General features: G+C 33.4%; 16 protein-coding genes and 2 pseudogenes across 16 annotated transcripts in view; 9 read left to right on the top strand and 9 right to left on the bottom strand.

Moving 5' to 3' along the window:
- Positions 1-10,558: 10,558 nt before the first annotated feature.
- LOC145607910 (integrin-linked protein kinase 1-like) lies at positions 10,559-19,410 on the bottom strand. The gene is made up of 13 exons (XM_081663507.1): positions 19,068-19,410; positions 18,444-18,927; positions 16,468-16,542; positions 16,260-16,364; positions 15,844-15,929; positions 15,376-15,496; positions 14,117-14,196; positions 13,936-13,998; positions 13,724-13,845; positions 13,313-13,398; positions 12,448-12,569; positions 11,366-11,534; positions 10,559-10,872 (listed from the first exon to the last, which is right to left on the bottom strand). The coding sequence occupies exons 2-12, from the start codon at positions 18,861-18,863 to the stop codon at positions 11,396-11,398; spliced, it is 1,419 nt and encodes a 472-aa protein (XP_081519633.1). The 5' UTR covers positions 18,864-18,927; positions 19,068-19,410; the 3' UTR covers positions 10,559-10,872; positions 11,366-11,395.
- A 6,318-nt stretch (positions 19,411-25,728) lies between these two features.
- Positions 25,729-34,415, top strand: LOC145607909 (acetolactate synthase small subunit 1, chloroplastic-like). The gene is made up of 12 exons (XM_081663506.1): positions 25,729-26,067; positions 27,047-27,260; positions 27,358-27,441; positions 27,668-27,736; positions 28,464-28,547; positions 28,650-28,805; positions 30,774-30,860; positions 31,942-32,046; positions 32,147-32,269; positions 32,968-33,120; positions 33,385-33,450; positions 34,006-34,415. The coding sequence occupies exons 1-12, from the start codon at positions 25,832-25,834 to the stop codon at positions 34,087-34,089; spliced, it is 1,461 nt and encodes a 486-aa protein (XP_081519632.1). The 5' UTR covers positions 25,729-25,831; the 3' UTR covers positions 34,090-34,415.
- A 4,760-nt stretch (positions 34,416-39,175) lies between these two features.
- Positions 39,176-40,890, top strand: LOC145608867 (flavonol sulfotransferase-like). The gene has a single exon (XM_081664460.1). The coding sequence runs from the start codon at positions 39,241-39,243 to the stop codon at positions 40,264-40,266; it is 1,026 nt and encodes a 341-aa protein (XP_081520586.1). The 5' UTR covers positions 39,176-39,240; the 3' UTR covers positions 40,267-40,890.
- Positions 40,891-46,688: 5,798 nt separating this feature from the next.
- Positions 46,689-48,362, top strand: LOC145608447 (flavonol sulfotransferase-like pseudogene; annotated as a pseudogene).
- Positions 48,363-50,813: 2,451 nt separating this feature from the next.
- Positions 50,814-54,602, bottom strand: LOC145606642 (2-alkenal reductase (NADP(+)-dependent)-like). The gene is made up of 4 exons (XM_081662448.1): positions 54,330-54,602; positions 53,538-53,715; positions 53,097-53,346; positions 50,814-51,219 (listed from the first exon to the last, which is right to left on the bottom strand). The coding sequence occupies exons 1-4, from the start codon at positions 54,573-54,575 to the stop codon at positions 50,841-50,843; spliced, it is 1,053 nt and encodes a 350-aa protein (XP_081518574.1). The 5' UTR covers positions 54,576-54,602; the 3' UTR covers positions 50,814-50,840.
- Positions 54,603-61,184: 6,582 nt separating this feature from the next.
- Positions 61,185-62,478, top strand: LOC145608664 (flavonol sulfotransferase-like pseudogene; annotated as a pseudogene).
- A 344-nt stretch (positions 62,479-62,822) lies between these two features.
- On the bottom strand, positions 62,823-65,545 carry LOC145606618 (2-alkenal reductase (NADP(+)-dependent)-like). The gene is made up of 5 exons (XM_081662425.1): positions 65,190-65,545; positions 64,086-64,263; positions 63,828-63,994; positions 63,604-63,686; positions 62,823-63,333 (listed from the first exon to the last, which is right to left on the bottom strand). Exons 1-5 carry the CDS (start codon positions 65,418-65,420, stop codon positions 62,955-62,957), a joined length of 1,038 nt encoding a protein of 345 aa, XP_081518551.1. The 5' UTR covers positions 65,421-65,545; the 3' UTR covers positions 62,823-62,954.
- A 581-nt stretch (positions 65,546-66,126) lies between these two features.
- LOC145606649 (2-alkenal reductase (NADP(+)-dependent)-like) lies at positions 66,127-70,952 on the bottom strand. The gene is made up of 5 exons (XM_081662455.1): positions 70,572-70,952; positions 68,525-68,702; positions 67,501-67,667; positions 67,074-67,156; positions 66,127-66,748 (listed from the first exon to the last, which is right to left on the bottom strand). The coding sequence occupies exons 1-5, from the start codon at positions 70,800-70,802 to the stop codon at positions 66,370-66,372; spliced, it is 1,038 nt and encodes a 345-aa protein (XP_081518581.1). The 5' UTR covers positions 70,803-70,952; the 3' UTR covers positions 66,127-66,369.
- A 5,372-nt stretch (positions 70,953-76,324) lies between these two features.
- LOC145607308 (uncharacterized) lies at positions 76,325-78,420 on the top strand. Its single transcript, XM_081663009.1, has 3 exons — positions 76,325-76,556; positions 76,656-77,129; positions 77,642-78,420. The coding sequence occupies exons 1-3, from the start codon at positions 76,325-76,327 to the stop codon at positions 78,412-78,414; spliced, it is 1,479 nt and encodes a 492-aa protein (XP_081519135.1). The 3' UTR covers positions 78,415-78,420.
- Positions 78,421-80,798: 2,378 nt separating this feature from the next.
- Positions 80,799-82,609, bottom strand: LOC145608351 (polygalacturonase-like). The gene is made up of 4 exons (XM_081663963.1): positions 82,145-82,609; positions 81,560-81,849; positions 81,147-81,375; positions 80,799-81,017 (listed from the first exon to the last, which is right to left on the bottom strand). Exons 1-4 carry the CDS (start codon positions 82,607-82,609, stop codon positions 80,799-80,801), a joined length of 1,203 nt encoding a protein of 400 aa, XP_081520089.1.
- Positions 82,610-87,153: 4,544 nt separating this feature from the next.
- On the top strand, positions 87,154-89,785 carry LOC145607307 (polygalacturonase-like). The gene is made up of 4 exons (XM_081663008.1): positions 87,154-87,618; positions 88,746-89,035; positions 89,230-89,458; positions 89,561-89,785. The coding sequence occupies exons 1-4, from the start codon at positions 87,154-87,156 to the stop codon at positions 89,783-89,785; spliced, it is 1,209 nt and encodes a 402-aa protein (XP_081519134.1).
- A 634-nt stretch (positions 89,786-90,419) lies between these two features.
- LOC145608070 (polygalacturonase-like) lies at positions 90,420-92,554 on the bottom strand. The gene is made up of 4 exons (XM_081663672.1): positions 92,114-92,554; positions 91,397-91,686; positions 91,038-91,266; positions 90,420-90,639 (listed from the first exon to the last, which is right to left on the bottom strand). The coding sequence occupies exons 1-4, from the start codon at positions 92,552-92,554 to the stop codon at positions 90,421-90,423; spliced, it is 1,179 nt and encodes a 392-aa protein (XP_081519798.1). The 3' UTR covers position 90,420.
- Positions 92,555-94,673: 2,119 nt separating this feature from the next.
- On the bottom strand, positions 94,674-103,742 carry LOC145608118 (inorganic pyrophosphatase TTM1-like). The gene is made up of 12 exons (XM_081663717.1): positions 103,602-103,742; positions 101,856-102,211; positions 101,122-101,236; positions 99,723-99,918; positions 99,499-99,612; positions 99,208-99,381; positions 98,141-98,335; positions 97,330-97,452; positions 97,107-97,249; positions 96,889-97,012; positions 96,331-96,603; positions 94,674-95,190 (listed from the first exon to the last, which is right to left on the bottom strand). Exons 2-12 carry the CDS (start codon positions 102,193-102,195, stop codon positions 94,972-94,974), a joined length of 2,016 nt encoding a protein of 671 aa, XP_081519843.1. The 5' UTR covers positions 102,196-102,211; positions 103,602-103,742; the 3' UTR covers positions 94,674-94,971.
- A 1,684-nt stretch (positions 103,743-105,426) lies between these two features.
- Positions 105,427-111,733, top strand: LOC145609110 (eukaryotic translation initiation factor 3 subunit I-like). Its single transcript, XM_081664669.1, has 9 exons — positions 105,427-105,551; positions 105,859-106,048; positions 107,222-107,437; positions 108,993-109,120; positions 109,318-109,440; positions 109,526-109,615; positions 110,242-110,328; positions 111,035-111,114; positions 111,255-111,733. Exons 2-9 carry the CDS (start codon positions 105,865-105,867, stop codon positions 111,328-111,330), a joined length of 984 nt encoding a protein of 327 aa, XP_081520795.1. The 5' UTR covers positions 105,427-105,551; positions 105,859-105,864; the 3' UTR covers positions 111,331-111,733.
- Positions 111,734-112,904: 1,171 nt separating this feature from the next.
- LOC145609109 (eukaryotic translation initiation factor 2 subunit gamma-like) lies at positions 112,905-121,695 on the top strand. Its single transcript, XM_081664668.1, has 8 exons — positions 112,905-113,010; positions 113,111-113,172; positions 113,454-113,566; positions 113,761-113,863; positions 114,195-114,422; positions 114,523-114,741; positions 114,886-115,146; positions 121,387-121,695. The coding sequence occupies exons 1-8, from the start codon at positions 112,905-112,907 to the stop codon at positions 121,693-121,695; spliced, it is 1,401 nt and encodes a 466-aa protein (XP_081520794.1).
- Positions 121,696-128,664: 6,969 nt separating this feature from the next.
- On the top strand, positions 128,665-131,652 carry LOC145607306 (polygalacturonase-like). The gene is made up of 4 exons (XM_081663007.1): positions 128,665-129,123; positions 129,988-130,277; positions 130,393-130,621; positions 130,746-131,652. The coding sequence occupies exons 1-4, from the start codon at positions 128,665-128,667 to the stop codon at positions 130,965-130,967; spliced, it is 1,200 nt and encodes a 399-aa protein (XP_081519133.1). The 3' UTR covers positions 130,968-131,652.
- Positions 131,653-133,216: 1,564 nt separating this feature from the next.
- Positions 133,217-134,792, bottom strand: LOC145607305 (polygalacturonase-like). Its single transcript, XM_081663006.1, has 3 exons — positions 134,349-134,792; positions 133,504-134,022; positions 133,217-133,438 (listed from the first exon to the last, which is right to left on the bottom strand). The coding sequence occupies exons 1-3, from the start codon at positions 134,790-134,792 to the stop codon at positions 133,217-133,219; spliced, it is 1,185 nt and encodes a 394-aa protein (XP_081519132.1).
- A 7,841-nt stretch (positions 134,793-142,633) lies between these two features.
- LOC145608763 (uncharacterized) overlaps positions 142,634-143,079 on the bottom strand; it is a 2,434-nt gene continuing 1,988 nt past the window's right edge. Inside the window, exon 1 of the mRNA XM_081664366.1 lies at positions 142,634-143,079. This exon is cut by the window's right edge and continues 1,988 nt beyond it. Coding sequence (XP_081520492.1) covers positions 142,755-143,079 — 325 coding nt within the window. The 3' untranslated portion in view covers positions 142,634-142,754.

The raw sequence follows: 143,079 nt of genomic DNA, 5'->3' as shown, positions 1-143,079 counted from the left end.
TCCCCTGCTCAGGGGAGTTTCCTGCCAGGCAGGGGCTGCCAGAACAACTTCATAGCTGCATCTGAGATATTGCACTCTATGAAGTTGAAATCTGGAAACAGATCTTGGTTTGCCTTTAAGATTGATCTTGAGAAAGCCTATGATAGGCTTGAGTGGAGCTTCATTAGACAATGTTTGGCTAGGAATGGGTTTGATAAGGATACCTGTGATCTAATCATGGACTGTGTAACAACCCCCTCCTTCCAAGTCACTGTAAATGGAAGCCCTTCTTCCACTTTCCATGCTTCTAGAGGAATAAGGCAAGGAGACCCCCTCTCCCCTTACCTTTTCATCATCTGCATGGAGTATCTGTCCTCTTTGATTCAGGATTCCTGTGATGAGGGCTCATGGATACCATTTCAGTTCAAGAGAAATTCTGTGGCTGTCTCTCACTTAATGTTTGCTGATGACCTGATCCTCTTTGGTGAGGCCTCCCAACAGACCCTGGATTCTGTATCTGATGTTCTGGACACCTTCTTCTCAATATCTGGTCAGAAAATGAACAACTCCAAGAGCCAGCTCTACTTTTCAAAAAATGCCACCCAAGCTACCATCAACCTCTTCACATCTCAATTCAATGTCCCGCCTAGCTCTGACCTAGGTACCTACCTGGGTTTCCCCCTCACAGACAAGAGACCCTCTCCCAACCAAGTCAGCTACATAGCTAGGAACATGGCTTCTAAACTCTCAGCCTGGAAAGCTAAATCCTTGTCCAAAGCTGGAAGAGCTGTCCTAATCAAATCCACCCTTGCTAGCATCCCTCAATATGCTATGCAAACCATCTACCTCCATTCTACTGTTTGCAAAAAAATTGACCAAATCTGTAGTAGGTTCTTCTGGGGATCTTCTGAAGACCAGAAGAAGTGCCATTTGATAAGTTGGGATTGCATCTGCATGTCAAAAGATCTGGGGGGGTTGGGTTTTAGATCCTCTGAACTTCAAAACAAGACCCAACTAGCCAAGTTGTGCTGGAACATGTGCCACTCAAACTCCTTAGCTGCACAAATTATAAAAACAAAGTACTGCTCTAGACCCCATCTAAACTCCTTCAAGTATGGCTTCCATATTTGGAAGGGCATGGGTAAAGGGTGGGATGTCTTTCAATCCTTCACTCAATGGTCCATTGGGAGTGGGAATCACTGTTTACTTTGGGATCATAATTGGACAGGCCTTGGCCCCCTTAGAATCTTAATCCAAGGCCCTCTGAACAAGCATGAGGAATCCCTAACTGTGAGTTCTATCATTACTGAAGGAGGTTGGAACCTCCAGAATTTAAGTGTTAACCTTCCACCAAACATTCAAATGTTAATCACCTCCACTCCTATCACAGGAGAAGGAGATGATCTCCCCTTTTGCTCATTGTCCAAAGGAAAATTTTTTGATGCCTCTCAAGCCTACTCCTTCCTATGGCATAGCTCAAAAACTACATCAGCCCCTATCATCAAATGGGACACTCTTTGGAACTCTAACCTCCCACCTCAATCAAGAATGTTCCTCTAGCAGTGCCTCTGGGACAGACTTCCTACCTGTAAAAATCTCTTTATTAAGCACATCACTCCAACCCAGTTTTGTTGTTTCTGCCCTGGTTCTATTGAAGATGGTATCCATGTCCTGAGAGACTGCACCAGAGCAAAGGAAGTCTGGGCTCTAGCTAATCCCTCAACAAATTCTGACCAACCAAATGTCCAGTCTTGGATTCTCCAAAATTTGGATTACACCTCCCCCCATCTATTTAACATACCATGGCAGTTCTCTTTCCCAATTATCTTAAGGAGCATTTGGATGAGAAGGAACACTTGGGTTTTTTCAAAAACATCTAAACCTTTACCAAGTTTCTGGGCATCTGTCATCTCCACCATGAAAGAACTTTTCTACTTCTCCTCCTCCCCTTCTATCCACTCCCCCCAAAATGCTCTCACTCCTAGTTCCCCTAGTACCTCCTTCCAGATCAAGATTACTGTGGATGCCTCCTTCTCTGCTTCTACTCTTTCTTCTGGCATAGCTTGCATCTGTAGAACAACTTCTGGAGAGTGGATTCAAGGCCTTGCAGGGCACTGCTTTGCTCCCAACTCCTACATGGCTGAATTATTTGCAATCCTAGCTGCTATACATTGGGCTAAGGATAATAGCTGGACAGACTTTAGTATTATGTCTGACTGTCACCGTGCTGTTAACAGTATTTGTGAGTGTGATGCTCCCCCTGATGAAGGTTATCTATTCTCTAAATGGTGCAGGGACCTAATGCTACTTTCAGGGAACAGCGCTATTGTGAAAGTTCTGAGGAGGCAAGTCGAGGAAGCAGATTTCCAGGCCAGACAAGCCAGGTTACATCTAATGCCTACTCGGATTAAGAGAAAGGAAGACAGCTGCTGGATCTCAGAATTTAACTTTTGTAACCCCCCTCCCTCTACTACTGAACTTGTATCAAGTGCTAACTGTAGTTCTTTTGGCCAGAAATGGCAGGCTTATTTGGGTGCTGTATCACCATCTTAACTCTAGTTGTATGCTTTTGACTCTGTATACTTTACTCCTACCTTGGAGGGGTAGTTTCTTAATTAATTAAATTCTGATCCGTTTAACCAAAAAAAAAAAAGGTTGTCACTAAAATAATACGGACTATGTTTTAATTAGTGACTCAATTTTTTGGAATTAAATTTGTTATTTATATTTTCATTCACTACATATTAATATTCTGCATTTAAAAACACAACATAAAGTGTGACATAGCATAGTAGCAGGACACTAAATTTTACATTTAGAGGTTGTACAATATGAATATTTGTGTGGAGGAGAGCAATGATTAAATGTCACATATGTAATGTATTAAAGCATTTTAATTAACTTTCATGTAAATAGGAATTGTGAGATCGAATATTGTGATATTAATGGTTGTAAAATAATTGAACTATGAAAAAAAAAAAAAAAAAAAAAAAAAAAAATTGATAGTGATATTAATGGTCAAGCCATTCAATAAACAATCTATACTTATATATTAAAAAGTGTTCCTAAAACAGAATATGTTCCACGTATCACCTTTTTTAAGTTCAACATGTCAGCAATATATGCCACATGTCACTATAAACATTGATAGATATTATATTTAGGATAATATTTGTCGCAGATTAGGATATATTAAATGTATATTTTGTATGTTTATCGTATCTAGGATTCCTAACGTAATTAGGCCTAGCGTTGTAAACTCTATATATTTGATCAATGGTACACACTCCAGATTGAGGAGTTTTCCCGAAATCTAACATGGTATCACAGCTTTAGGTTTCGATCCCAAAAGAATTTTTTTAATTTTTTAGGAACCTGTGAACAATTGTTCAGCACCTACCTTCCACATAATTTTCTTTTTCCATCAATTTCCTCCATTAGCAATTTTTGTCTTTCATCATGTCCCAGGATAATCAAAATAATGATTCTGTTCCTCCTCCACCACCTGAATATCATCCAGCCCTTTCCGTGACAAATATAAAGAATTGTATTCCTATAATTCTTGATCGAAATTCCGCCAAATACTCAAATTGGGAGGAACTCTTCGAGGTTCATGCTCACGCATATAGTGTGCTCGATCACATTAGTACCAAGACGACTCGACCAACCGGGATCTCTGACTCCCTATGGCAGCGCCTTGACTCCATTGTCAAGCAGTGGATCTACGGCACAATCTCGACCGATCTTCTTGACACGGTTCTTACCAAGGGTGATACAGCTCAACAGGTGTGGAACAAAATCAAGGCGATATTTCAAGACAATAAAGCGACTCGGGCTCTTTATCTTGAAAAGCAATTCACAGATTGTCATCTTTCATCCTTCCCGGATATTTCATCCTACTGCAAACAGTTAAAAAGTCTCAAAGATCAACTTGCAAGTGTTGATCACCCGGTCACTGAGCAGATGTTTGTGATGCGTCTCATAGCCAGACTTCGCAATACCGACTTTGACACTGTGGCTGCGATTTTGGCTCAAACCGAACCACTACCAAGCTTCGAAACAGCGAGGTCTCGTCTTCTTCTTGAGGAGACGAGGTGCTCCAATGATCAAGCAAATTTGGCACAATCTTTTGTTGCACAACAATCAGATTCGGCATCCCAAACTCAATCGCACCAACCTGGCAGCAGCTCCGGCGGAGGCGGCGGCGGCTCCGGTGGTCGTGGCTCTGGACGAGGCTCAGGCCGCGGCCCTAAAGGCGGCTCAGGCCGTGGTCGTGGCAAAGGCAGGGGACAGCCTTCGGCAAAGCAGAATAATAACACTTCGCAACAGTGGACTTCACAAGGGACTCAACAAGGGGCCCCTCAATGGGCCGGCCCACAACAAGCCCAATATGCTTGGCCACCTCCCTGGTACTTTACTCAAAGGTGGGCTGCTCCCCCCTTTCCTCACCCTCACTTTGGGCAGCAGGCCCCCATTGGTCAAGCCCAACAGAACTCGGCTCCTCAGGCCCAACAGCAAGCATACGTTGCTCCTAATGGTTATGGTCCTCTCATGACTCCAACGGATCTCGGGAACGCCTTCTCCACCATGACCTTGGCAACCCCGAATGATGGATGGTATATGGACTCGGGCGCATCTTCTCACATGACCAACAACACCGGTAATCTCTTGCCCTTGTTTAATTTAAGCACTAATAATTATATTTTAGTTGGCAATGGTCATCGTATTCCAATAACTGGTTATGGTCACACAACCCTTCCCCAAACTAATTTAGCTCTTCGAAATGTCCTTTTAGCACCTCAAATTATCAAGAACCTTATTTCTGTTCGAAAATTTACCTCTGATAATTCGGTGTCTATTGAGTTTGACCCTTTTGGTTTTTCTGTGAAGGATCTTCGAACGGGGAACATAATAACGAGATGCAATAGTTCGGGGGATCTTTATCCTATCACCAACACACATCCATCTGCATGCTTAGCCACTTCCCTCACGGCCGTTTCACCAACCACTTGGCACAACCGTCTAGGCCACCCTGGGGCTTCCTCTTTAAGCTTTCTTAGGAGTAGATATTTAATTCATTGTAATAAGGAGCTTAACTCCACCTTTTGCAATTCTTGTCAAATTGGGAAACATACTAGACTTCCTTTCTTTAATTCTAATAATACTACAAATTGTGCTTTTGATATTATTCATGCCGATTTATGGACATCCCCCATTCGTAGTATTGATGGTCATAAATATTATTTGATTTTGCTTGATGATTATACTCATTATGTTTGGACCATCCCCTTGTCATATAAATCTCAAGCTTATAAAACCTTTTTGGATTTTCGACAATATATTCAAACTCAATTTGAACGGCCTATAAAGTCTTTTCAAAGTGACCATGGACGTGAATTTGACAATGATCCATTCAAACTCTTTTGTGTTAAAAATGGCATGGTTTTTAGATTCTCTTGTCCTCACACGTCTTCCCAAAATGGTAAAGCTGAAAGAATGATCCGAACCATAAACAATGTTAAGCGCACCCTATTATTCCATGCTTCTCTACCACCGCCTTATTGGGTCTATGCTCTTGAAACCGCAACTTATCTTATCAATATTTTGCCCACAAAAACTCTCAATAGCATAACCCCAGCACAGGCTCTTTTTGGGATAATTCCATCTTATGATCATCTTAGAACCTTTGGTTGTCTATGCTTCCCAAATTTATCTGCCACTACTCCACACAAGCTTGCTCCAAAATCAACTCCGTGTGTGTTTCTAGGTTACCCGCCAAACCATCGTGGTTATAGATGCCTTGATCTCTCTACAAATAAGGTCATAATATCTCGTCACGTCACTTTTGACGAAACCACGTTTCCTTATCACAGTTTGGGTCAATACACTCTTAAGGATTATGAGTTCTTAGGTGACAGTGACATATCACCACTTCTCACTCACCACCTTATGCGCCTAGCCCAACCTAACACACAACACATTACAAGCCCAGCAGCGCAAGGCCCAATTGCGCGGCCCACCCAAGTACCCGCTGGAAACCCAGCGTCCCAAACAGTAACACCGACTTCCCAGGCTGCCCAAACCTTCAGCCCAGCCCAATCTGCCACGAGCCACTCCAGCTCTCAGCAGCCCACTTCCCCATCTTCCCAAACGGCCCACAACCCTCCTCACCTCAACGCTGACCCAAATCCTGTTAACATATCTTCCCCCCAAATGCGAACCCGCTTAAGCCACGGCATCATAAAACCCAACCCCAAATACGCCATGACCACTCAAACCACTAAACCATTCACTCATAAATCACCTCTTCCAAAATCATATAAACAGGCTTTAAATGACCATAATTGGAATGCGGCGATGAATGATGAGTATAGTGGTTTAATTAAAACAGGGACATGGGAATTGGTGCCTAGACCTGCGGGGGTGAATATTGTTAATTGTATGTGGTTGTTTAAGCATAAATACAAGTCTAATGGTGACCTTGAAAGGCACAAAGCTCGTCTTGTATGTGATGGCAGGTCGTAGGAAATCGGTGTGGACTGTGATGAGACTTTCAGTCCGGTAGTTAAACCGGTCACTATTCGCACTGTTCTCAGTTTGGCTTTGGCTAAAAAGTGGTCGATACATCAGCTAGATGTCAAAAATGCCTTTTTACATGGTGATTTGCAGGAAACTGTTTATATGCATCAACCTCTGGGTTTTGTTGATCGGAGGGCCCCTACTCATGTTTGTCGGCTTCGTATGGCTCTCTATGGTTTGAAACAAGCTCCCAGAGCTTGGTACCAACGCTTTGCAAATTTTCTCGTCAAATTGGGTTTTGTCATTTCCAAGAGTGACAACTCTCTTTTTACTTTCCGGCAGGGTGATGATATGGCATATTTGCTTTTATATGTTGATGATATTATTTTAGCTACCTCTTCTGACAAGTTGCGTACAGGAATTATTTCTCAGTTGCAAACTGAGTTCCCTATGACTGACTTGGGTCCTTTGAGTTATTTTTTGGGGATTGCGGTGACCCGCAAACCCTCTTATATGCTACTTTCACAGGAAAAGTATGCACAGGAGATTTTAGAGCGTGCAGGTATGGCCTCTTGTAAGCCTGCAGCTACTCCAGTTGACACTAAGTCCAAACTTAGTGCAGATGCAGGACCACCTTTTCGGGATCCTACTTTGTATCGCAGTTTAGCAGGTGCTCTTCAGTATCTCACATTTACCAGGCCAGATATTTCTTATGCGGTACAACAGGTGTGTCTATTTATGCATGATCCCCGGGAACCTCATTATGAGGCATTGAAACGCATTTTGCGTTATGTTCAGGGTACCATTGATCACGGCTTACATTTATATCCTATTGTTTCTCATCGATTGATTACTTACACTGACGCTGACTGGGGAGGTTGTCCCGATACCCGGCGTTCCACTTCAGGCTATTGTTGTTTCCTTGGGGACAACCTCGTGTCTTGGTCATCTAAGCGTCAGCATACTTTGTCTAAGTCGAGTGCGGAAGCAGAATATCGAGGCGTCGCAAATGTTGTCTCTGAGGCGTGTTGGCTTCGTAATTTATTACTTGAGTTACATTTTCCTCTAAGGCAGGCTACTATAGTTTATTGTGATAATGTCAGTGCTATCTACCTTTCTGGCAACCCGGTTCAACACCAACGCACCAAACATGTGGAGATGGATATTCATTTTGTTCGAGAAAAGGTTGCTTTGGGGGAAGTACGGGTTCTGCATGTTCCTACTAGATATCAGTTTGCAGACATTTTCACTAGAGGCCTACCACGAGATTTATTTCTGGAATTTAGGTCCAGTCTTAGCGTACGACCTCCTCCCGCTACGACTGCGGGGGTGTGATAGATATTATATTTAGGATAATATTTGTCGCAAATTAGGATATATTAAATGTATATTTTGTATGTTTATCGTATCTAGGATTCCTAACGTAATTAGGCCTAGCGTTGTAAACTCTATATATTTGATCAATGGTACACACTCCAGATTGAGGAGTTTTCCCGAAATCTAACAAACATGACATGTCACATTCACAACATGTATTAGGTTTGCATCTAAAAAATGCTTATAATTTAACAAAAATTGAACTCAAGACCAACAAGTTTAAGTTACAAATCTTACCATCTTAGCCGTTTATCAATTGGTTTTTTTTTTTATCTAACAAAATTATAGTTAACTTAGATACGTTAATTGATATTTTATTATACTATTTGTTTCCAATATGTAATGATTGAGTTTGGCAACTAATTAAAAAATGTTTATAGCAAGATTTAAACTCGAAACCAACAAGTACAAACTAGCAACCCGGGGCATCGCCCGGGCCACACACTAGTTGAGTTTGTTAAAACAAGTGAGTGTGTTGAGCTGGACAAGCTTTGAACCTCGTTTCATAAATAAGGTTGAACATGAACGTAGGTATACTCCATATTTCTTCTATATACTGTTTTTGAAACCATTTTGTAAATACTCAATAAAGATGATTCGTTTGGTGTCATTAGAAATATAATTCATCAAGTCAAAATAATCGAATTAGGGAAATGTGGAACAAATTAAAATAAGGAATTAATTTGTTTCCCAACACTTTTAAACTCCAAGTAATGCAACAAGCAAGTTACCTCACTTAAAAAAAATAATATTAAGTAAAAATAATTTCAGTTCAGTAAAAATAAGTTCAGTTCAGTAAAATTAAATTCAGTTCAGTAAAAATAATTTCATTTCAGTAAATCTTGGTAGGATTAAATTTGTTGTCCACTAATGATTTTGACATAGAATTACATAATTATTTAAAAATAAAAACTCAAATTCGAGGTTTTGCTTAAAGGGTTTTACGTGAAAGGGTGAGAACCTATCTTTTTGGACCTAAAATTAGACTTTTGATTTTTTGAATAGGGCTTGAATCCAAACTTAAAATCAAAACATTTAATTTATCTGATCCATTCCAAACCAAATTATAACCTAAAACATCTTCAATTACTAATTCTGTTTGTTTTTCAATTTGGTTCGATTCAGAATTATTTTTACCTCTATAAATAAGAAAATCGATTAGTCATTGGATATTCATTATTCCCACTCGAAATTAGGGCACAATACTCATAATATTGCATGAATCTTAATTTATATGTAAAATTAAAACCAAGAATGACACGTGTCAATTCTTAGCACATTGTTATTTTCCTCTAAAATTCCCCATTGAATTACCAAATTTTTTTAGAATATTGGTATACTATAAAATTATTTCAAATTAAAGGTATAAACTAATTGAAAACCTAATTTAAAAACTATTTCAAATACTTGTAAGCAACTTTTATTTACCCTATACATTTAAGGTTTATGTATAAAAATGACAATAAGTTACTGAGAATTCACTGCGTATATGTTATCACAAATTAAGAATACGACTATATAAAATAAAATTATGTTCGACAACAACTCTAAGGGCATGTTCTCATTGACTGAACTCAACTGAACTGAACTGAACTGAACTGAATTGAACTGAACTGAACTGAACTGAATTCAGCTGAACTGAACTGAACTGAACTGAACTCAAATCAGCTGAACTGAACTGAAATGAATATTTTATAAGAGAAGGAAATTAGGAGCTGAACTGAACTGAACTGAACTGAACTGAATTTCAACGTAAGAGAATAGGCCCTAACAAGTTTAATTATAAGGAAAGGTATATTTACATTAAAAACAAACTTGGCATAGTTACAAGTGGCATTTCTCAATGCATCTTTAATTTTTTTATTTTATTTTTTTAAAAAAAATATCTACTTATAAACTTTTAATGCAATAATAAAAAAATGATCATTTGTATAAAAAATAAATAAATAAATAAATTAAATGATCATACCACAATTATTGAATGGATATCTTCCGACACAATTTTTTTAATAATAAAAAGCAACGATGTCATATATGTATATTAAACATCAACCTATAAACAAAAATTACGTAGTATTTAGAATTCTTAATTGAAGTAGTTTTGTTGGATGTAAAGGTGCTTTTGTCTTATTATTTGTAATTAATATATTTACACGTATTGTAATTAGTATATGTTGTTTGATTAAAATCCAAGAGTAACTTTTTACAATAGCCTGAAAAGGTAAAGTGTAACTGACGAAACTCTTCAAAATGAAAATCCGAAATTATAGTGATCCTTGTTCGATAGCTGGGACTTTGTCTGTCTGCCAATGTAGTTTGGGAATTGGGAAAGCTGAGGCCTTTTTTTTCATCTCTGTTGAAGGTTGGAAGTAATGCTGCAAGTCATATAGATACTGTATTGAAGTCGGTGTACACCCAATGCATTAAGCCTGGTTTGCTAATTCGTTGACAATCTCATCCATGATAATTTTGTGAACATTTTCTGTGTATTCCATATTGTTTAATTTGTCGAAAGCCTGATTTATTAATGTCGGAAAAACTCATCCTCAATATGGTTTAATGTTTCACACTGACGACAAACAACTGAATTTTGTTTAGCATAATGAAATTTCTTGTCTTCTGAATGTCTGATGTCATGATCCTATGAGCCTAAAAATAAAGAACGAAAAGAGGGGGGAGGGCGTAATAAATACATTTTACTGCTTATTAATGAGTAAAAACAATATGGATATATGTATTTTTGCACACAATATACATGGAAACAAGCTGTTCCAGTCCTTTCCAGAAAAAGAAAAACAGATGAAAGGAGCAACAGAACTACAGACTGAAGTGATCATGTCGTGATCTATACGATCATAATATAGATCAATTCTCTCTGTTTCATATAGGTCTCTCAACCAAAACCTATCACAGAAAGTACAATGTAAAAATTGTTCTTGTGGGATTAATCTGGGCTTCAACAAAGTATCCGTAGTTCTAAACAGGTTCTTTTGTTTCCTGCAAAGACACAAAATTTCCTTGTTTAAGACCACAAATGAATTGTTTTCTTTCTCCAATATAGTTACAATCAATAAATATATGGCAGATGTCTATTTTGCTACTGAAATTATGAAATTACTATGGGAATTGCTCTCCGAATTGCAAGCATCTCTAGGATAGATATTAATCCAGAGAAAATAAGCAACAAAAAGACTAAAGTCTTTACCAGTCCAGGTCTTCTGATACAAACAGTCTATTCTTGAACAAAGTAGCCAACCATCCGAACAAGAAACCAAACCAATAGAGATCTTTGTTCTAATATCTAAGTGGCCACGTGTTTCATATAAATATCTAAGTGACCATGTGTTTCATATAAAGGCTAGATAACAATGGTTGCACCGTTGTAAGTGTAGTGTAATTTAAGAAGACATGGCCGAAAAGAAAGCATTATTGAGGAAAGAATTTAAAAGAACAAGTATTCTGCATAATAAGGAACACAGAAGATGCATACCAAATCATATTTTGTGTCCTTAACATCTTCCTACAACCATGGAAGCTTGAAGGTGTCTTTCCACCATCCCTGTTTACAACCATTGGCAACCACACTGTCCAACCGCAAAATGATCTCAGCAAAGCTCGGTCTAACAGTAGGAATTCCACTCCAACATAATTCGATCAATCTGTAATTGCATTCTGTTCAGATTAGTTTGCACATATGAAGTGGGTATTGGAGTAGAAATTCTGTAGAACAATATAGCCAATCACAATGCCAAGAGGTTGGTCATGGTCTCAACACAATGATATACTTTTAATATATTTGAAAAGAAGAAAGTCCAACACCATTACACCATCTTAAGTTCTACGGGTATCCAGAAAGTAATATGAGAAATCATATACTTAAACCAGAAAGGCAAGAGGTAAAAATGTAAAAGTAGCCTTCACAAGAGTGGGTATGATACCCAAATCCCCACCATAAATTCAGCAGTCAAAGGAACTTTATGCAAGGGGAAAGTAATACTACAATGTCAGTTTTCATTTTGGCCTCTCAGCTCCGTAAATACCCAGTAACTAATAAGCAACGATATAATTATAAGAATACTTAGAGGCATTTCTAGGTCAATTATAAATATTCTCAACAAGCAACAAGCAAGGACCAAAAAAAATTCCACCAAAAACCATAGAAGTTTCGCTGCATAAAAAGATAAAAAAAAAAAAAAAAAAAAAAAAAAAAAAAAAAAAAAAAGAAGAAGAAGAAGTGGGATAAGTGGATAACTATAGAACATTTATTAGCTTTCTCAATAATATCATTAAGGGAGAAGAGGCAACAAAATTCAACAGCAAGTATGGGGATAGCAACCATGTATAAAAAAGTTGACATCGTCTTTCTTTGAAAATTTAGGTGACTAAAATTCCTAAGAGATCATGGCAGCAATAATCAAATTGAAAATATAATAGACTAACAAAGAGACATATAAAGTTCCTTAGCTCAGAATGTTCATATTTCACCACTCCAGCACTTCAGAAAATTCAGCCCTTTGAAAGAGAAAACTAGCTCAACAATCAAGTCTCAAATTTTGCATGAAATAAACTTACTCTTTTAATTCTGTTGGATAATTTTTCAACTTCTTAAACGGTGGTCTTTTCCCCTCCAAACACATATGTTGGATGGCTTCTTCTGCAGGCTTTGGGTGGAAAGGATGAACACCTTCAATCATCTAATAGGAAGGGAGAAATGATATGAATGAGCCAACAAGCAGTTTCAGATCAATTTACAAAAGCAGATAAGATAATATCAGATTATCTTGTTTCCTCTTAGAACATTCAGTCAGCTTCAAATTAAAATAAAGACATTAAGATATTGAGATCAACTAATCAACACATATGGGGTTTGGTAAAGCCATCCTGTTACTAAATTGGAACCAAGTTCTTGGTCCCCACAAACTAACGAATATTGGTAAATTGTAAATTTTAACTATCAATAACATTTTTTTTTCCCTTGTAAAAAAAATAATAATAATAAAACATTTTTCTTTTGGCTTTAGAATATCCGAACTATCAGATACAGACGCGCAAGGTGCAATGAAATAACAAGCACACTCCAAGTGCAAGAAGAGGCTAATTTGCAAGAACATGAAACACAATTAGCACCTGCATGGCCCACTTTTTAACTACAAAAAAACCTCTGATGTATTCATTGCAATTCAAGATAGGTACCAGATTTATTAACTCACTTGATTCTACCGCAGGAAATAATAGGCTACCTAGGGGACAAAATGACAAGCAAGTAGTATTTACATGAACATTGATGTATACTAACTTTGCAATAGCACCTAAGGCTGGGGACATTGCATCTGACCCACTTCAACTTGTTGCAAGAGGAGGTCAAAAGTAGCTCAACAATGTGAGATTGTGAGTGTGTGACCATAAGCTGGTGTAAAATTAAAAAGTTTCAAAGTACCTCGTAAAGAATAATGGCAAAGGAGTATGCATCCACTCTCTTGTCAAAAATTTCATCTTTGTAGAGCTCAGGAGCTGTATATACACCTAAGATTACAGAAGAAATAGTGGCATAATGAGATAATAACCAGAAATTTCATTATTTCAGTCAAATTACTGAAAATGAGCATCTCATAAAAAATAATAAAAAATAAAATAAATTAAAATAAAAAATATATGTAAAAAAACAATAACCTAAGTTGTAGACAAGAAAATTTTCTATTTTGAATCATATAGCAAGCTACTGTAAAAACTAAAATGGCCTTCTCAAACTCAAGAGAAGCTTTTATAGTTTCTGTCTTTTACTGCATAATAAAAAATTGCAAGTGTTGACCTAATTTGCTAGGAAGTTGGTCTTAATGCTACTACTTACTTGCATTACGAGTGGATGCTCTGGGGTCTGCCAATTTAAATTTATCAGCTGATATTTTTGATAATCGTACCAAACCAAATCCAGCTACCTTCAATTGCCCTCCACTATCGAGCAAAATATTTCTGGCACCTTATCATAATTTCAAATATTAAAAAATAAAATATCATCTTAGTGAATAATAGTAAGGGATCTTTTGCATTTGGTTGTCTTACTTGGGCATTAGTTCACAATGAACAACAGGATCAGGTTTGCACTCATGAAGATAATTCATCCCCCTGATAAGGTACACCACAATGAGGAGAGAAAATAATGAAACTCTAGCAACATGCAAGTTGCAAACGCATCTTAAAATCTCAGCTTTTCAAAATTGTTGTTTCTTGGAATGAGGTATACCTTGCAATGTCAAGCGCAAATTTTAATGATTTAGATGGTGATAAACGTCCTTTCTTTTGAAGATAGCATCCTAAATCACCCTGAAAAAAAAAAAAAAAAGAACATACACATATATCAATTTACAATAAATACAAGGAAAATTGAAGAGAAAATATCAAGCCAATAAAGTCAATTCTCAAGAATCTCATCATTAAGTTGACATTGAATCTCAAGAATCTCATTGCAGTTCTTGACATTGAATCTCAAGAATCTCATTGCATGGCCTGCATCCCTGTGCCAACTCTATCTAGTTTATGAGCAGGCATTTATAATATAAACACAGAAGGGAACGCATATTTACTGGGATGCACTGTTGGTAATCTGTCTTTCTGCATTTCTTTTATTTTCCTGTCCAGCCTTAATCCTCCCCCTCTCCCAAGCCCATGGACGAATATAAGTAGAAAAGTTAAACAATAAAGTTCAAATCTTGAAAACTATCTCAATCATGAAAAAAACAACTGCTGCACTCTCTTTACAGTTTCTGGTACAAAATGATGAGAAAACTTTTGTTTCCATTTTAACTCAATTAGTCATTAATTTTAAAACAAGTTTGCCTTAAAAGTACATGGGTCACTCTGCTCTGCTTCTGCAAAAACATGTACTTTAAGGCAAACTTCTTTCCCCCCCCCCCCCCCCCTTTAGTGAATCTGTGTCATTTGTGTCTACACAAAGACATTTGTGTCCTTCCCAAAGATCATCAATACTTGACAACATTATTTATTACTGTGCAGTAAATCATACAAAGAAGTGCAAGCCCATGACATAAATCATAATTGGTTAATAATTATTTTTTCTTTTTTTTTTTTTTAACATTAGGACTGTGAAATCCAATTCCACAAAGATCCAAAATGCACTAACTGATTTTCTTATTTTAGAGCACACAGGAGATATTATTGATTATAACTCTTCATAGCATAGGGCTTGGAATTTTTGAGACTGTAAAAGTGTAAATAAACCAAGTTTCTGAGCCATGTAATCCATGTTATGGAAAATCAACATTTAACGCGACAAAGCCATATATACAAATTAACAAGCGATTCAATTTTATTCAAGCCAACAGGTAACTTCAATCCCCTGTGAATTTGTAGACTGCTTTCTACTACGTATTATTAATAACAATCAAGGAGACATATTGCTTTATATAGGTATAGAGTCTCTACAGTCAAAAACTATAATTCCATCCAAATTACTCATTAATTTGGGGGAGAGATCAAAGATACCTTTGGATGGAATTCCACAACAATCATCATTGGGATATTTTGGGTAACAGCTCCAACGAACTGAATGATGTTAGGATGCCGCACCTTTTCCAATAATGTCAACTCATTTTTAAAAGCATTTCTGCAAGGAATTTAACAAGAATAGAACACGGTCAGACATTAAATAGAACTGCAATGAGATTCCTATCTAAACCTAGCATAAAATGCAGATATATAACTCATGAAGCAGCACAGAAGCAAAGTATAAGTGCACCAAAATTCAATACAGTAGCTAATCTAGGATTTAAGCTGATAAAGGATAAAAGAGGAAGGTGTATGAGCAACTCAGCAACGCTGTCTAATTACCTGAGCATGACAAAGCAATTCATGGTAGACTTGTATAATGGTGGTAGACTTAATATTAAGCATCCATGGCAAATTACATTTATTCAGTAAAAAGATAATTAAGATAATGTTTCAGAAAAATACATGCTTTCTGGATCAGAATAGCTCTCTTTATCAAGTATTTTTACAGCAACCTTGGTACCATTCCACTTAGCAATTTGATATACTCCCTGCAAAGTAACATACAAGCACAAAGCATCAATAAAATTGAGAAAAAAGCAACAGGAGAAGAAACAAGAAAACACACAAGCTTATTGGATATGATCAAATGAAAGAGGTTGAATTGTTTGATAAAACACTTCAAAACAGCAAGAAATATATTAAGAGTTAACACTGAGGCTACCCCAATGAGACATAGGCTCTGTTTTTAAGTATCTATCAGATTAAATGTATAAAAAGCAGACATCTCAAGACCATAAAACAAGAAATGAGTAAACTAACACCAACATGTAAATGCTTAGTAGGAAATATAAACAGACAATGAAGGAAAAAGACCATACCTTTGCAATACCATCAGATCTACGAACTTGAAGCTCAAGTGGGTTAAGTTCGTATTCTGGGACTTCTTTAGAATTTGTAACTGCCATTGGTGTTTTCCTAGTTTTCTGTGACAACAAAGGGGGAAAATTAGCAAGTCAAATTATAATTGATACAGTGACAAAAATAGAAAGAAGATTGGAAAACATGGGAAAGAGACTGGAATCATACTGGAACTTTTGCACCCCGAGCCTTCAGAATATTGTAAACATCCATATTTCCATAATACTTTGCATCAGCTGCTGCCTGTGGAGTTACAAACTCATTATGAGGACAAAATTATTTATATGATGGACTTGAAGAAAAAGCAAGAAACGAAGTTCAGAGAGCATTAAGGCACTAAAAATAACCACAGAAGAACTAGCAAAAATTAACACACAGAAGTTTCTTCAACATTCAAAGGCCCAAATATAACGCAACTAAGGCATCCAAAAAATTATATAAATTGGCAGTCTGCTGAAGTATGAAAAAAAAAAAAAAAAGGTAAACAAGGGATAACCATATTGACCCCATATGCAGTTTCAGAGCAGAGAGAATATGCAGCTCAAACATTAATGAAGCTTCTTAAGGTAGCCTACATGTTGCAACAAAAAAAGGGTTGTGTCCAACTCTCTGATTTAGTAAGCATTGAATCAGCACTACAATAAGTTATAGGCTTAAAGCTGAATGCTCCACCCAAAACCTCAGCAATGACACCCACCAAAATATTAGTCCATCTTTTATCACCCAACTTTACTAGAGACCAAGAGAAAAATTGATCACTTGACAAATGTTAAGTTTTTGACTGGTAGATCCTTTTAAAAATAAAAATGATTCCAGCAACTAATCCTATAACAGTGTAGCATATACGGAGTATTAAACTACCAGCAGCGACGCCTAAGGATATATTTTCATTTCTTCTTTCTTTCTGCGGATTAAAACAAACAATACGGATATAATTAACAAATTGTGTGTGCTCCTTGGGTGTTCATATGGTCCTAACACTATTTGTTACAAGAGATCCTTAGACATTCACATTGTATTAAAAACTCAAGTCCTATATATGAACACAAATTTTCTTCCAGTTCTATATTCATCGGTGAGTATATATGAAAAAAATGTGAAAATTTGTTAGATCAGTCTCAATGTGTAATTTTAATACTCCCTCTTTTTTTTTATATGCATCAGTTTGACCGGCACATTTGCCGAGACGCTATTTTGACCATAAATATCTTTGTATTAGTAAAGATTATAACAAAATTATATTATGAAGTTACACATTATGACGAATCTAATGATATATAATATAACAACATTTATTTACTTTTTTAAAGGTGAAAAAATTAAGTCAACCATGGTATGTGAGTAGTGTAATTGTCAAAGTGATGCATATAAAAAAAAACGGAGGGAGTAGCTTAGTCTATGACGCTCTTCTTTGCATCCCAACATCATAAAAAAAAAATGTTTCGTAATATACTCCGTAACCTAACAGGAGTGTAGGACACTAGTCATTTACTTACCCATGTTAAGCATGAGCACATGATCCGAGTAACGAAGATGATACTCACTTTCTTCATCACTTTATATAAGTGGTAAGTGGGGCATACACTCATAAAAAATAAATATTCCTATCGCCACTCATCTTCACACTTCCCTAATACGAGTACTATAAATGTCCCATATTGTATTTCACATTTTCTATTCAAGTTAAATTCCCAACCTTCATTTATTTTTTCCCTCATCCATTTTTTAATATTCCAACTTTATGGAAGGAGTGATAACTTATTAGTTATAAACTAATAATACTTCGTACTCATATAATAAAATATGATACACAAATAAATTAATAAGATTGTACAAGCTATACCATCCAAATTATTTTATAATACTAGTAATTGTTACTTAGCATATTTTTAATCATTTCAATCAAAAACACTGTCTAGTTTCTTTCAAACTTCCTAATTTATCGGTATCTTAAATCTAATGTAATAAAGCAGGTACATTATTTCGTGACATTCACGACAAAAGCTAACCATTTTACCAAATTAGACCATACCACATTGATCAGGCAATATCATAACAACCGCCATTAGTATTTACAAGCACGTGCATCATATTCGTCGGTAAGTAAATCAATATACAGAAAACGAAAGGGAAAGAGCGAATACCGTACTACCCCAACGATCACGAGCATCAATATTCGCGCTCCGACTCAACAACAACTTAACAACCTCAACATTTCCTTCACAAGCAGCAATATGCAAAGCAGTCCTTCCATCCAAATCAATGCTATTAACATCAGTACCTCCATCCAACAAATCCTCAAGTCCTTTCAAATCTCCTGTACAAGCCATAAACAACAACTGCATCGTAGCGTCCAGATTATCCGGCACCGTCAACGGCTCCTCCTTCACCGTGCTTCGGCGAATCGGATCGAGCGACGATTGTCGCCCGAAACTAAACCTCATTGTGTTTCTTTGAGGATCCATTGATGATTGCCTCTTGAAGCTGAACCTCCCTGATTTTCTCAACGATCCTGTTGAGAATTGCCTCGATATTCCTCGCTTCAATTGCGCTGCCATCTCCATTTTCACTTCTCTATCTCCGATTATTTAACCTAATTTCTCGCCGATTGATTATCCCTCTATTAACCTTCAAAAAAAGTCAAAAAAAAAAATCAGAATCATTGAATTTATTCCAGAAATGTCATAATCATAATCAAACGCAATTGAAATTCTGAAAAATAACAATAATTCAATTACAACAACAAAAAAGGATGAATTAATGCGTACATTTTTGCAGAAGATTATTGATGATGATGATGATGATGATTGGAAGAGAGAGAGAAGGAGAGGTGGATCGAGAGCTCGAGCTCGGAGCAAGAGCTCTCGAAAAGGAGCATAGAAAGGGAGAAATGGGGAAGAAAAGAGAGGAAGAAGATGAACCGAAGGAGACGGAGAAAGAAGAGAGAGAGAAAGAGAAAGAGAAAGAGAAAGAGGTGTGAAAATGGCGGAAAAAGGAAGGAAATGGAGGGAGGGAAGAGAAAAGAGGGGACAGATGAAAAAAGAAGATGGTTTCCAACTTGCTTCTCCGAAAAGACCGTTATTTTTCTATGGTTTTAGATAAGTGCTGTTCACTCGTACTCCGTATCATATTTTTATACTAGTACTACTCGTCTACTCTTACTATAGCCACAAAGGGCGAAAATGGGATGATCAAGAGAGAAGCTCTAACTACTTGAACTATCCCACACTCTAACTTCGGATTTTATTTAATACTCACTGAATAATTTATAAATTTATTGTTCATATATTATACTCTTTATCTTCATAACTTTTTGATCTAGTATTTACAGGTTAGCCATTCTTGAGAGTTTATGGAAAGATAAGGAAATCACAACCTCAACCAGCCTTATTTGGTAGTTTCAAACTCCAAATCTCTAGGTCTAAGATATGAGGTAAATAGCTCACCAAGTGAGCCAACATTTTGAAATAACTAAGGCTCTGTTCTTTTGAGCTTCTGGGCAGAGTAGAACAGGCAGAGCAGAACAGAACAAAGTAGAGCAAATTTCAGCAAAGCTGAGCAGGGCAGAGTTGAGCTGAGCAGGACAGAGCAGAGAAGAAATAGAGCAAAGCAGCTCTAAAGAACAGGGCCTAATATGTATAACTAATAGGGTTATCCTATAAATTAATTTATATCATTTCTCTTTTTTATGTATTGTATTTCAGTATATGACTATATGAGTGCATTTATATTATTTTTTCTTGTTCATCTAAAAATTTCTTATTTACATATGTTCAAACAAATTTCAAATATTGATGTACATCAAAGTACAATATTTTTATTTTGTACATCCAATAATACTCTTTATGTATGTTAGCATGTATTCACCTTTTCTTATGTCTATGCAAAAAATTCTTGTTACACTAATGTCTATTATGTTCCCCTCTTGAGGAAAGCTCCTAATATTTCATTTTTCTTACATTTTCTAAAATAAAAAATAGCTAATGTTCATACTTCCGAGATTTTCTTTATTAAAGCATCCAAAAAATTGCTTTATACATCCACTTTGTTTATTATACGGTGTATTAGTACCAATCTAGTGATAAAAGTTTAGTATTGAATAGTACTCTAAACGGTCATAGTTAAAAATTACATAAAACACATACTCCGTATATTAAAATATGATACGAAGTAATTGATACATCAAATATAATACAAAGTAATTGAAACATATAATACTTCGTACCCTAGTTTGCTCACTTTGTTATATTAAGCCACCTCAATTTAAAATATTTATTTTAAGAAAATGACATGGACTTCTATCTTTCGAAATTTAAGTTGGTTAATTATTCTTATGGTTTGGTTAAGATTTGTCAACCATGTTTGTCTTTACGTAATTCTACAATTCTACGACCTAATGGGCCTATACACATGTGAAGATGTGATTAGTCAATTAGTACAAGTCAGTTAGTACAACTGTGTATGTGTATCTTTGCTATAAGCATAACCAAATTAGGTAATTAGCATATTTAACAACATTATCAACCTATTATGACATATGAAATGAAATCATTATATTGTTTAATTACGTAGTATTGTAGTTATATACTTATATGGGGACTATGCTAACTAAGTGACTAGAACTTCCATGTATAGCACATAAATTTTGAAAGTGGTGAAGGCATGGGACAAGATGTGGATAATGTTGTTATATTTGTGTGATGGAAATAATTAATGGCGGCATGTACACAAATTATTGTTGTACAATTGTATATATATTATAGGTTTCCTTATTATAATCTTGTTAATTATTCTTTTCAATAAGCTTTTATTTATTTAGGGTGCGTTCGATTCACTTGATTTTTACTTATCTGAACTGATCATGATTTTATCTGAAATTATTAGTTCTTATTAGAACTTATTTTGGTTATAAATTAAATTTTGAGTATCTCTAATTAACCCTTATCACAGATTATCTAAACTTATCTTTAGAACTTAATTTTTCCTAAAGTTATCTTATTTGAACTTATATGAATTTATTAACTTTTATCATAATTTATCTGAACTTATTTTTCCTGAAATAAGTGGAAAGGGTTTTAAGAATGTATCATTTTACGCATAATAATACAGCAAAATCAATTACATTTTTTGAAGTTTATGCTTATCCATAATTTAAACTCCATATCTTACAACTTTAAATGGTAGTGCTAAGAAAGGAGGCTAACAATTGGCTAATTCTCCAACTTTCATGCATATGGTCATAATGCAAGGGAAGGAGCTGCTAACATTCGCGAGAGACTTGATAGGGCTTTGGCGAACCCAAGCTGGCTCAATACTTTCCCAAACACTCAGGTTGAGGCAACTTCTTCAAGCTCCAACCCTTCTCCAAGAACTTGGGCTCCTCCCCCAGTTGGCTTCTACAAAATCAACACGGATGGATCATGGATTGACATCAATAATGCTGGTGCTGGTGGAGTCATTCGATGCCACAAAGGGAAATGGCAAATTGGTTTCTCTATGCGCCTTAACACTGTTGGGGCAGCTTCTGCTGAGTTACTTGCCATCAGGTAAGGGCTTTCTACTGCCTGGGAAAGACAGATCAGATTTGTTCAGTTGGAGATTGATGCCAAGGCTCTAAAGTATATGCTAGAAAACCCGACAAGATACATGGATGATAAGCTAGCTGCTATTATTGGTGACATTTCCAAGCTTCTTGCAAAAGAATGGGTGGTTAACATCTTGCATGTCAAACGCACCGGAAACAAAATTGCCCACGGCCTTGCAAATTTGGGAAGACGCTTGCCGGAGGATAGTGATACTGTCTATCACTTCTTCTCTCCCTCTTCTCTCACTGAAGTGTACATGAAGGAGCTGACTACCTCCATGGACATGCTCAATGTCGGCTGATCCTGATGTTTTCTCTTCCAAGCCTTCTGGCTACTCTATTTATATTAATTCTGCTATAGTTTTATTTTTTTCAGCTTTCTTTTTATTGTTGCGGAGCCTTTACAGGGCACTTAACCCCCAAGTCTGCAATTTTGCCTTTTTAAAGCTTCTTGGGGTTTTATTTTGGTACTATGAACTCTTTCAGATTTGCTGGGCCTCTATGACCAGCTAGTAATATATTGACTTTCCTTTCTTTGTTATAAAAAAAAGGTCAGGGGTCAAATCTCACCGAACTCATTTTAGGAGGAATTTTCCTAAAATTCCCCTTCATAGCCTCAAAGATGAACCTTCTCCTTAACATGTACAAGTACACCGCACACGTATTAAGAATGGTAGTGCTTAGAAGGCTTTGTACGTACTCGTAAACAAGGACACTACGGTCTACGGATGCTAATAAGCTAGTAGGGCATGACCGCATGAGTATGAGCCAAGCCGCCAAGGTCCAATATAAATTCTTAATTAGTTAATTATCGTTTTGCAACTTATTTTATCATTTTTTTTAAACATTATTTTATTATTTTTTCTTATGTAATCTACCCAAATACCCAATAAAACTAATACATAATCAATGATCAATTTGATTGATGCAATTAAAGTGATGGCTAGTAGAGTAGTAATTGCACAATACATCCTTGTCCATAAGCATATTACAATTCAACATCTCACATAAATGCATATGTATAAGCGATTTCATCATCAATATCCCCTTAAATTTGGACAAATCTAGGAAGGCTCAAGTAGGAATGACTCGAATGAGTATAGTGGGTTCCTTAGTTAAATATGAGTCAGAATACTTGGACAGTTGGACCCTTACCCTACTCTATACCACATATGCATACCATATTATACAAACTCGTAGAGTCTAAAAAGACATAATGAGCCTCATACCGACATACCCTTATTTTAAAATAGGGTTCTACACCTATAGTCATTTCCAGTCCTTATCATAGACAAATTTAAATTATATTTACATTGTTTTTTTTTTTTCTTAACTTTTCGTCTCACAAGTACACAACAGAGCTTTAAATTCAAACTAAACTTATGAATGAAAGAATTGAACAATGCAATAGTGCTAAACATAGTTTAATAATTACTATATTATATGTATCACTTACCATTATCTTTATAATGGCCAACAAGATCCTTAAATTATTTGAGTTTTTAGAAAGGAAGAAAAAGCCAAACCTTGAACTATTAATTACATATATTTGATTGAACATGAATTGTCTTGATCACACTAGTGTAGACACACAACACCCCCCCATGGGCCCATACCATAGAAACAAAAATAGTTGGTGGCACGTAAACATTGGAAGATTGAAAACGTGAGTTTTGTATTATTAGCCCTAATATAATAGCCTCACTTTTGATTACTCGTTTAATGGCTTATAATTTAGATAGGCAGCTTTACGTCTTGTTCATCGTCCCGTGACTATTTAGTGACTTAATTGACTTTAGGGACCCATTAATTAAAGTTTTTTTTTATAACTTTAATGATAAGCTTTATGATAAATAATGCAATATTATTGACCAAGTGGCCCCATATTAGTCGTTGACTTGATTTGGCTAATTGGCTTTATATTGTATATCATTTTTATATTATGCGGATGCTAAGTTGCCAACTGTAGCTGGTAGAGTAGAATCTAGTGGTATCTTATCTAATTCTTATGTTATTATTCTTCAAGTGAAGAAAAGGTATTTTCTTAGATTAGAACCTTTCACAGATTGATCCTTTGTTAACCTTTAACTAATTTATTAACTCTTGATTTACCTTAATTGACTCATACTTAACCCATCGTATACAAATGGAGCATGGAGGCATTTCTTAGCTTTGACTCTTAGGGACTAAAATGATCCCAAAACTTTAATTGTGTAATTTACTATACTTGAAAATAGAGACACTCAAAGTGAGACATCGCATAACATGCAAACCAAAGCATTTTTTTTAGGTAACTTTTGCCTTTATTTGACCTCGAGGACTAAAATGATCCCTCAAAATCTTAACTAATCATTTTTTCATCGAATCACGTTATTAGAATCGTTTTTTAGCACCTAATCGAGGCATATAGGATAATTTTTGCCAAATTTGACCTCAATTGGTCATAAGGATCAAAATGACCTCTCAAAATCCAATCTCAGTGCACCTGTATAGAAAATTTTCGAGCACGCACACGCCTAAAAAATGACTCAATATTTTTCCATGGTTTAAGCATGTATGGGTTACATAGGTTAATCAAGGGTCAATAAAAGTTAGTTATAAGCTTCCCTCAAAAAAAAAAAAAAAAGTTAGTTATAAGCTAATGAAAGGTTACTAAGGTTAATGAAATGGAAAAATAGGGGAAAAAAAAAACTCTCTTCGTCCCTTTTTAGTAGACACACTTTTTTTATAAGGTCACTCTTGTTAGTTGACACAATTCTATGCTTTCCCTTCAAAGAAGATGGTCCCACAATTTTTTTTTTATTTTATTTTTTTAATATATATATGGGTCTCACTCTTATTTTCCCAACTTATATGATTTAATAATTAAATTTCAACCCCCCGCTCCCATAACACAAGTAATGGTCCCGCACACCAAATCATTCCGCTACTAATTTTTACATAATAAAATATTAATGTCAATATAGAGTAAAAAAAAAAAAAAAAAAAAAAAAACCTAGAATTAGGCGCTGTTAAACTATGTCAACTATATAGGGACGGAGAGAGTATTAAAGAAACTTCGTCTCTGCTGGAATAAGTAGCCAACAACATCATTAATGACACACATCGCACCCCAGTGAGTTTGGTGGTGTGCTAATTGTTAGTCAAAGTTGAGGGCGGTATTGACTCAAGTAGGGTTGAGCAAAACTATGTGATGATCTGATTATTTGTAGATCCGATCAGCATCTGATTTGATATTATTTTCGTATCGGATATCCGATCCTAATATTAGGTGACAGATACCCATTTGGATATTAGCTTTCGGATATTCAAAAATATATAAATTCCAAAGAAAAATGTTTGATTTCGCATACTGGATATCCAATCCAAATATCCAAAATTTGGGTATTATTTACATTTTAAAAAAATAAATCCTACATCTATTTCATATTATGTGCAACAAATGCATTGACATGTGTTGAGGAGAGAGATAGAGAGAAATGACGATTTAGAAAGGAAAGAAAACATTTGTTGCACATACTATGTAGCATTTGTTTTAATCCATTTTTTATAAACGTTGCACGTAATCTGAAACGAAAGTAGTATAAAATATCTAAAATTTAAAAGCAATTATATTGTATTTCGGATATTGGACATTTGATAAATTCGATTAACAAATCTTCAAAAATCAGATAACAAGTATCTAATACTTATCCAATTTTGTTTAAGATCGATTGAAAAAAGGGTTGGGTTTTTCTATTTTTGGATAATTGGGCTTAATTACACAACAATCCAGCCAAAAAAATTCAACTTCAATGGTCCAAAATGGCAAAACCCCTACAAAACAATAAACTTTCCAAAACCCCTTAAAAAAAAACCACTTTTCTTCGAAAACTTTGAACTTTCCACCATAAACGTCACGTATAAACTGTCCTCAAACCAATATAGCTGAGCTTCAAGCTTTTAATCATGGCGGCCTTGTCAACTCACCCTTCAACCAGTTTATTTTGCTCTTTAAAAGATGGGTTTAAGCAGGATTTCCATGCTTTCTCTTTCAAATCCCAGAATTTGAATTTGGGGTTTAATCCAAGAAAATGGAAGAACTTGGATTTTGATAAAATGGTGGTATCTGCTTCCAATGTTGATCAAAAGGGCAGTGATAGTAATTTGTCCTTCAATGGATCTTCTCCCTCCTCTCTATCAAAGTATGATAATTATTAAAATATTGATATGTTTTAATTTCTTCTCATATGAGCTTGCCCTTTTGCTTTGAGTTTTATTAATCAATGTTTGAATTTGAATATGCCGTATAATTCTTGTATAATTGCTTTGTAATTGGTAAATTAGTTGATCATTAATCTGGGAACTTTTTTGATTTGGGTATTTTGCTGCAAGTGAAGTGAGCTTAAGAGACTATAAGAAATTTGACATGATTGAGTTTGTTATTAAAATATTAGTCCATCTTTTGTTTTCGATCAAGTTCGTGTCGGATACTCTACACTCGGACATGGGTATGACACTTAAATAATTCATTTTGGAATGAATTCGTACAAACTTTTGTAAGGTGGTGGCTTCTGACCCTTGGACATGTACTTGTGTTATAACCTTTCTAGCCAAATTGAACTAACATAGGTTGAGATTCAATTTGATCATTGCTTGTATACTGTTAAGTTACTTAATAGCATCAAGGAAATCTAGGGATTATAGACTTAAAAATGAAGGGCAACTTGGTTTAAGATTTGGAGCTTTTGGCACATGAAGATTAAGGGAATGTTACTTTCATAATCCTGTTATTATTGAGCAGAATTGTTTAGCTCTATGGCTTTGAGGCTTTCTGCAATAGAAGTTATCTGTTTGCAACTATTGTGGTTTTTTGATAATTATATAATATATAGTCTTGATTTTGATGTGTGGAAATGAACTTAAAGGTGATTTAGAGTGCATATATTAACTGCATTTTGATCAACATTGACATAGTTGATCATTAGTATTCTTGTTCTGTTCCCTCAAGGATTCAAAAGCTTTGTTTGTTTTTAAAGTCTAATGCTTGCATGTAGAAATACTATATAATCAGATTTTGGTATGTGAGTAATATGACTTTTATACGTTACATGAGTAATTGTATTTTGACTGACTTGTTTCAAGAGTGATGAACAATAAATTATGTTTTTGTGTATTTCAAAGGTCGAGGAGGCACACAATATCAGTATTTGTTGGGGATGAAAGTGGAATGATAAATCGAATTGCAGGGGTCTTTGCTAGAAGGGGTTATAATATTGAATCTCTTGCTGTTGGGTTGAACAAAGACAAAGCTCTTTTCACTGTTGTTGTCACTGGAACTGATAAGGTGTTGCAGCAAGTGATGGAACAACTTCAGAAGCTTGTAAATGTTTTGAAGGTTGTCTTTCTTTTAGATAATGAGTAATGACTACTGTGAATTGATTCACGTCACCAACTTTCTTTTGGAATATATTCTGAAGTCCTTTTACATGTAGGTTGAAGATATATCCAAGGAGCCACAAGTAGAACGTGAATTAATGCTTGTAAAAGTCAGAGCCAATCAGAATAACCGAGCTGAGGTACTTAATTTGTATATGTTTCAGTACCCAACTTTGGAGAGTAGTGAATTTTGTTAGACTACCAGGTGGCTGTGATTAGTTCTTGCTAAATTTTTTGGGACAATTTCCTGCTACAGGCTTATCTGCTGTCCGTCTTTCTTCTCAGTTAACTGTGCTGTATAATTCTAGTTGCTTTTAATAATTTATCTAATTAATTAAATTTTGTTGTTTCCTTGTTTTATTGCAGCTGATGTGGTTGGTGGACATCTTCCGTGCCAAAATTGTGGACATATCGGAAGAAAATCTGACAATGGAGGTGATAATTTGAAATATTGTGCTAGCAATATTAATTTTATGATAATTGAAATTATGGTTATTGTACTTGTACAGATGTTCAAAGATTTTACATGGATCAAATGCTTATTTGCATTTTTCACTGGCTACTTCATTTGTCTAATGATGACGTCCTATGCACCTACATAAAAATAAATTATCGGGGAAGAAGAGCATTTTAATCAATAATCACGACTGTTCTACTTGTTCTGATCCTTTTTTTTGAAAAGAGTTCTACTTGTTCTGATCATTACTGTTAGTTCCAATCATTTTTATTTTACTCTTAATTTTAGATTGAAGGAATGTATATTTAATCATTCTTATGTACTTTGTATGTTCGAATAACAGCCTGAGCCTCGGAGAGGTAATATGTTGGAAAAATAAAAAGATTATCCAAGAATTGTGGTGCCTTTTGAGGTTTCATTACCAAATTCAGCATTCGGTAAATGACCATATGTGGTGCGAAGACTGCATACACTGTTGGTTTTTTTGACTGAATGTGGTGTCATAGCTTGGAGAAATAAGAAATTACACCTGATGCCCAGTATTGTTTGCACATCCTGTTATCCATTTACAATTGTGTGATAATTCCTTGTATGGAAATCATCAGAACATAGTCGTTTCACTAGCTCTTGACATTCTGACCTTTGAGCTGTATTTTTTGGATCATATGTTCAACGAATCAGTTACTAAGCAAGTGGAAAATGCAGGTCACTGGAGACCCAGGCAAGTTGGTTGCAGTGCTAAGAAATCTTGCCAAGTTCGGAATTAAAGAGATTGCTCGTACTGGAAAGGTCTATATTAATTCTTTCAAATTTCACGTTGTACAACATAATCTTTTCCTCGGATTATGCTTTAAACATTTTTTATTTTGTTGTGAATTCCCTTTAAAATAGATCGCTCTTAGAAGGGAAAAATTGGGAGAGTCTGCTCCTTTCTGGCGATTTTCTGCTGCTTCTTATCCTGATCTTGAAGAAACTGTGTCTGTGGATGCTCTTTCTGGAGTTTCAACACAAACGCCTGATGATGGATCGTCAAATTCAACTGTGGAGGTGTGTTTCTTGACTGTTCACTGCTCGCACTTCTCATATCAGGCAACTGAATACTATTCATTTATATGTGGTCATAATTTTTAGTTTTCAGCCTATCTACAGTTGTAATCCCAGTAGCTGCGCTCTCTTTTAACAAATGTGTCTAAATCATACAATGAGCAGTTGCCTGCTGCTTTTGAAGGCCTCATTTATTTTCACTTACGAGCGTTGTTATATAGAACAAAGTATCCAATCCCAGGAATGAAATTCCAAGAGGAAACAGTAATCCTTCTAAATGAGAGTGTTAAACCTAGTTGACTACATGACTTTCACCTTATTAATTAAAGAATAAAAGAACTAACAAGAATATATATTAGCAGAATTGTGCATTCAACTATTGAACTCATAGAAAGGGTGAGTAACTAGGGCACTCATTTTGAAATATCCCTAAAAATAAAATGAGGACAAACTGATAACCACTTTGAAATGGAGTGAGTAAGAAAGATTGAAGGAACACGTAGTATGGAGGATTTCGCCCTCTTACCATGGTGAAATTTCAATATCTTCAACTTTCTCGCTCTGAAAGGAAAACCTAAAATTTGAATTTTCTAGATAATTGAAGTGGATCTGTCCTTATATCTCTTTATCTGGGATCACAGGTTAGACCAATTTGTTTAATGGCATGGGTGCATTAAGTGACGGAAGTCCTAGAACCTAAGCATAACGTGTGAAAATGAAGATACATACGTATGCGAAGCAAAGAAGAGACTTTTTAGAATATATATTCATCATGAAACTTATTTACTCCATAACAAGTACCAACTGAATCATAGTAACATATCATACATAGTTAAAAAAAATAAAAAAATAAAAAATACTATTCAAAATTATAATTTTCTTAAAAATCTAAATAGATAATATTTTAGGCAGGCTTCCAGATTCCAGAGGCGTGCCTCTAATGTTTAAGGGACTCGAGATGACTATTCTAGTGTCTAGTAGTGTTCATCCTTTGAGCCTTGCACTGTAGTTCATGGGGTGAGCTTTTTGGTACAAAAATGATGGCATGATTTGGCTAATGTGATTAAAATAACAGGGAGTGTCATAAAATTTTATAAACTTTGAACGTTGCCAAATTATCATCTGAGATGAGGGATTATGTTGAAAACTTAATAAATCCATCCTTCTTTCATACTGGACCACCTTATTCATAAAAAGAAAAAAAAAAAAAAGAAAAGAAAAAAAGAAAACATTTCCTGAAGAAAATAATAAATCATGTAGAAGAAAATAATAAATCATGTAGAGAATTATTGAGTCTTGTTGGACTGTCAGATTGTAGGGTGCGCTGATGCAACTGATGAATAGTCCTGTTGTTGCTTTGCACGTGTTAATTCAAATCCTTATTCTTAATTACAAATCTACATGTTGCAAATCTTAAGTGTACCTTAGTAACTGCTAGATTAGTGTGGTGGTGCATGTTGGGATTGACTTATTGAATTATGTTGAAATAAAATGGCCACCAGGATCATGATAAATCTGTTTTGTGTAAAAAAAACATATTATCCAGTTACACATTGGACTTTTTCGTCTCTTCTCGACTTAAACCTTTCTGAATGTAATGTGTAATTCCAAAAGTTATAGACACCATCGATTGCTGCAGGATGATGTGTATCCTATGAAAATTATGTTTGTTGTATAACAGTACATTCCTCTTCTTGTCCAAATATCTTACTTTACTTTGAGTTTTGAGTATTTTGACTGCTAGGATTACTATGGTTAGATCTTCTCCTTGTACTGTTCTCCCCTTGAATATGTTTCACTGCAGACTACATGTCTTGACCTCTAGTTCTTCTGATGATAGAATTATATGTGGGCATTGCTGTGGTTGTGTTGTAATGACAAAATTTCCTGTCTGCTTTTCTCATTGATTATCAAAAAAATACTACTAATGAAGTCCATTGTCTTGATGTGTTTTATCTTCTCTATATCCAGGGTGATGTTTATCCTGTAGAACCTTTTGATGGCTTTGCAATTCCTCAAGTCCTTGATGCTCACTGGGGTGTTTTGAATGATGAAGATGTAAGCAACCTCCTTTCTATTTCCTAGAAAGATTACTGGCCATTTATATTACTTCATTTCAGGGGTTACTGGTCACTTGAGTTGCATTAGTTATGTAGTTGTCATGATGCCTTACAGCTTGAGAACAACCTCCTCCTTAAGGATTTGCTTCACTCTAAGCTAATATGGCATTTATTGTAACTTGCAGGAAGTGAATAGTATCCTAAACTAGATATAATGAAATGGGTAAAATGGATATGTAACTAAATAAAATTATATGGAGGTGAATTTGTATTAGCTGAAGGTTGGGTCTATAAAAGTAAAGGACCACCAGCATTTGACTAGAATGGTATATTAGAAAAGGAAAATATTTTGAAAATGTGATTAAGCTCCTTTTGTTGTGAAAATGCTGCAATAATTCTATAAAATGTCTAAGTAAGAATCTGTTAGAAGACTTAGAACTATAGGGGTTATAGATGTAATAGTTTCTTTGCTCCATTGTAAATAATAAGATGGAACTGCAGTTAGCATAATATAATTAAGTGTAGTGGTGCAATATGTAACAGTGTTTGGATAGGGGAATAGTGAGGGAAGAGAAAGTTAGGGGATTCATTTCCCTTGCCTAAATATAGGGTGGAATTGGTGGGATCTGTATTTTTCCCCCTTGAAAAAAAACCAATTCTTACAATGTTGGAAAGATTTAAAAGAAGATGCAAGCTTATGCCTTTTCTCCCTCCATCTCCCTTTCCTTCCATGATAGCTATCCAAATATTCTGTAAAAGACAGTGACTCTTCTCATGATTTGATTCCATTTAAGCCTTTTAGCGATCACCCCATGTTTGTACATATGCTCTATGGTTTATCGAACTCTATTTTACATATATGATAGATTATGGTGGATGATGCAATCTCATGTGTCATTCTATGCTTAGTGCTATGAAATAGTAAATGAATAATCATCTAATGATCTAAAAGATATGAAAGCAGAAAAGAGTGGAAAAGTACTGCTGGTTATCTCTTTGAGTGGGTTGTGAAGTATTATTATATTATCTCAATAATGATGCTACTTGGAGTCACCTTATGTTTGGCTATATGTACTCAGACGAGTGGGATGCGGTCACACACTCTATCGATGCTTGTGAATGACAAACCCGGGGTCCTTAATGTTGTTACAGGGGTTTTTGCTCGAAGGGGTTATAACATTCAGGTTTGTTGTCAGTTCTTGCTCTCTATTTAAAAGATAAAACTTTTGTAATTGATGATCAAGCTACTAGCGTATTTGATTGCCTTTTGGTCATTGTTATCAGAGTTTAGCTGTGGGTCGTGCGGAAGGTGAGGGTCTGTCTCGCATTACTACTGTTGTACCTGGTACAGACGAATCAATCAGCAAACTGGTGCAGCAAATTTACAAGCTGGTTGATATACATGAGGTGAGGGTGCTTATTTACTTGGCCTGCTTTTTTCGGTTGGTGGTTGTAACATTTGTAACTTTAATTTATTGGTGTTTTCTATTATATGCAGTTGATAACATGAACTGAATTTGTTGGGTTTTCATTGTGAATTGTTTTATCATGGGTGTTATAGTTCTTGTTGTTACTGTAACTCATACAAATAGTTGGTGTAGAAAAGTTCAATAATAAGAATAGTTGGTGGAGAAATGTATATTATAGATAGTATGCTGGTGTTTGTTAAACTTTGATCTCAAGCTATAAACACGATTGTTTGATTCATCATCTATGACAGGAAACTTTTTTCCGTTGATAGGAGAAAGATCATTCTGTGTCACCTTTCTAATAAGAAGTTGAGAACAAAAAAATTTAGGGAGACGATACATTAGTTCACTACAATCGTTATTATATCTTCTCCATCTTAAAGGCCCGTAAAGTAATGAAAGGTTAAAGGAAAGAATAAGACATGTTTTAGCAGGGAGATGGGGCTAATCTTTTTTTAACTGCTTTAAATCAAAAGCTGGAAACTATAACTGTTATATGGTATTTGGATCACTCCTACATGTATGAGTTAATTACCAATTTTTGTTTCACTGTCTCATTCTGTCGTGAAGTAATGAAATCCTGAGGTGTATTGCTTTAACTGTGAGTCATTAATTGGGATCTGGTTTCTGGTTCAGGTTAGAGATTTCACCCATTTACCTTTTGCTGAGCGGGAGTTGATGTTGATAAAGGTAGCGGTGAATACTGCTGCACGTCGTGAGGTCCTTGACATTGCCAGCATTTTTAGAGCCAAAGCTGTTGATGTATCTAGTCATACCATAACACTTGAGGTAACTGTTGGGGAGATAGCTTAGTGCATATCCCATTATTTTTCCTAAATAATTTGTGCTTATAAAGACAACTAATAGAAGTAAGCTCAGAGGCATCTGTAACTCTAAATCTGTGGGATAGATGCACTGCATTCTTTTTTACCTCTTATATTATGATAGCTTATGCACTGATATAAATATCTTGCGGTTTTCATATTTCATGTACGTTATACTAATATTCACTTTACTAAGTCTGATTCTAACTGTTGGGCTTCTGACTCCTAGCTCACTGGAGATATAAACAAGATGGTTGCACTTCAGAGATTGTTGGAACCCTTTGGTATCTGTGAGGTAGGATTTACACATATATACAAGTATTGAATAATGAGTCGTTTGCTTGTTTTCTTATATTTGGTTTCAACAATACCATTACATCAAGGCATCAAGCCTCTAAAGAGGCCCTCGCCAAAGGTAGGATAAGAGGTACTGAAAGTGTGCATTGTTACCTGATCCAATAAGATATGACCATCTGCTGCTTGCATGAAAAATACATAGTGCGAGAAACTGAAGTCATTTTATTCAGCTCACTGTAATCCAGAGTTGAGAGTAGTGAATCTATTGGCTACGCTAGAAATAGGCAATCTCTATTTATTTTTTTTTTTTTTCCTAATTCACCATTCATTCTGAGTTTGGTATATATATGAATGTCAACCATCCCAAAATGTTGTTGCCATACCTGTCTTAACATATTATTCCTTCTTTAAAACCTGCAACATTGCTGATTTGCTGTCAAACCTGTGAAAAAGTTTCTTCTAGATTGTAGCTACTGTCATCATTAGATTCATTATACATCTGATCAGTCAATAACAATATGTGACTTGCATCTCATATTCTGTAATGGTACAGGTTGCACGAACAGGACGGGTGGCCTTGGTTCGAGAGTCTGGTGTGGACTCAAAATATCTCCGTGGATACTCTTTTCCATTGTAAGATTTCTGTCAACTGTCAAGACTACATCATAGAAAGCCGGGTGGATAAAGAATGTCTTGTTTCTGCTTGCAAAAAGTTTTGTAAGGTACTTTTCTTTAAAAATTAAAATCACATATCATTTGAACTTTTGTTTCTCTAGTTAGAGCCGAACTTGTGTTTCTCTAGTTAGAGCTGTAGAGGATAGTGCTTAAATTGCTAAACAACTATAAATCACCTTAAGTACAGTAACAATCTTTCGTGAAACTTTCGAATTTTTCTAGATTGCTAAAAAATTGTGTTTATGATTTTAATATTGCAATATTTGCAATTTTGACACTAATAACCTCTTGCATAACCTAATGTACTACTACTTTATAAGTTAAAGAAAAACATAGTAAATCTTGTTAGATTTGTCTCAATATATGTAATACTTTCTCTGTTTCGAAAAATTAAATTTGCAAAAAAGTGTGAGAGTTTTGGTCTGAGTGTTTCAATTTTTATGAAAGGTAAGTATACTTTAACAATATCAGTTTTTACACAAATTTTTGTATGTACCATGTGGCCAGCCACAATTTTACTAGTATTAAAAAATACATAAGTCTTCTTTCCTTTATCTCTCTCTTCTTTTTTTAGCTTCTTCTCCAAGCCAAACCACACATCACCAATAACCATATTTCTACTCCACCCATTTTCTCTCTCCTCTTTTCTTAGTTTCTTCTTCAAATTAGACCACACATCACCAACAAGCATATCTCTACTCAACCCATTTTCTCTCTCCTCTTTGCCAAATTGATGCAATTAAAGCCCGAAATTGTAGAATTTGAGTGTTAAATTGCTGTGAAAATTGCGATTAATTAAGTTTAAAATCATCAACAACATTTGAAGTAGTGAAATCAATGAGAACCGGAGAAATTTGAGCTCGTTTTCTTCGTGGAATCTTCGATCGAACATTCTTCGTCAAAAAATCAGCAACATAAACAACAATAGTAGTATGAGCATATTATAGAGTGTTACTTGTCAAAAAAAAAAGTGTTACGTGTAGGGTGTTACCGGTTTAGTTAGGGGTTACTTGTACGGTGTTACTAGTTTTGTCAGGGATTACTTGTAGGTGTTCTTGGTTTGGTCAGGGGTTACTAGTATGGTGTTACTGGTTTTGGTCAGGGGTTACTTGTAGGGTGTTACTGGTTTTGGTCGGGGGTTACTTGTAGGGTGTTACTGGTTTGGTATGGGGCCTATAAGCAACTCTTGAATAAGTAACTCATACAAGTAACCTCTAAAGTAACACATACAAGTAACCCTTGAATAAGTAATCATACAAGTAACCCTTTAATTAACCCATTCAAGTAACCTCTGAATAAACAATCCATACAAGTAACCCCTGAAGAAGAAGAAGAAAAAGAAGAAAAAAAAAAAGTAACCCCTGAAAAATACAAGTAACCCCTAAATAAGTAATCCATAAAAGTAGCCCTTGAAAAATAAAATTAAAACAAGTAACCCCTGAAAAATATAAGTAATCCCTGAATAAGTAATTTTTTTTTTTTTTGAAAACACCCTGAATAAATAATTTATACAACTTTTGAAAAAAAAAATACAAGTAACCCCTAAATAAGTAATCATATAAGTAACTCCTGAAAAAAAAAAAAAAAAAAAAAAAAAAAAAAAAAAAAAAAAAACCCTGAAAAATACAAGTAACCCTGACAATACCAGTAACTCCTACATGCGCGTGAATAGTAACCTCCAGGTCAGTTATTTTGCTGACTTGGCAGCAGGCCACATGGTGTGGCCTGCTGCCATGTGGCCTGCTGCACCAAAAAGACACCGCAATTTTTAAATATCGTCCCGTATTGCAATATTAAATTAAATGGCATTGTTTTGATCCCAATTTTACCTTAAAAAAAAATATTTTCTAAGATAGTACGGAGTAAATTTTATTCACCTCCAAATATGAGGGTATATGGAAAGATCGTTCATACTTCCTTCATTAATTTCAGTCATTCATGCGCAACTGTAATAACGTGTTTTCCAACGTTACGACCAGTGAAAAGACCAATTAAAGCTCCAGGAGCAGCCTCTAGACCTTCAGCAATGTCTTCCACATATGAAATCTTGCCTGCCTTGATAAGAGGAAGGATCATCTGGGAAATACAACAAATATATTGGCCTAGATTATTTTTTTAAAATATTTTCAAATTTAGATTTCAATTATAATATAAAAGTAACAATAAACACATCATTTTATGAGAAAGTAGAGATGATATTTCCAGAAAAGCTAAACGCCGCCCTCGAATATCTAACTAACGCCCGCAAAATAAACTAAATTACAAATTTACCCTCTTTTATCAAAAAAAATTACCCTCTCAATTTACCCCATCTTCATACTATCCTCCACCACCACCTCTTCATACTACCCACCACCACCTCCTCCTCCTCTTTTAACCACCAACTCCTTACCTCCTGTTTCACGATCTACACAGCCGCGGTAATGGTAATGACAAGTAAGGACAAAGAAAAGTCGGTCGCCGGCGGAGAAAATGTGTTTTTCTTTTTACAATACAAAAGGTACCCATCGACACATTAACCGCGACAACTAATACAAAAGGTACCCATCGACACATTAAATGCACCCATTTCTACAATGACTAAACACACAAAAAACAAAATTCATTCTTAAAGAAAAACTCACTATGTTTTACACTCAAACCTCATGACTTTTTTACTCACAACAAACACGACTGATATATTTTGTTTCATTGACGATTTTTTTTTTTTTTTTTTTTTTTTTGGCATCATTTCTCTCTTTCCGGATCTAAGTTGAAGCTCTTGATACCATGTTTGATATTTTTAAGAGGAATGTTTGAGTCGAGTTTAAGGTCGTGTTCAAGTCAAAGTCCATCGTCACAATATGGTTGTTGAGGTTTAAACATTTGCGTGTGAGTTTGAATCAAGGGGGTGTGTTGGGATATTGATTCAAACATTAGTTTGTTAGTCAATGTATGGCACACTAAGTGTAAAAATTCTACAATGTCATTCTTCAAAAGAGGCACTACAATATGGTGACATGGCAAAATTTAATTGGCTTATATTTAGTAATTTGAATTTCATTTTGAATTATTTTTAAGTCCCTAATGTATTAAAATTGTATTTATATTAAGTATGATTTTAATACATATATTTTTTTTAGAAATACATACATAATTATATATTATGAAAATCTATTTTATAATATTAATTAATCTTCAAAATTATACTTATAATTAAAAATCACAAAATTAAAATCGTTCATCATTGTTCCTCACAATTTAAAATTTGTCGGATTGGGATTTTGGGTTGCGATTATTGGCTGGCTGCCGGAGTTTGCGGGTGAAGAGGGAGCGGTCAATTAGGGCTGCTACGGTGGTGCGATGATCGAGGTTGTTGCGGTGTATTTTGGAATTCGGGCTCCTAGGGTTGGTTGGGCACCAAGGTTGTTGTTGTTGTTGGCTGCGAAATTGACTGCAGTGTGGGGTTTCTGGTGGTCGGAAATTGCGAAGGTGTAATTTAGAAAAATTGGTTGCGCTTTGGGGTTTGTTTGAATGGGTATACAGTATACTTGTCATTTGTCAATCAATATAGAATTTGTGCTGGAGAATTCGAGTTTCACTTTTGAAATTTAGAAAAAATTCTTTCAGTAACTTTATTTTTTTTGATGCGTAAGGACGTAAGGTGCTAAATTATGATGAATTTTTTATTTTCTAAAATTTAATTATTATTTAGTTTTCGAAAATAATTTTTAAAAATAAAAATAGATCTACAAATACTATAATTATGTATGTATTTACGATTATACATACATTAGAGTACATTAGATGAAGCCCGTGCGATGCACGGTTTGTTTAAATTTTTTAAAATATATATATATTTTTTTGTATTTATGTGATAAAATTTGTTGCATATTTAGATAAAATTCCTAATATCGATCAAAAGATAAAATTTTATATTTAACTAAGTTAAACTTTAAACTTTAATAATCTCTTATTTAATTGGCTACAACAAAAATTCATAATCCTACATGGCGCGCTGAGAAAATTAAATCATACGTGGCTCTTTAAAAACTCGGGAAAAAACTCCATATATATATATATATATATATATATATATATATATATATATATATATATATATATATATATATATATATATATATATATATATTAGATTTTGCCTTTTTTAAAAATAAATGAAAAATTGACCAACCAAGAATTATTTGTGGGTCAAAGTACGTGATTTTGGTTAGTAGAGTTTGTTAGTGGGATTGTATTAGTGGCCCTTGATTTATAGATCATGGGTTAAATAGATCCTAGTTTTAAGGCATTATTGTTATCTTTTCTAGCTATATATTCAACCATATGTGTGTGAGTGTGTGACATATTAATAACAACTAGCCTTCTGGCCCGTGCAATGCACGGATTATTCATATAAAATTGTATTAAGAGATAAGTGAGGAAATATCAGTAAGCCATTATAGGGTATAATAAGTAATCGAAAACATGATTAAGATTTTGGAACTTTAATTGAAAAAGAGGCTTAAATAGAAGGTGGAAGGGCTAAAATTAAAGAAAGAATAGGAAAAAGGTTGAATTAAAGGGGAGAGATGAAGATGAAGAGATGAAGTATAAGTTTAATGAAAGAATTAAAAAAAAAATAGTGTAATAAAAAATTAATAGTGTAAGATGACATGTAGTACTATGGTTAGAGAAGTGTAATAGAATGGATAGGGACATGTGTCTTTCTTAATTTCTTGGTTATAGTTTTTAAATACTAAGTATAGATTTGTGAGTATGTCGATTACTTGTTTGCTTCATGTTGTCGTTTTCTCTTTTTAAGTAATAGCTTCAACAAAAATTGCATAGCCACGGAAATTTAAGACTTGTGCCACGTTTTTCATGACTACTAGTGATTCTACAATAGTACACTATGTCAAGTGGTCCTAACTGACTATAGTTAATGGCTGCTATTGATTCTACAATAGTACACTGACTTCCCCATGTTAGTTGTTGCTATGTACGTAGTACTTACTGCATTACTCCTATAAATCTTCATGAACTATACTATACTATTTGCCAAAAAATAAAAACTACTTATACTATTACTATATCATCCTTTTTACATATATCAAACCAAAAATCTACCAAAATGAGTGAAAATCAAGGGAATGAGGAAATTCAACAAGTGAGTGAGCAAGAAGTTCAACAACTTATTCAAAACCTTCCTAAGGTAACTATTCTGAGTAACAAACTTGAACAAGTAAACTATAAGGGGTTTTGGCTAAACAAAACAGCACACCACCTAAAGGGCACCCTTATGTTTCAACGAAACTTTCGACCTCAAAACACCGATCTTATCATAGCTAGCTTCCCTAAAACCGGGACCACTTGGTTACAATCTTTACTCTTTTCGGTTGTTAATCGTTTTCATTACCCTAAAGATCAAAGCCCTTTGCTCAAACATCATCCGCATGAACTTGTACGTCGCCTAGAGGTTAATGTTTATGGTAATGCTGTGGAGCATCCTCGGCCTCAACATCTAGATGAGCATCCTTCGCCAAGGCTTTTCAGTACCCACTTGCCTTACACTCTTCTCCCCGAGTCTATCATGGCTTCGGGGTGTCGGGTTTTGTACATTGGTCGAAATCCCTTGGACGCGCTTGTTTCTTACTATTACTTCTTAACAAAAATGTTGAGAAAGCTGGAAGGTGATGAAGATCTTCAAGTTAGTATGGAGGACTATTTTGAGGATTTTTATGCCGGGAGGATAACATATGGGCCATTTTTTGAACACGTGGTTGGATACTGGAAGCAGAGTTTAGAACGGCCTGATAAGGTATTATTTTTCAAGTACGAAGAATTGAAGGAAGATGTGAAATTTTATGTGAAGAGGTTGGCTGAGTTTGTAGGTTTACCATTTTCTTCAAAAGAAGAAAGCGAAGGTGTAATAGAAGATATAATAGAGATGTGTAGTATAAACAATCTAAGAGAATTAGATGTTAACAAAAGTGGGGTGATTAACAAGTACTTTGAGAAAAGTAGCTTTTTTAGGAAGGGGGAAGTTGGGGATTGGACTAATCATTTAACACCTTCAATGGTAGAAAGGATGAATAATCTCATGCACGAAAAACTTGAGGGTACTGGTTTATCATTCAATATGGTTTCTTTAGAGTAGACCTGGCAAACGGGTTATTCGGATCGAGTCAATTCGGGTCGAGTTAATTTTAGGTCAGCAAATATTCATGTTAGGTCGGGTCAATTCGGGTTTCAAGTCAAATTCAGTTCATCATTTCACGTTAAGTTCAGTTCGGGTCGGGTAAATTTTTAGGACCAATGTTCGGGTCAATTTCGGGTCGAGTCAATTTGGGTTGGGTTAATTTCAGGTTGGGTCGTTTCGAGCATGGGATCAATTCGGGTCAACTCCATTTCGAGTCGGGTCGGGTTAATTTATTTGGGTTATTTTCAGATTAATGGTTTTGGGTCACGGGTCGGGTCATTCGAGACGGTTCAAGATTGCGTGGTCTAGAATGCATGGAGTGAAGTCTACTTGGCTGGTTGGGCCATCCGTTGAGAACCGGAGTACGTATATTTGGTTGTATTGGATCACCCTGCTGGTTAGGTTGAACCTTAGCTTAACGGGTTAACCTATTTTGTTTTTTAATAACCATAAACAATAAATTTATTAAATAAATAATTTTAAAATGTAGAAAATTTTGCCCAATATTGTTGAGCAAAAATATTATGGTTGAGCTGAGTATCCCTTCTGTATCATTTTGTTGTTCTTTAATGAAATCTTGCAACTATTTACAAATTGAGTTTTGTAAATATTTACAATATACTCTATCCGTTTTTATTTATTTGACACACATTAATTGACAAATAATTTTAGACAAGTTTAATAGACTTCTTATATTTTTTTACTTTATTGTATGATTCATAATTGTTGGTACGTAGTGATTAGAGTACTATTTATTTATTTATTTATTTACTACTCCATGTAATTTATTAGTATAGTTAGTAAGTAGTTATTTTATTTTTTTGTTTTTGTTTTTGTTGTACTAAATTTGGATTAAAATGAGAAATGTATGTAGTCCTGTCTACTTAATATTTTATATCTTCATAAGAAAAGTTTGTCAATTAAAAGTAAGTAAATACTAAATGGAGACGGAGTAATTAATTCTAAGTTGCTATGCACTGGTGTTAGAGTTTTACTAAAATAAAAGGAGGGAGTGCAAATATAAACTTACTTGGATGTAAGTAGAGAAGATAATGTGGTCATTAGTCAATGCTGAAACGCTCGGTTAATGCTGGAAAAAGGAGGAGGTTTCATTTAACAAAAATGAGTGAGTAATGGGTTGACCTTTTGTCTATCGACCACATACTTTCTCCGTTTTTTTAGTTGGCACGTATTCCTTTTTGGAAGGTTTTTTTTTTGTTGACACAGTTCTATTTTAGGTAGGTTTTGTATTGTTAATTGACAATTTTACCCACACTTTTTCTCCTCCCAAGAAAGACCCCACTTTCTTTCCTCTCTCCTCCATACCACCTCTGTCCTCTGCTGAAATGAAATTAGCAAAGACCTCAATCTCTCCTCTATCCTCAGTCCTCACTCTCTCTCCTCTTGATCTTATCACTAGATCATTTTATTTTTTTTTTCCAAAATTATCAAACACCATTATTAATTGATGAACTACTAGAGCTAGTCATCTTACCTATACATATAAATGGAAACAATTTTGCACTAATCTGTACATATGCATCTTAAATTTTCGATCTTCATCTTAAATTTTTACTCGCCATTATCAATTGAAGTATCTTGTTATGAAGATTAATGGAGCAAAAATATCAGTGACAAAAAGTTTCAATTTCATACAACTACTTGAAATTTTTTGAGATAAAGATGCCACCATTGTTGCATGATCATTCTATTCTTTTTCTCTCTCCAATAATGTAAATGGGTCTTTACCTTAACAATTGAAATATTTGACTTGTTGATTATTTTAGAGCTCATAGATCAAAGGAAATTTTGACTTTTACCACCAAAAAAAATCAAAAAATTGTTTTTTACCACCAAACTTCTAAAACTTTTATTATACCACCAAAAAAAGATTTCTAAAAATTGTTTTTGCCACCTAACGTCCAGAAAACTGTTAAATCTAACGGTTTTAAAAAGAACTTTTTTGAATTCCGTGCGCAAAAGATATTCTTCATAGGTTTATGGGGCATTTTAATTCTTTGGGACCAATTTGAGGTAAGAATTGACAAAAAATGATTGGAAATGCCTAGTTTTGCGTGTTTACACCAATCGAGGTATTTTCAAACACGCAAAACGAGGCATTTCGGATCATTTTTTGTCCATTGTGACCTCAAATTGGATCTAACGGACTAAAATGCCCCCCAAAACCCCTATAGAACATGTGTTTGACTTGAAAATTGAAGAATTTAAAAAATTATGTTAGGTTTTTGACGACAGATGATAAAAATCAATTTTTAATTTTTTATTTAGTGGTAAAATAAAAGTTGTAGAAGTTTTGGTGGTAAAAACATTTTTTTATTTTTTGGTGGTAAAAGTCAAAATTTCCTAAATTAAATGTATTAATTCAAACGTAGTACTTCTATTTTCTTGTTATTTTTGGGATCTTTTACCAAAATGGCTATTTTGACAAAAGTATTTACCCAAACGGCTAATTATTAAATTTAATTCCCAAACTAGCTAAATTTAATGATTTGAAAGGATATTATTTTTTTTATATACCTTTGAGCCTGTTCGGTTCACTTTATATTTTTTTTTGAATTTATTTAAAATGATGAATTAGTTTTTTTTATATATAAAAAATGTTGGTTTTATTAAAATTCTAATGCCATAGTTTAAGATATCCCGTTAATTCAAACAATAACAATCAACATAATATATATGCAGCAATTCTCAAATTTTAAAAAAGTTGCACAACATAAACAACCACTCCAAAAAAATGATCCAAACTTCCAATCAACAAAAGAAAAAAAAATACAACTATTTTTTTTAACACATAAAGATAGAAATAGATATATGTAAGTTTAACACATTAAACAAAAAAAGATATTCATACTAGTCGACATAAACAAAGAGTATACAATTAAATTAATAGATATGAAAAAGATGAACAATACATTAAAATCCCTTATCGACGTATAAATTTGCGGTAATCTTGATAGAACAATAATACTTGAAATTCCAAATTTTTCGTGACTGATATGATCAAGATGAAAAATGAGGGCTTTTAATTTTTTTTTTTTTTTTTTTAGGGATCTGCGAGTCTGAGACTGTTTACGTTCTTTGTAATTTTGTATACTACTTAAATTTTCCAACCTAAAAAAATCTTTAAGGAAATAAAATAAACCAAATTAAAAAAAATTGGTTCAAAAGAAATAAGAAATAGATAAATTCCTTCCAAATTAATAAATTAGCTAGTTTGGGAATTAAATTTTATAATTAGCCGTTTTGGTAAATACTTTTGTCAAACTAGCCATTTTGGTAAAAGATCCTAATTTTTGTCTATTCAATTTGTGAAGTTTAATATAATGGATGTTATTTTAATTGAAGAGGAGAGAGAGTGAGGTCTTTTTTTTGTGTGAAAATTTTACAGTAGCCTTTTGAAAAGTGAATACCACAAACTTTATTATGTGGCATAATTTGATTGGATATACTTTGTTATGTAATCATAGACTTTTCAAGGTAAGTTTAATCTAAATTCGTTTTTGTAATTTATGAATTATTTTTATTTGGAAAAATTGCGGAAAATAATACAACATTTGGATTAATTTTTAATAATACAACCTTTTAGAGGTGTCAATTTTAAACAAGACAAAAAACTTGTAACCTTTAAAACCGGTTACCCAGGACACGTGTCATAATGTAATTGGTCTAAAATTATATTTTTTAAAAAAATTAATATGTAATTAATTTCAGAATTTTAATTTGTGATACAATTTTTTTTTATGTCATTAGATTAAAATTTTTAACAAATAATAAAAAACCACCCACCCACCATTTTTCTACCACGCAGCCACCACTTCCCTCGCCACACAGCCACCTCCTCTCCCCCTTCCCCACACGCAACCCTCCCCGGCGCCCAACTCGTCCCCCACCGCATCATCGTCGTTTATCGCCATCAATCAACACCAACATCAACAAGAATCAAGAAATCACGACCCTTGGATATTTGAATCAATGGAATTGGAGCATCTCGCGGCCGCTGCTGTTCAATTTGGAGCGTTTGATGTGTTTGGTTGTTCGAATTGGAGTGGGGATATGTGGGGATGTTCGAATTCGAGTAGTGTTTGAAGAGCAGGGGAGTTTGTTGGTGCGGTGGCTGCAGTAGATGAAGTGGGCAGGGTAATGGTGTTTACAATTGCTGCTGGTGGTCGAACTTTTGGTTGTTGGTTGAGAATCGGTGAATGCGGGCTGCAGAGGTGTGAATTGGTGGTGTTGTTGCGTGTGCTGCTGAAGGTGTGGTTCTGGTTGTGGCGGAGTTGGTTGCGCGATGGGGTGATGGGGGTTTCGCTGGCAGGGGTAGCATGATAGGGTAAAAGGGAAAGGGAGAGGGTAGGTCGGCCGACGGCGGTGGGGAAGCTGGGCACCAGCGCTGGGAGTACTGCGTGTGGGACTGCGGAGGAGGTGGCTGCAAAGTGGGGGAGGGGGTGGGTGGGTTTTTTTTTTTTTTTATAATTTTGTTAATAATAATAATAATAAATTAATAATTAATTAATTAAATTGACAAAACCAATAAAACAATGACACGTGTCATGGTGACCTACAAAAACAAGTTACCAACAGGTTATGTCTTGTTTAAAATTGACACCCCCTCAAAGGTTGTATTAGTAAAAATTAATTCAAAGGTTGTATTAATATAAAAAAACCGGCCAAATGTTGTATTATTTTTCGCAATTTTTCCTTTTTATTTTCAAAAATTATATTTATAATTATGAAATTATATTTACTTTCTTAATTAGCCAATCAAAAGTTAAGGATGACTACTCTAGAATTTTCAATCAATTATGTTTTTCATTACAATTAGTTGCTTAGACTTAAGTTAAATTTTTAAACTATAGAGGTAGAGACAAAATAAGTTCATCAGTTCGTTAAGGCAATTTTTTTTTTTTTTTTTTTTTTTTTTTTTTTTTGGGATAAATTAAACTCCCATATAAGTTCTATTGTGCAAATCACTTTCAATAATATTAGCTTACTAATATAATAAAGATATTTGCTTTTATCATAAATGATTATATCATTCGGTTCTCATATTTCTATTTGCGTTTATTTATATTTTTAAATATATTATAATATCTTTAGTTTTGTAATAATTAAAAAGAGAATTATACAGATTTTTATTTGGAAAGTTCATATTAATACAAATCTAATAGCATTTTATTTGATCAATTTTTATTTCATATATTCGTGTATAAATAAAATCAAAATTTAATGAATTCTGAAAATTAGATTAATACATGCATATTTGATAAATTAAATCAAAATAATTCAAATCTGATCAAATGAATTGAACATATATAACCTAAATTCACCTAACAAACTGATGAAACAAGGGATTAATGTCATTACATGTGTATTATTTATCTACACATAATATTGATAAATTAAATTTTGATTAATTAATAGATTGTAAAGCTACATACGTAAGGTATATTCAAAACAATAACTCCATATAAGTTCAAGTTAGTCAAATTCAATAGAATAGAACTCATCTTAGATTTTCTATGGTTTACGTATGTTAATTCCATGTTAACACATTATTGTCGATCTAGCTCAATATTTAAAAAATATTTTGGATCCCCATTTCAAAAGCTAAAAGTTTTTATAAAATTTTAACAATGAAATGCAACACTACACTACAAAAAATAATGTAAGATCAGTAGCGTAAGTTTACGGCCAAAATCGCATCAATTATTGAATACCTTTTACATATGATATTACACTGGTGGAGCGGATTTGGTCCCCTTAATCATTGGGTTTTCAAGGCATGTTTTAATTAAAATTCATTTTTCTAATTTGTGAAGTATTATTATTTTCAAAAATTATACTTCATATGTTTCTTTTTAGTTGACACGTTTCTTTAGTCACGTTTGCCAATCCACTTATTCAATCATTAATATCTGTAATTATCGATAAGCAAAAATTATGAAAAGTTGATATTTTGAAAGTGTATAACGTGACGAATCTAACAAGATCCCACATGACTATATTTTTCATTACGTATAAAGCACAAAACACGCGCGGTCAAAGGGAGGTGTGTGAACAGTGCTACAGTCAAAACGTGTCAACTAAATAAAAACGGAGATAGTATTTTATAATTCTGAATATTTTTTTTTTAACTTTCTTAATTAGCCAAGCAAAAGTTAAGGATGACTACCCTACCAAACTCCTAGCCACTACCTCTTATGCTATAGGAATAATTTTTTTTTTTTTTTGAAACAATGCTATAGGAATAAATGACTACTAGTGATTCTACAATAGTACACTACGTTGGCAGTGGGCATAAACCTTTTGGAAAAGTGGTACTCTAGTTAATGGCAGCTAGTGGTACTCTGTTCACTTCCCAACGTAGTACTTAGTACATTGCTCCTATATATCTTCATCAACTATACTACTCAATATTTGCCAAAAAAATAAAAACTACTTATACTATATAATCCTTTTTTCATATATCAAACAAAAGATCTACCAAAATGAGTGAAAATCAAGGGAATGAGGAAATTCAACAAGTGAGTGAGCAAGAAGTTCAACAACTTATTCAAAGCCTTCCTAAGGTAACTATTCTGAGTAAAAAACTTGAACTAGTAAACTATAAGGGTTTTTGGCTACCCAAAATAGCAAACCTCCTAAAGGGTACCCTTATGTTTCAGCGAAACTTTCGACCTCAAAACACCGATCTTATCATAGCTAGCTTCCCTAAAACCGGCACCACTTGGTTACAATCTTTACTTTTTTCAGTTGTTAATCGTTTTCATTACCCTAAAGATCAAAGCCCTTTGCTCAAACATCATCCGCATGAACTTGTACGTCGCCTAGAGTTTAATGTTTATGAAAATGTTGTGGAGCATCCTCGGCCTCAACATCTAGATGAGCATCCTTCGCCGAGGCTTTTAAGCACCCACTTGCATTACACTCTTCTCCCCGAGTCTATCATGGCTTCGGGGTGTCGGGTTTTGTACATTAGTCGAAATCCCTTGGACACGCTTGTTTCTTTCTATTACTTCTTAACAAAAATGTTGAGAAAAAGGGAAGGTGATGAAGATCTTCAAGTTAGTATGGAGGACTATTTTAAGGATTTTTATGCCGGGAGGATGCCAGATGGGCCATTTTTTGAACACGCGGTTGGATACTGGAAGCAGAGTTTAGAACGGCCTGATAAGGTATTATTTTTCAAGTACGAGGATTTGAAGGAGGATCCGAAGCTTTATGTGAAGAGGTTGGCAGAGTTTGTAGGTGTACCATTTTCTATAAAAGAAGAAAGTGAAGGTGTAATAGAAGATATAATAGAGATGTGTAGTATTAATAATCTAAGAGAATTAGACGGTAACAAAAATGGGTTTATTAACAAGTTCTTTGAGAAAAGTAGCTACTTTAGGAAGGGGGAAGTTGGGGATTGGACTAATCATTTAACACCTTCAATGGTAGAAAGGATGAATAACCTCATGCACGAAAAATTTGAGGGTACTGGTTTAACATTCAATATGGTTTAAGACCTGGCAAACGGGTCATTCGGATCAATAAGTCAATTCGGGTCGGGTTAATTTCGGGTCACCAAATATTCGGATTACGTCGGTTCAATTCGGGTTTCAGGTAAAATTCGGGTCATCATTTCACGTTAAGTTCATGTTGGGTCAAGTTCGGGTCGGGTAAATTTTTATGACCAATCTTCGGGTCAATTTCTGGTTCAGACAATTCAGGTCGGGTCATTTCGGGCATGGGATCAGTTCGGATCAACTCCATTTCGAGTCGGGTCGGGTTAATTTGGGTTATTTTCAGATCAATGGTTTCGAGTCACGGGTCGGGGGGTCATTCAAGACGGGCCAAGATTGAGTGGTCCACCTTGGAGTAAAGTCTACTTGGCTGGTTGGGCCATCCATTGAGAACCGGAGTAATTAAGTAAATTTGGTTGTATTGGATCACCCTGCCGGGTTAGGTTGAACCTAGCTTAATGGGTTAACCTATTTTGTTTTTTAATAGGCATAAGTAATAAAGTTAAATAAATAATTTTAAAATGCAAAAAAGTTTGCTCAATATTGTTGAGCAAAAATGTTATGGTTGAGTATTCCTTCTGTATCATTTTGTTTTTCTTTGATGAAATCTTGCAACTATTTACAAATTGAGTTTTGTTAATGTTTACAATATACTCTATCCGTTTTTATTTATTTGAAACACCTAAACTGACAGATAATTTAAGACACCTTAAAAGCCATTTAAAATATTTAGCCACGTGAATACTTTAAATGCTAAAACAAAACTTATAACTATTGAATTTGGTTGGTATTATTAGCTTTGTTTGAATGTGTTTGACTTTCATTTGATTCAATTAGCTTTGTTGAATGCATTTGACTTTCATTTGATTCTAAAAGCTTTGTTGAATGTGTTTGATTTTCATTTGACTCATTTAGCTTTGTTGAATGCCTTTGACTTTCATTTGATTCAAAAAGCTTTGTTTGAAAGTGTTTAACTTTCATTTGACTCAATTAGCTTTGTTGAATGAATTTGACTTTCATTTGATTCAAAAATCTTTGTTTAAATGTGTCTGATTTTCATTAAATTTTAAAAGCTTTTTTGAATGTGCTTGACTTTCAATTGACTCAAATAGCTTTGTTGAATGCATTTGACTTTCATTTGATTCAAAAAGCTTTGTTTGAATGTGTTTGACTTTCATTTGATTCAATTAGTTCTGTTGAATGCATTTGACTTTGATTTGATTCAATTAGCGTTGTTGATTGCATTTGACTTTCTACTGATTCAAAAAGCCTTGTTTGAATGTGTTTGACTTTCATTTGACGAAATTAGCTTTGCTGAATGCATTTGACTTTCATTTGATTCAAAAAGCTTTGTTTGAATGTGTTTGACTTTCATTTGACTCAATTAGCTTTGTTGAATGCATTTGACTTTCATTTGATTAAAAAAGCTTTGTTAAATGCGTGAATCCAAATCCTCCCTCTATAGATATTCTGAATGAACAAGGAGGAGAGAAAGATGTTGCAATTTTTTTTCGCACACTAGTTCGTTTGATCCATAAAACAAATTGTGATTTTCGTAATATGTTTGTGTTTTAGGCATTCACCTATGTATACTTTGGTCATTACTTGTTAACTGGAGTTTATTGTTTTTTGCGAACATCTATATATAATATTGGACATTTTGCCAAAATTATATTTCTACTTTAGATTATGTTGCATTTCTTTTTCTTTATTTTCTTAAGAGAAAGCAAGTAAAGTCAAAAGGATTAAACACAAAAATCCCAGGCCATTACTTATCTGTTGTATATATGTGCTAAGATTTTTATATTAATTTGAAATTAAATCAAAATCTCTATTAAACTTCATTAGATTTTTATATTATTTGCTAGATTATATGTATATGACGCATAAGATTTATAGCTCAGTATATTTGTATCTATTATTCGCCCCATTAGTAGTTTGTTATTAAAATGAACATCAATTACTTAATGTTAATTAAAATGTTTGTAATAAATTTAATACTTCCTCCGTTCTATTAATATTGCAACAAGGAGGAAATTACGCATCCCAAAGCACATTTTATAAAAAGTTGATATCGTGAAAGTATTTTATGCGACGAATCCAACAAGATCCCACATGACTATATTTTGCTTAACGTCTAAATCATATTATATGGTCAAACAAGAGTAATGAATAGTGCGTCCATTGTTGCAATATTAATAGAACGGAGGAAGTATATAATTAGGTAAAAAGAATCCCAGATTCACACATGAATCTAAATTTCGAATGAACTCAAACTTCACATATAATATGTAGATCGATGCATATTTTCAATTTTCATTGATGTGAGAGTGTATTTGTGGGACAATGAATGCCATAATGGTGGTTAATTTCATCCATGGATGAGGAACCTTGAAGAACGTTGAAGAACAATTTTTTAATTTTGATTTATTTAATTTTTTCTTATTTTGGATTTAATTAATAACTTATTTTAATTAAATAATTTTAAAAATTAAAAAAGGATTTTTGAAAAATAAAAAATTAATTTTTGAAAAATAAAAAATTAATTTTTGAAAAAATGAAAAAAAAAATTAAAAATTATAATGGAAAATTCTAAATATAAGGTTTAACCAAGATTGTAAGAAAAAGCTAAAATCAACCAATCATAATTAAGTATAGCCATACTAGAAGTGAGAGTAACCATACTAGAATTTTTATAATTAAAGATATCTAAGGTTCATTAATCGTGATTTGGGACGGAATTCCTCCCAGCATGTTACGATAATAAAAAAAAAAAAGACATTGTTTTAACCTCAATTTTTCCTTCAACATTCCCCACGTTTAAACTTTAAAGGCTTGTTTTTATTGATACATGATTTTTTACCGACCTAAGCGGCACCAAGAAAACATAACGAACACATATTTTTCAATTTAGCACGAAGAATATATTTTCAAAGATATATAGTACGGAGTAAATTTTATTCACCTCCAAATATCAAAGGATATACTCCCTTCATCTGAAATTAATAGTCACTCACGAGCAACTGCAATAACTTGTTTCCCAACATTACGACTAGTGAAAAGACCAATTAAAGCTCCAGGAGAAGCCTCTAGACCTTGAGCAATGTCTTCCACATATGAAATCTTGCCTGCCTTGATAAGAGGAAGGATCATCTCAAGGTACTTGGGATAAAGGTGATAGAAATCGGAAACTACAAATCCTTGCATTCGAATTCGTTTGCTCACGATCACACTCAAGTTGTGAACACCATCAGATTGCTCTAGATTATACTGTGAAATCATCCCGCAAACGACGATTCTACCATGGAGTCTCATGTTAAGGAGGACTGCATCAAGCATCTTCCCTCCTACATTTTCGTAGTAGATGTCTATACCCTCTGGAAAATACCTGATTGGTTTTAGAAGGGAGCAAAGTTGGTTAAGAATTTCTCCTTTTTAATCAAATTTTGTAAGGAAAATCTCTTAAATCTCTATCATCTCAACCTCTATGTGTGACTAATAAATACAACCGAAGTGAATACAAATTCTTTGTTGATTTATAACTTTATACTTACCAAAAAAAAAAAAAAAAAAATAAAATAAATAAATATAAAAATAATAATAATAATAATAATAATAATAATAATAATAATAATAATAATAATAATAATTTGGAAATTTTGACAATTACCACCTTCTGTTATGTCCATTTTAGCAATTACCACCTTTTATTTTTTTATTTTTTTTTGAAAATTACCACCTTCTATTTTCAAAAAAATCAAAAGTTACCACCTTCTTGCCCCCCAACTACCACGTGACGTCATTTTGGACCCATTATTTCCCTTCCCTCACTATTTCCCTCACATTTCTCATTCCTATTTGGATTCTCATCTCCCCTTTCACTTTTTTTTCCCCAAACCACCAATAATTGTTCGTCAATTATGATTTGGAGGAGTGAATTGAAGAGTTAGTTTCTGAATTTTTGGGGGAAAATAAGTGAATGAGAAGGTAAGAATCAAGTTATGGAAGAGAAATGGGAGGGAAACAGGGAGGAAAGGGAAAGAATGAGCCCAAAATGACGTCATGTGGTAGTTGGGAGCAGGACCGTCTTAAGCAAATTAGAGACCCTGTTCTATTTTTAAAAATTTGGCGTAATAATAAAATTTTGATTTCAAAATCATATTAATCTAATTCTAATTCCGTAAAGTACCAAAAACCTAAATTGCATTACATTATAGAGTCACAAGGTGATTTTGAATCTAAAACTTCAAACTAATACTGTAAGTAAAACTAATTAATTAAAAAAAGGACCAAATTAAAACACATTTAACTTTGATCAGTTTGGTATGGCTAGACATTTTTTTTGAGGAAAATATGTCTAGACATATTTTAGTACTCCTTTTTAATATATAGCTAAAAAAAAAAAATCAACAATAACCTAGCTAACAGCCCACTACCCCACTACCAAAAATTGAAGATAAGAAGTCAAACACAAACTCAATGAGAAGAAACAAAATTGTTTTCTTCCATAGATTATGGTTCAATGACCAAAAATATTACTACCTCCGTTTCATGTTTTTTGCAACTTTGGGCATTATTTGTGAGATATAAAATATTGCAAAGTTGCAAAAAACATGAAACGGAGGTAGTATATAATTCAAAATTGTTTTCTTCCATAGATTATGGTTCAATGACCAAAAATATTATATAATTCCATTGTTGATTTATACGAAAAATGTTGAGAGGAGAAGATGAGTGTTTGATGGATTTTTTTTATTTTAAACAACCCAGTTAATGATAAATGAATGAATTGAATATGAAAGGTTTAACATTTATGCCTTTGGGAATTGCAATATTAATGGGAAGAGAGATTAGAGGATGGGTCTTGACAAACTGCTGGTATAATGGAGGTGAGAAAGATTAGAATAATTAGCGTTTTTTCAAGAAAAAAAAAATCAATTGGGCTCATATTTTGGGGCCCTAACAAATTGGAGGCCCTGTGCTGAGGGGCTGTTTGCACAGCCTCTTAGCTGGCCTTGGTTGGGAGGCAAAAAGGTGGTAAATTTTGATGTTTTTGAAAATAGAAGGTGGTAATTTTCAAAAAAAAAAAAATAGAAGGTGGTAATTGCTAAAATGGATATAACAGAAGGTGGTAATTGTCAAATTTCCTAATAATTTATACTTTATCATTAATCATGGAAAGAGGAAGTGTAGCATTATACTTAGGCACTTAGCATTATTATTCTATGATAGATAAGGAATTGCATGATATTTATGTATGCTAACCTCTTCAAGGCAACATCCAAGTCTTTTTCTTCCTTGTAATTGAAAGCCTCGTCAAAACCTAAATCATTCTTTAAAAGATGAACCTTTTGATTGGTGCTAGCAGTACCAACAACATAGCAACCAGCTAACTTAGCGAATTGGCCAACTAGTTGACCAACAGCACCAGATGCTGCTGAAATGAATACGCGATCTCCCTTCTTTGGAGATCCTACTTCATAAAACCCTGCATAAGCTGTCATACCAGGCATACCTATATTTTTCACATGAATCTATTAGTAATATTCTAATTACTAAGCTAGTATGAAGTACGTAGTATGTGATAAAGATTAATTACATGTACAAAACATATTAAGATGAAGTGTAAATCGACACTTGACTATATTATCTCTTATATTTAATCGAGTACTTAGCATTTTACATAGAAGCAAGATAAAAACTTACCAAGAATTCCAGTGTAGTAGGACAAAGGAACATCAACATGGTGGATTTTAAAGAGGTTGTTAGGTGATGTAAGAAGACTATATTCTTCCCACCTTGTAATTCCCCATACTAGATCGCCTTTCTTGTAGTTGTTGTGCTTCGATTCCAATACTTTGGCCACTCCATATCCAGTCAAAGGCTACAATATGTGTTTTTCAAACAAATTACTCGACAATTTTTTAACAAAGCTACAAAGCAATTAAACAAGTCCGCTACAAAACTTTGAACAATCTCACTTAGAGATCCATACAAAGTAAATATGTCACGCTATAAAACTCTTTTCACTCCAATAGTGACTCTCTTTTCAATTTTCACAAGTATACATATTTAACATATAGACAAAGTGGCCATATACAATCGAGAAACTTTTAGTTGATCTCTGATACCATGCATCAATCATCTAGCAATAATATTAAAATTTAAACCAAGCTAAGTTTGGTCTAGTAGTAAAGATTGTAGCTTCCAACCTTAAGGTTGATGGTTCAATTCCCACTAGTGGTCTTTTCACCTTTGAGGGTGGGGAATTGGGGCTCCCTTACCCTTCCTCCTCACTTTCAAAGTGTCTGACTCGTAAATATCAGATCAAAAAAACTATGAGGGTTGAAGTTCGGTCAGGCTATTATTCCTTACCAAAGAAAAAAAAATAAAAAATAAAATCGAGAAAATAAAAAAACTCGAAAGGTAATAATAAGAAAAACAATAGTAAGTGATGATAGTCTATGGGCAAACAATATATGGTGAAACGTTACATACCGATCCAACAAGAGTCCTATGGGCAGCAGGCATGTTGTTGTCGTCGTTGATAAGATTTCGAATGTAAGGATCACAAGAGATGTAGAGATTCTTCACAAGTATATCATTGTTACAACACGATTCTGGAAGTTTTAGCTCAATCTTATTAGTCTTCACTTCCATGTCTGATTCTTTTGGAAAACGTTTGATTACATAATTCTTCAATATTACTTGCTTATTTCTTGCTTCATGATTTTCTTCCTCCATAATTTCTTGTTTTGCTAATTAATTTAATTTGTGTTTTGAACAAGATTTGGTCTTTCTACCTTTGATCAATATATATAGGCCAATTGTATCCCTATTTTGAATTTAATTTTATCATAACTTCAAACTACTTTTCATAATTTTTTCTTTAAAAAACAAAGGGTGTTCAAACTAATTCTCTTTGTATACATAAATGACAATGACCCCTCCTTTACTTTTTTTTTATTTTTATAAATATCGCCCACAAATATCTAACTAACGCCCGCAAAATAAAATAAAATAACGTATTTATCCTTATAATAACGATTATAAAAATAATTAATTTTACCTCAATTTCACACTTTTACTGTACACAAGACTTTTTACTGTTCTCTCTAGTGGTCAACGGCCACCAACGCTCATCGAACAACCACCCCAACTACCGTGAGTTTCAAAATCAAACAAATTTTTAAAATTTTGCAAAATCAATTTCATTAGATCTCTTGGACAACGACGAAATACAAGAAACACAACCTTAGACACTCGTAGAAGGCTCGTCGAACCGTATGGAATCGGTACATCGCGATAAATTTTTTTTAAAAAATCGAAACCCAGGAAACGCCTAGTTTTTTGGAATACCCTAGGCCGAAACGCCTAGTTTTTTCGAATAGCGTTTCAACCTAGGATATTCTAAAAAACTAGGCGTTTCAGCCTAGGGTATTCGAAAAAACTAGGCATTTCAGCCTAGGGTATTTAAAAAACTAGGTGTTTCACCTCAAACGCCCAGATTTTTCATACAACCACACGGTTGTTCACAAGAACTAGGCGTTTGAGGCTAGGACTTGCGAAAAATCTAGGCGTTTGCCGCGAATTCAGAAAATAAATTAAAAAAAACATTTTCTCCATCGGCGACTGACTTCCGTTTGTCCTTACTTGTCATTAGTGCGGCTGTGTAGATCTGAAACCGAAGGTAAGGAGTTGGTGGTTAAAAGAGGAGGAGGAGGTGGAGGAGGTGGTGGTGGTGGTGGGTGGTATGAAGAGGGGGGTAAATTGAGGGGGTAATTTTTTGATACAAAAGGGTAAATTTGTAATTTTAGTTTATTTTGCGGGCGTTAGTTAGATATTTGAGGGCGACGTTTAGCTTTCCACTAACAAATTGGTTGAAATAATTATTTGGCCTTTTTTTGACTGCCTCTTGACAAATTAAAACATTTAGTAATAAAAAAAATTTAAGTAGTTTTCTTTTAGGTCGTCAAGCTTTTCCCTATTTATAAGTTGTCAATAATAAAAAATTAAATTACGTAGCAGCTATACCCTATGTAATTTATTTAGGATATTGAAATACGACTAAAATGAGGTATTTAGGTGCAACTTTATTATGATTCCTTGATTAGGCCAAATTGTCTTTGCATGCTTTGATTTTATTATCTGTTGAAACTTTCTTCACCTTTGTAACTTTTGATCGATAACGCCAACTCCACTACCTGATCAGATTTTCATAGTCTACGCCACTGCGTCATTGATGACTTCATCTCGCTAAAACATTCATTTGATATTATAGGGAAAACGCTTATCTTAAATAGGCGCTCTGTATTATTCTATAGATCGCCTATACAACTTAACAGTTGTGTACTATGTGTTGTTCATTCCACATTTTATGGTAGTGTATTGTTAGAGAAATAGATTCCATACACTGTTATTAAAAGTTGAATAAAAAGGTTTCCTTATGAGGCTTGGATGATGATGGTTATGATTGAGCAAACTTCCATCTAATAAGGATTTTCTAGTATTATGGTGATGATTACAGGTTTAGTAAACTCTGGGAGTTGAAGTAGGAAACTGAAACAGAGGAACTTTAGAAGATCCAGGATGACAAGTAAAATCAGAAGAAGAGTTCTAGAAATGAAACTTCAAGGTGCACTAGTAGAAAAAACGTAATGGGAAGCCCCAAATGGCAAGCGATTTTAAAAATCCGCTTGCCATTTACCCAATTTTTTTTAAAAAAACCTTTAATATTAAATGGCAAGCGATTTTAAAAATCCGCTTGCCATTTACCCAATTTTTTTTTTAAAACCTTTAATATTAAATAGCAAGCGGTTTTGGCGCGAACCGTTTGCCTGATAAGTGGTTTAGGGTTAAACCGCTTGCCAATAGTTGCCATTTAAAAAAAAAAAAAAAAAAAAAAAAACCTAAAACTAATACTACTTGTAGCAGCCCACCCCCTTCATTTCCTGATTCTCTCTCCTCTTTCTTTACTCTCATTTTCGCTGCTCTCTCTCTCTCTACCTCCTCTTCCATATCTCTCGTTCTCCCTCTCTCTCCTCTTCTCTTCCCTTTTCACCTTCGATCTATCTCCTTCTCTCTTCTCTATCCTTCGCTCCTCTCTTCTTTCACTTTCTCTTTTTCTTTGTTCTTTCTCATCACCACAAATTCGAACCACAAAAGGATTATTTCGAGCAAATTCGACCCAAACCCCAAGTACAATTTCGAGCAAATTCAAGGACAATTTCGAGCAAATTCCTGCATGCGTGTGGGTGTTCAAGTTTTTAGGTCAAATTCGACCATGAAAACTCTAGATCTAGAGTTTTACGGTCGAATTTGACCTTTAAAACCATAAATTCAAGCCAAAATCGGCGTTTTCATGGTCGCAGGGCTGGTTTGGGTGGAGGTCGTGGTTTTGGTGAGGGTTTTGGTGGGTGGGGATCTGATTTTGGTGGGTGGGGTCGTGGTTTGGGTGGGAAGTCGTGGTGGGTGAGGTGGGTGGGGGGTCGTAGTGGGTAAAATTTACTGTTTTTTTAACGAAAATCAGAAATTGTAGTATTAATAATTTATTAATGAAAATGTTTATATTTTTCATATGCTTAGTGTTTGTTTATCAATTAAAGTGAAAAAAAAAACCAAATTTTTTTTTTATAGCTACAATGAGCAGCGGTTTGGCGCCAAAACCGCTGCCCTTTTACTACAAATGGCAAGAGGTTTTGAACCGCTTGCCCTTTAAATGGCCAATGGCAAGCCTCAAAAGGATATGCGGTTCTAAACCACTTTCCATTAGGGGGTTTAGCCACTTGCCATTAAGTATTTTCTACTAGTGGTGTTCCCTGACATGAAAATATCAACAGGTTGTAATGACCTGGTTCCGGTGTAATGTTGGGGCAAGACCCCAATGACCAAGGATTAGAGCAGAGCTCGAGATATCAACCGAAAAAGATGGACTTCGTAACTTAGGTTGTATAAAAGATAAGTTTGTTTTCTAGGTTGATGTAAACATATATTTGGTTGTTATGCATGGGACTTATTAGAAATCTAATAAAGCTTGGCAAACTTATTAATTCGTAAAAGATAATCACAAGTTTATGAAAAAGTATTTATTTGATTTTATCTTCTAAAATCTAGTTTACTCGGTTTTATCTTTTTCATAAAACTTTATCTTTAAATAAAACGAATTTGACTGAAAAAAGGTTTTCTAAAAAACGAGATTAAGTTGTTTTAATTTCGGTTTTGAAGTGATAAGAATGGATTTCTATGAACTTATCATTTCTACGAAAACCCTAGTTTGTGAACTGAGGAACCTCTATAGATATAGAAGTGATACAGTGAAGCAAAGTGAGAGTTTTAAGCGTGAAAACCACTTAGTGCTTAAGAGTAAGTTTGCTAAAGGTTTAAGCTTTATCATTTTGATTCCGGGTTTCATGTGTAGCTTTCCATTTATTTGTTAGAGTGAGTATTTGGCCTCGTTCTTTAAAGCTGATTTGCTCTGCTCTGCTGAGCCCTGCTCTACTCTGCTCGGCTCTATATTCAAATAATAATTAATAATAACAACAATAATAATTAATATTCAATAAAAATCATTAATATTGTATTGATGATAATAATTTATTATTTTGAATAATTATAATAATTATTAATATTAATAATAATAAATATTTATTAATAATAATAATTATCAATAATAATATTTAATAATTCAAACTATTAAGAATTAATATTAATAATATTATTAATTAATAATTTCTAATAATCATAAATAATTCTTTCAAAAAAATGAATAATAATAATAACAATTAATAACAAAATATTTTATAAACATTTGATATTAGAATCACAATGTGTAGAAACATTTTATGTGGGTATTGGTTGTTAGTTCATTGAGTTGAATTATTTTTCAAATCTTTCAATACATTTTAAGATTTTTTTTTTTAAAAAAAGAGGTTGTTTTCAAGTAGTACTTTGTATAATATTATTATTTTTAGGGTTAAAAATATATGATTAAGACAAATTTATAAGTAAAATCATTATTACTCATTAAATTATTTTATTTTAAAATTTTTGTGAAATAAATATTTGTAAACTGTTGTCTTCTATCTTTCTACATTAACATATGTTAAATATGGTACACATATATATATTTTCACTCACCTAAATCGTACAACAACAACATTAATAATAATAATATTTATAACAAAATGTTGAAATTTGCTCTACTCGGCTTTGCTCTGCTATTTTGAAATCTGCTCTACTCTGCTGAAATTTAATCTGCTCTGCTCTGCTGACCCCTGCTCTGCTCTGCCTAGAAGCTCAAAAGAACAGGGCCTTTGTGTTGTAATTGGTTTTGGGGTGTTTGTGGATTATTAACAATTCACATTTGAGTGTAGGAGTTTGAATTATCTAAAATTCAAGTGGTAGCTGTGAGAGTATAGTGAGTGAGCTTCAGGGAGGAAGATGTGTGTATGCACTCGGGGAGTGCTAAGTGAACCTAAATGGACTTAGGTTGGGTAAGATAGGTTCTTATCAGGTAGCAAGTGTCCTTGGTGGAACTTGTGAAAAAGGTATGTAATAATATGTTGTACTAGGAGAGTTGCCTATATATTATAGTGGAGTTTGTTTGAAGATCCCGAGAAGGACCGAGGTTTTACTTCCAATTAGGCCCTGGAAGGTTTCCTCGTAAAATCTTGTTGTGTTCTTTAAGTACCTTTTATGTTTTATTTTTAATTTCTGCATAAGTTTAACAATTGGAACCTAATACTATTCACCCCCCCCTCTTGTAGTAGTTTATCTAAACTAACAATTGTTAACAATTCTGAGGGCAAATATTTATAAACATTTTAGAGGGTATAATTGTCCAAACACTGTTCATAAGAGTTATCATTAAATCACACAAGGAAAAATTTAGAGGCAATTAAAATCATATTACTTGCTCCACTTTTCATTTTCGGCCATTTCAAAGACTTGCTTCATTTCCTTATTTGAAAAGCCTTTACAATATTTAATTCATTTATCTAACTTAGTAGACCCAACATAAATCATATTTTATTAATTTCATATTCTCACTCCTCTAATTATCTCAACTACTTTTATTTTTTTTATAATTTTTTATTCTCCAAACTACCCCACTACCTTTACATTTTATTAGTTTCTCCAATTTCTTCTAAAACACCGAGTACAGAGAAATGGAGCAAGTATTAATAAACGTAGGGAGTAACCAAACAGAAGAAGTTTACAACAAATGTATTGGCTTACGAGTGCAAACTAGTGACAAATAGCTTATCAAAGGTGATTAATGATAAGAACTATAGATAAAAGTGGAGACAAGCTGTATTATGTAGGCGCAGTAGGCCCAAGTTTAGCACCAATATATTTCATGTTCTCGTAAGTGGTGCTTTAACAGGCCAAGAAATAGAGTGGTGTGACGGGTGTCATGCTTGTGACGATCTTTCACAATCGCCCATGCACGACCCTAGCTACCCATGTGTCATGTCGTGCCCACTTCCCTTCTTAATTGGGTTTTATTTTTATTTTTTTTCACTTTTTTTTTTTTATGTTTTATTTTTTTTTACAAAGACAAAAAACAAAGGTGAAAAAAAAATAAAATAAAGGCATTGAGACAGTCCGTCATGGTCCTATTGGTAGATGAGTTTGTGGCAAAATGGGATCATTTTAGTTACTTTGAACTCCAATAGCTAGCTATTAGCTTACTATGTAAATGAACCCTACCTCCTTAATTTACGTCTTTATATTTCATATTATTTATCCTTTTTTTTTTTGGCAAGATTTTTTCCAAGCAAATTTGCTTGGCCAAGCTAATTGCATTTTCCTGCTCCAATGGTCAAACTAATAGCTAGTGATTATATAATATTGCAAGCAATTCCCTAGGTACAACCAATAGAGTTGCTCTAAATGCACGGCCTATGGCCAGATAGCCTACTGACAAGCTCTAATGCCCTGCCGAGTTTGTGATGTATCATTGTATCCGATCTAATCATGCATTTTGGTGTTGCTGTGTCTAGCTAGGCTTTGTGCTGACCCGACCCGACCCATGAACATTTCTAAGTGAAGCCTTGGGAGATACAACAAAAGTATTGATGGTGGAATTTTAATTTAAGCGAACAAAACTTGGAGGAGTGTTATTATGCTATTAGTAAACATTACCCTTCATGCTCAGTGTTAGTGTGTTACACTCATCAACTCCTCTTAATTGACAGTTGTATCATTACAAAAGTATACACCAAATCAAAGATCAATATGTCGGCATACCTACCTTTTGGACAAGTGGAACCAACTTTAATTATATATTTTTTTTTGAAACAACTTTAATTATATATGGCTAGTAATATTACAATAAAAATACACTAACTTCATGTTGGTGCTATATATTACATCAACTTCATCAAAATTTATACTATACCATCCCTTTTTTTTTTTGGGTTTTTTTTCATATATCAAACCAAAAATCCATCAAGATGAATGAAAATCAAGGGAAGGAGGAAACACAAGCAGTAGTGAGTGAACAAGAAGTTGAACAACTTGTGCAAAACCTTCCTAAGGTAACAATAATGAGTAACAAATTTGAACTAGTAAACTATCAAGGTTTTTGGCATCCCAGTATGATAAACTACCTTAAGAGCACCCTTATGTTTCAACGACACTTTCAACCTCGAAACACCGATATTATCATAGCTAGCTTCCCTAAAACCGGCACCACTTGGTTAAAATCGTTACTCTTTTCTGTTGTTAATCGTTTTCGTTATCCTAAAGATCAAACCCCTTTGCTCAAATATCATCCACATGAGCTTGTGTATCGCTTAGAGGTTGATGTTTATGGTAATGCTTTCGAGTATCCTCGGCCTCAACATCTTGATGAGCTTCCTTCGCCTAGGCTTTTCCACACCCACTTGCCTTACACTTCTCTTCCGGAGTCTATTATGGCTTCGGGGTGTCGGGTTTTGTACATTGGTCGGAATCCCTTGGACACGCTCGTTTCGTTGTATTACTTCTCTATAAAAATGATGAAAAAGTTGGAAGGTGAAGATTTTCATCTTAGTATGGAGGACTATTTTGAGGATTTCTATGCCGGGAGGATGCCACATGGGCCGTTTTTTGAACATGTGGTTGGATACTGGAAGCAGAGTTTAGAGCGGCCTGATAAGGTGTTATTTTTAAAGTATGAGGATTTGAAGGAGGATCCAAAATTTTATGTGAAGAGGCTGGCTGAGTTTGTAGGTGTACCATTTTCTTCAAAAGAAGAAAGTGATGGTGTAGTAGAAGATATAATAGAGATGTGTAGTATAAGTAATCTAAGAGAATTAGAGGGTAACAAAAGTGGGGTGATTAACAAGTACTTTGAGAAAAATAGCTATTTTAGGAAGGGGGAAGTTGGTGATTGGACCCATCATTTAACACCTTTAATGGTAGAAAGGATGAATAATCTTATGCACCAAAAACTTGAGGGTACTGGTCTATCCTTCAAAATGGTCCATCCTACTTAGTTAGCAAAATAGGTTACTTCTTAATGTGTATTAAAGTAGGCCGAGTTAGGTTGAACCTTAACGGGTTAAGTGGTTAACCACATGTGCCCATAAAGGTCTATGCAATAAATTTGAATAAAAATGTTTAAAATTTTGCTCAAAATTGTTGAGCAAAAAAGAAGTTATATCTTTTGTTTCATTTTGATGTTTTTTTGTTGAAAATTTGTAACATTTCACAATTTGAGACTTGTAAATTACAGTATTCACAATATATTCATTCCGTCTCTATTCATTTGATAACTTTGACCAAAATAAGTGTGTAAATCAAATAGGTACGTCTTTATAAGGAAAGTTTGTCAACTAAATAGAGATGGAGATCAGAAATCATGCGAAAAACATAGGTAATTAAGGTATTGTTCGATTTGTCTCACTAAGTATTCCAAGAATTTTATACATTTTTACTATTGTTAAGGAATAAGGAATGCACAGTCAAATCAAAAACACACACACACACAGATTCATTCAAGTAACAAAATACATGTAAAATGAAAAAGTGCATAAATAAGCTCCGTACACATCTTAAATAACCCATAAAACAAACGTCTTTCAAGAATATAGACATAATCATGCTCAACACGACATACTCATGTCTCATATAACGCTAGTCACGAGCCACAACGACGAGTTGCTTCCCAACATTACGGCCAGAGAAGATACCAATCAAGGCAGAAGGAGCATTCTCTAGGCCTTCAGCAACATCTTCAACGTATGAAATTTTGCCTTCCCTAATGTATGGTAGGATCATTTCCAAGTATTTAGGGAAAAGATGATAATGATCGAAAGCTATAAATCCTTCCATACGAAGGCGTTTAGTTATAATATTGGACAAATTGTAAACTCCCTCCGGCTGTTGGAGATTGTACTGTGAGATCAATCCACAGACTGGGATTCGGCCATGAGGTCTCATGTTCAATAGAACTGCGTCAAGCATCTTCCCTCCAACGTTCTCGAAATAGATATCAATGCCTTCCGGAAAATACCTAAACAAACCAAGATATCAGACTACCAGCTAGTATTATGAATGTTTAACCGGCTGAAACATTACTGGCAATGGCCATTTAGGGTCTGTTCTGATTGACTGAGCTGAGCTTAACTGAATTGAATATTTTATGAGAGTAGGAAATTAAGATAAGAACTGAACTGAACTAAAAATGATCTGAAGAGAAGGCCCTTAGACATTCATTTTAGCACAATGTTAAAACATTTTGCCTAAAGAATCATACATGTTTACAGTACGTATATATACTAACCTTTTTAAGGTTGCATCCAAGTCTTCCTCTTCCTTGTAATTGAAGGCTTCATCAAATCCAAATTTGTTTTTCAATAAATCAACCTAACATGACAGGAAGTTATGAGAGCAAGTTAGAACCAGAGAATTTCAAAATCGGAAACAGAGTTTTAATTGCAAAGGTATATGAACACCGCCTTTGTAGATAAGCCCGAACAGGCAAACACAGAGCAGTAAGAAAATCACCTTCTCTTTGCTACCAGCACTTCCCACAACATAGCAACCAGATAATTTTGCGAGTTGTCCAACTAATTGACCAACAGCACCAGATGCCGCAGACACAAATACACGATCTCCCTTCTTAGCAGATCCAATTTCATACAAGCCTGCATAGGCTGTGATCCCAGGCATGCCTACATATTGATAGAAGACAAACATATCAAATGATAAAGAGAATAGAACTATAGAAGGCTGCAACATTGATGAATCAAGAACGAAGCTTACCAAGAATCCCAGTATAGTAGGAAAGCGGAACATCTGTATGCTCGATTTTAAAGGAAAGCTGTGGTGATGTAACAAGACTGTATTCTTCCCAACCAGTAAATCCCCATACAAGGTCCCCTGCCTCGAAGTTAGGATGCCGAGAATCTAGTACTTTGGACACTCCATATCCGATGATGGGCTGCATATATTCAGCATCTTAGTTAATAGACCAACATTCATGTCAAACTAACAAATCTCATCTATCACTACTTTCTCAACCTAGAATATCATAAGTATCAAAATCTGTTTCTGTAGCCCAGTAGGTATGCTAACATGGTTTGAAAAGAACATGAAAGCTAAGCTTATTACTTCCCTCCCCGGCCAAACTTTAAAAACTTTGACCAACGATCACAAATTCTCTTTAATATGTACAAAATACATAGTCATGTCTATGGATACATCTCAAACTCTCAATGTGTAATTTAATAATATCTTTTTATAATTTTTACTTACAGAATTTGATGGTCAAACCGTCAAAGGCATGTCTTGAACAAGCAAAATGAATGTAGACATTATATTATGGGATGGAGGGAATAACAAATTGTCTCACATCATTTGATTTGATTCAAGCATTCAACACTCCAAATGCATGTTTAGGACTTTTATAAATCCAATTAATGCAATAGCACATGCCACTTATTTTAACAAAATATTCTAGACAATAAACCAACAATAATCAATACTTTTTTTAAAAAAAAAACCAACCAACAATAATCAATACTTTAGCATACAATAATATGCGTAGTAATCAAAACTTTAGCATACAATAATATAATCAAATTACATAAACACTAAAAATAAAAAAAAATTAAAAAAAATAAAAAAAAAAAATAAAAAACTACGAATACTAATAATTTATTTCCATTCTTGTCTTCTTCCTTTAATAGAGTTTAAAAATACATTACCCTACCACAAATAATTACATATAAGAAATCAACTCATAAACTCCAAAACAACATCACTAAACAACTAAATAAACAGATAATTAATCAACAATTATCAAACTAATCAAAACATTAATCAATAAAAAAAATAGAAAAGAGAATTAATCAAAATGAATTATACCGATCCAGGTGCGAAAGAATCAACATAAGAAGCGCGATCATGGTTGGTCATACGACTTCTCATATAAGGGTCACAAGACAAGTAGAGATTCTTAAGAAGAATTCCATTAGAATCTTCTGGAAGTTTAAGGTTAATCTTGGAAGTTTTGAGCTCCATGTCCGATTCTTTAGGAAACCCAACAACGTAATCCTTTAAGACTACTTGGTTGTTGCTCACTTCTTCTTCCGCCATTGTTGCTCTGTTTTGCTCTGTTTTTCTCTGTTTTCTTTTCTAGAAGTTTCTGAATGTGGGTATTAATGAAAAAGCTTAATTTGGGTTGAAAATGGAGGATGAATTAATAAGAGAGAGAAAAAGTGTGAAAGTTGAACGTGGGTGTGTTTGATTGAGATTGTGAGGTGTAGTCATTCTTTTCATTGCTGTTGTTGACTGTTCATGTTCACGTTGAAGCTGTGATTATTTAAATACTAATGATGATTTAGGAATCATTATAATATTTGATTATGAAAATTGTTGATTTGGAGAATTATGGTTTGAATGAGAATAAAATTATTATTCATAGTATCTATTATTGTGCCACATAGTGTGATCAACCAAATAGATGACATACTAGCCCAAATTTAACAAATTAGTTGAAATAGACTGCCGACTTCCACTATTAATCTTAATATCCCTCCGTTCCTAAATAATTGACACAATCAAATGGACACACATGCCAATGTAACTTTAGATATATATGATTAAATATAGTAAAAAAAAAATAAAATAAGTTGATATTATGAAACTTATTAGTTAAGGCAAGAGCCAAGGATCACCGGATCAGGTAAGAAAACCGATCCCAAATATGCATAGGCAAATCCGTGAACCCAAAAGGCGAAGACATATTAGTCGTCATATGCAGTTTTTGTTTAAACAGAAATGCACAAATGTATGCTCTAGATTGTTGAATTAACCAAGAGATCTCAACTAGTATTATCAAGTAAGAATATACCAAGACATGCAAAATGCACTAGTACCATACATATTTATTTTAATTACTACTATAACATAATCTTTCAAGGATAGAAATCTCCCGATTCTCCTGTCAAAAAAAAAAAAAAAGAAATCTCCCGATTCTACTCCCCACAAATATCATCACTTAAAAGCTCAACACAGCATTTGTTTACATTTCATTTGATAGAATTTAGTCACGAGACACCACAACGAGTTGCTTCCCAACATTACGGCCAGAGTAGATCCCAATCAAGGCTGCAGGAGCGCTCTCTAAGCCTTCAGCAACGTCTTCAACATATGAAACCTTGCCCTCCCTGATGTGTGGTAGGATCATTTCCAGGTATTTAGGGTAGAGATGATAGTAATCGAAAACTATAAATCCTTCCATACGAATACGTTTGGCTATAATTTCAAACAAATTGTGGACTCCCTCTGGCTGTTCGAGATTATACTGTGAGATCATTCCGCAGGCTGGGATTCGGCCATGGAGTCTCATGTTCGATAGAACAGCCTCAAGCATCTTCCCTCCAACATTCTCAAAATAAATGTCAATTCCCTCTGGAAAATACCTAAACAAAGCAAGATATCAGGATTTGAGGACCGCAGTCTTAGTAAAATCTTCAAGATTTGTGTCTTTGTAAATAACAATTCCCACAATTGCACCCCCCACCCCCCCCCCCCCCCCCCCCCCCGCCCCCCCAAAAAAAAAAAATAAAAAATAAAAAGTAAATATGCTCATGTAATAAATTTTCCCCTTGTGTTGTGAATGTTTAACTGTAGCAATGGTCACTTAGACATACCTTCTTGCACAAAGTTAAGGATTTGGCATAATACATTAAATGAAATTATGAAGTACATATTGGCAGTCAGTACATGTATATACTATATACGCACCTCCTCAAGGCCGCATCTAAGTCTTTCTCTTCCTTGTAATTGAAGGCTTCATCAAATCCAAATTTGTTTTTCAATAAATCAACCTAACATGCAGGAAGTTGTGAGAGCAGGTGAGAACCAGAAATATATTTCAAAAATGGCAAAAAGTTGCAAAGTTGTATGAACATAAAGTAACCAAAAAAGGTGTTATCAAAAAAAAAAAAAAGTAACCAAAAAAGGGATTGAGCAGCTGAGTTTCATAAATCATCCTTCAAAATCAAGTGATATTTGATGGTATGAAACTAGCATTCAAGAACTCTCTACCGAGTGCAAATTACATCAAGAATGATATGTTTGTCAATAATAATTTTTGATGCTAATATTAGAAATCATAAAAGGATGTCATCCACAAGTAACAGTCAAACACGAAGAATCAAAAAAAAATCACCTTCTCTTTGCTACCAGCACTTCCAACAACATAGCAACCATTCAATTTTGCAAGTTGTCCAACTAGTTGACCAACAGCACCAGACGCTGCTGAGACAAAAACACGATCTCCCTTCTTAGGAGATCCAACCTCATAGAAACCAGCATAGGCTGTCATGCCAGGCATACCTACAAATTGATAGAAGCCAAATATATCAAATGATTTGAATTATTGTATGTTGATAGCTGAGAAGAGATTAGAAGGCTGCAAGATTCCTAGCAGGAACCACCTCCTATTGGAAAAAAGATTCTTATGGTATTCCTCAAGGTCCCAGTAATGCATCATTTCATTTACTTCTTAAAGCCAAAGTTTGGAAAACAGTTTATATATTGATACATGAGAGCATACAGATAAGTCATCCTAACTTATGTACGATTTCCTCCCCTTCTCCTCGTGGCCTGTAGGTAGTGGGGTTGTGAGTTGCAATCCTGATCCCACAAACCTCAATTATCCTGGATTGGAGTGACGAGTCTGCCTTTTTTATTGCCCTCATCAGCAATCAGCAGTGATTTACAAATCTATTTCTCCCTCCCCACAATCAAAACCTCAAATTACGTTAAATCTATTCACATGCAATAGTTTTCATCCCATTCGGACACCTAACCCTGTAGAATTTTATCTATTTTTAGTATCTTCTACAAATGCTCCAAACTACTACATATTTTCTCAACTATCACATTATCTTATTCTTCTGCAACTCTACTTTCGGCAAAATGCTGATAATTTAAACTGAAGCTATTGCTTTATTCAATGCTTGTAAGTTTTTGAAGCTCTACCCACAAATAGCATTTCCAGAGAACATTCAATGGTTTTTCCAAGCAAACAGAAGAAAAACTGAAATGAAATACTCAGAATTTTTTTTATCTACTTTTCAATCATTTAATTTACCCTTCCACCCCTCTTATGAAAAGATACTACAGTTCAACTAGGCCACATTTTAAAGAGTTCCTAAAATTAAAAATTAAAGGAAAACACAAAAGCTTACCAAGAATCCCAGTATAGTAGGAAAGAGGCACATCAGTATGCTCAATTTTAAAGAATAACTGTGGAGATGAAATAAGACTATATTCTTCCCATCCAGTTATTCCCCATACAAGGTCACCTGCCTTGTAATCTGGATGCCGAGAATCCAGCACTTTGGACACTCCATACCCCATAATGGGCTGCAAGAAAATCAGCATTTTAGTTAACAGAAGTTTCACGTCACACTAAAAAACCTCTATCACTAGCTTTTTTTGGTGGGGGGGAATAAAATAAATAAATAAATAACAGAAGTATCATATTTTGCTCTTAATTTCTGTAGGACTGATGATACATGTACAATTTTCATGTTTAGCATGCCATAATTCTTATCAATTTGAAGGCCAACCAAATTCTATATAATGGGTCAAGGAGAACGTTGGCAGGACAAGGTATTAAACTGTGGCAAAGCCACAAAACAAAGCTCACCTCCCTAACTCTAGCTTTAGCAAATCTCCTAATCATTCTATTTTACTCGATAGATAACAAGTTAACAAGGAAGCAGGCCAATTATGGGTTACAGACAATAAAGTTTAACCATCTTTCATAATTCATACCGTGCACATAGGCAGTCAGAAATAATCACCTAAAGATCTCGTGAAACAGAAGAATAAACAAACATATTGAACATAAAACCTTAAATGAAAGGTGTAAAAGAATGATCATATCCATAATAGGTGGAAATGAACTTGTAAATCTTTTGTGCAATTGTATGATAGGCAATTACATCCATTATGAGGGATCAGATCCATAGTATTGCCACATACTGCTTTAACATGAGCTGCTATTAGCACACAAAACATTTTAAGCCAGAGATTATTTAGTACAAGACTATAATCTTCTACGTTGTACCCCTTTTATCGAATTTACAGTATGTTTGGAGGGAAAAGAAAGCATAGCATTCATTTTATTATTCGGATATGATTTCACTGGGTGAAGGGAAGAGAATCAGAGGGATCCAGTTCCCATCCCCTTCAACACTATGTTCAGTCAACTATTTTGGAAGGAAAGGGAGGGGTCGGAAGGGAAGAGATGAGCTTGCATTTTCCTTCCAAATTTTCAAACACTTGAAGTATTTAACTTATAAAAAGAAAATGAAAACGGATTCCTCCAATCCCCTTCGTCCCTCAGCCCTCACATCATATCCAAACAAGGGAAGATTGATACCTCACTTTCTATTCCTTCACTAACTCTAAAATGGTTTATATAAACCAAATTTGTGAGGAGATATAAGTTGAGGGAAAAGGAAGGAAACGAAGGCGAAGAAAATGGATTCTTCCTATTCTCTTCCATTCCTTTCTCCCATGTCATGTTCAAACAAATGAAGATGAATCCTTCACTTTTTCTTCTCTCCCTTTCTCTCCAAGATTCCCCCCTATTAAAACACACTCGTGAAGTCGTGATACCGGACGATAGACTATGAAATCGGTGATCCATATGCATAATTTCATAACAAATTTGCTCACTTCATTCAAAAATGCTTCCCCAAAACCACTTATGCTAAACGTCTCCAAAAGCAATACCCATGTAGCCATATATCAATGTAACAAATCTACTAAACCAACATTAGCTTTTATTTTAACACACCAAAAGCCTACTTTAATACTTATAAATACAAAGAGTGCAAATTATCTGCCAAATAACACATGCAACAAAAATTATTAGATTATAACAAGACCCTTATTAATACTTTAGCATGCGAAATATCCAAATTGCATACAAACCCAATTACCCAAATGATTAGATACAAATATATTTCATTTTAACACTGTCCCATTCCTTAAATTAGAGTTTATAGCATCACCCTAAAGTACAAAATATGTAATGAACTAATGATGAAAAGAAAAGGTAACACATTTACAAATTAATTAACCCAAAAAGTATTAATTAATTAACTAATTAGTCAATCAGCAAATATTAAAATAATCACAAGAGGTTGAAAATCAAACAATTAATTAATCAAACAATCAATAAAAAATTGAAATGGGTATTAATTAAAATTAAAAAAATACCGATCCAGGTACGAAAGATTCGACATAAGTAGGTCGATCATGCTTGGTCATACGACTCCTCATATAAGGATCACAAGACAAGTAGAGATTCTTAAGAAGAATCCCACTAGAATCTTCTGGAAGTTTAAGGTTAATCTTTGAAGTTTTGAACTCCATGTCTGATTCTTTGGGAAACCCAACAACGTAATCCTTTAAGACTACTTGTTTGTTGCTCACTTCTTGTTCCGCCATTGTTGCTCTGGTTTTTTTTCTGGAAGTTTCTGAATGTGGGTAGAAATGAAGAGTTTTTTCTGGGTTAAAGATGGGTGAAAGGTTGGGGTTTTATAGGCGAGAGAAAAAGTGTGAAAATTGCAGAATTTTGCACCGATTTTTGTGAATGAAATTATGAATGAATGAGATTGTGAGGTGTAGTGTAGATACACTTTTTTTTTTTTTTTTTTGCTATGTTTGACTGTTTAATGTTCACATTACACATTGAAATCGTTATCAATTTTGCAATTGTACCTTGTAAACTTCTAGTCACTCATTTTGCCTATTTTTCAATAGTTGTTAATTTGTTATCGTACACTGTTTTGGATTTTAATACAAACTCCGTGCACAAGAGATATGGACCATATGGTAGACAAAATACTCCCTCCGTCCCAAAAAAAACGACCCTTTTGGTCAAAACTTTATCCCAAAAAGAATGACCCACTTGCATTATAACACCCACCAATTTGATACAATATTTGTGCAGAATTAACTTCCCCATATAAAAATTTGAGTTTTCATGTTATTTTATTACTTTCTCTCTCTATTTTTTTTACAAACCCCATGTAAATTTATCTTTCCAATATACTTTTACTTCTTTTTACTTAACTTCCTTAATACCCGCGTAATCAACCCAAATGGGTCGTTCTTTTTGAGACGGAGGGAGTAAGAATAATGGAAATAAGATTTGGCCATTTGGGTATCAATTACTCCATAGTACTCCGTATGTAATTGGCCTAGCGATAAAAGGATTTTTTACCTTGTTAAGTTTGGTTTAGGGGAAAAGATTGCACCTTCCAACCTTGAGGTTGACGTTTCAATACCCATTAGAGAAACTTTGAGGTAGGGATCCCCTCACACTCAAAGTGTTTGACCCGCAATGTGGTTATGATATTACTTTTGTTTTCTTTTAACGTGAAAAACTAGGTTAAACCCTGTACAATGCACGGATTTTGAATGATTATGAAAACAGTATAATTAAATAAAATAATAATAAATTAATTCACCCGGTATTAAAAAGAGTGAAATATATTAAAACGATAAAAAACAAGTGAGAAAAAATATTTAAATATGTTATAATTTTAATATGCATGTTGGTATTTTAGGAAGTTTACTTTAGATTTTATATAAAACAAAAGTCATAATCTAGCTGCAAACTTTAGTTTAATATAATGATTTTTTTTTATAAAGTAATTTTGCCGGGAAATTGTTAGATAATACATTGCCAAATGTCCCCTTAGATTTTCTTTTAGTACCCGTGCAAATTGCACGGTTTTGAAAGTTGATTCATTATACTAGGTTAGAACCTGTGCAATGCACGGTTTAAATAAAGCCTATTTTAATTTGTAAATTTTAAAAAAAAAAATCGCTATTATACATGAATATAAATAAGAATAACGTATATTTTGTAATTTTAAAATTTTTTATTTTAATCAAAATTATGATATAATATCGGTTCAACGTTGTCTAATTCATAATTATGATAGAATTTTATTAGTGTGCTATTTAAAATTGTTTCAATTTCCTACGATAAATTGATATACTTTAGTTGTGATGTAGAAGCTCCAATATTTAAATTTCAAAAATGTTAAATATAGTAGATTTCCAAAAAAAAAAAAAAGAAAAAAAAAGAAGAAAAATTAAGATGACATCATCATTGCATTTAGGCGGGAAATTCATTATTGAGAAAGCGATACATGGGCAATGATGATGTCAGCAACTTCTATTTTAGTAATAGTTAATAGATATGCTGAAATTTGAAACTAAAATGAGCTTAATATTAGTTTCATGTTAGTACCCTTGCAAATTCACATTGATATGTACCCATTTTATCATAGTATTGTGTATCATAATTTTAATTAAATGTTGCATTAAAAAAAATTACATTTGGAGTTATAAAAAAGTTTATGGCTTTTACATATTTTACCTTTTAAGGGTCTGTTCACATTTACTGAACTAAGCTGAACTAAACTGAACTGAATTGAACTGATTGGAGCTGAACTGAACTGAGCAGAAATGAATATTTTATGAGAGAGGGAAATTAAGAGCTGAATTAAACTGAACTGATCTGAACTGATTGGAGCTGAACTGAACTGAACTGAACTGATTGGAGCTGAATTGAACTGAAATTAAGTAAATATGAACGGGCCTTAAATACGGATGACTCATGCTCATTTATATATAGTATATATTACCTTTCAGCAATTTTTGTAAGTGACCAACTAACACACAATGACACAAGTAAACCCTGACCACGACCGAGTAACCCTTGATTGAGTAATCTATGACTAACCAATGAGAAACCCCCTAGTCTACCGAGTAACCCCTGACTAAGTAATCCATGACTAACCGATGAGTAACCCCAGACTGACCGAGTAACCCCTAGCCGAGTGAGTAATCCCGACCAATTTTTTTTTTTAAATATGTGGCTTAACTGATTTTGTAGCACCTAACATATGAAATTTTATGATACCTTTAAGTTCAATCAACATTATAACACTTTCTCGCTATCCCAGGCCACAATATGGTCACAAAATTATATACAATCATTTATCTCATCGTTTCTAATATATCTAATAAAATTTTTGCGGTTTTAGAAAAATAAATTGCACTGTTTTAAAAATTCTTATACTTTATATATTTTAAAAATACATCATCAATAACACAAAGTTTCGTATACGGCAACAGTTTGACCTTTTTCGTACGTTGACTTTTTTTTTTTGAAAAACCCGTACGCTGACTTTTAGTTTATTACTAATACGAGTATATAAAGTTAAATTTTATCATGTAAAATATTTTTAAATTAATATTACTGCATATTTTCATAATAAATATTGAATCTATATGAGTTAATTGATATTTAGTTACAAATATCAACGATTAATGGTTTATTTGTTTCTTCTTATTATATTTTATTCCAAACCAAATAAGTTAACATAGGATAAGTTTAAACAAAATAAATAGAAAAAAAAATAAGCAATGACAAAATAAGTTTAGGTAAAAGAAATTCAAACAAAAATTTTTAGAAAATTTTAGACAAAACTTCGTATTATTTTATATAATTTTAGATAAGTTCAAGCAAATCCAACAAAACATTATAGGTTCACACAAGTTCATATACAATAATATAAGGCTATGTCCATTTTCTTCAACTTATATTTGCTTATTTTCACCCAATTGATGGAAATTTTTTAGTTTTTAATTTTTTCCTGCATTTAAAGTATCTTTGCTGAATCGAAACTATGGATTTATATTGAACTTAAATTATTTCATTGTTTCTCCATTAAGCTTGTTTTTAACGTTATTGATTTTTATTGATTAAATTAAAACTTATTAATTTTCATTTAATTTAAACTTTTTTCACTAAATTAAAATTAATTTTACTGAACTTTAATTAATTAGTTTTAAAGAATGGCATTAGAATAGGGTGAACAGAATATGGTCTAAGGGCCTGTTCTCATTGACTGAACTCAGCTGAACTGAACTGAACTGAACTCAGCTGAACTGAACTGAACTGAACTGAACTGAACTCAGCTGAACTGAACTGAACTGAAATTAATATTTTATAAGAGAAGGAAATTAGGAGCTGAACTGAACTGAACTGAATTGAGCTGAACTGAACTGAACTGAACTGAACTGAACTGAATTTCAACGTAAGAGAACAGGCCCTAAATTCAGATAAAATAAAATGAAGTATAAGTTTAGATAACATTATTTTAGACTAATTCTAATGAATTAAACATAGCCTAAATTCGTGTAATGGCTAGTACCCTAGTTAAAATAATATTTCAATAATTTTAAAACAAAAGGGAGTAAAGCTTATTGTTTAGGCAAGCGTTTATTGAATTCAGGTAGTGCACAATGTTTCGTCTATAACTAAAAAGTAGTGCATAAAGCGATACATATGAGTATATGACTATAGTACGTCAAAGCAAGCAACTCTTGCATATACGGATATAACAACTTTTTTATATGGTAAAGAGAAGTGGAATAATTTGAGGGAAGAGATAAAGAGAAATTTCTCAAATAACTCAAATAATTTTGATAAGATTTAATTTCTAGGCGCCTAGATAGGATATGAAGTGGAAACGATGCGTTTCTTAATACAAGCTAGTAATGCATACAACATATTCCTTATTGGAGTATAAGTTTCACCACATATATTTTTTTTTCTATTGTTGAGATTACTTCATTACCCATTATATAAGTGGGAATCAATTCATTGTTATCACTTTGTAATACTTTATCTCTCTTCCATTTTATTCGTAAAGAGGGCTTCTTAATGACCATTTTTCTTACCTTATTATTAAAAAATTTACAACAGTGACAATGTTGTCAAAATTTTTTTCCTACTCGATTGAATTTGTTAGACATAATATAATATGTATATATTATTTGTCCATATTACCCTTGTAATATATTAGGGTATTGTGTGTAAATCTTGAGGGACCCCAATTTAACTTCATGATAAATAAAATTTGTTTATCTAGTGGCATTATTTATGTACTTATTGTATATAAATCAACAAAATATCTCGATAGCATGATATTTTCGTAAATAAATCAATATTATTGGGACTTTTATTGACTTTTTACAAAAATTTCACTAAATAAACACTTTTTTTATTTTTTATTTTTTTATTTATCATAGAGATGAACTTGTATTTTCTAGTAAACCCTTAGTATGCGATGCATATATACTATGTAAATTTTGCCTCCGAGGAGTATTATCCTATCTTACATAATTGGTTTGCATGTGAAAAAAAATGATGTGTGTATTAAGACATGGAGGTAGTATAAGAATAAAGTCAAGAGATAAAGATATGAATTTGATACCTCATTATTGATTTTTCTCATGTATGAAGATACAGACGACTACACTCAATATACACTTTTAAATACATTACGAAAGTACATATAATTTATATATATATATATATATATATATATATATATATATATATATATATATATATATATATATATATATATATATATATATATATATATATATATATATATATATATATATATAAATTCTTTGTATGATAACCTACCAATTTAATTCAATCATAAATAAGCACCATTTCGGTTAAATTGTTATTCTCGTAAAGTAAGCTTTTGATACGACATGTCAAATTAAAGAAATAGCTAATTTGTTCCTTCAATTGAAAGTGATTCCAATTGAAATAATTTTTTTAAAAATATTACGGCAAAATAGTTAACAATCAAAGCCCCATTTAATTTATTTAATTGCTTGCACTTTAGATACATACAAGCTAAATCATAACAAACCATTCTTGATGCGTATTGTTAGATAGATGCATGTGTAAAGCTTTTGAATTAGCTTCAAATACTCTATGTTATATTTGACCCGATATCTTAGGATACTACTTGTATTAATTAAATCATGCAACATTCACTTCCTTACACATCTATAAAAGCACTTGTTTTGTTTAGTATTTGGATATAACTCAACAAATTCAATCCTCCCATACTATAGCAATGGCTCCATCCAAGATGTTTTATCTCGGGTGCTTAGTTTTGGTGTTGGCCATTGCGGTAGAGGCAGCTAGTACTCCTCCAGGAATTGCTAAAAATCCTTCAAGAGCATCATGTAACAAAAAAGAGTACAAGATGTGCTATAACCTAGAGCATGTTTGCCCTAAATTTTGTCCTGATAGTTGTGAAGTTGATTGTGCATCTTGCAAGCCTATTTGTTCTTCTAGTCCATCAAGTGATGAGCATAAATCATCTTCTGGATCATCATCTTCTTCTTCATCTTCATCCTCCTCTTCATCCTCATCATCATCTTCATCTGCATCTGCGGCTGCAGCTGCTGCTGCAGCAGCTGCCGCCGCTGCATCATCATCAGCCTCTTCATCAGCTTCCTCTGCTGCCTCATCAGCCTCTTCATCAGCTTCCTCTGCTGCCTCATCTGCCGCCGGAGGGTCCTCTTCATCTTCATCCTCCCCCTCGTCATCAGGAGGATCAACACAAAACTCTCATCATTCGTCCTCTCACAATTCATCATCAACCCCATCAAACTATTACCCAAAACCTTCAACACCATCTCCTAAGCCATCAACCCCACCGACTCCAAAACCATCAACTCCAACAAAACCATCTCCTTTTACCCCAACTACTCCTTCAACACCTTCGTCTCCTCCTACTTCTAATGTTGACTCTAGAAAGAGAGCTAAGTGTAGAAACAAGAACTATGGACAATGTTATAATCAAGTACACGTCTGCCCAGCTAACTGCCCTACTTCATGTCAAGTTGATTGTGTCACTTGCAAGCCCGTTTGCAGTAAGTCTTACTTTCTATATATATTTTACTAAAATGGTAACACTTAGCATTGCCTAGCCTTTTGCGATAACATTTAATTTTAATCTTTGACTAAATATTGTCACTCGTACAAACTACAAATTTTTATCACATAGAGGTCCTTTTTTGATTTGTATCATATCGTGTAAATCAAAATATCAAAATATTTAAAATTTCACTGATACATAATTAATAATATAGATCATCAAAGTTAATGTGCATTAATAATCGTGAAAAAAAAATGTGACTATTTATTTTTAATAAAATGAAGATAGTAGTGCTTGGAGTAATTTGGTAAATATATATTGGCACAATTAACACAAAGATTTATGTTAAAGCTCATATGTCATATCTATATACAAGTATATGTTACATACATTATTATTGTCCTTAATTTGTATCAATTATCAAATATTAAATTAGTTTAATTTTAAATTGAGAATTGATGTTAAATTAGAATGGCCACTAATTCTTAGTTTTTCTATATGTTGTAGATTGTGATTATCCTGGAGCAGTTTGTCAAGACCCTCGATTCATAGGAGGAGATGGTATCACCTTCTACTTCCACGGCAAGAAGGATCAACAATTTTGCCTTGTGAGCGACCCTAACCTCCACATCAACGCACACTTCATAGGAAAAAGAAATGAAAACATGGGTCGCGATTTTACTTGGGTTCAATCCATTGGAATCATGTTTGATAACCACCGTCTCTTCTTAGGTGCAAGGAAAACCTCTACATGGGACGATGCCATTGACCGCCTTTCATTAGACTTTGATGGAGAACCAATATACCTAGAAGAAACTCTAGGGTCTCAATGGTCATCCATCTCTACACCACAAGTTACCATAACTAGGGCAAGTGAAACCAATGACATTGTCGTCGAAATCCAAGGTAAACTCAAGATCATGGCTAAGGTTGTACCTATTACTGATGATGAATCTAGGGTTCACAACTATGGTATTACTAATGAGGATCGATTTGCTCATCTTGATCTCGGGTTTAAGTTTTACTCTTTGACCGGAAAGGTTGATGGTGTACTAGGAAAAACTTATAGGGATGATTATGTGAGTCGAGTGAATATGAGAGCATCCATGCCGGTTATGGGAGGCGAAAGAGAGTTTGCAAGTAGTAGCATCTTTGCCACGGATTGTTTGGCTTCGAGGTTCGTTGGTAGTCAAGAAGAGACTTCATTAGAGACCATGAATCTTGCTAGCATGAATTGTGCTAGTGGGATGAATGGACGTGGTGTAGTTTGCAAGAGGTAATTAACTCCAAAAGAATTTATTTCACGGGAATTTATAAGTAAAACTTTTATTGACTTATACAAATCAATAAATTTTATGTACAAGGTTAATAGCCATAAAGATTATTCAATTTTTTTTAATGTTACTTTGTATTATTTATTTGTAACAAGAATCTTCAAGTTGCATTGTAAGATGACTATACAAGTAATAAAAGCACTAATTTTTAAGCTTTATTTTCCCTTAATTATGCTTCATTCTATTCCTTTTTGTTTTGTCTTAAGTGGGTTTTTGCACAATTTCAATGCTCACATATAGTATATATTTTCTATCATCAATATATCTTCAACTACTATATATATGCATTACAAGTAATATTAATTACAAAATTAAATAAAATGATAAATCTAACAAGATCTCATATACAATATATTTTTTCTTATATTTATCAAAGAATCTGCATTGTAACTCTACTTGATCAAATTGAAGATTTTAAATTATTAGACAAACAAAAGAGTTAAGGAAGCAAGGTTAGCGAGGGACTAGATGACCATGTATGTTGTTTGTAGATCTTGACTATTAATCAACAATTTTCTTCTCAAAATATTGCATGTATATGCCATCCACGATGAGTTCTTAAAAGATTTAAACATGTCAACTTTGTAAACAACTAATATGTTAAGTTACTCAGCTCAGTAGCTCACATAATCAGCAATTTAATGTAGTATAATAATGGGTATGATTGTGTGTATCAAAATTATTATATATCCTTAATTATGTATGAAGTATATCAATATATCATCCTCAACATGTGTGATTTCCTGCCATAAGATATGATTCAAGTTTAATTAATTGGATCAAGTTATTGTAATTTCCTTGTTATAATAGGATTAATATTTCAATAATAGTCATAAATTTCGTGATAGGTTGGATTAATTTAAGATAATCCCTCTGTCCTTAAATTACATTCCTACTTCTCTCTATTATGTGAGGAATAAATGCTAGAAGTAAATAAGAATGTAATTTAGGGACGGAGGGAGTATAAGATTACAAATTGGATTAAAATTATACAATCACATACACTATCGTGTCAGGTTGGATTATGTCAATAGATAACCACACCATTTCAAATGAATTCTACTAATTACAAGTATATCTTCATGTCCATATGAACAAATCTACAAAAAAGAGAGTTGAGATGCAATAAGAGAATGATGACATATATAAAACCTTAAAAAAGGAAAATTGGCTGGAGATTTTGGGAGAATTAAGCCTTTTTCCGAGGCTTATGTTCTAAATATTTTCTATGTTCTAAATTATTTTTTTCAGATTATGTTATTAATTTTTACCTATGCTACGATTATTTTTTTCAACTTATGTTCTAAATTATTTTTCTTATGTTCTAACTTTTTTGGTTGTTTACATTCTAAATTTTTGCTATCTACTAAATTATTTTTCTTATGTTCTAAAATTTTCTGCTTATGTTCTAAATTTTTTCTACTTATGTTCTAAATTTTTTTCTATGTTCTAAATTTTTTTTTCTATGTTCTAAATACGAAATTCTCAAAATTACAGAAATGCCATTACTAAAGGATCATTTTAGATGGTTAGATAAAAACTAATAAAGGGATGAGATTGGTTCTTATATAAGATTGGGTTCTTATATAGAGGAGGGTTCTTACATGAGCCTCTCTCTCTCTCTCTCTCTCTCTCTCTATATATATATATATATACATATATATATACACACACGTCACCTTAATTGAAATATATACATATATATATACACACACGTCACCTTAATTGAAATAAAGATATACAATTACAAGTTTGTTGTACACATCTGTCACATCATGTTTTTAAGATCCTGTTTTGGGTATGTAATTCCTTCTTTAATTTGTGCATGCAGAAATCGTACATGGTTGTAAATCATATATTTTGTATTTTAATTTGTTTATTTTATTAGTCGTTTATATTTAGGCTCCATTCACTTTACCTTATTTTTGCTGATCTGAAATCATTTTTACTAATTCTCTATTACTGAACTGAACCGATTTTTAGTACACTAAAATAATTTTTATTAAATATTATTTTTGTAAGGTGATGTAAATAGGGTCTTACTCTATTATTATTTACTTTTGTCAATACTTGATTAAGTGGCGTAAATTAAGGTATAAATAAACAAAGATACACCAAAACATGAGCCATAACAAATTAGCAACACGAACTCTTGCCAATATCAATTTATAAAGATACAAATCATATAATCTTATTCAATCACTATCATCACAAAGATAAATAATTACTAAATTTTCAACTATATTATTGATTGTGCTGGATATGAAAAACAAATTATGTAATAACTATAATTGAAAGATAGTCTATAGATTACATGTATCAACCCGAACTTAAAAACAACTATTAGGCTGAATTAAACCAAGGTTACTTCCAACAGTATTAGTACAAGATGACCTAGCTGGCTTGTTTTTATAGGTGAGATGCACATCATTGAGTTTAATATTTGCGCAATGGTATTCTGAACTACAATCAAATTTCACGCCAATAGGTGTACCAGATGTTCCGTGAATATCTTGATACGTTATATCACTTATTCTCACTCCTGAAACCTGATTAATTTTAAATATATAATATAACAATTAATATTAATTAATAACAAATGTGAATGGTTAGTTAATTTTTAACGATCATATAAAGTGAAGAAAAAAAAAAAGGAAAGTATATGGTTGTTTTCTTACCTTTCCTGGGCAACCCCTCTTTTTTGGACAATAGTTTTGGTTAATGATGATTGGATTATGAGCATTCACCATTGTAAGATGTTGAAAGAGAACATTTCTTACAAATCCATTGCTTGGCCTTCCCCATGATTTTATCCTTACTCCATTTTCGGTGCCAACAAATGTACAACTCTTGACTGTTACATTCATTACTCCAGGTTCATTCAACTCCTTTCCTAAACTTCCAATGCTGAAATTCAATATGACATATGCATGTTAAAGCTTTGCACGTAATTTAATTTTATTAGCACACTATTGCTCTTGGAATATACTCGTATATTATTTGGACAACAAAATCACTATAACATTAATTATAACATGATAGGAACGTATGAGCAAAATCATTATAGTTAGAAATGACTCTTAATAAATACCTAATTCCATGTCCAGGACCACAAGCAATATTTTCAATCCACAAGTTACTAGTCCCAGCTCCAATTGATACACAATCATCTCCAGTACCTATTTTTGAGTTCATGATTGTCACTCCAGACGAGTGTTGAACATGAATTCCGTCGGTGTTAGGGCTTGTACTAGAGGCCAAGACTTGCACACCTTCAACTTTTACTTCCTTACAACCATCAAAATCAATATGATACAATTGGCTATTTAATGACATTAATCTATTCACCACGATATTCATTGAATTTGAAAATCGAATTGTCTGCACAAAAATAGAAGTAATTAGATGATAAATTATTGTCTAACCTTAATAACATACTATAACAAATAATATAACATCCGTGATACATTAGTTACAACAACAGTAAGTTAATAACATGTTCACATCATCTTAATATAGTGGTTCACATGTGTACATAATTTCTTAATGCTTTGATGTAATTCAAGCTATTTAATTAACAATAGTTTTCAATATATTGTATTTTCATTTTGGTTTTGAAAAATTATGAATGACATAAGATAATTATTAATAAGGTTGGAAAATTGAATTTACTCACGGTAGCTCCCGGAGGACAAGTCTTCCCGGATCTCTTACAAGCCCACAAGCCAGCGCCTTGTCCATCAAAAACCCCGCCGAATATAGATACTCCGGTAACATCATCAAAAGAGATCCAAGTACCGGCATTTCCGAGCACTCGAAAGTCAGCCGGGGCCACCAAGGTACCTCTAATGACAAAGCTAATAGCCTTGTTCTTGCAATTCCTCCCATTAAATAGTAAGGCTTTGTTAACTAAGTACCTTCCTTGTGGTATAAAAATTGTAGTAGGGTTTCTTGACTTACACGCAATGTTCCATGCAGACGTAAATGCCCTTGATGAATCTGTTAACCCATCTGATTTTGCACCTAGGCTCACCAGGTTAATATTGTTAGCTTCTACGAGTTGTCGATTTACGACGAATATTAAGTTAAAGAGAACAACTATGAGTATATGTGTTAAGGATGATGTTACTTTGGTTTCCATTTCTTTTTCTAATTAACTAAGCTAGAAAAAGATGTATGAAAATGTTTTATGTGGAAAAGAGAAGGATGTTAGGTTGTTGAAGATGAAAGATATTAGGAAAGGTGGAGGGTATTTATAGGATTTAATTTGTACAATATACGAAGTATTGTTCATAAATTTATACTTCATTTGTACGTAACATGCAAATACAATAAAGTGGAATTATTGTTAATAAATTAAAATTACAAATGGGAATACATTAGACATATTATATCCTCTTCCAATGAACCCTCGCATGGTTCCCTATGCCATGATTGGTTCTTTTTTTTTGAGAACCCCATGATTGGTTCTTAGTTAACTAATTTCCTAATTTGTGGTAGAGATATCAGATATGCATGGCTAGCTATTGGTTCTTTAAAAAATTAATATTGTATATGTTATACTCCCTCTTGTTTTTTAAAATGCATTACTTGGATTTGTACATTCGAGTTCTAACTTTGACTATTAATATCTTTAATTAGATAGGAGCTAATAAAAATTATATAAAAAAATACTCCATATTAAATTATGATGTGACTAACCATATAACATATTTGTATATTTTACAATGGTCATTTGAAAAATGACTGCATTCCACAATGTTTTAATGATTTTGCTGTTCATAATTGACTTATTTTTCTCGAATAATATAATTAAGTATATTTCTTTGTTTTTGGTATACATTTTTATTATTTATCTAATTTTTAGTTTCATTTTTGTAATTTTTATTTTTATTTTATAATTTCTCGAAAACTTTTATGTTGCATAAGGATTTTCAAAAATTATATTTGCATTGTAGATATTAAAAGACTAAATAATTGTGTTCTTATTATAATGTAAAAAATAAATTGATCATATTGTTTTATCATTGAAATATTATGGTATGAGTAGTCTACATATAAACAAAACATTTTTTATAATTGAAATTTCTATCCTCACCCTAAAGATTTCAACAGGGAGAGGGAGGTGGTTGGAAGTTTTTTCAAAAAGTTTTTTAATTTTTATTTTTTTTAATAAATTAAATTATTATTTAATGACATAAAGGGTCCTACTTAATGGAATCTGGCCTAACGAATTCCGTTAAGTGGTAGCAATATCTATAATTTTGGGCTTTAGGTGGTAGTAAAATAAAATAAAAAATTAAAGCGGTAGTTTATGTGAAACAGATGCTTTTGCTGGTAGCAAATGTCAAATTTTCCACAAAATTATTGACACTTCAATGAGATTGGTGTATATATGGGTCCATAATTGAGTTAAGGCATCGAGATATATCTCAGGTTTGCCCTAGCTAGTTATAGTTTTAAAGATTGTAATTTTGATAGATGGTAAGAGTGGTAAGACCCTCTTTTATGTAAGAGTGTTTGAGAGCTTAGCTGTGTCCAAGATATGATCTTACTAGCTAGGCCATAGTACTTTGCAGATTAAAGGATACCGATTCAATTAATTATTGATTTTTATTTATACCGTACTTTGTACTTGTATATATATCTCTACCGTAACAAATACAAGAAATAATTAATAATAAAAACAACAAGAACAAATAACACACTGTACAGATTTGCAAGGTCTACTAATGAAGTAATGATGTATTAGCTACGCCCATATAACATATACCATTGCATGATGAGTCATTTGTATAGCGCTAACTGCATATTTTATGTATATTCTAACACATTATAGTCTCAAACTGATGAAAATTCTACAGTAGTCATTTATAAAAAGACTACCATAATTTTTTAAATTATACAATTGTGACTTAATAATTTTGAATATTTTTAAATGCTAAAATTAATTAGAATCCATTTTCCCCATTGTAATGATTTATTTTAAAATTTTTGAAAATAAAATATTCAAATTTTTTATTTTTTTCAAATTAATTTATGAAATTCAGTTTTAATTATTAATAAAATTAAAAATCAGTCAAATAAATTAAACTTTTTTCAGAAAAAATAATTGATTTTTAATTAATATTAACATTTAAAAATAAATAAAAAAAATTAATAAATCTAAACCGTTCATTTATAAATATCATGGTTGTCATTTTTTAAACGACAAGTCGACAACCATAGAATCATCCAAAAAATTGAACTTATTAGAACTAAACCCTTGAATTATCCAACCTAAAATATCTAACTTTTTTTGTTCTAGCTCACGTGAGCTAGTTAAGCACATCTATCACCATTTATCATTGATTTAGAGTGAATTGTACTTCTCACGGTTGCAACAATACACTGCAAGATATTGAGTGAATAACACAAAAGATCGAATATATTACAAAAAAACCAAAACCTAAACAAAAACAAGTTGATCAAATCGCCCATACTAGCAAATTGAAACAAAAGGAATTTGAGATGCAACATACAATAAGAATGATTACATAAAAGTACCACAAAAAAGGAAAAAGGGTTGGAGGTTTTGAGGGTGATAAATCTCAATAGACGTCATATTAATGGTTCAACCCCCCTAAAATAAAGATTTAATTTGAACACATCAATTTTAGCTGCCTAATAGTTCTAGATATGTAAGATCCTGTTTCCTTATCCATTCATGCAAGTACGTATGCACATTGTTCAACATGGTAGTTATTGAACCGTACTCTAAGCACGACTTCTGAGCAAATTAAGGACTAAGGAGCATATGCTTCTTGGTGTGAGATTTTTTTGTAACTACATCGCTTGTGCAGAAAAATTGGTGGAAATTAAAAGTCAATGCTAGGAAAAGAGACATGAACATACGGTATATACCTTACATCATACATTTATCGCGTTTTTAAATAATATTGTACTAAAAAAGGATGAAATACTAAAATATTATTACGTATAAATTTATGGAAGCCGCAAGCCTTAGGATAGGGGCTTTGTTGCCCCCAAAATCTCTACCTTTTTATTTTTCCTTTTTTCATGGTGTTTAATTGTCATCATATCTTTTGTTGTATCTCAAACTTCATTTGTTTTTATTTGCTCCTCATATATCCATATCTACTAGCTAGCTATATGATCAACTTGAATTGTTTGGTTTTGGTTGAAATTCTCATCTCTTTCGTGCATTTCACTCAAAACATAGTGTACGGTTGCAACAGAAAGAAATATAGTACAAGTTTACTCTCAACGAATGATGGAAATAAGCCATGCAAACTAGCTAGCTAACTTGACACCATGTTATGCAGTTTAATTGGCTCAATTTAAGAGCACCGTACTTCTGATGATAAGCTAAATTTTGAGACAATGATATAGAGATAAGACAAGCTTGTCAAGAAACCTATATACTCGAATGTATAAAATAAATATGTCTGCATTAGATAGATTATATATTGTTATAGTTAATTATGTTGAATGTGTTCTTATTAAATAAAAGTTTCATTTGTTGAATATAAAGAATGATTGGAGGGAAGTCAGTAGCACAATTTTACAAGATAATTTCACTCTAAATTGATCTCACTAAGTGAGTTGTAACATGGTTATGATTAGATAGACCTCGCTAACAAGTGCTATGACCAGGGGCGGATCTAGGGGGGTTCAAGGGAGTTCATTGAACCCACAGATTTTTTGAAAAAATAAATAATAAGTTTTAATTTTTTTAAAAAAAAGAAAGAAAAAAAAAGGGTTAAGTGAAATTTTTGTGAGGTAAATAATCAAATGTGTAAGTTTGGCGCATTGGTAAGAGAGTGACTGTTAGAGCAGTGAGACTCCTCTTAGGTCATAAGAGAATGCTATTTAGTTTTTTTTATATATATATAATTATTGTGTAATTTATCCATTTGTAATAAAAAATTTGAACTTAATCATCGTTTTTTTTTTAAGATTCCTAACCCACAGTTCGGAATTCCTGGATACGCCACGACTGGCTATGACCTAGCTAACAATTAAGATCATATATTGATCATTCTTTAGCTATGATTTGAAAATATATATGGGTTAATTCCAGATACTGTAATCTAATTTTAATTTCAAAATTTGTTGATTCAATTAAATTATAGCATAAAAATCATTTGTGAAATATATGAAAAAAAATTATATCCCAATACAGATGAACAAAAATGATTAAAGGAAGTATAATAGGCTACTAGCTAGTACTTCCTCCATCCTTTTATTAGAGTCTCATTTCTCTTTATTATGTGAATAATAAATGTTAGAAATGAGACTCTAATGAAAGGACGGAGGGAGTATAACATATGCTGCAGCAATAATTAAAAAACAAAGTAACCAATAATCAGGCATTTATCTGCCACAAATTAGGAAACTAGTTAGCATATATAGACCAATCATAGTATGGGTCATGGGGAAAATAAGAGGGTTTAAGGGAATTACATGTCTTGTATTTTTGATATAATAATTCCAATTTATTGTTATATATTTGCATGTAACGTACAAATTAAGTATACATTTATGAACTATCATACAAATTAAATCCTATAAATACCCTCCACCTTTCCTTAATATCTTCCATCCTCAACCTCTAACTTCCTTCACTTTATCACTTACAACATTTCTATCCTTTTTTTTTTTAGTTAATTTAAGCAAAAGAAAATGGAAACCAAAGTAACATCATCTTTAACACATATACTTATAGTTGTTCTCTTTAGCTTAATATTCGTCGTAAATCGACAACTCGTAGGAGCTAATGATATTAACTTGGTGAGCCTAGGTGCAAAATCAGACGGGTTAACAGACTCATCAAGTGCATTTACGTCTGCATGGAACATTGCATGTGAGTCACTAAACCCTTCCACAATTCTTGTACCACAAGGAAGGTACTTGGTTAACTCAGCTTTAGTATTTAATGGGAGGAATTGCAAGAACAAGGCTATAAGCTTTGTCATTAGTGGTACCTTAGTGGCTCCGGCTGACTTTCAAGTGCTCGGAAATGCCGGTACTTGGTTTTCTTTTGATGATGTCAACGGAGTTTCTATCTCCGGTGGGGTCTTTGATGGACAGGGCGCTGGCTTGTGGGCTTGTAAGAGGTCCGGGATGACTTGTCCCCCGGGAGCTACAGTAAGTGAATCTTTTTTTATCTTATGAAAATAAATAATTATATACACTCAGGTGCAAGGTGTAAGCTAAGGTTTATTTTTTTTGCTCACTTAGCTTGATGATTAAATGAGCAATAATAATAATAGTCAAAATGAGAAAACAAATAAATAAAATATTCTTCGATGCACTTTACATCCGATTGTGTATAAGAATCTCTTCTTCTATCCTTATCAGATCTATGTTGCATATAGTAACTACTTGAAAGTTGGTTGAGGACCTATGTCATCATTCTTAACTATTCAAAATAGGAAATTTTGACAATTACCACCTTCTGTTATGTCCATTTTAGCAATTACCACCTTCTTTTTTTTTTTTTGAAAATTACCACCTTCTATTTTCAAAAACATCAAAAGTTACCACCTTCTTGCCCCCCAACTACCACGTGACGTAATTTTGGGCTCATTCTTTCCCTTTCCTCCCTATTTCCCTCACATTTCTCATTCCTATTTGGATTCTCATCTCCCCTTTCACTTTTTTTTCCCCCAAACCACCAATAATTGTTCGTCAATTTTAATTTGGAGGAGTGAATTGAATTGTTTTTGATTGTTTGGGGGAATAGAAGTGAAAGGGGGGATGATAATCGAGTTAGGAATGAGAAATGTGAGGAAAATAGGGAGGAAAGGGAAAGAATGAGCCCAAAATGACGTCACGTGGTAGTAGAGGGGCAAGAAGGTGGTAACTTTTGATGTTTTTTAAAATAGAAGGTGGTAATATTTTCAAAAAAAAAAAAAAATAGAAGGTGGTAATTGCTAAAATGGACATAACAGAAGGTGGTAATTGTCAAATTTTCCTTCAAAATAAAAATATAAATACAATTAATTTAATCGAAATGTGTTAAAATATAATAGCTTGAATTGCATCAAAGTATTAATGAATTTTGTGGCCAATACTAGTTAATTGAACTAATATATATAATTTAATAAATTTTTATATATGTCTAATTACTTATTAAAATGATGTTATAATCTTATTGTTGTTGTTGTTACTAATGTATCACAAATGATATATTATTGATTTATTGTTAGCTAGAGTTGACAAGGTTGGATAATAATCTAGCTTATGATCTAATTATTTCTATATTTGTGCAGACAATTCGATTTTCAAATTCGATGAACATCAGGGTGAATGGATTAACGTCATTGAATAGTCAATTGTATCACATTGATTTTGATGGTTGTAAGGAAGTAAAAGTTGAAGGTGTGAAGGTCTCGGCATTAGGTGCAAGTCCTAACACCGACGGAATTCATGTTCAACAATCGACCGGAGTAACAATCATGAACTCAAAAATAGGCACAGGAGATGATTGTGTATCAATTGGAGCCGGGACTAGTAACTTGTGGATTGAAAATATTGATTGTGGTCCTGGTCATGGAATCAGGTATGAAATTGAAATTGAATTCAATCTAGAATAAAAAATGTTCATACTATTCTACTACGTATTTGATTTTATTTAAAATGTGTTATTTTGTAGTGATTGTCATCGAAATAAGTCATTTACATTTTTCAAATGCAATAATGTCTTAAAATCAAATGACAAAGTAGGAATTTAACAAATTTTACATTGGATTTCAGCATCGGGAGTTTAGGAAAGGAGGTAAATGAGCCCGGAGTAGTGAATGTGACAGTCAAGAGTTGTACTTTTGTCGGGACTGAAAATGGAGTAAGGATTAAATCATGGGGAAGGCCAAGCAATGGATTTGTAAGAAATGTTCTCTTTCAACATCTCACAATGGTTAATGCTCAAAATCCCATTATCATCAACCAAAACTATTGTCCAAAGGAGAAAGGTTGCCCTGGACAAGTAAGAAAACAACACTTTTTATGATTTTTGATTGATTATGAAAAACTACTCATTCATTTATTCTACTATACTAACTTTTGTATTGCCTAAATAATTGATTAGGTTTCAGGAGTAAGAATCAGTGATGTAACGTATCAAGATATTCATGGAACTTCGGGGACACCAATTGCTGTGAAATTTGATTGTAGCTCAGAATATCATTGCACGAATATCAAAGTTGAAGACGTGGTTCTCACCTATAGAAACAAACCAGCTGGATCATCTTGTATTAATACTGTGGAAAGCACACTTGGTTCTATTGAGCCTAATAGCTGTATCAGGGGTTGATATATATTCTGTCATCTTATATTAATACATAATTACATGATACGTAATTAAAAGTACTTTTTCACATTAAGCACCATCAAACTATTGTGCTTAAAATGATAATTATCAACCTTGTACTAGTATAAATACATAAATACATAATACGTTATTTTAATTTTGTGATGATATGGAATAAAAAAAGGCTTTTTTGATTTATATCTTTATATATATGTTGATATAATGATATTGGATAGAGTATTATTCTATTATGGTTCATGTATCACGCTTGGTGCACCATAGAGTTGGAACTTGGAAGTATGGACAACATTTGGATTCATCACAGGTGCTCTCCTTGGGGTAGAGACTTCATGTTGACTTTTACGCTTAGACTGCATCTACCATTAAACATTTTTGGAAAGGGAGGGTTACTGTATATGAATTGCATATAATTCTTTAATAAAGTACAAGTTCATATCCTTCAATGTGTAGATTAGCATCCAAACTCCAATAATCGGGTTTGGCATAATTACATTAATGTAGATTAACTTACATGTAAAGTAAACAATAATGTGCTTATATGATACATACAAAGATAGCACACTTAGCTTGTGCAAATCATACTATATATAGGCACACTTGTGCACACTTGCTTGTAGCTACAAACAACCCGTTGGCACTATCATACCTTTTGTAGATCCATCGGCATAAGTACATGATGAAATTGATGGTTGGTCTTTGTAGGTGAGCTTTACATTATCTAATTTTATGTTTTTACAAGGATGTTTTGAACTACAATCAAATTTTACGGCGATTTCTGTTGATGATGATCCATGAATATCTTGATATACAATATCACTAATTTTCACCCCAGAAACCTGTCATATAAACAAAACATGTAAAAAACAAATTAATATATACAAGAAATGAAACTATTAATGCCCTTATATTAACATGGTATTTTTAAATATATTTTCCTCTTCACTTAAATAAAGACATAAAAACTATAACCATAAATCCCTAAATTTATTAACCGTGTTGTTTCAAAAAGAAAAAAAAAATTTATTAACCGTGACATTTTTTTCGAATATTATAAATTTGTACTTTCTCCATTCACTTTAATTAGCTGTAATAGTTTTATTAAAAGTGTGAAAATTTTTTAGTCAAATTGTCGTAATTAAAAGTGTAGTATATGTTGCTCGGAATCCCATGTACGAAGGAGATATACTATAAACAAGATTTGTTAAAGTCAAGGGATTAAGGGTAAATGGCTCACCTTTCCTGGACAACCTATCTTACTGGGACAGTAGTTTTGGTCAATTAATATAGGATTTTGTACATTAATCATGTTACATTGTTGGAAGACAACATTCTTCACAAATCCATTGCTAGGCCTTGCCCAAGACTTGATCCTTACACCATTTTGGGTGCCAACAAATGTAACATCTTTAACGGTCACATTTTGTACACCCGCCTCGTTCATTTCTTTTGCTAAGCTCCCAATGCTGCATCAAAAAACACGTCAAATACGCCTATTAGCACTTATTCAAACTTATCTAAATTGGATGGACAACACCTATAGCAATATGATGTAATATTCGTAAACATATATGGGTTTGAATTCTTGTAAATTACCTTATTCCATGACCAGGACCACACAAGACATTCTCGATCCAAAGAGCTGATGTACCGGCGCCCACCGAAACACAATCATCGCCGGTGCTAATCTTGGAATTCAATATGGTTACACCATTTGAGCTTTGTACATGAATGCCGTCTGTGTTAGGGCTGTTATTAGGAGCAAGTATTTTCACACTTTGTACTTTCACATTATTGCAACCAATAAACGCAATGTGGAATAATTGACTGTTTAATGAGGTCAACCCTCTTATAACAATATTATTGGAGTTTGAGAACGCCAAAGTCTGCAAAAGAGCCACAATATGTAAATGTTTAGCTAATCTTATAAACTTTTATTCAGCTTATTTATGGATTATAAAAAAAATAAAAAATAAAAAAGCAAGAATGCGTATACTTCATCTGTTTCATAATGTTTTTATTAACACTTTCCGCTCTCATTCGTCTATAATGTTTTCAATATTTTTAATTTTTTTTTACTTTTGGCAAATCCTGATGACCCCTTTACCACATTATCCCGGCCCCTCTAGCTTACCTCACAATATTTACTACTCTTCACTCGCTTTCTTTTAACTTAAATAATTTACATTTTTCTTACACTCACCAACTATTTCACGTATTCTCGATCACTTTATCTAGTTTTTGTTTAAACTTACTAGACGTTGACCATATACAACCAAAGAAAGACTAAATTAATTAAATCATATAGCTTACCGTAGCACCTCCTGGACAACCACCCTTTTCGGACATCTTGCAACTCCACAAATCAGCACCTTTTCCATCAACCTTCCCACCAGTAATAGTAACTCCATTCACTGACTCAAACGATAGCCAAATCGCGGAGTCCTTAAGAGCTTGATAATCAGATGGTGCGACAATACTACCCTTAATATCGATATCAATAGTCGTACTTCTACACTTCCTTCCATCGAATTTAATGGCACTTTGGATCAAGTACCTACCTTTAGGCACTAGGATTTTCGATTTTCCTAACGAATTACAAGCTTCATTCCATGCCTTAACAAAAGCCTTAGTTGCATCCGTTTTCCCATCGGATTTCGCCCCTAGGCTCTTCACATTGTACGTTGGTAATCCAATTATGAATGTAGGGAAAAATGTTAAGAGTACAAAAAATTTCAACATTATGGTTATCATTATACAATAATATTGACTTTTGTATGTAGTTTGTATTCTTGGTATTATTGTAAAAATGTTGTACGTTATATATGGAGTTGAATGATGGAAAAGATGTTAAGTTAGTTAAGTTTATCTAGTATTTAATGTTAATTAGTTTCTTGTTACAACAAAAGCAAGTTAAGATCACAAGAAATTGTCTATAGATTTAACTGCCACAAACTAATTAAAAATAACTAAAGTAAGATACTATAATTAAGATGGAGTAACAAGTTTAGTTTCCTTTGATTAGCAGAAAGTGTAAAGGTTATTATGTGACATATTTAAATGTTGAGAAACAACATTTACGTAATTATGTAAACACTGCAGATATTAATGCAAAAGACTTGTCAAAAATGATATGCATGGTAACTCCATGTGACCAAGTAGAATTGATAAGGCAATGCAACCTCACAATAAGCTCAAAAACGATACAAAGAATATGATTTTTTTTTTTTTTTTTCCTAACGTGTGTCCATACTCCATAGTCATAATAATAAACAACAAATTTATAGTGTCAAAAATATTAACGTAAAAAAGAAAGATTTCAATCTGTACATATCATGAGAGAGGAAAAAAAAGTTATTATGCGCTCTATAATTATAATTCTTCGAGTTTCATCCTTTCCTTTTTTATTTACACAGTACATACCCTTATTTATTATTTTTTTGAAATACACCTACGGTACCCTTTTTATTATAATAGGGTTATTCATTTTGACAATAATATCAACTGAAAAAAAAGTGTAACATACGAAATATGAAGTATGTTTTAATATGTGTCCATGGATACGTAAAAGAATAACAATGTTACATTTAATAATAATACTCCATGAGTTAAGCAGGAAGGAGGGATGAATCGAATCAAGAAACTAGGTGATAGATGAAAAGTTGACTTTTAACGTAGATGACAAGAAGAAGAAGAAGATTTGAAATAACTCAGGTTAATTTTTATTTGGGTGTTACGCTGTTTAAAGTCAATGCACATGTTATACATTAAAAATTATGCTTTAAGCTTACGTTTTGGTTCCTGCATATGGTAATTTCACCAATTGGATTGACAATTTGTATTCTGTTTTTTTTTTTTTAAACAGACAATTTGTATTCTGTTAGGCTTTAATTTAGTATTGGTTTTTTGTTACAAGTTTGTTGGGATATTCGTTTTTTATGCATCTGCAATGACATAAGAAGTATGTCATATACTTCGTATATAGTTGTATGCAATTTACGGATTCATACATTGAATAATTGTTACTTGTATCATTTTTTTCTGTAAGCGTGTATGTAAGATATAGTACGACTGTAATACTATGAGTACAATCATAGGAGTAATAAATAAGTATATATATAACTTTTGATGAGAACTTGTCGAGCAAAAAAATTAATAGGGAATTTTAATTGCTAAGTGATAAAAGATTTGAACTTACTGAATGTATAATACATTCAATCACCAATTCAACTTAGTTATCGTTGCAATTAATTGATTATATACAATAAATTTTGTTGTATAATAACCTCATTTATGAGTACACATGCACCACACACTTCCGTACATCGAGTTGACCCAACAAAGCCAATGAGAATTAAGATTATGTTCTTGTCCTTTGTTATTTTCATACCTTTGATATTATGTGACTATGTTCAAATAATCAAATGATTCTGGTATTCTTGTATTGATCCTAGGTAGATAGTGATTGTTATTTTTTGTCTGCTTGTAATCTGTCCTTTGTAGTTTGTACAGTTAAATTCCGTGAAAGTTGATCTCTGATTATGCTCCTTGAGTCCTTGTCACCTTTATTTGAAAAAGAAAATAACAAAGCCAAAAGCTCGAGGATTCAAATGGTTCTTAATGCTACTTACCAGTTCGTATTAGAGCTGTTAATCGAACGATCATGAGCCTTAAGAGTGTTCATAGGCTCTGTGTAATCAAATATCAAACACGAAGAACGTGGGGGGGGGGGGGGGGGGAGCCAAAAAAAAAGATAGCCACTATCTTCCTAGGATCACAAGATTACCGAAAACATGTGAAGATTGTGAACGTAGTCACAGGAATTCATGATATCAAATCATGGAAAACAACATATCCTAAAGACACAGCACAATGAGCATGATACTCCTGGGTGTAAATATACGATTGACTTCGCATAATAAGTTACATAACCAAGATGAACTTCATGTTTTGTGTTTATAATTATTGCAAGTAATTGATTCTATTTACATATACTGTGGGCATTGCAGACATCACAGCAGGATCCTCTATACCTGTACAAAAGCTAAAATTGTGTAATCACAAACCAAACTCTCAGAAACTAAACAGTAGTTTCATCATAATCTGTAGCTTTATCTAGCCGTTTTTTGAGCTAATATATTTGCAATTGCAAGTTCAGAGAACGAAGGGAACTACTTTAGAGAGGAAAGGCTTCTGAACAAAAGAACTCCTAAACTTCCAAGAGCTACAGTAGCGACAACAGGGATGGCAATTGATACAGAATCAAATGTGCTGCCTGTTCTGTCTGTTCTGTCATGGCGGGATTTCTCTCCAAAATATTCATGAAGAAGACTGCTCAGAGTATCTAACTGATGCATGATTTGGCGCTGCCCTCTTGACACAAGCATCACCTGTTAAAAAGAAAGCATTAAAAAAGAAGATTACATTAATGGCAAAACCGAAGCAACACGTTATTCTTTGCATATTCCATCAGGTGAAGTGATTTTTGCTAGCAAAAATACTGTGAGAAAAGAAAGTAATTGTTCTTTGATCCCCCCAACTTTTACTTTTAGGGTAGACGAAGCATTTAAAACTGCCAGTTGCAAAATTGACAGACACAAGCTACTGGGTACATCTTATGGTAGAGGACTGGAGACAAATTAAGCTACCAAGTCATAATATGATGTAGATATATGCATAAATCCAGGTGAATCACAATGGAAGCCATTACTAAACTCCATTACAATGTGATAATCTGACATTCTATTTTCAGTCAGTCTAAACTGATTGTCAGAAATGTCCACTATCCTTAATGATAATGGTTTATTTCTACCCAAAAATTTTGCACAAACTGAAGAAGGGCATCGGTTCTGAATTTAAGAAATCTCATGACATGCTTTAAAGCTATAGCTGAGGCATGAGAACCAGAGAACCTTACACTTTCCCTCCACTTAATTACTCTTACTACAATCTTCAGACCCATTCGTTGGACTCGTCCAATATATAATAGTTACTAACACTACAAATACGTCACTTTTCTGAAATGATAATTAATTATGCTATTTCATTCCCAATTATATCTTCCCTTGTCTCTTGAGTTCTTTGCAAAATCCCCTGCCTTTTAATGGGTGGCTTTTGACAAAGATAGCAAGACATCAAACATGTTGTGCAAGGGATATTGGCACCTATCCAGAAGCAATTGAAGAATGCAGGTATCTTAGTAATAAATAGGAGTTATTAACTCACAATATATTTCCGAAAATAACATATCATAGTGCAGAGGCTGCCAGGATACTTCATTGAAGAATTTCACCAATAATAAACATCTGTGCCTTCAGATTTGAGCAAGCTCTAATAAGGACAATTTCTTAAATTCTGGTGGCTTGAACAATGTAAAGTATATGGTCAAACCACATTAAACCTTAATTACAAGTGGATTAACCATGTGACTCTTTAGGCTTTAGCAGACGGAGGGACTTATAACACAAGAGTGCAAGTTAACTTCAACGAAAAGACTGAGATTATAAGAGGATAAAAAATCAAACAAATACCTCTTCAATAACTTGAGAATCCTTGGCCAATTGAGAAGAAGATGAGGAATGAGCTAATGGTCCACCAGTCATTGGACCATTGCTTAATCCACCAGCCATAAGAAGTTGAGGTGTTGAGCCATTACAGGCCTCAGACTGTAGAGCCAAGTTTTGTTGACTAGCAGATACCTTCCCAAGGGAAAAATTTGAGTTCAGTGCTTCAATACTAGATTTTAGCTCATCCATTCTCTCATTCAGCGTGGATATCTGCTCTGAGAGATGAGTCACAGCTCCCTGATTGGAAACAATCCATAAGTTCATGAATTTATGTAAGGACAGTCTTAAGCAATTGTAAAGGCATAGAAAACACATGATCAGACAGTTCTTATGATATAATGATTACTCTCAATGATGATAAGTTCATTAAAGCACAAGCCTAAAGGTAAAGTGGAAAAATAAGCAAACAAATGTGTAAGCTTTCTTTTCGTTACTCCATCATATATCTGTAATTTAAACAACTAGTCAACATAACTATATGATATTAGTGCATTAAAGTTATTAGAAGCAGGTTATACTAACTTGGTTTGCAACGCCAGCGGGTGACTGGGGGACATTTCCATTAAAACTTCTTTCAGCCACATTAAGCCTTGTCATTTTGGACAAATGCTTCTCTCGGTGTGTTGAAAATGAACGTGAAACATTCCTGTCAAATTATAACAAAGAGATGTTTCCCATAAAGCCATAAGCCCCAAAAACAAATAAAAACAATGAAAATGAAAAGAAAGATGTGATAGAACCTTGACTTGTGATGGGATGGACTATTAGATTCGTTCAGATATTTGACCTTCCAGTCTGCTGAAGCTCGAGAAAGTGCCTCTTTAGGACTGGAAGCTACTTCATCGTCTATGCTGAGCCTTGTCTTCAAATCATCTGGCAAAGCCTGTAGAGAGTTGATGAGTTAAGTAGAGAAATACAAGTTCAAGCAATAACACATATGAAGTAAGTAATAAGACGTAATACCATGACATCATTTACAAGTTTCTCCAGCTGGATTTGTTCAATGTAAGTACGCGAGACATACGAACCATCCAAACCCAGCTGCTCCGCTACAAACTTAATATATGAACGATCTTTTCCTTGAACCTTGAAAAAAAAAAAAATCAAGTTCTGAAACACAACTAGAAGCCCCCAAATCAACTAAAAGGTACATGTGCATGGATTCTTGTCTCACGACGTTTTACCAGTCGGGTCAAGTAACTAAAGATAACATCGCATTGTAGTATGACTAGTATCAAAAGTTTTTGACTTCTAAATGTGACATTGATTAGCAGGCCAGTCATCCTTTAATAACTGAAGTCTGAAAGTACACAACAGAAAAATGGAAGCAAAAGAGGATATAGCTAGCAAAAAGTTTATTTACGAGCTCACATATTGATATGAGATGTCCCCCAAAAATATTATTACTCCCTCCATCCTATATTTAAGGGCTTTTTTTTTGGTTGACAAGACATCCTATATTTAAGTTAACAGACGAAGATGGCACCAAAACACGGCAAGTTTTATTTAAAGTAGAGAGATAATTTTAACTGATTAGGGTATGCTAACTTATAACGTTGGACAGCAATAAATAGTATGTGATGAAGGGACTAAGACATTGTAATTGGATCTCTCTTGATAATCGATACGCATGATTATACTGTTATTGCAAAAGTATTTTTGTATGATCATGCTAAATTCTTTATTATGCAGCAATGGGATGATTCAAATATTATATCCATACACATAAGCATTAAAATCGTAGCTAATGAAAGGATAGCTAAAATGGTAATACCTGGATGTACTTGCGGTTTAGCTGTTCTAGCCAATCAATTTTCACAATAACCTTATCATCAGAGAAAACATGGCTTCTTCTTTTCAGGATGGCCGCAATAGTGTAACCCAAAGCCATCAAACCACCAAGAAGACGGACACTGACTTCAAAACTAATTCTTGGCGATATAATGAAGGGAGTGTCCGTAACCCATTCCTGAAATCAGCAAGTAGAACTACTTGAAGAAGAGACTCATCTTCACATGCAAACCTCCTACACTCCAAAATTTCCCATAACAGATATAAATAGGTATAGTCATAGTTATCTACCAGTAAGTATTATAATCATTAATTACATTCACATGTAATGTTGTGCAAATCACATCCTAATTGCTTCTAAGAATCTACTCCAAGCCATTGTTAATGGTTTTAACTCTGAAGTGGCCCAGGAAAAGGTCACTTTTGGTTCTTTCTTTGTGTTGTTATAGAAACTACAAGTATTGGCAACTAGCTTCATTGCAGCAGAATTTCCAGAACATGGGCCTTAGAATGCATAGATCAACTTGACTGGGATAACTGGTTTTGGGTTAAGGGTAGTAAAGATTAACAAAGCGCGCACACAGTGTGCGCGCGCGCGCACACACAGCCATTGTTTATAATGCGTATTTAATTCCCAAGTGGCCCAGGAAAAGGTCACTTTTGGTTCTTTGTGTTGTTATAGAAACTACAAGTTATGGCAACTAGCTTCATCACAGCAAAAAATTCCAGAACATGGGCCTTAGAAATTAGAATGCATAGATCAACTCAACTGGGATAACTGGTTTTGGGTAAAGAGTAACCAAACACACACACACACATGCACAAACACACGCACGCGCGCTCGCACACACACACATAACCAAACACCCGCACACACGCGCGTGCGACCAATTTTTACTTAACTATGTTTTTTTTTTTAAAGATTTGTCATAGTAAGCCTTAAACTCACAGCACAGTCAGGACTCTCAGGAGACCTACAAAGAAAATGCATCTGAAATGAATTTAAAAGCAGTCAAGGGACAAGAAAGTGAGTAAAAGAAGGCCCAAAACCTCAAACATGAGATTGTATTTTCCATCCCTGTTCCTCATTCTCAGGTATGACTGGCAAGCTTCTGGATCTTCACCAGGTGGTAGAAGGTAAATATCATACGTTTCCTCCTTAGTTTCTTTGTATTCCTCTGACATCACTAATTTGATTTGCTCATCCTCCACAATCTTTGTTGACTACAGCAAGAGAAATCTCTCAGTACTAAAGATAGAGATGAAACATCAATGTAATGTATTTGAAAATAATCAACATTGTAACTGGACCAAAAATGAAGAGGACAACGAGCAGTCAACCTTCAAAATATATGTGGGGTTCTGAAATCCAGTAAAAGGATTAAATTTGTTAACAATCTTTATATGAGCTGTTTGAAGATCGGGCTCAATAAACGCCTTATACATAGGATACACCTGCCATAGTGAACCACGATCAACTTTCACAGTACATAAAAATGTGTCAAAACAAATATGTAGTATTCACACCAAAGCTTTAATATCAAACAAAAGGAACAATAACAAACTGTTTCAGAGATCTGATGAATTATTTCTTCAGGATCCTGCCCAGCACGCTGAATGTCCCGTAAAACACGTTTCACTAAGTCAAAATGTACTCCGCCAGTAATAGACACACGAAGATCCAGGAAAGGCCTCAACTTTTCACTTAATGCATAAATACCCTCGATGATTACTATACGAGAGCTGGGTACTTCAACTGTTCTGCAAATTGACCAAATGTTAAGCAAAGAGACCTAGAAGAAAACGTAATTTATAAATCATGACAAATCAAATCAGTGCAAGTTGCCAAGAAGTATGATTTGAAAGTTTTCACTATACACATCCCAGAAAAAATAAGCCAAAGTAAGAGAAGGAATGAAGCCAAAATCTGAATCATGCAGTACTTCACTTCGTTAGGTTTTAAGTTTTTATTGTTACAAGATAAGATGAAGGTGGAACAGCAACAGAGCTTTGAAAGTACCTCTAGATGTGTGACAGTGCTTACAAAAAAACGACTACAATTTTCTGGTGATATTCTTAAGTTTGCAAAGATGCCACCAGTATTATAGATACTCGGCATATAGATCCACAGGATAAAGGTGATCTAAGTTACAATTATAGAGGTAGCACACAACTCACCCTCACAAACCATAGATCATGGGAATGGATGATTGAGACAAGAATGAGGGGACACATCTATCTCAGCACCTTAAATAGTGCTACAGAATAATCTATCTCTATTCTGAAAAGGCTTGTGATAGAGCACTTAGATTTTATAGAGGTATTCCCAGGCTAGAGAGAATACGAAGTCAGGATATCGAATAAGTGAATAACTCTTTTGGTGCCGGCCACATCAAGGATCAACATTGTCTCCTTTCCTATTTCTACAACTTTAAGAGAATTCTTTTCCATCAGTCTTTTGAAGAAATTTAAGCATATGTACAAATATTTATGTTCTATACATATATTTACACAAAATGATTCATACATCTAAACCTCCCAAGACTTTTCATGCAGTTTGCAAGGAAGACTGTGCAATCCCCTAAAGCAGAAGCATATTGTTGTGTCTCCCAAAAAGGTCATAATTGACACAACACAGATCTATAAAAGTTTGATGCAGAATAGCTCCTTGCAAAATGTCAGTTCAGTGAGCCAAGAAACTGATGTGTCTCATCCAATGGCCCAATAATTGCACATGACATATGGTTACTATTGTTCTTAACTTTGTGTATGCAGTATTTGAACATTTTCTTAGCTGCAGAGCATTAATGTTAACACAAAGAAGGACCATGCACTGTTGTAGAAAACGGCAGCTATGGGAAATATGTGACAGGCTTCCTCATCCTTTCAACTTTCAATCTAATCAAATGGAAGATGGCTATACAGTAGAAATGTTAGCAGAGAAGAAAATAACAGGATGCTAACCTGTAGCCCGTGCGAGAGCTAGACTTAAAATCATATATTGGAACCTCAATAGGCTGTCCTGCTCTCAGATCTTGTATATTTTGAAGCAGTGTGTCATAATCAGTCAACCGTGGATCTGGTTCAGGATAGAAATATTTTTAGCACCAGATTTCATAGGTATAAGTGAGATATATCAAGATTTACTACAGATGAATTTTTTCACAAAGTACCAACAGCCAGGGAAACAAGTGTAGCAAAAGAAAAAAGGGTCTGATTACTCAATTCTGTTCAAAGGAAGTCCAAAGACAGCTTATTAATCCATGAGCTTCTAGGTTCAAATAAAAACTTCAATTCTTACAGCAAATTGACTATTGAGAAATTAAAGTTTCATCTTGATAATAAGCATGCAAGTATTCAAAGGTTTGAAATTTGTGACGAGACATCAAAAAGTGGATGATAAATGCAAGAGCCATACTGAAACTTTTTGTTCACTAGAATTTCATTTTGTTGCCCATAGAAATGCTCAACGCAGATATACATAAGCATGGCATGAAAGTATAGCTTCAAAAGCAGTGAAAATCTCCAAAAGAAGCCAAGTTTAATACTCTAAACGTGTCAGCAATATGCATTGTGCATATAGTTTTGACAAATCCTTGCTCTCAAGTAGAATAAAACAATGCACATGAAAATTATTCTATTAGCCAACATGGAGTGCTCAAAAATCAGGTCAAGAGAGGATAGATTTGAGGCCAGACCATCAAAATTCCCATCAATGATTCGGCTGGAGTCATTATAGTTGTCCATTGATATAACAGCAATACTAGGCATAAAGTTGAGCATCTTTTCAGTAAACACAGTCTTCCCTGCACCTGAAGGACCAGCAACTCCAACTAATATTATTCCTTCATTATTCTGGGCTAACAACTGACAAGCACGGATCACAACAAAAAATCCCTTCTCAAATTTTAAATGGGCATCAATTGGGACAATCTCATAGCGATCGGAGTCCTTTCTCTTCACTAACTGGACTTGATCCCTCAAGAGGTTAGACCGCGGCCGAGGTGATTCAAACCCATTTGCAGCATTTTCACCCATATGGGCTGTGAACAAACTGCAAAAATCATAGAGATTAGAATGGCAATGAAATTATTTGCAATGCTCTTAGTCAACTTAATGCCTCCCAAAAAATTTAAGTTATTAAAAACTTCTGACAGAAATCTCAGAATTGAGTTCATATGCTGCCACCTTGTATCTAGTCAGTAACAACAAAGTTCATATATAAATTCATCTTTAAATATAGCATAAGAAATGCTACGAAGTATTTGTGTTCAAGTTTCAAATTGCAAGATATGATATAGCAATATAATGGACAATGACACTGCATGTTTTAGTATTACAAGTTAGCTCTTCTGAGTTAGAATCAATAAAAAGAAGCATCATATTATATCTCCTGGAAATTACACTACTCCGTATAACACATTTCGCAAGAATACCAATCATTTAAACAGCCTACATGAAATCAAAAAAAGTCTCCTTGTGAACAGATTGAACACATCAGCCACCCATTCCCCCCCCCCCCCCCCACAAAAAAAAAAAAAAAAAAAAAAAAAAGCAAAACAAAAAAAAAAAAACAAAAGAATTTCTACATATTGCTCCCACAATTTTTAGTTCTCTAGTAGGACTTCCCTTTTTTGGTACGCTCTATAGTCTATACAATCCCCTGAAAATCGAACTACATTAAAACAATCAACTCTTTCATCTCTACACTAGCCATTACAATGAGATAACAATGCTCCATGGCATCGAAATTTAACTCTACTTTTTTTTAATTATATTATATTCAAATTACCCACTCCAATCCCCCTTTACTGGTGTAGCCTATCAACCTCTATTCTAAGTTCATCCACCCCTTTTCCCTAAAGTCTCCTCCCCTTGCAACTCTTCCCTCTCTCGTCTACCTTAAATCGTCTCCTTCCGCCATGAACTTTGCCCTATCTCATCTAACACCATAAGTCCATAACCCTCTTCCTCGTTTTTCATATCCCCACTTCATCTTTGTCCCTCATTCTATGGATGGTCTCAATCACATAAATTCCAAGATTTCGCCCAAAAGTTGCAAAATTTTCGCCTCCTAACATAGCTTAAGCAAGTTTTTATTATCATCATAAACTAGAAACAGCATAATTTAATCTAATTCAATCCAGTACTCTTACAATTACCATCAAAAAGAAACAAATTAATCAAATAGTAACCCAACAGAATCAAAATTGAAGTAACAAAAACCGATAACAAGTACCCAATAATCTTAATAATGAAATAATCGCAAATTTATATTACAAAAATTAAAATAAGCAATGAAAAATTAAATGAATTGCAGGACACCATAAACTTAGAACACACCCAGAAAACAAAACACCTAAATAAGAGATAATGATCATGAAACGCTCAAAAAAATCAAACATTTAAAGATTATTGAACTGGGGTTGTGATCATGAGCGTACCTTGGAATTAAGAAGAAGATGATTGAATTGAAGAAATTTTGCGTGAAGGGAGTTGAAAAGCTTTTGGAGTTAATAAAGATGTTCTAGATTATATGAATAATCGTCCACAGCACAGGTCAATAGTGGTCTACGTGCTTTAGACCTTCAGTGATGGTGGACCGTAACGATATAAGATACTCCATCATGTATTCATATTCTCACCAAAATAAAATCATGTATTCATATTCCTCCGTTCTCCTAATATTGTATTTTGGGTTAAACCTATTTTTAAATATACTTTGTTAAAATATTAAGTAAAATAATTTCAATTCAGTTTAAATAAGTTCAGCTCAGTAAAAATAATTTCAGTTCAGTAAAATTTAGTTTTCTTAAAGAAGAATTATAATAGAAAATCAGTAAAAATAATTTTACTTCAGCAAAAATAATTTCAATTCAATAAAATTAATTTAAGTTCAGTAAAAATAATTTAAGTTAAGCAAAAATAATTTCAGTTCAGTAAAAATAATTTCAGTTCAGCAAAATTAAGGTGAATAGAACGGGGCCTTATTAAAAAAAATAATAAATGTACTTCGTATGTTGAAAACCCTTGACACTAACTCAATTTTTTTTAGGTTTGATTTGTATTGTGTTGTTGTTTGAGAGATTGTTATATATACTTTGGTATATCGTACACCGATGAGTATTTTATTTTCAATTTAATAATTATTTTTCATTTAATTATCAAATGAAACCACAAAGTAACCTTAGGCGTACGGTACAGTGCACCCAGATATATAAATATAACAAATTCCATTGTTCCATGTCAGCTTTTGCAAGCTCAATATTACATGAATTCAAGTTATCATGGGGTGGCGCAGATATATTGGTAAAGAAAAAAAGAATTAAATCAATAACACTATCAAGATTCCAAATACTCATTTCCCCCTCAAATTACTACTTTGTTGATAATAAGAGCACATGACCATCTTTGATAGTAAGCTACAAATATGAAAAATCAAGCAACGTAGCTTATTTGAGCAGGGTTGCTCAATCTAGCTATATATATATATATTCATTCTAGTGGTAAGCTACATGCTTGTAATTTTATTTAATTTACAATCAAGCAAGTCTCCTTTGTATATCATTGGAGATGCTCTTATACTTCCTTTGAATTTTTATATTCATCACTTTCTATAAAAGAAAAGTTTCAATTTGGATGTATCACTTTTTCTTTTAGTCAATAATATTTCTCTATCTCTATTCTATTACATGGGCCTAGACCTGTCAATTTGGGTCAATGGGTCGTATTTGAGTAAAAATTCAGGTCGCTTGGTTTGTGTGGTTTAGATCGTTTGGATAATTTCAAAATATGGTAATCGGACCAAATTGGGTCGATATTGGGTCATTTGGCTTAGGTCGGTTGGGTTCGGATTCTTTCTCAGCAACTCAGGTTAGGTCGAATTGTGTCAAGAATTCAAGTTTGATTGGAGGATGAAAAATAAAAATGGAGGAGAAGTTTATATTTCGGGTGTGTTCTATTCACCTAATTTTCACTTATCTGAACTTATTTGAACTTAACTTAACTTATGTGAACTTATTATAACTTATTTTAGTTGTAATTTGAAGTTGGGTAACCGTTATCAAAACTTATTTTTCCTGAACTGAATTTATCTGAACTTATCTTATCTAAACTTATTAAACTTGAAATAAGTGAAAATAAGGTGAACAGAACAGACCCTTCGTTCAAAAGCATTATAAACCCCAGCCCGCTTGAGTGATGGTATAAGACCCAACCCATTATTTATTGGACGGATCTGACCCATTTATAACTGGGGCAGGTTAGGGCTTTAAATAACGGGTCTCCCCTCTCTCTCTCAGTTCTCTTCTCCATTGAAACGCACTCAACATCGCACATTCGCACTTGACGTTCTCCATTACAAACTACAGTATTTGTTCTAAGCAGCTTCCAAGGTAAAATGTTGTTTTTTTAGTAAAAATCACATCAATTTCACAATCTAGGGTTCAATCTAGGGTTTAGTTTTACCCTATTGTTGATTTAATTGCCAGTTTAGTCAATCTAGGGTTCTTCTAAGGTAGATTTTTCAACTGTTTGTTTATAATTTCTCATTTTATGATATAATTACAACAATCAAATTTTCTGCTTTGCGCAATTTTCGTTGATATTCATAAGCGAGAAGCATTTTGTACCAAGTATGGTTTTTGTAGCTGAATTTGATAAATTGAGTCTAATTTGTCTGCTAATTTGTTAAATATGTAGGTAAATATGAGGCCAATTTTGATGAAGGGGCATGAAAGGCCTCTAACATTCTTGAAGTACAATCGAGACGGCGACCTTCTATTCTCATGCGCAAAGGACCATAATCCTACAGTATGGTTCGCCGACAACGGAGAACGCCTCGGTACCTATCGGGGACACAATGGCGCGGTCTGGTCCTGCGACGTCTCGTGTATTCCTCTATGCCTTTATATTGTCTAAATTCTTTTACTTTTGAGCTCAATTTAGTGTTTATTTGATTGAATTGTATTGGGTTTCTTTTGTTTTGATGATAATTAGGGTATGTTGATGCTGTCTTTATAAAAAAATTAAGTTCATAGCTATCCTGGTTTTGTTGATTATTGATATTTTGTGTAAACTGAAAGCAGCTGCTTTTGGGCGATTAAGATATAAAGATTGAATTTTTTTAGCATATTGATAGTTTTGTAACTTTCGTTATGAAGTTGTTATTGGGGTGATTTGGATGATTGTTATTATGTAGGTAACTTTAAGTTTGTTAATACTACATGGAAGTATAGAGAAGGATATGGTTGATGGCGATGTTTGCTTATCCATTAATTGAAGGAGAAAGAGGAGAGTCCAGAGAAGACAAAGGAAGATAAGTGGTATAGGGAGGATTCGAGGAAGGTTCTGACTTGTTCTCTTTTAAAGTGGTATAGAGAGGTGTTTTGCAGTTGAAACTTGTTTCATTCACTGCATTATTGCAAGTTTGCTGCTGGATAAATTCAATTTGTTGTTAATTCTGAATTCTCTTGGTTTAACCCTGGTCACTTTAGTTTCTTTGAAGTTGTAATTGTTCTGAGATAAGTATCATGGATGAACATTTGAGAACAAGTTTACGAGCTATTTTTTTTTTTTTTTTGAGGGGGGGTTGTATATGGACTGTAGTTATGCAAACCTTAAAGTTAGAATAAGGAAGGGCAAAACATAGTGCAGAGAAAGGGTTCCATGCGGAAAAGAGGATGAAGACAGGGGATGAAATGTATTTATAAATAAGGAGAGGGGGGGGGGGGGGTTAGTTTGTTTAATTGCTGAGTTGGAAGGAGGAAGATGGAATGGATAGTTAGGAATTTTTCATTTAAACCTTATAATAATTCTGTTTCATAGATATGGTATTATTATAGATAACCCTTTTAAGGTTGTTGTTAAACTTCGTATTGTCTTGGTATAACTGAAACTTGGGGCTGTTTACTGAATGTTGAGCAACCTTGCAATGATCCTAAATTATTCTTTAAAGAGCTATCATAAAATGTGGATTTAATTTCATTATGAATATATCTTAAGTACTTACACTTGTTTAAAGTTGTGAATTTGTGCCTTAAACTGATGATTTCTCTTCTTTCAGGGGATTCTTCCCGCCTAATTACTGGAAGTGCAGATCAGACTGTAAAGCTCTGGGATGTCAAAAGGGGAGAGGAATTGCATACTTTCAAGTTTGACTCTCCTGCGAGGTCAGTGGACTTTTCAATTGGTGATAAACTAGTCGTTATCACTACTGACCCTTTCATGGAGAAGACATCTGCGATTCATGTATATCGCATTGCAGAAGACGATGATGAACGTAAGTCTGTCTTTACATATTTGATTTTCTGGACTTCTTGGCCATCATTTCTGGCTTTGCAATGTTTTTTGGTGTGTTTATTTTTAACTACCATTTATTTCACTCGCAAGCTTTATTTTGTATACTGTTTGTCTGAAACTCTGAACCCATTCCACCCTTCTTTGGAAGGAAAGAAACTAAGGTTGTGTTTGGAAGCAATTTTATCTGTAGATTTTCAAGTTTTAGGGGCTGGTATTGTAGAGTTGGAGGTACCTTCTACAAACACTGCTTTGGAATAGTTAGAATTTGTAGCTTTAAAGCTTTGAATTGGTAGCTGTTGCTTTTAGAGGTAGAAATTAGTGTTTCTTTCTCTTTTTTCTTTTTTGTTTATTCCTAACAATTGGGAAGCTAATTTTACCCCACACTAATATTTGAACTGTTGATCTAACATCTCAACATCTTACATCTACTTTTGCATTTAATACATTTAATTGCTAGTAACAACTACTAAGACAACTACTATTCTTAAGGGTGTTAATAGGCCGTAGGGCGTAGGCGTCTTTTGTTTATGAGATATGTAATCTTGGCAGATGATGCTTTGGGGGATTATCTACTTTTAGCAAGCATGTAATTATCTTTTTGATTTACATTTTTTTATTTACGAGGCTTGGGATACTTTTTTTCAGCTGAACAGAATTATCTTCACGTTGAATGGTACTTTGATTTTCTTAATAACTAGATTAGCTCAACTTGTCAAGCTGAAGTCTCGGAACTAATGTACAAACAAGCCCCCAAATGTTTTGCAGTCCTTCAGGTGTCGCTAAGTTTTGCCCTATTTTGTGCGGTCTCAAATTCACTAAGGATAAATGCAACTGTCAATCTGTAATATATGTGACTAACTGACTACTGATACTTGAAGGAATTTAGGAGTTACAATATATCATCCTGAAATGCATAATTGAACTTGGATATGAAAAGATGCACTTATTTCATGCTCTTTCTTTCTTGCTGGCATGCGAGATGGTTGTTCTGCAATTTTATGTTTGATTTTATTTCTCCACTTGCTATTCCTTGGCTGGAATACACTATGGAATCGTTGTATTTCATCACACATTTAGCGATGTCTTTTGCATGCAGGTCACATTTGTTTTCTTCACTATCAAAAGGTTGATATAGGATAGCTTGTGGCCTCACATTGTACGATGCTGCTTGTTTCAAAAGCAGCATCCTGTTCCCATTTCAGATGATCATGTTTGCTTGCTATGTAGAGAATGTGAGAGGCAGCCATAAGTTCAGTTTAGCCTTTTAAACCCCAACCTTTTTTTAATAAGCAACATGTAGGCTTTCTGTTTTTCAGTAAACATTACTTCTCATATCATGTGAGGAATCCATTAAATAGGCTTTAGCCTTTTGGGCTCTTGTCACCCCACACCTTCTCTTATTTTGTGGGCTTTTGGTTTTTGCTTCTCTATCTATATCTTATTTGTGGGCGTATAGTCATACGCTTTTAATCCCTTCACTTTATTTCTTGAAATCTGCTTCTGAAGATGACATCATTGTTCATATTGATTTGCAGAGAGTGATGAACCTGTTCTTGTCATGAGGGGCCCAAATGGAAGAATTAATAGAGCTGTTTGGGGGCCTCTGAACAAGACTATTATTAGCTGTGGTGAGGATGCTATCATCCGTGTATGGGATCCTACGGTAAGTAGCAGTACCAATTATATCATTTCATTTTGTTGTAGTTTGTTATATACTTGTATACAGATAGCCTGGAGTCTTGGAATTTCATGAAAAAACAGTGCACTTTTTAATCCTGTTATATGTTTTACATATGCTTGGGGTTCTTTTTTCTGCTTTTGCCATGTTTGGTGGTTTAATTTTAATCCTTCAATTTGCAGACAGGCCAAGAGATAATGTCAACAAAGGACCATGAAAATGGTCACAAAAAACCAATAACATCACTTTGTCTATCTGCAGACAAGTCGCATTTCCTCACTGGTTCGCTGGATAAATCAGCTAAGGTTGTATATCTCATGATTATTGAATGAATAAGTAGTGTTGATTTGTGGTTCCTTTTGTACTAACATGGTTTGTTTTCTTTCTCAGCTCTGGGACACAAGAACTTTAACTCTTATTAAAACCTATGGTACAGAGCAACCTGTGAATGCTGTTACCATGTCTCCCCTTCTGGACCACGTATGTTACTTGATTTTTAATTTTATTTTTTACTTTTTTAAATTTGTTGTTTATTTGCTGTGTGGTTTCTATATCTGTGCTGCTCCAGTTTTCCCATGGAAATTTTCCTTTGGTAACAAATTTGGTATTTGAATGTTTTTCACTATAGGCTGTTTGATGAGTTTTAAGCTCAACTGGATCAACATCTATGTCTCTTTCTTCCTGTATATCCCCAAACCAATTATTCTACTCTTCATTTTTTTAATGTTAACAGCAGTCAGCTGTCATCACGAATCATGATTAGTGAGAGATTTGTGTGATATCAAGGGTGGGATGACATAATGTGATTGATGTATTTAGTTTTTGTTGTGATGGGACATATTAAAGTGACTCAGTTATGTGCAATTATTATTTATTGTGAAGTGGTAGATAGATTATGACTGCTTATATCTGACTTTAATTATCCTGCTTGAGGTTGGAACCTTTTTAGAAGAGGTATTAGGGGTGATGATGATAATAAAGGATACCTCTAAATTGTGCGTGTGGTGCAGCAGAGCTTTATGTTTGTCTGTGTATTCTATAATATTCTCATATATTCCTACTGATAGACTACTTCAGATTGCTTGAACTGTGTTTTTTTTCTATAGGTTGTGCTTGGAGGTGGTCAGGAGGCATCACATGTGACAACTACAGATCATCGTGCAGGAAAGTTTGAGGCAAAATTCTATGATAAGGTAAGTTACAAAAATAATTTTATGTGAATGAAATATTGATTTTGCTATTAGTATGAATGGTTTAACATGGGACTGAAAGGACTTATCAGCTTACTGATACTTTGAATTGCATTCTGTCCATAAATAGTATAAACTGTTTCTTCGTAAAGATTTATTCCATTTTTATGTCGATTTCTTCATGTAATGCATAACTGGTCAAAGAAAGAGCATGTAATCTCCCCAATGCTCATGGCTGTGGTATAAATGTGCTTTATTTTACATATATTCCATAGTCAATCAAGATTACATGATATATGACTATGTTATCAGCTTAAGCATTGCACTTCATATATATTTGAACTGGCACCTAACACCTTTCAGTAGAGTTGTAGCTAACATGTGTCAAGGCTTTTGCAAAACAAACACCTAAAACTCGAAGTTTTCTATTATAGAGCTTTTTTTGCCTAGTAAATTTAGCAATGCACATCATATTTCTTTTGAACTGGTATCTAACACCTCTCAGCAGTTTTTTTAGCAAACATGGCTCAAGGCTTTTTGCAAACCAAAAACTTAAACACCTAATTTTTTTATTTTAGAGGTTTTTTTTTGCCTAGTAAATTTAGCAATTACTTTATGGTATTGGTTGCAAAGAAAAATTCAATATCCACTGTAACTTGCTGAATTTAAGAATTTTCTTCGTTATTAATTTGTATTATTTTGATTGTAGATCCTCACGGCAGAAATTGGAGGTGTTAAGGGGCATTTTGGGCCTATAAATGCCTTGGCGTTCAATCCTGATGGTAAAAGGTAAATAATCTCGCTAGATTACATCTATATTTAGTGCTATTTATTTATCAGTGTTTCTTTATTTTTTTTCCTTTGGAAGTTATCATAATTCATAAGGGTTCATGGAAGATTTTCTCAAGTATTTCTGTTGTGTTATGCAGCTTTGCAAGTGGAGGTGAAGATGGTTATGTGAGGTTACACCACTTTGACCCAGATTATTTCCATATCAAGCTCTAACCATCTTGAATTAGCCTTATTATCAAGTGTGGTTTGCAACGAAACAAGAAAATTTTCCAGAGTAATTATGAAGACACGCTACTGTTTTTCGTAGAATAGCCTATACAGTAGCTTATAGCGCTAATGCTGTCCAGAAGCAGCTTATTGTATCTTAGCCTGGTTTGAGCTGACCTTTGTTTGCTTCCTGTGGCTTTGTTCTACTGGTGTTCTTCTGTCTTTTGGTAACAAATCTTGTTTTATTTGCCCAAAAATTAGTCCTTTTTATTTTTGGTTCACTACAAGATTAGTCTGTAGGCTTTCTTCTATTAAGTCGCAAAAACAGCCTTGTACTTTTATTATTACGGAGTTGTATTGTTACTATAAATTCACTGGTCTTCAGCAATACAAGTTTTTGGTTGTATCAGTTTTCAATCTTCTCTTCTCTTCTTGCCTTGTACTCCTATATATAGAAGTGGTAAACCAATCTTTTAGAGCTACTTACTCAACTTTTACATATTGCATTAATATAGCCAATTGACACAAAATTTTCCTACCAATTACACAATCCTCTTTCCCCTTTAGTTTTATACTATCACATTAGCAAGATCATAATATTAAAAGTGAAGACACTCGCCTCTTAAATTTTCAAACAACAACAAAGCCTTGGTTTTAAAATTACTCAGGGTAAAACCTACCCTATCATAATAGGACACAACCCCTGTCGAAGTGTCCGAATAAATAAAAAATAACGGACATGATATTGAGGTGTGTATGAGACGTATTACTGCCTCACTATTGGTTTTCGATATGGACATGACTGTTAGGTGAAGTGTCCATATATCGTATCGTAGGTGATATGTATGTTAGTCAGTCAAAGGGAGTGTGTAATTAATTGGATTATTTGGCCATGCACGGTGCATAAGTACTTAACCCTAGTGTTGTACCTATACCCAAATAGTTTCCTCACCCTCACTCATCATTCCACCAGCAACGACGACGACAGTGACAACCAAATTTTGCGACTACCTTCCGATCTCTCTGATTTTCAAGGTTTGAAGTCATTTTATTTGTTCTTGTAATTTATACGCTGTTTTCCGTTTTCTTATGTATTCTATTATTTCTGATTATGGGTTTATGAGTTTTGTATGGGTAATTAATTATTAGGTTAATATAATTAGCAATTATAACCAACTTGGATTTATTTATCGTTCTTCATGCTGTGAATGTATGTTTAGTTTCTATCTTAGTTCACCTATTTTCAAGATTTGTTCTTTAGATTATTAATCTTGTGAGTATATCTTTATTTAGGAGGATTTAGTACTATGGTGTAATATTATTATTGATGTTTGACCTAGAGGCTAGAATCTTATTATTTCGACTGATTAATTAGTTTCCTATAAAAAATATTAACATGGATGTTTAATTTGGCGTGGCAAAGTTTTCTTTAGCTAATCCTATTTTTTTTTTTTTTTTTTACTACAGTTTGAGTCTTATATAAACATTGTTAGTTTTTGGATAAATAGCGAGTTGAGGACTTGAGTTATTTGCTCAATATTTAGTTTTTAGGGAGGGAAGCTTAGACGAGTGCGATTAAGATGGCACGCAAAGGATTGATGGAGCAAGACTTGAACACATTAGACGTGACAAAATTACATCCTCTATCGCCTGAAGTTATTTCTAGACAAGCTACGATTAACATTGGTATTTTTACGAATTATTCACAAATGTAAACAGAATTAAATTGGGATCATTGTTTTTCTTAGATATTTGAAATTTATACTCTCTTGATTATATTTCGTAGGAACTATTGGTCATGTGGCACACGGAAAATCTACAGTTGTGAAGGCTATATCGGGTGTTCAGGTGATTTTTGCCAAATTTCTCTGTACTTGCACACTTTATGTTTTTGACTTCTTTTGAGATACGAATATTTGAGAAGGGATCTAACGAAAACTAGATGGTGGAAGCGACTAGTTCTTAGTTCAACTCGTTGGTGCATATCTCTTTAGTCCTTGAATTCATGTGGTTTAGGAACAGATGATTATTCGTGTTTGGTTTGGGAAGACATTTTTTTTATTGTATGTGTTTTATTATACTTCAAGAGATCTCTTATATTAAATATACTTCGTATTTCTTTTATGCAGACTGTACGCTTTAAGAATGAACTAGAGCGAAACATCACTATCAAACTTGGCTATGCAAATGCCAAGATTTATAAGTGTGAAGATGATCAGTGCCCACGGCCAATGTGCTACAAGTATGTTATTGATCTGTTATGGCCTAATGATCTACTGAGTTGAGCTCATTAATTCGACAAGTATGCTTATGCTAGATTCTTGTACTAGTACCTGTAGAATTGCTCATTGAAGATAAATATTTCCTGAAGTTCAGCTCTTGTGTTGCAATTTCGTATTTTGTGTTGACAAATTGTTCAAACTTTTTCTTTTTCAGGGCATATGGAAGTGGAAAGGAAGATACCCCTCTGTGTGATGTACCTGGATTTGAGAATGCTAGGATGAAGCTTCTGAGACATGTTTCCTTTGTCGATTGCCCGGTAATCTACTGCTGTAACTAACAGCCCATGATTTTTATAATACCTTATTTAGCTGTATGCTTTTTATATTGTTAATTTGATCATTATTTGTGTTGGAGTAATCAAGCTATATTCATCTTCCCCAACTTAGCTTGGCCGCTTAGGTAGTTTGTGTTTTCTTTGCCTGTTTTCACACAATTTTCATCTGTAAACTCTGTTTTTTTTGGTTATTGACCCTGCTGATACATTTCATCTAGTAAAAGGGGTTGTGTTTAAGGTACGACTTCTGTGAGTTCTTGTTGGATTTGTCATGTTTTGTCATAATGCATACGTTCCAAATTCTGTATGACAGGGTCATGATATTCTTATGGCTACTATGCTTAATGGAGCTGCTATTATGGATGGAGCTTTGCTTCTTATTGCCGCTAATGAGAGCTGCCCCCAACCTCAGACTTCTGAGCATCTTGCTGCAATTGATATCATGCAACTTAAGCATATCATCATCCTCCAAAATAAGGTTGATCTCATCCAAGAAAATGCTGCTCTAAACCAACATGAATCTGTTCAGAAAGTTATTCAGGTACTTGTTTCGAATGTTGAACCAGCTGACAATGCAATTGTCCAAATTCCTTTGATGAGAAGCTGAAGCATGTTTCTGACAAGCCCCTTGTTTTCTTCAGGGAACTGCTGCTGATGGAGCTCCTGTGATTCCGGTTTCTGCCCAATTGAAGTACAACATCGATGTTGTTTGTGAATACATTGTCAAAAAGATTCCTATTCCTGAGAAAAATTTTGTCTCACCACCAACTATGATCTTGATCCGGTCTTTTGATGTTAACAAGCCAGGGTACGAGGTTGATGATATACATGGTGGTGTTGCTGGTGGAAGTATCTTAAAGGTTCCTGTCTTTGTTTTAATCATAACAAATTTCATGGGGTTTGCTGTATTGTCACCTTTTAGAGTTTCTACTTCTGCATTACTATTTGTTTGGTAAATGTTATACTCCCAGAAATGTTCTCATTATGTTTAGTTATAAATGCAGGGTGTCTTGAGGGTAAACCAAGAAATCGAGGTACGACCTGGAATTGTAGTGAAGGATGAAAGTGGCAACATTACGTGCACACCCATATACTCGAGGATTGTTTCTTTATATGCAGAGCAGAATCGGTTACAATTTGCTGTCCCAGGAGGTCTGATTGGGGTTGGAACAAACATGGATCCGACTTTAACCCGAGCTGATAGATTGGTAGGTCAGGTACTCGGAGAGGTTGGATCTCTTCCAGATGTTTACATCGAGCTAGAGGTAATATTTGTACTAATTTTTATCAGTATGCTAAGAGTTATTTTGGTTTCTGAGCTCCCTACTGATGGTACATGTTACACTAATAAGCAATAAAACAGAAATAACTTATCTCTTGATGCGTGAACCAAACTGACAATAGCCGCGTCGTGGAGAACCACTGACCTAAAAGACGATTCCGCGCTACCTCCCGGTGCAGTAGACAATTGCGGTCGCCCTCCAGGATAAGCACGGCGCCGGAGTTTATGTGCACTCACAAACCCGACTGGAACTCAGAATACTTGCCCAGAAAACAGAACAGAAAGAACATGTGTTTAGATAAGTTTAGAGAAGAGAGAAGACTGATTGTGTTGTGTATTTTGGCTAAGAAAACCACCGAATATTTATAGGGTGAAGAGGAAAAACGGAAAGCATGAAAGGTGGGAAGAATCTGGCCAAGAAAATGACCAGATTAATCTAGTCAGTCAACAAACGAGGCAAGAAACAAGGGAGTGAATTAATCAGCTAAAATCAAGGGATTAATGGCTGATTAATTCCCACAACAGTCAGAAAATCCCAACAGTCAAAAAACGGATACTTGGGAATATTCTGTTAACAAGAAAAAGGAAATAAAATTTCTCCAAAAAGATAACAAAGACCCACGCCCGCGCATCGCATTCCCCAAGACCCAAGTCCCGAGGCCCGAGCCCGACCCAACCCGGCTCGGCTCGGCGCGCGCGCGCGCGTGTGTGTGTGTGTGGAGTAACACACACCTCCAACTCACTCAACTGAGTAGTGCTAAAGCACTACATTATAAAAACAAGGAAAAACCTTCCTCCCCAATCAATGTGGGACTTTTCCCCTTTCATTTATTTTTCTCTCTCTCTCTCATTTTTCCCAACACTCTTGTTTTATATCAAGAACTTCCAACAATCCCCCACAGGTTCGAAGATATGAAAAAGAATGAAAAAAATGAATTTTGGGCAAAACAAAACAATTGCATAAGTGTCAATGTCTCGCGACTTGAATTAACACATAGTGGACATCAAGCTATGATCCCTCACCTACCAAGTGACCTTCGTCTTGAACTCAATAGGGAGTTAGGGACCCGTCACTTTGAGCCACACAATTGAACATGTATAATATTCTGAAATTCCGCGAATAAAGGTGACGCATTATACTGGCCATACGTCCAGCCTGGATGCTCATAGGTGCTCTAGAGTATAAGCCCACGAAATACTCATAGGAAGCGGCCACACTTCCACACCTAAGTAGGTGAACTCCATCAAGTGTGAGCTACAACACACCTCCAAAAATATGGATATGGGTTCATTAAGAGCCGTATGCTCAACCTCCTTCTCATATGTAGCTAAGCACAAAACAAACATCTAGAGATGGACAAAAATAAAAATGTGCTTCCGAATTATTACATAACGTTCCCCTTTGAACTCATAGTGAGTAGGAGTTCATTATTTCACAATTCATACAACGGGCTTTAGCCCCATCTCTTCCGATGTTTCCAAAACTAGTTTTTTACATAGGCCTTTAGTTAACGGATCCGCAATGTTCTTTTCGGACTTAACATAGTCCAGTGATATCACCCCTTCAGACAACAAATTTCTGACGGCTTTATGCCTCAGACGGATGTGTCTCTTCTTCCCATTATAGGCATGGTTGTGTGCAACAGCAATAGCAGCTTGCGAATCACAATGAAGTGCAACTGAAGGAGCTGGCTTCCCCCACAGTGGAATATCTGCAAGCATGTTCCTCAACCATTCTGCCTCATGACCTGCCAATTCAAGAGCAATAAACTCAGATTCCATAGTAGACATAGCAGTACAAGATTGCTTACAAGATTTCCAGGATACGGCTCCACCCCCAAGGGTGAAGACATAGCCACTAGTGGAGTTAACTTCATCATTATCGGATACCCAGTTGGCATCACAAAAACCCTCCAAAACTCCAGGAAATTTGGAGTAATGCAAACCCCAATCCATAGTACCCTTAAGGTACCTAAGCAACCTCCTTAGAGCAATCCAATGATCACTGCTTGGATTATGAGTGTACCTGCTCAACCTACTAACAGAATAAGCAATGTCAGGTCTAGTGTAGTTCATAAGAAACATAACACTACCAATAATTCTAGCATATTCAGACTGATTAACTGGATTACCATTATTTTTCTTTAAGTGGAAACTTGGGTCATAGGGAGTCTTAACTGGATCGACATTAAATGATTCAAACTTTTTAAGAAGTTTTTCAACATAGTGTGACTGATTAAGACAGATGCCATTTGGAGTCCTCTTGATTTTTACTCCCAAAATCACATCTGCCTCACCCATGTCTTTCATTTCAAAATTCGAACTCAAAAACTGTTTTGTCTCATTTACACGATCCAAGTTAGTCCCAAAAATCAACATATCATCCACATAAAGACAAATAATTACACAACCATGACTATCATGCTTAAAATAAACACAAGAGTCACCTTCATTAACATGAAAACCATTACCAGTCATAGTCTTATCGAATTTGTCATGCCATTGCTTTGGAGCTTGTTTAAGCCCATACAATGACTTGACTAACTTACAAACCTTCTCCTCTTGTCCTGGAACAACGAACCCTTCAGGTTGGACCATGTAAATCTCCTCATCCAAGTCACCATTCAAAAAAGCAGTTTTGACATCCATTTGATGAACAACAAGACCAAAAATGCAAGCAAGAGCAATTAAAGTCCTAATGGTTGCAATTTTAGTAACGGGGGAGTAAGTATCAAAATAATCAATGCCAAACTTTTGAGTAAAACCCCTTACCACTATCCTTGCCTTATACTTGTCTATGGATCCATCGGCCTTTAATTTTTTCCGAAAGATCCATTTACAAGTAATGGGCTTACAACCTCTAGGAAGTTCAACCAATTCCCAAGTGTTATTATTGAGAATTGATTGTAATTCACTATCAATTGCTTCTTTCCAAAAAACAGCATCAACTGACCCCATTGCCTCATCATAGGTTCTTGGATCATCTTCCAAAACAAAAATATGCACAAAATCATCATCAATTAAGGAAGATTCAGATAAATAAGAAGTAATAAAATCAGGACCAAAACTATTTTCCTTTCTTGCCCTTTTGCTTCTCCTTGGCTCCAAAACAGAATCATCGTTAGTAATAGGAGCATTAGCAATAGGTAAACTAACAGAACTACTAGCATGCAATTCACTATCATTAGAAGGAGACATTTTCAAAGGGAAAATGTTCTCAAAGAACTCAGCATCTCTTGCTTCAATGATATGACCACCTGCATAAGAATTGTTAGCACCTTTAACAAAGAAACGATAAGCTGCACTTTGATAAGCATAGCCAATAAAAATAGCATCAACAGTTTTGGGACCAATCTTATCCCTCTTGAAGCTAGGTAGCCTACTTTTGCTAGGCACCCCCACACTTTCAAGTATTTTAGGTTTGGCGCTCGACCTTTCCATATTTCGTATGGAGTCTTGTCAAGCTTCTTGTGAGGAACCCTGTTCAAAACATGACAAGCAGAAAGAATAGCTTCCCCCCACATGTTATTAGGAAGCCCAGAACTAATAAGCATAGAATTCATCATATTCTTTAAAGTTCTATTTTTCCTTTCAGCTATACCGTTTTGTTCGGGTGAATAGGGAGCCGTCGTCTCATGAACAATGCCAAGTTGCTCACAAAATGCCTTAAGAGTGTCAGGGCTGTACTCACCACCCCTGTCACTCCTAACCCTCTTGATCTTTTTGTCTAACTGGTTTTCTACCTCAGCTTTATATTTGAGGAACATTTCCTCAGCTTCGTCCTTAGACCTGAGAAGATAAACCATGCAAAAACGTGAACAATCATCAACAAAAGTAATATAATACTTTTTACCCCCTCTACTTTCGTGATTATTAAAATCACCTAAGTCACTATGAACAAGTTCTAGTACTTCAGTCTGTCTATCTACTGATTTAAATGGCTTCTTAGTAAATTTGGCTTCAACACAAACTTGACATTTCGAAAAATCAGTTTTAGAAAAACTTGGAATCAAATTTAAGTGTTTAAGCCTTTTAACAGAATCAAAATTAACGTGACCTAATCTAGCATGCCATAAATCAATAGACTCAGCAATATAAGCAGAAGAAGTACTAGCATTCTTATTCATAGTGTCAATTTTAACATCAAGAGTAAAAAGCCCCCCATTACAAAAGCCCTTCCCCACAAATTCCCCATTGCGAGTAAGAACTAATCTATCAGAATCAAAGGAGAGCTTCAGTCCAGCTTTCATGAGCAAACTGCCAGAAATTAAATTCCTGCGCATTTCTGGAACATGCAAAACATTAGTGAGAGTAAGCAATTTTCCAGAAGTGAGAGCGAGAACGATCTTCCCTTTGCCTTGGATAGAAGCAGAAGCTGAGTTGCCCATGAAGACATTTTCACCTTCAACCTTGTCATAGGTAGTGAACATGTCCTTGTTGGCGCAGATGTGCCTGGTAGCTCCAGTGTCAACAATCCACTCAGCAGCATTACCTGTAAAGTTAGCTTCTAAAACAACAGCAACAATAACGTCAGAATCCTCAATAAGGTTTGCTTGACTTTGCCCATTCTTCTTCTTGACCCTGCAATCTCTAGCCCTGTGACCAGTCAAACCACACTCATAACAGATTCCCTTAAACTTGTACTTCTGAATTTTCCCATTAGGCTTAAGGTTACTGTTTTTGGCTTTGGACTGGTTGTTTGATTTGGGTTCAACAAGTTTGGCTTTGGCAGAAGAAGAGGAAGGAAAAACAGAAGGGGTTTTGTCTTTGATACGGTTTTCCTCCTCAATTTTGAGGTGGGCAGCAAGTTCCTCTAAGGTTAGGTCTTTCTTTTTGTGCATGAGTTGGTTACGAAAATCCTTCCAAGAGGGAGGGAGTTTCTCAATAAGAACAATAGCAAGGGTAGTATCACAAATAGACAGACCTTCAGCAGCCATATTAATACAAATACTCTCATAAGCATGAATCTGATCAATAATAGGCTTATCATCAACAACTTGAAAACTTAACCACTTACTAACACAATAACGTTTAGTACCAGCATCATCAGCTCCATATTTTTTCTCTAAAGCATCCCAAATATCCTTAGCATGATAAAAACCCATATAAATATCCAACAGACTATTCGACATATAATGCAACAACATGCCCTTACAAGTTCTATCATCCTTAGAAAACTTAATCTCAGATTCAGACAAATCATCTTTATCAACAGGTTGAACAATATCATCAAGAACATATGCAACATCAATCTGCTCCAAATAAAAATGCATCCTAACAGCCCAACGTTTATAATTCTTTCCATCAAGAGGTTCTAGTTTAGACATATCAGGAACAAGGAATTTGGAAGCCATAATCGTCTTTTAGATTGTTACACTAATAAGCAATAAAACAGAAATAACTTATCTCTTGATGCGTGAACCAAACTGACAATAGCCGCGTCGTGGAGAACCACTGACCTAAAAGACGATTCCGCGCTACCTCCCGGTGCAGTAGACAATTGCGGTCGCCCTCCAGGATAAGCACGGCGCCGGAGTTTATGTGCACTCACAAACCCGACTGGAACTCAGAATACTTGCCCAGAAAACAGAACAGAAAGAACATGTGTTTAGATAAGTTTAGAGAAGAGAGAAGACTGATTGTGTTGTGTATTTTGGCTAAGAAAACCACCGAATATTTATAGGGTGAAGAGGAAAAACGGAAAGCATGAAAGGTGGGAAGAATCTGGCCAAGAAAATGACCAGATTAATCTAGTCAGTCAACAAACGAGGCAAGAAACAAGGGAGTGAATTAATCAGCTAAAATCAAGGGATTAATGGCTGATTAATTCCCACAACAGTCAGAAAATCCCAACAGTCAAAAAACGGATACTTGGGAATATTCTGTTAACAAGAAAAAGGAAATAAAATTTCTCCAAAAAGATAACAAAGACCCACGCCCGCGCATCGCATTCCCCAAGACCCAAGTCCCGAGGCCCGAGCCCGACCCAACCCGGCTCGGCTCGGCGCGCGCGCGCGCGTGTGTGTGTGTTTGGAGTAACACACACCTCCAACTCACTCAACTGAGTAGTGCTAAAGCACTACATTATAAAAACAAGGAAAAACCTTCCTCCCCAATCAATGTGGGACTTTTCCCCTTTCATTTATTTTTCTCTCTCTCTCTCATTTTTCCCAACACTCTTGTTTTATATCAAGAACTTCCAACAGTACATACATACAAACAGGTGAATTTCTTCTTGCTATGGCGGCTGATTGGTGCGAAAACAAAGGGGACTGAGAAACAGGAAAGGGTATCGAAACTGAGCAGAGGAGAGGTTCTTATGTTAAACATTGGCTCCATGTCGACTGGTGCTCGTGTAATTGCTGTCAAACAAGAAGTGCATTTGGCGAAGTTGCAACTTACATCTCCGGTTTGCACAAGTAAAGGAGAGAAAATTGCCGTGAGTCGCCGGGTTGAAAAGCATTGGAGACTTATCGGTTGGGGACAGATTCAAGCTGGTGTTACTCTTGAGATCCCACCAAGAGCAGTCTGAGTGTCAAGTTAACAAGTGAGTGAAAGAGACTAGATAAGAGAAAAAAGAAATGTGGGTTGGGAGAGAACTTTTAGGTACAATTTTTTTGAGATGGAGGAGAAAACTGATTCTTATGTTTGATTTTAGTACATGTTTCAAGATAATATTTGCATATGATGTTATTAATAATTTCTTTTTTGGGTTGTTCTTTCATTTTCTCCTCATGCATTAAAATCTGTAATCATCTCATATTAACTAGTTCACTACAACATGTAACATGTAAGATCAAGGAGGACAATTATTTTCGCGGCTAGTTGATTCGGGGACTTCATGGGTTGTTTTCTTTGATGTAACATAAGGTTTTCTACATAACAGTCAGACTAGTAGGCTAGTAGCACAATCCATATCCATTATACATGCTACTCAATCAACAGTCTTGACACAGCTGAATTGAATCTAGAACAACAGCAAAGTTTTTTATTTCCTTGCAGTAAGCAATAGGTGAAACATTTTATGATCTTTCATTAGGATTTCAATCTATTTTGATGATTTTTGTATTTTTTTTAAAAAAATTTTTTTGTGGGAATTTAATAGTCTTATGCATGCAAGGAAATGGAAGAAAACGGAGAGAAGAGAAAAAAAGGGGGATCGTTTCCCTTATTTAGATAAAGGATTGGGGGAAGGAAGGGTAGGGGGAGGGAAAGAACAAGGGATCCATTTTCAAGCATAATCCCTCTAAAATTGGAGAGATTTAAAAAGGAAAATAAAACTCACATTTCCCCTCCCTTTCTCTCCCCTCCTCTTCCTTCTCTTTCCCTCCCTCCTTCCCCTTCCCTTCTAGGTCTTCCTTGGGAGGGTTTGTTCTAGAACAAATAAATTATACTCCGATCCATATGAAATATGTTAAAATTGTACATTGATGTTCGGAGTTTATGCTATACTACGGTTACCAATTGGATAATCCGTTCATTGAAATTAAATGAATAATAAAATTTAATACTTCCTCCGTTTCTTTATAGTTGCAGCACATACTTTATTGCGGTATTTAAGAAAAGTGGACTTCACATGATATAATACACTTAAAAAGGGGTTAAGAGGTTGTTAGTAGTATAATCAAGTGGGCCATGAGTTTTAAACAAAAGTAGTAAAATTTTTACCATTAAAATCTTCCTTTTATAGTGTGTTGCAACTATTATGACGTTTCCATTTTATGTAAGTATTGCAACTATAAACAAACGGAGGATTCTTTCAAAAAAAAAAAAAAAAAAAAAAAACGGAGGAAGTATATATTATCGAATCAAATTCCATTTATGATATATGTCAATATGTGTATCTCATGTGGGTTGATTATCCACTACATAGACAAAGTTTTGTTCAGACACACATCTTCCTTGTTCAATTAAGGGATTGGATCACGGAGGGAAAAAATATTTCTTGGAGATACCAATTAATTAGATTAGTAATTAGTTATTTCAAATCTTTTGCTTAACAATCGGAAAAGATGATTAGAAATGGTTGATCATGTGAGATGGTAATCATTGGAAGGCTTAGAGATTAATTAACCAATAATTGAGAATAACATAATCATTAAATCCCATGTGAGTTCCGTAATGAAAGAAAAAAAACAAGGGAATGTAGTATCCTTATGTACGGGCAGCTTGTGCGACTTTGCTATTAATTTTTTAAATATATAATTAAGCCTTATTATTATTATTAGATTAGATCCCTACCTTATAAAAAGTAGAAACATACTCTTATGAATAGTGTAATGTCAATTATACCCTTCAAAATGTGTATTTACATACATACCTTCATTAATATGTAGATGCTATTTTAATGAATAGTGTTTAGACAACTATACCCTCTAAAATATTTATGTACTTTTATGCTTTCATAAATGTTAGTTGTCTTGAACATTTATACCACCTAAATATAGTTGATTACATATTTTCTCTTATTGTTAATTAATTTAACTAATTTTGTGATTTAAAAGCCAAACCAAAAAAACTTTCAAGATATGGCTAGCTATGACGCGCGCATCACGCGCGTTAGCTGCCCTAGTTATAATAAAAGTATTACTTGACCCCTTTAATTTTTATATTTTCTCTATTATCAAATATTTAAATTAAAATAGAATCATAAACAAATTCATCGTGCTCTTCCATAAATTTCGGTGTTGGTTTACAGTTACATTCACACTTTGAATCCTCCTTGGCTTTCTTAAATCTATAATATGTAATTGTACATCAATTATTGTTAAAAGTCGTTAAGAAAAAGGAATGAAGCCGAAATCGTATGAATGCAAAAACAAAATAGTGTTTATTGTATGGTACGGTGTACAACATACATTATTAGAATTTAGAAATTTATACAAGATGACTAATGCTTATGTGTTATGTCTGATATTGGAGTCCTATCTGAAAGTGGTTATATTACATGAATCAGATGCAGTGTACTATCATCCTTATAAACAATAGTGGATGGCGTAATTTTAGGCTTGAATGTTTACATTTACTTTAATTACCAAGATAGTCCCATACTCCCATTTTGACTATTTACTTACAATTTGACCAAAAACTAACATTAATATACATCAAAAAAATAAAAAAAGATAATAAAAAAGGGAAATTTTGTCAAGAATTATCAATTAAAGCGCGTGTTTTGAAAACAACTACCTATTAAAAAACAATTTTAAAAGAACTACCACAAAGTTGTAAAAAGTTTAAGTAGCACTACCACTCTAATAATTCCAAGTAGAATATTTGGCATGTAGTTTCCACTTTTTACCTTTACCTCATAAAATCATCATCTAAATTAACTAAATTACCTTTATAAAGGTAAAAAGTGATAAAAAATGAGACTCAAATACCAGAGATTCTAGTCAAAATTGTTAGAGTGGTAGTGCTTCTTAAACTTTTTACAACTTTATGGTAGTTCTTTTAAAAAACTTTTTTAATAGGTAGTTGTTTTCAAAACACGTGATTTAATTGGTAGTTATTGACAAAATTTCCTAAAAAAAGTCATATGAAATATTGTTGAATTTGTCTGTAATTTTATGATATCAAATCTTTATAATTTTTGCTAATGTATGATATTTAAGATATTGATGGTCAAAGGTACATTTAGAAGACCGAACAAGATAAAACAGAGAAGACCGAACAAAGGCTCCGTTCTCTTCACCTTAATTTTGCTGAACTGAAATTATCTGAACTGAAATTATTTTTGTTGAACTAAAATTAATTTTACTGAACTGAAATTATTTTTGCTGAACTGAATTTTTTTTTACTAATTTTCTATTATAATTATTCTTTAAGAAAACTAAATTTTACTGAACTGAACTTAACTTATTTTTATTGAACTGAAATTAATTTTACTGAATTGAAATTGTTTTTACTTAATATTATTTTTTTAAGCTGAAGACAACATGGTCAAAGTCAAAATGAGACTATTACATGTAATGAAGGAAGTATAATATTGGAAATAAGTCAACTGTATGAGAGATAATCATGGAGTAAATTTATATTCTGTCACTATCGTCAAAATTTTGCTTTTTTTATTAATTTAATTTTTTTTTCCTCCCTTTAATTTTCATTATACCTCACTACCAAATTACTAAATGACGGAAAGTATGATGAATTGGAAACTGTCATTTCATAGCAAACCAACTGACTTGATTTCTATATGTAGCAAACCAATTGGAAAGTATGAGGTATTTATCTTAATTTTTTTTGTAAATTATGATCTCAAATTGATTACTCAGGAACCAAAATGACCCTTAAACATTTAAATCGAGTAATTTTCTCGGCTTTCATCCAATCTTTTAACTATCATTCTCCAAGATTTCTATATGTAGTAACAAGACTATATTAACTTGATTTTTACTTATCTGAATTTATTAACCCTTATCTGAACTTATTTTTCCTAAAATAAGTGAAAATTAGGTGACAGAACAGGACTTAAATTAGCTTTGTCATTTATTACTATTTACTAGCTCAGTTTCTTATGATGGTGTAACAAAGGCCTTGGCATAGATTTTCATACAAAATTTGTTTGTGAGGGCTAAATAGATCAAGAAAATACAAAAATACAGATCCATGTGAGAAGAAGAGAGATGAAAAGGAATAATAACTTTAAAAGCAAAGAAAATATTTGTTAGACATAATATGTAGCAACTATTTTCCCTCTTAAAAAAAAAAAATTTAGCAACTATTTTTAGTAAACGTTACACATTAGTATTTTTTTAAAAAAAAAAATTAAAAAAAGATTTGGTAGTTTAACTTCTAATTACCCGTCAAAAAAAAAAACTTCTAATTAGGGCATAAGTCAAGTGGGGCAGCCTATTTCCTATTGACTATATATATATATTTTTAATAGTTATTGACTATATACATAAACTAGGCTACCAATGGCATGTCATCATCTTTGTAAATTGTAATCATGAAGGTCATGTTTTGAATACTAATGTATCAAAAAATTTATTTTTAAAAAAGAAACCTTAAAAGTGAAATTTAAAATAGATTTACGAATCAACTGTTTCACTAAAAAGTTGACACATAATTAGGCCAATAATAATGAAATAACCTTACAAAAAACTTTATGTTACAACATAATTAGGGAGGGTCAACAAAAATCACATGGGAGGCTTATCCCCAGAATACAATCAATTTAGCGTAGAACAAGGCAACGTGATTACATGATTAAACAAGTAAGATCCCTGACATTTTCACGATCAATTATTAAATGCATCAAGGGTTTATGAACCAAATTATCCAGACCAATCTTTGCTTAGTTAATTGTTTCCATCTAATTAGCAATGTTGTTTGATTATTAGAGATAACGTATTATCATACCCTATTAGGATATATATGGCATGCTTTTTAAATGGTCTAATCGTGTCTTCCTAATTTAATTAAGGTTCAATGTATTGGAAAGTGTGTTAACAGATTATTAGCTTATACTCCGTACTAATTGATGTGCGTTATGCCGTTAATGGAGATTAAGTTTGTACTAAATGATGTGCGTTGATGGAGTACATGTTAATACTCATTGTGAAATGCTTTCATTGTTAGCATCACAATTTTTTAGAATAGGGGTTTTAGCAGTGTTCCACCAAATCACTACCCATACCATGTAGTAGATTAAATGGTAAGGATAACAGAATTCGTAGCCCAAATTCATACCTTGTTTTCGATAATTGTTTGATTGAATTGTCTCATGTGGTTAATTAGGTAGAAGTACGCATATTTGAACACTTCCTCCATTTTTTTTAATCACAACGTTTGCATTTTACACTATTTACAAACACTCCTTTAATAGTGTTTTGTGATTTATATGTTGGAGAAAATATAATCATGCAAGATCTTGTTAAATTTGTTCTGAAATATGCTTTTATAATATCATCTTTATATAATTTTGCTACAATATAATTTAAGATATTGAAGTTATAAAATATAAATTGACAAACGTTAAATCATCAACATTATGATTGTAAAAAAAAGTATTTCACTATTTCATAATAAGCCCAAAAAAAAAAAGAACAACTAGTTATAATGTTATATTAATATTTGGGGATTAGGTCCAAAAACATTTGGTTAAATCCCTTTGTTTTCTTACCAAGTTCTTTTTATCAAGCCACTAGCCACATATATCACGACCCTAGTTGTTGCGTGAGCTAGAATATTTTGTGAATCATAACAAATGGCAAGATTGGCAACTAGGCTGTTGGTTACCACACTTGCCCCATAATATATTTAAGAAATCTTTTCATCATCCTTTCCTACTAAACTAACCTCAAGTCAAGAAGAGATTTACATAACACAAAACAAAATCCAAAACTAAGGCTAAAACATTAGTATCCGAGTATTTAATGGTTGAATGGGGACATGTGAAAATATTTTATATACAATCGGGTGTACATAGAGGTAGGTAGGTGCACCCAAATGTGTGAACCTTTTACAATGTGTGTTTTTTTGTTCATTTGATTTACGTTTGCTCATTTTAGATTTTAACATGAGCAAAAAAAATATATCAAATGACCAGAATATACTTGGGTGCACCTTGCACTCAGATATATCATATATATAACAATTTTCAAGGACATGTTATATTGCAATAGCAACAAAATAAATAATACTCGTACTCATATACTCAAAATGATTAATGATCCTCATATGTGATTTGATCATTGGTTAAATTCTAAAATCTTGTTAAACATTAATTCCTACTATTTCCCTCTAATAAAATTTAGGGCCTGTTCACATTTACTTAATTTCAGTTCAGTTCAGTTCAGTTCAGCTCCAATCAGTTCAGTTCAGTTCAGTTCCAATCAGTTCAGTTCAGTTCAGCTCTTAATTTCCCTCTCACATAAAATATTCATTTCAGCTCAATTCAGTTCAGTTCAGTTCAGTTCCAATCAGTTCAGTTCAGTTTAGTTCAGCTCCAATCAGTTCAGTTCAGTTCAGTTCAGCTCAGTTCAGTAAATATGAACAGGCCCTTAGTAACAAACCGTGTTCAAAAAAAAAAAAAAAAAAATTAGTAACAAACTAACAAACTCAAGTTCAACCAATTTCTAATTGGATCAAGCAACTAGACAATACTTCCATAAATGAAAAATTGTTATACGGAGTATTAATTAATTAGCACAATAACCCAAAAAACTGAAAGGTTGCTTTACGGCGCTCTACGTTATGGCCTTTTTCGTCAATATGTAACGGTAATTCGGTAATGATCCTCTCTACTCTTTCCCACCATCTTCTCATCTTCCTTTAACTAACTTTTCAACTCCCACCAAGGCTATTATCGTCATTTCACCCCTTCAAATTCTCTCTCCTTAGAAAATAAAATAAAATTATTCCTATGTTGTAATTTGAACTACCTTCAAATTCCTATAAATACCCTTTTATATGCATGTAATGCTCCTCAACACACACAAACTCATAAACTAGCTAGCTCTAATTAAAAATTTCTCCCTCTAGAAAGTTCTAAATTAAAATGGGGAGAACATTCACATTTATTTTCCTTACACTTTCTCTCTTAAATTGTGCTCTTATTATAGCAGCTAAAGGAGTAGGGGGCACCTTGTACAATGTTGCCACATTCGGGGCGAAACCCGATGGCAAAACGGACTCTACCAAGGCGTTTGTGGATGCATGGGCCGCCGCTTGTGGATCCACAGGGCGGCCCACAATTCAAGTGCCCCCGGGCCGGTTTTTTATTGGTAATGCCATTACTTTCAACGGGGCTAGATGTAAGAACAAGGGTGTTAATTTTAATATTCAAGGTACCCTTGTTGCACCCTCGAATTATCGAGTTCTTGGCAACAAGGGTACTTGGCTAGCTTTTCAATATGTCACCGGAGTGTCGATCTCCGGTGGGGTATTGGATGGTCAAGGTGATGGTTTGTGGGCTTGTAAGGTGGCCGGCAAAGGCGGTTGCCCAAGTGGACTCACGGTGAGTTTATATTAATCTACTTATTACATTGTCATTCATTCTATAAGTCATTAGTCCACGTTACATGAATTTGGTCACCAAATTAACGAAGAAAAACAAATGTAAATTGGTCAATGAAGTCTCAATTAGTACATTTATAATAAGAAAAAAAATCAAAGGTCTTTTAGTTCGATAAATTACATGACTTCAATAAGAAAGTAGCTAAACAATGAAAATTTTCTACAAAAAATTATGCAAAATTTGGTGATTACCCATAAGCAAACACAACCTCAATTTTTATAAAAAATAATGTGATTTTATTTGATTAAATTTAAAAGTGGTCATATAAGTCATTTCCAAAAATTATTATCAATTCCTTAATAATTATGTCCCCTTTAAGACTAAGACGTTTTAATACAACCGTTTAAGTGGGAGTAGCTAACATGTGACTTGATCCAGATTGCACGGGGTTATAACACGGAATTAAGTATAGAATAACTTTGCATCAAAAAAAAATTAAGTATAGAATAACATAATTAACATTATTGTTATTGTTGTAGCATAACAAATTAACAACCCATAAAATAATGGTAAAGTAACTCACATTATACACCTGAAATTCCATGTGGTTGAGTGTAAACTATAGTAAAAACATTCAGAATCTCAGAGATTATATAACACATGGTTTTGATTTGGTTTGTTTAAGTACGGAGTATATACTAACTTCGTTTCTAAATTTTCGTATACAAGCTAGGATAATAATTAGGACTTGTACAATGTACTTGTCGTACTTGTAAATTATGGTTATTCCATTTGCGGATAGCTCTATTTTTTTTAGAGTTAACTTATTGAACATTATTGTTCGTTGTTTTATGGTACGTGCAGAATATTGGGTTCACAAGCTCCAAAAATATTGCGGTTAAAGGATTAACCTCACTAAACAGCCAATTATACCACATTGTATTTGTTGGTTGCCAGAATGTGAAAGTTCAAGGCGTGAAAGTTTCAGCCTCTGGGTCAAGTCCTAACACTGATGGAATTCACGTACAATCTTCGACTGGTGTAACAATTCGAAGTACTACTATTGGTACCGGAGATGATTGCATCTCAATTGGCGCCGGAACCATGAATATGTGGATGGAGAACATCAAGTGTGGACCTGGTCATGGTATCAGGTATATATTCCTCAATTTTCACTTGGAATAATTGTCAATACACAACCTAAAACACGTCGATAACATGATAATTTTTCTATAATTTGCTTACCAAAAAATACTTTTAATTATGCAGTATAGGAAGTCTAGGCAAAGAGATGAATGAGCCCGGAGTACAAAACATAACAGTGAAGACGGCAACATTTACTGGTACTCAAAATGGTGTTCGAATCAAGTCTTGGGGAAGACCTAGCAATGGCTTTGTAAAGGATGTATTGTTCCAACATATTACTATGGTCAATGCTCAAAATCCAATCATTATTGATCAAAATTATTGCCCTGGAAACAAAGGTTGTCCAGGAAAGGTAACACACCTTACAATTTTCGACTTTTAAAAATTATATACTATTACAATATATGTGCACAACAGCACATGTGCACTTTTTAATAATGTGTAGTGTTAGCTAATCTTCGTCTATGTTTTCACAGGTCTCAGGAGTAAAAATCGATGGCATAACATACCAAGATATACACGGGTCATCAGCTTCTCCGGTTGCTATACATTTTGATTGTAGCGCGAAAAACCATTGTACAGGGCTAAGATTGGAGAACGTAAAGCTTACCTACAATAACAACAAACCAGCCTCCTCAATGTGTGCCTATGCTGGTGGATCAAGCTATGGATTAGTTCAACCTGAAGGGTGTTTGTAGAGCTATATTTCGAAATTTTTTGAGTTCTTTACGTTAATTTTTCCCCCATTTTTTTTGTGTGAGGGAAGAGTGTACGTTCCACTAATTGATATTTCAAGGAAGTAGAGTATTGGAAGTGCATGTAATGTTGATAGTACATGCCTCCAACTCTTTAAGCTTGAGTTTATGTTATTATCATATTTGTAAAAAGGTGTTGTTTTGATGAGTGCTTAATTTGTATGGTTGATTTCCAAGAATGTAATTGAAATTGCATTATAATTATTGATTGTGAAATTTTAATTTCAATGGGAATGTTTCAGTTTTTTTTTTTTTTTTTTTTTTTTTTTTTTTTTTTGCCAAAGTTTTATGGTGATACAACATACTACCACCATTTCATATTAATTGCAACTTTGGGTATTATTTATGAGATATAAAATATTTTAAAGTTGCAACTTATATGAAACAGACGTGGTATAATTTATGTTTATCTAATATCTACTACAGTGGTATTTTTTTTTTTTAATTATTATATATATGTCATGCATACATTGTTAAATATAAAAACTTACCTATGGCTTTTTTTTTTGCCTACACAAATTCTTTTTTTTTTTTTTACAATACCTACACAGATTCTTGATTATGCATGGTCCCGTCAAAAATAAATAAATAAATAAATAAAAACAAAAAAAACTTGATTAAGGGCCTGTTCACATTTATTGAAGTGAGCTGAATTGAATTGATTAGAGTTGAACTAAACTGATTGAAGGTGAACTAAACTGAACTGAGCTGAAGTGAATATTTTATGAGAGAAGGAAATTAGGAGCTAAACTGAATTGAACTGATTGGAGCTGAGCTGAACTGAACTGAAATTAAGCTGAAGTGAACAAACCCTAAGGTCGACTTTAATTAAGTTATTGTAAGATAAGTTAAAATTACCGTAAACGTATTTAAAATTACCCTTATATATTACAAAGTTTATCATTTAAGCCATGAAAAAGAGCATTTATACATGGACAAAGATTATTATCGGTTATTAATAATGTAGTACCTATGTTTTATTTTGCCTACACAATTTTTTTTTTAAGACCTATACAAATTTTTTATTATGCATGGTCCCGTAAAAAAAAATAAAATAAAAAAACAAAAAAAAAACTTAATTAAGGTCGACTTTAATCTATACTAATATATTAAAAGAAGCTTATAAAAACGTCCATGTGTCACGTACGTAAATCCCCCCACTACGCCACGTCACTCATTCAACTACTCATTACACCAAATAACTCTCCCTTCTATTTGATTTTTCATTGCATGTCATGCACTTATAATTTTTTTATAAAAAAAAGTTATCCACAAGATTTGACCAGTACAACCTCTTATTCTACAATTAAGTATATTACCACCAAACTATATGAATTTTTATGCAATCTTTTAAATACAAAATATTAAAAGGTAGCAAATGACAATACGAACAACAAATTTAATTACAAAGAAATTGAATCATAAATTACAACATATATTAATGATCGGTTCCATGTAATAATTCGGGGCATCACCTGGACCCAAAAACTAAGTTATTGTAAGACGAGTTATGCTTACCGTTAAAATTTTAAATTACCCAATATATATTACAAAACTTATCATTTTCCTAACATCGTATTAGATTAATCATATTAGCATTAGAAATTTAGAAATTACATATTTAAATACAATTATAAATTAGAAGTTACCTCGCCCTCACAAAAATTAGAGTTACCATAAAAGTTGTTAAAGTACCTCAAATCGTCTCACAATATAATTAGCATAAGTCCGCCTTATACAAGACTTACTTAGTACAAACTACAAAGTTTATTTTTTGAGACTAAACTATATTATATAGAGTCCACACTCTAAATAATTTCTAAATAGAAAAATCTAGTATAGATAATTGTCTAGATCAAAATAGAAAAATGTAAATGTAAGTAGACAATTCTAGAACTAACTAGAGGTACAAGCAAGAATACTGGAGTAATGAACCGACATCTATAAATACATGATCGATTTGTGTATGTATAATTGAGTTTGTAAGTATTCCAACAAAGTTTGGGTAAGTTAAGAGCTCCCAAGTTAGAATGAGATGTTCTACTTTATAATTTTAAACTAAAAATCAATAATAATAACATATAATGTAGTATATGTTTTTTGAATGGTAACCTATAATGTATAATAAAATATTTGACTATAAATTAATACAAAAATATACTCGTATAAAAAAGTATAACTAAACTATTGAATCACTCGAAACAACTTTTAGGTTGAACATCTCCAAAAGTTGATCCCTCACAATTGCTACAGAAAGAAGAAGCTTGTTTGTTCTTGTAAGTCAAATTTATATTCTTCAACTTTATGCCCGAGCAACGATGCTTTGGGCTACAATCAAATTTCACAGCAATTGATGAGGCTGATGACCCATGAATATCATCATATGTCACGTCACTTATTTTCACCCCGAAAACCTATTCACAAAATAAAGATAAGAAAAATCGTTAAAAAATTATACAAATATTTGAGTTTAGTATACCTCTCCTGGACCATTCTTGTTATTGGGGCAATATTTTTGATCAATAATGATTGGATTTCGAGCATTCTCCATCGTGAGATGTTGAAAGACGACATTGCTAACAAATCCATCACTTGGCCTTCCCCATGTCTTGATTCTCACCCCATTTTCCGTATTAGTGAAAGTCGACTTTTGTACTGTGACATTGTGCACTTTTGCCTCATGTAAAGTTTTTCCTAAGCTCCCAATACTTATGCCATGACCGGGACCGCAGGCAATATCTTGAATCCACAAATTTTTAGTTCCCGGGCCAATTGATATACAATCATCACCGGTAGCAACGTTTGAGCTCGATATTGTAACATCAGTTGACGATTGTACGTGAATGCCATCAGTATTTGGGCTATGACCTGAGGCGGAAATCGTAACCCCTTGCACTTTCACGTTTCGACAACCATTAATAACAATATGATATAATTGACTATCGAGTGACGTTATACCATTTATGTCAATGTTTTGGGAATTTAGAAAAACTAAATTCTGCAATTTTTTTTTTTAAAAAAAATTAATAATTATCAATTACTAGATATATTAAATGTACGGTAAATTTTATTTGAATTTGCGGAAAAAAAATATTAGCTCTTTATAATTAATAATATTAATTAATTTTAAATATCATTAAAGTAGAATTCCCTAGTGTAAAACTTGAGTCTAACAGTAATTAAATATAGATACTAATTTTTATTTTTTTTTGAGGGCAATATAGATACTAATTAGAATACTGCTTTATTATACTATGTATGGAATTTGCATGTCAATGTATAAATCGCATATTAAAATTTACACATAGAAAATAAATAACTTACTTCGACACCACGAGGGCATCCTTCCCCAGATCGCTTACAATTCCATAATTTAGCTCCTGCACCGTTAAACACTCCACCAGAAAGCGTAACACCATTAACATGGTCGAATAACACCCATGTCTTCGAATTTTGAAGCACCCGAAAATCACTAGGGGCTACAATGGTGCCGTTTACAACAAAATTAATCTTACTACTTTGACATCCCTTTCCAGAAAATACGAGGGATTTTTTAACAAAGAATTCTCCTTCGGGAATATGTATGGTAGACTTGCCTGATGAATCACAAGCTAAATTCCAAGCCGCCTTCAACGCCTTGGAAGAGTCAGAATTCGAGTCGGGTTTAGCCCCAAGTTTTACTACATCATAGTAGTTGTAGGTTGCGCTAACAGAGTTTAGGTTGAGGATCACCAAAATTATTAACAATGTTGCAATTATGATCTTCATGGTTTTTATTATGTAACAAAAAGCAACAACTGTAATTATTAAGAGAAAAATTACGTGAAATATTGATGCGACTAATTATTTTTAAGAGAAAGAATACGTGAAATTTTGGTGTTAGGGTCTTTAATTTATAGATGTTGGATTTGGATACTACTAGCTACTTTCATAAGCATACAAACACAAGATATGATTATGGCCTGTTTGTCAAAAAAAAAAAATGATTATGGCCTGGATAAATTTTAGTCTACATGAATTGATAAAATTTTATTAGATTATCACTTTTTTATCTTATTTTTTTCCATGTACAATGGAATTTAACGTGTAAACAAGTTTTTCTATATATGAATAAGGTAAGATAAAATTTATTAAAAAAATTAAACCAATTTATCTCTAGAGCTATGATTATTTCCGAGGGGCTTAATACAAGTGATGAATCTGATGATTATTTTTTTAATTTTAATTATTGTGTATGCAAATATTGGAGATTTATTTATTTTTTTTCACCATATGATATAATTTAGACCACAAAAAAAATTCAATATTCTTTACGGGTTACTATTTTTTATTTTATTTTTTAAAAAAGTTGCGGTTTAACGTGCATTGATACTAATTATTTTTGACAATAGTTACGTAATAAACTTTATGCTATATTGCTGCCTTCAAGAGTTCCTGCTTACTGACTTTTAATTAACATCTTACGCTGTTTATCGACTAAAACACATTTTGTAAAAGGTTTTTACGCTGTTTAAAGGGAGTTTTTTCCCGAGTTTGAAGATAGCCACGTAGGATTTAATTTTCTTAGCGCGTCAGGTAGAATTATACATTTTAGTTTTAGCCAATCAAATAAGAGATTATTATTTTCTTTTATACTTAAGTAGTTTAAATGCCACGTAAAGAAAATTGGCGAATGAGATTTTTAAGTTAAATTAAATACATGTGAAAGGTGGTGTTATTCTGGAATAATCAAAAGGTGGTGTTATTACTGGAAGACCGGCCAAAGGTGGTGTTATTTTTGACAAATTTTCCAACAAATTTTTTTTTTTATGATTTAGGTAGCTTAATCAAGTCATCGAATTAACTTAATTTTTATTTTTAATTACATGGTGGTTGTGTTCATGCCTCAATTAAAGCCAAGTTTGTACAATTTCAATTCGTCCAAAATTAATTAAAAGAAAAGTTTACTCCATTAGATACTTTTCAATCGTTATAAATAAGAAGCAATATCGCACGCATTGTCAGTGACAATAAAATAATGATTTTATTTTTCAAAATACTATTGTTTAGGGCAATTGGGGACGATGAGAAAATTTCAATGCATAGATTTGATTTTGTACAATTAAATTGTTTAAGATTAATTTCACAACAAATTTTCACTTCCGGTAAATATATATTGATTTATTTTATATGACTATAAAGATTAAATTTATGTAAATTTTATTTTTGCTAACATGTTTTATTTATCCATTTTGATTAGATGGAAGAGATATGGGTGTGAACGAAGTTGGTGATTTTATCGAAATAGAAGATAAATAGTATACATGTTTTAATTTTTTTTTTAATATTTTTATTTTTTAAAAAACAGCGGATAATGATTTAGGATTTAAATTATTTTTTTTAAAAAAACCATATTTTCAAATGAAAGATTTTATCCTAATATGTAACCCATAAAATATCATATTTACAATTTTTTTTTTTTAATTTTTTTTATGAAAGTGGTGCAAAATGTTGCATGAAAAGAATTGTGAATTATCTCCCGATTTAAATTATACAGATAAGTTTTTAGAATTAACCTCGATGTATAACATTAGCGTTGAAATAGTCATATTACTGTGATGCTAAAGTCTTGCTATTGTGATTACTAAATCCCATAAGACTATAAGAGTGAAGGAAATTTTAATACGGAGTAGTATTGTAAAGTGCATATTTACTAGTACTACCAAATATACCAAATCATTAATACTATATACTAAAAGACACACCAGCAATGACACATGTCATTTTCTGGTGTGTCCATTATCTTTTTATTATATTTTATTTTTATTTATTTATTTATTTTATTTTTATTTTTTTTGTAAAAAAAGTTATATAAAGAAAAAATCTTTCTACATATAAGTAATAATTACATATGAAATATACTATAGTAGAAGATTTGATTTAGCTTTCTAAAAAAAAATATTGACAACTAATAAGTTAAGCAAAAAAATTAAAAATAATATTCTTAACGTACAAGTAATTTGTGACATGTGGATGTGGACAATTTTTTTAAGGAAAGAAAGACATATTATAAATTATACGAAGTATATGTTTATTACAAAAAAAAATAAATAAATTATATATTAAGTTCTTGATTTTTTAACCATGTAATAGAAGCTACGGGCTTAAATAATAAAATGTGAATATTAGATCAACAAAAAATCATTTTATCATTTTTTATTTTGTCATATTTTTAAAATCAATTATTGAAAGTACTGTGCATGGCACGGAAACTAACCTAGTACGGTATAATTTTAGAGTTTCAAGAAAATTAAGCAAGTTTAGGTTGAAGGTTGAACTACACCGAAAGTTGACCACATAGAATTGGTACAAAATGGAAATCCAATTTGGTTGACGAGCTAATAAGTTTTGGAAAAATTGGAACAACTCCAACCCCAATATTTGGGTGAAAAAATTGCACCAAATTACTGGTAGACTTTGCTTAGTCAACGCCTCACTTCATAGTCCTTGATATATAGAAGTGGTAAGCAATCTACTTTAATTACTTGACTTCCCCGGCCCTGTTTTTAATTGGGTTTTTACCAATTCGTCCAATTGGATGTGTAGTCATTGCTTTATTGGCAGACATGAGTTATACTACTTGATGACATTTGTAGAGTATAATCTTTATTTTCCGATATAAATATAAATATATATTGCTATATTAAGGTCACGAGTTCGTGTTCCACCAACTACAAAATGATTGGAAGTGGGGGGGGGGGGATTTCCTTACCTCTCTTCTCTACTCTCAAGCGTTGACTTACGGAGCTGGACTGGCTTGACCTATGCATGAGAGGTGTCGGTTCAATAGAGTCCTTCATCCGTCTTAAAAAAAAAACATGACCTCAACCATAACCTTAAGTTTTGCTGAAATGGTCCTTTAATATGGTATCAGAGCCAGCGTAGCACAAAAATCACAGGTTCAAATCTCATCCACCTTTCACTCTCAAATGGAATATTAAACACTTTGTATGAGAAAGGCCCATACTGCATCTATATTTCAAATCCAAATGACTCTCAAGTGATGGGGCGTAACTGCGTAATAGAATTTTATATTTCAAACACATAATGTTGTTGATTGTATGGTACGGTGTACAACATACCAGTGGCGGATCCAATTTGGGGAATGGAGGTACGAAACTACGCTTAGTAATACAAATTACAAATTAAAAAGTAACATGTGGAGCGTAATAATTTTTCCTAACTATATTTTGAGTTAATAAATCATATCACTATTGTATTAATATTTGTGTGTACACGGATACACCCTATCTTCCGACAATAAGGCTTAAAAATGTGAGGAATTTTTTTTTTTATCTAAGATACTTGTTATTTGTAACGGTAGGTCTCTTTGATAAAAAGTGCTAATCTTCCAAAAAACAAACATTATCACTTTAAGAGATTCGTTTTTGTAATAGTAGCTCTCTTTGATCAAAAGTACTATTCTGAAACTTATGGGCTTCTGGCGTGGAAGGTATTAAAAAAATTACCTAAGAGACCAGAGTTTTACATAGCCATAGGCGATCTCTTTAAATTAAACATTAAAAGGCGGGCTGATTGGGTGTTGCGGCATGCTATATAACAATACCTAAGAGACCGCCTGTTACATATAGGCGGCCTCTTTTGTTAACAACTTTTTTTTTTTTTTTTTTTTTTTTGGCCGGAATGGGGGTACAGTTGTAACTCTATGTACCCCTAGATCCGCCACTGCAACATACATTATTAGAATTTTATACAAGATATTAAATGAGTAATCCTAAAAATGTTAACATTAAATGATTTTCCTGAGTTTTTAAAGAGCCACATAGGATTTAATTTTCTTAGCGCCTCATGTAGGATTATAATTTTTAGTTGTAGCCAATCAAATAAGAAATTATTAAATTCTTTTAGAATTTTATAATTCAAATGCCACATAAACAAAATTGGCAAATGAGATTTTTAAGTTTAAACTAATTAAATATATATTATTATTTTTTGATATTAGAAATTTAATCAAAATATATATGTAACAAATTTTAGCAAATAAATAAAAAAAAAATTAAAAAATTCAAACAAATCGTGCATTGCACGAGTTTCATCTAGTTTATTTTATTTTTAGGTCCCCTAGTAAGTAATATCATTGTGAGGTCGCAATTCTAAATAATATAAAAAAAAAACAAAATTATCCTTTTTCTAAAAGCAATTTAATCAAGATGTTATAAGTGTTTATACAAAATAAGAATTAATCATTAATTATAAACCTAAGACAATAAATAATAAGATAACTTTTTCAGAGATTTATGTAAATGTAAGAAAAAATAGAGTATTAAAATTACTTTTTTTTTTAACAAAAATAATATAAAAATAAAAGTGGTCCAAATGTTGCATTAAAAGAATTGTGAATTATCTACAAGTTTAAATTATACAGATAAGTTTTTAGGATTAACCTCAATGTATAACATTAGCATTTTGCTTTTGTCAAAAAAAAAAAAACATTAGCATTAAAATAGTCATATTATTGTGATGCTAAAAGCCTTATTATTGTAATTACTTTTTTTTTGACAGGTAATTATTGTAATTACTAAATCCCGTAAGAGTGAAGGAAGTTTTAATACGGAGTAGTATTGTACGAGTGCCAATTTACTAGTACTACTAAATACGGTATAATTTTAGAGTTTCAAGAAAATTAAGCAAGTTTAGGTTGAAGGTTGAACTACACCAAAAGTTGACCACATAGAATTGGTACAAAATGGAAATCCAATATGGTTGACGAGCTAATAAGTTTTGGAAAAATTGGAACTCCAATCCCAATATCTGGGTGAAAAAATTGCACCAGCAAATTATTGGTAGACTTTGCTTTAGTCAACGCCTCACTTCATAGTCTAGATATATAGAAGTGGTAAGAAATTTACTTTAATTACAGTACTTGACTTCCCCGGCCCTGTTTTTAGTTGGGTTTTTTCCAATTCAATTCGTCCAATTGGATTTGTAGTCATTGCTTTATTGACAGACATTACTAATGATTTTAGCCTTTGATTTTGGACATAGAGTTATACTACTTGTTGACATTTGTAGAGTATAATCTTTATTTTCTGATATAAATACAGATATATGTTGATATATTGAGGTTACAAGTTCGAGTCCCACCAACTACAAAATAATTAGAAGTGGGGGGATTTCCTTACCTTTCTTCTCTACTCTCAAGCATTGACCTACAGTGCTAGACTAGCTTGACCGGTGAGTGGTGCCGGTTCAATAGAGTCCTTCATTCGTCTTTTAAAAAAAACATGACCTCAACCATAAGCTTAAGTTTTGTTGAGATGGTCCTTTAATATTGTACCAGAGCCAGCGTAACACAAAGATCACAGATTCAAATCTCAACCAATTTCACTCTCAAGTGGAATATTAAATGTTGTGTATAAGGAAGGCCCATGCTGCATCCATATCTCAAATCCAAATGGCTCAAACCCTTGTGCACCTTAAATAGGTGTAACAGTGGCTCAGAAACCCAATTACACACGCCTTGATTAAAAAAGGCCCTAAAACTAAAAACACGAAAAATTCTATACCCCCACCCACAGTCCCACACCCAATTAAAGTAACATCACTTCCAAAATTAAATCAAACGGGTACCTTATATTCACATTCTGAAATACATATGTTCATATTTTGAATACTTATGTTCACTTTCTGAAATGCATATGTTCATATTTTTTATGCATATGTTTACTTTCTTAAATGCTTATGTTCATATTTTGAATCCTTTTGTTAACTTTCTGAATGCAAATATTCACTTTCTAAATCCATATGTTCTTATTTTTTATGTATATATTCACCTTCTGAAATGCTTAATTATGTTCATACGCATTCAAAAATGAACCAATGCATGTGTTCATATTTTAAAAACTTATAATAAATATGTTTCATAATCATATTATTTTTTATTTGTTCAATTTTTTATGTTCATAATAATTAAATGCCTTATATTCATAATAAGATTTTATATGTTCATAATGTAAATATTCATAGTAAAAATTTGTTGTTCATGAAATATTCTCATTAAGTCTGTTTATGCATATGTTCTCTTTCTTAAATGCATATGTTCACCTTTTAAATGCTTATATTCGGTTCAAGGAAACCAATGCTTACGTTCATATTTTGAATTGTTATGTTTACTTTCTGAAATGCATATATTCATATTTTTTATGCCTATGTTCACTTTCTAAAAAGCTAATGTTCACATTTAAGGGAACCTATGCATATGTTCATATTTTGCATGATTATATTCGTTGATAAAAAGATGCAGAAAATCAATTTATACACAGATGAAATTGATCGAAGCTAAAAAAATTCAATTCATATGAATTCAAAAAAATCAGATAAATTTAATCAATCGAAATTAAGCACAAATTCACCACGTTATAAATTAAATCAAAAAATTGAAACAAAAGAGAAAAAAAAAACAGAGGAGAGAGAAATTAAAGAAGGATGGAGAACAAACAGAGGAAAAGAAAATCATAATGAAAATTTTGATCGAAAATTTTGATGAGAATTAGGAAAGAAAAGAGGAGAGAGAATTGGGAAGAAGGAGACCAAAATTTTTTTTAAAAAAAGAAAAAAAAATAACGTGGGAAGAACGTTAGAGCTGATATGCGTTTCATGCAGGATGTTGTGCGTTTCAGGTTGTTGCACCTATTTCTACATGCATGACTGTGCACCTAAAAATATGCATAAATGGCTCTCAAGTGATGGGCATAACCACGTAATAGAATATAAATCGATCATGGGCTTCGACGACTTTGTTCGACCCTTATGATTAAGACCTAAAAATATGTTTTATACTTTTTTTCTTTTTTGTATATATATATATATATATATATATATATATATATATATATATATATATATATATATATATATATATATATATATGACAAAGTTATAATAAGAACCAAGACTAAAATAAGAACTAGGAACTAATCTAGGCCCTTAGATCATGTTAATCGGATGACTCACATACTTCCCGTGTCATTATTGACATTTTTGTAATATTTTAACTTTACAAAGTAGTTTCCAATTTAATTTCTCAAAAGTAGATGAAAATTTAGTAAAAGTAAATGAAATCAGTCTTAAAGTAGATGAAATTGCCTTAAAAGTTAAAAAAACTGGATTTTTTTTTTTTGAAAATAACGAAATTACGAGAATGTCATACATTAATGAAAGCGGGTGCAATATGAGCCATTAGATGGAGTGTCATCAATGGCTGAGATTAGTTCCTAGTTCCTCATTATTCACCTTGGTTCTCATGTGATCTCAATTCTTTATACTAAGCCAATGACACAAAAGTGATAAGTACAATTTCCCATCACTCTTATGGGATCAAAGACAATACTTGTTCCTCTGTTTTTAACCCTTTTTTTTTTTTTCTTTTTTTGGTGAGATATATAATCACTGTCAAATGAAGAAGATCCATGACTGATCAAGTTAAACTGAGTAATTTATCTAACCTAGTAAAAATACGATAATAACAATCTCGTTGATATTAGGCTATACTATTATTATTATTATTATTATTATTATTATTATTATTATTATTATTATTATTAATAATATGCATAAACTTAAGAAAAACTTTATACATAGGCAGTTATTAATTTATTACAACTGATAAGAAAAACTTTTTTTTTTTTTTGAAACATAAGAAAAACTTTATACATAGGCAGTTGATTAATTTTATTGCAACTTATAGCATTGAGCTCCAATTGATGCATCATGTGTAAGATCCATACCAAATTTATTCTTTATACTAAGCCAATGGCAATCATCAAACAAGCATTTACGTTCGTCAGTTGGTTGGGCCACATCTACTGGGCTCAAAAACTTGGGGCCCCATGCAGGAGTTCCATCCTCAAATGAATTATGGGTCAACCTCCGAATATTCGACCCATCCACATTTGCAATGAAGATCTCCCCATAAGGCTGGTAATGATGTGGGTTTGAGATGGGCTCAGCTGATACCGCAGCATAATCTGAAGTAAACACAATGCTCTTCCCATCT

Source organism: Chenopodium album, chromosome 23 (assembly GCF_948465745.1).
Source record: "Chenopodium album chromosome 23, dcCheAlbu1.1, whole genome shotgun sequence".
NCBI classification, from domain to species: domain Eukaryota; kingdom Viridiplantae; phylum Streptophyta; class Magnoliopsida; order Caryophyllales; family Amaranthaceae; genus Chenopodium; species Chenopodium album.
This window is presented reverse-complemented; position numbering and strand designations above follow the sequence as displayed.

Coding starts and splice junctions, on each gene's coding strand:
- LOC145607910 (XM_081663507.1), bottom strand. CDS start 18,863: ATGGAGATGGCAGCGCAATTGAAGCGAGGAATATCGAGGCAATTCTCA. Junction 15,930..16,259: donor GATCTGATGGTATTGCAAAG/GTATGGTCTTTT, acceptor GTTACTTTGCAG/GGAGTATATCAAATTGCTAA. Junction 15,497..15,843: donor TATTCTGATCCAGAAAGCAT/GTATTTTTCTGA, acceptor AATTCCTTGCAG/AAATGCTTTTAAAAATGAGT.
- LOC145607909 (XM_081663506.1), top strand. CDS start 25,832: ATGGCGGCCTTGTCAACTCACCCTTCAACCAGTTTATTTTGCTCTTTA. Junction 26,068..27,046: donor TCTCCCTCCTCTCTATCAAA/GTATGATAATTA, acceptor TGTATTTCAAAG/GTCGAGGAGGCACACAATAT. Junction 27,737..28,463: donor AAGAAAATCTGACAATGGAG/GTGATAATTTGA, acceptor TGGAAAATGCAG/GTCACTGGAGACCCAGGCAA.
- LOC145608867 (XM_081664460.1), top strand. CDS start 39,241: ATGAGTGAAAATCAAGGGAATGAGGAAATTCAACAAGTGAGTGAGCAA.
- LOC145606642 (XM_081662448.1), bottom strand. CDS start 54,575: ATGGAGGAAGAAAATCATGAAGCAAGAAATAAGCAAGTAATATTGAAG. Junction 53,716..54,329: donor ATAGGACTCTTGTTGGATCG/GTATGTAACGTT, acceptor CACATATTGTAG/CCTTTGACTGGATATGGAGT. Junction 53,347..53,537: donor CTACTACACTGGAATTCTTG/GTAAGTTTTTAT, acceptor TGAAAAATATAG/GTATGCCTGGTATGACAGCT.
- LOC145606618 (XM_081662425.1), bottom strand. CDS start 65,420: ATGGCGGAAGAAGAAGTGAGCAACAACCAAGTAGTCTTAAAGGATTAC. Junction 63,995..64,085: donor CTACTATACTGGGATTCTTG/GTAAGCTTCGTT, acceptor ATCAATATGTAG/GCATGCCTGGGATCACAGCC. Junction 63,334..63,603: donor TTGGATGCAACCTTAAAAAG/GTTAGTATATAT, acceptor TGGTTTGTTTAG/GTATTTTCCGGAAGGCATTG.
- LOC145606649 (XM_081662455.1), bottom strand. CDS start 70,802: ATGGCGGAACAAGAAGTGAGCAACAAACAAGTAGTCTTAAAGGATTAC. Junction 67,157..67,500: donor GTGCTGGTAGCAAAGAGAAG/GTGATTTTTTTT, acceptor CCTGCATGTTAG/GTTGATTTATTGAAAAACAA. Junction 66,749..67,073: donor TTAGATGCGGCCTTGAGGAG/GTGCGTATATAG, acceptor TGCTTTGTTTAG/GTATTTTCCAGAGGGAATTG.
- LOC145607308 (XM_081663009.1), top strand. CDS start 76,325: ATGGCTCCATCCAAGATGTTTTATCTCGGGTGCTTAGTTTTGGTGTTG. Junction 76,557..76,655: donor TTGTTCTTCTAGTCCATCAA/GTGATGAGCATA, acceptor CTGCGGCTGCAG/CTGCTGCTGCAGCAGCTGCC. Junction 77,130..77,641: donor CACTTGCAAGCCCGTTTGCA/GTAAGTCTTACT, acceptor TATATGTTGTAG/ATTGTGATTATCCTGGAGCA.
- LOC145608351 (XM_081663963.1), bottom strand. CDS start 82,609: ATGGAAACCAAAGTAACATCATCCTTAACACATATACTCATAGTTGTT. Junction 81,850..82,144: donor CTTGTCCTCCGGGAGCTACC/GTGAGTAAATTC, acceptor ATTTTTGTGCAG/ACAATTCGATTTTCAAATTC. Junction 81,376..81,559: donor GGTCCTGGACATGGAATTAG/GTATTTATTAAG, acceptor ATTGAATTTCAG/CATTGGAAGTTTAGGAAAGG.
- LOC145607307 (XM_081663008.1), top strand. CDS start 87,154: ATGGAAACCAAAGTAACATCATCTTTAACACATATACTTATAGTTGTT. Junction 87,619..88,745: donor CTTGTCCCCCGGGAGCTACA/GTAAGTGAATCT, acceptor ATATTTGTGCAG/ACAATTCGATTTTCAAATTC. Junction 89,459..89,560: donor AGAAAGGTTGCCCTGGACAA/GTAAGAAAACAA, acceptor ATAATTGATTAG/GTTTCAGGAGTAAGAATCAG.
- LOC145608070 (XM_081663672.1), bottom strand. CDS start 92,554: ATGATAACCATAATGTTGAAATTTTTTGTACTCTTAACATTTTTCCCT. Junction 91,687..92,113: donor GTTGTCCAGGAGGTGCTACG/GTAAGCTATATG, acceptor GCTCTTTTGCAG/ACTTTGGCGTTCTCAAACTC. Junction 91,267..91,396: donor GGTCCTGGTCATGGAATAAG/GTAATTTACAAG, acceptor TTTTTGATGCAG/CATTGGGAGCTTAGCAAAAG.
- LOC145608118 (XM_081663717.1), bottom strand. CDS start 102,195: ATGGGTGAAAATGCTGCAAATGGGTTTGAATCACCTCGGCCGCGGTCT. Junction 99,382..99,498: donor ACCCCACATATATTTTGAAG/GTTGACTGCTCG, acceptor CTCTTGCTGTAG/TCAACAAAGATTGTGGAGGA. Junction 97,013..97,106: donor CCATCCCATCACAAGTCAAG/GTTCTATCACAT, acceptor ATAATTTGACAG/GAATGTTTCACGTTCATTTT.
- LOC145609110 (XM_081664669.1), top strand. CDS start 105,865: ATGAGGCCAATTTTGATGAAGGGGCATGAAAGGCCTCTAACATTCTTG. Junction 109,121..109,317: donor TCCGTGTATGGGATCCTACG/GTAAGTAGCAGT, acceptor TTCAATTTGCAG/ACAGGCCAAGAGATAATGTC. Junction 111,115..111,254: donor TTCAATCCTGATGGTAAAAG/GTAAATAATCTC, acceptor TGTGTTATGCAG/CTTTGCAAGTGGAGGTGAAG.
- LOC145609109 (XM_081664668.1), top strand. CDS start 112,905: ATGGCACGCAAAGGATTGATGGAGCAAGACTTGAACACATTAGACGTG. Junction 113,567..113,760: donor CCACGGCCAATGTGCTACAA/GTATGTTATTGA, acceptor TTTCTTTTTCAG/GGCATATGGAAGTGGAAAGG. Junction 113,864..114,194: donor TTTCCTTTGTCGATTGCCCG/GTAATCTACTGC, acceptor TCTGTATGACAG/GGTCATGATATTCTTATGGC.
- LOC145607306 (XM_081663007.1), top strand. CDS start 128,665: ATGGGGAGAACATTCACATTTATTTTCCTTACACTTTCTCTCTTAAAT. Junction 129,124..129,987: donor GTTGCCCAAGTGGACTCACG/GTGAGTTTATAT, acceptor TGGTACGTGCAG/AATATTGGGTTCACAAGCTC. Junction 130,278..130,392: donor GGACCTGGTCATGGTATCAG/GTATATATTCCT, acceptor TTAATTATGCAG/TATAGGAAGTCTAGGCAAAG.
- LOC145607305 (XM_081663006.1), bottom strand. CDS start 134,792: ATGAAGATCATAATTGCAACATTGTTAATAATTTTGGTGATCCTCAAC. Junction 134,023..134,348: donor GATGCCCTCGTGGTGTCGAA/GTAAGTTATTTA, acceptor AAAAAATTGCAG/AATTTAGTTTTTCTAAATTC. Junction 133,439..133,503: donor ACAAGAATGGTCCAGGAGAG/GTATACTAAACT, acceptor TTTTGTGAATAG/GTTTTCGGGGTGAAAATAAG.